At 41.0% G+C, this 121,896-nt stretch overlaps 1 protein-coding gene across 1 annotated transcript; it reads left to right on the forward strand.

Moving 5' to 3' along the window:
- The first annotated feature begins 10,351 nt into the window (after positions 1-10,351).
- On the forward strand, positions 10,352-121,322 carry METTL24 (methyltransferase like 24). The gene is made up of 5 exons (XM_063441291.1): positions 10,352-10,853; positions 80,369-80,467; positions 82,342-82,481; positions 98,141-98,369; positions 119,579-121,322. Exons 1-5 carry the CDS (start codon positions 10,551-10,553, stop codon positions 119,891-119,893), a joined length of 1,086 nt encoding a protein of 361 aa, XP_063297361.1. The 5' UTR covers positions 10,352-10,550; the 3' UTR covers positions 119,894-121,322.
- The last annotated feature ends 574 nt before the right edge of the window (positions 121,323-121,896 follow it).

A 121,896-nucleotide genomic window follows, 5' to 3' on the forward strand; every position in this document is an offset into this window, starting at 1 on the left:
TTGTTTTTTTTAAAATGCAAGCTATTGTGACACCAGTGAGTGAGTGGTGGCACTGGGCAAGTGGGCACAGTATATGCTGTGAGCCTGACACACAGGCTGGCAGGCAGGCAACTGCAATTACATTACACAGAAAAAAAAATAAAAAAAGCAGACTGATGTTCTAGCCCTAAAAAGGGCTTTTTTGGGGTGCAGAGATAAGATGACTCCTTCAGGACTGTAGTGGACACTGAATACACTAGCCTAGCTATCAATTTCCCTATCAAATCAGCAGCAGCTACACTGTCCCTCCTCTCACTAAGAATGCAGCTTCACAATGAATGTATAATGGATGCTGTCCAGGAGGTGGGAGGCTCTGGGAGGGAGGGTCTGCTGCTGACTGACTGGAATGTGTCTGCTGACTGTGAGGTACAGGGTCAAAGTTTACTCAATGATGACGAATAGGGGGCGGACCGAACAGCACATATGTTCGCCATCCGTGGCGAACGCAAACAAGCGATGTTCGCCAGGAACTATTCGCCTGCAAACAGTTCGGGACATCACTAGTCTTGTGATATCACATCAGTATAATTTTCTACTGATTCCTGATATTTAAATTCATTTTTCAGGAACCGTTTTATCTGTGTTATCTGTGCATGATTACATGGAATATTAATGTACAGATTACTTTCTAGGACTCATATAAAATCTCTATACTGGTAACTATTTTTGTGTTGGTCCCTTCATAAAGAAGGAATAATAATAATCGGACAGTTCTTGCACATGTGCATCTAAACGTGTAATTAGATGACCCAACAGAAATCCAATTCTGAGCACTATAATTTTGTTAGTAGACACATTTGATATGAATGTTCATATGTTGTTAAATGGTTAACATTTCTCAATGGATTATTTAATAAATGCTGAATTGTAGTCAGAGGTGCAACTAGAAACAAGGGAGACCGAGTGCGAAAATAGTCCTGCCCTCCCTAAAGTTATGCCTGCACATCGATTGCAGGGCCGTGTTCCCTGGAGTAACGGGGCTGGTCCCAGCTGCGACCCCAATGACGGCGCTAGTTACACCACTGATTGTAGTGAAATGAAAACCAAAATGCAAAATGCTGAAAAAATACTTTGGGCTAAATTTTGCAATTAGATATTTTTTTAAAAACAAACAGTTTGTAGTGTTATGTGTGTACCTCCTAATAATACAGTTGGCTGGAGAGATACTCTTCATTTACAAGATAAGGCTATAGATGGCCAGGCCAATCCTTTAAAGGGACACTATAGTCACCAGAACAACTACAGCTTAATGTAGTTGTTCTAGTGAGTATAATAGCTAACATTGCCCCAGGCACACCTCTGAGTGGCCACTCCTTAGATGGCCATTGGAGGGGCTTCCTGGCTCAGGGCTGCACAGTAAGTAGCCCTGCCATTCAGCGTCCCCACGCTCTGCATGGAGACGCTGAACTTTCCTCATAGAGATGCACTGATTCAATGCATCTCTATGAGGAGGTCCTGATTGGCGAAAACGGCATGTGGCCCCGCCCCTGTGCTAATTTTAGCCAATCCAATGCTTTCATTGGCTAAATATATCGGCCATTTCGATGATGTCACAAAGGGGTGGAAGCCAGCACCAGCGGACCTGCGCGGCCCTGGAAATAAGGTGAGTTTTGAACTTTTATAGGGAGTTAAAGGCTGGGGGCAAGCCACCCCAATGTTGGGTTTAACACTATAGGGTCAGGAATACATGTTTGTGATCCTGACCCTATAGTGATCCTTTAACAGTTTAGGTAACCTTATGACTTACTCATAGCCATTGATGTAACTGAATAAGTAATTCTAAATAGCAAACACTTTTCTGAACACATTTACTGCAGCTTATAAACATATTAGTGAGCTTTTTTTGATTTTTAATCTATAGAAATTTTTTATCTAAAGCAAACATTCTGAACTTCCAGAAAAGAGGAAAGATGGTGAATGAAAGCAGATAAAGGTTTTTATTTTAAGAAGGAATGATCCTAACAAACATGGATACAAGGGAGATATATTTATATGTATTCAGTAAGTAACTGTTTTTTAATTAAATTTGTTCTTGTTTTTCCTAAGCATACTTTTACCATATCTAGTCTATTGCATTCTGTTAATCATTTATCTGCATTCCTAGCCAATGTCCTCACTGACAGTCTCTTAGAGCAACAGGCTCTGTATTCAAAATGTTCCAGCACAAGATCATGGACAGGAAATAGTAAGGAGTTCTCAAAAATAAAAATAAAATAAGGGTATGGGATACTTTCTTTAAACGTGTATAAACTTTGGAATATGAATTAAAATGAATGTAATCTTTGTCAGCTCTTGTTCCAATAAGTCATCATGATGATCACATGTAAAGGTAATTATAGTGATGGTTATTTAACTGGAAACTTCAATAATGTTTAAAATTAGCATTCCAGTTTAGAGGTATCTAGACAACCCTCCTACCTGTTCTTGAAAATAATTAAAAATATTGAAAACAATTGTATTACTAATGCACTCTCAGAAAAAGATAAGCAAGGCAATGTGTAGCTGTTTTTTTTTTTTTTAGTTCTTTATTTATTACAAGGTTAAACACCATAGTCAACAGAAACAGTAGCATATACAAAACCAATATGAACACATCCAGGCACCAACATATAAAGGAAGCTTGCATAAGTGTACATCAAAAAAAGTTTGTTATCTTCGGAAATGACAAGTGCATATCGGCCATGAAGGTCCATATAAAATTATGGTGGTGCACCTAATTTTAAGATATATGTAAAACAAAGAAAGAAACATGACTGACTGTATCACATGAATCGTTCTGATAGGAAGAATAATTTCACGGCTTCAGATAACTCATGCACTACTTGTTGATATCACCCATCTCCAGCCCTGAGAACGGGTTCGCCTCCATAGATGCTCGCAATGTGTAGCTGTTTTGCGGGACAATCAGGAACCACATTTTCTAGCTTACATTTTCCACCTGCATTTTTGTATGCTCAATTTTGTATAATGTGTGACAAATAAATAAATAGAAATCTTACATCCCTAACATAAATCTTTACCATTCTAAAATGCTTAATTTTTGCTGATTACTGTTTCTTGTACATGGTGTCACAGCTCCCTTTGTGTTTCGCCAATAAGACTGTCATTAACCTATTAAGGACCAAACTTCTGGAATAAAAGGGAATCATGACATGTCACACATGTCATGTGTCCTTAAGGGGTTAAAGGGACACTATAGGCACCCAGACCACTTCAGCTCATTGAAGTGGCCTGGGTGCTGTGTCCCTATTGCACTTAGTGCTGCAATGTAAACCATTGTCGTTCCAGAGAACTGCAATGTTTACATTGCAACTCTAAGTCTGCCCACTGTGGCTGTCTACCAGACAGCTACCAGACAGCCACTGGGGGTGCTTCCGGATTCCAAACTGACTTTTGGTCCATTATCTGACGCTGGATGTGCTCATGCTCTGCATGAGGACCCTCAGCATCAGATTTTCCTCTTAGGAAAGCATGCGCATTAGGTCTCCCCCGCCGGCTGACATCAGTGGGGGAGGAGCATGGGCAGAGCCTGAACCAACGCCGAGGGACATCGGGGCTGGATTCAGGTAAGTGACTGAAGGGGTTTTAACCCCTAAAGCCCCGGGGTAGGGGGGCGTGGGGGGGGATCTATTAACCCTATAGTGCAAGAAAAACAGCTTTGTTTTCCTGGTGCTATAGGATCCCTTTAATGCCATACGTAGGGATTTTTAGGATGAAAGGATCTGGCATTACTATTTTTTACTAATACTCTTTTGAAAGAACATATGATTTTGCCAATACAGTGTGCTAGCAGTTTTGCTATCAAATGTATAGTTTGGGTGACTTGTATTTAAACATGTAGTGAAAACCATTTAAAATACAAATATACAGAACATAGGAGAACAATCAAATATAATTAATACATCAAATATATAGTACAAATACTATTTCAAACAAAATACAAAGAAAAATTTATATATATTTAACTGTCTATTAGGTTTTACAAATAATTTACATTATTTTATTCAGTGCTGAATAAAATCACAATCACAATACCAATACATAATTTGTACATTGACTGCTATTGTCACAGATGATCATTATGTTTGATCTTGAGAAAGGCACAGGAAGGGACTAAAACGTTGATAGTTTTTTTGTTTTTTTGTCAATCTTTCTTTTATTAACCCCTTAAGGACCGGACTGTTTTTGCGATGTTGTACATTTGCGACCAGGCATCTTTTTACACTTTTGTGGTGTTTGTGTTTAGCTGTAATTTTCCGCTCTCTCATTTACTGTTCCCATACAAATTATATATTGTTTTTTTCAGGACAAAAGGGGCTTTCTTTACATACCATTATTTATATAATCTCATGTAATTTAATTTTTAAAAAATGAAAAAATCTGATGAAAAATTGAAAAAAATACATGTTTTTTGACTTTTATGTGAAAAATCTTTTACTCATCTACAAAAGCGAATGAAAAAAACTGCTAAATAGATTCAAAATTTTGTCCTGAGTTTAAAAATACCCAGTGTTTACATGCTTTTTGCTACTTTTTTGCATGTTATAGGGCTATAAGTACAAGTAGGATATTGCGGTTTCAAAACATACATTTTTAAAATGTATCAATAGTGACATTGTAACACTATTATCTGTCATAAATCGCTGAATAACACCCCACATGTACATATTTTTTTTAAAGTAGACAACCCAGGGTATTCAATATGGGGTATGTCCAGACTTTTTTAGTAGCCACTTAGTCGCAAACACTGGCCAAAGTTAGCGTTTATATATTTGTTTGTGTGTGAAAAAAGTAAAAAACTAAATTGAACGCTAATTTTGGCCGGTGTTTGTGACTAAGTGGTTACTAAAAAAGACTGGACATACCCCATTTGCAATACCTTGAGTTGTCTTCTTTTGCAAATGGTATGCCATCATGGGGGTAATTCTCATTCCTGGGCTACCATACGCTCTCAAAGGCAACGTAACCAACCTGGCCATTTTCAATGTAAAAATATTTGACCCATATATTTGACCCTGTAACTTTCAAAAACGCTATAAAACCTGTACATGGGGGGTACTTTTATACTCAGGAGACTTTGCTGAACACAAATATTAGTGTTTCAAAACTGGAAAATGTATCACAACAATTATATCATCAGTAAAAGTGCTGTTTGTGTGTGAAAAATGCAAAAAAAGTCACTTTCACTGACAATATCATCGCTGTGATTTGTTTTACTGTTTTGAATCACTAATATTTGTGTTCAGCAAAGTCTCCCGAGTAAAACAGTACCCCCCATGTACAGGTTTTAGGGTGTCGTAGAACGTTACAGGGTAAAATACAGTGACAGCAAATTAAATTCTCTGGACTTTCGGCTTGGGTTGGCAGGCAGGTCCCTTAAATTGCAATCAATAAAATAACTTAATTATGTAAAAATATTACATAAATACGCACGTAGAATTTAAATATATATGCATATTTATATATTTGAAGTCTACGTGTATATTTATATAATTATTTATGTAATTTTGTAAATGGACATATGAATAGTTCGTATTCTTTTTATTTATTTATATATACATAGATATATATACAATTTCATTCTAAGTGTATTTTGATATAAATATATATATATTAATATCAAAATACAGTTAGAATAAAATTTCGTATAGATATATAATTTTTTAAAAAAATTTATTATTATTTTTACATGTTTAATTTAATTTAAATTACTTTTTATTTGTATTTTATAATAATATATATATATACAATATATATAGTTATTATATATTATATATATACGTGTGTAATTTAATTATAAGTGTATTTTTATATTAATATATGTACATATTAATATAAAAATACACTTAGTATGACATTATATATATGATATATAGACATATATTATATAGGTATAATATATGTCTATATATCATATATATATACACATATATAATAATCATTTTTTTTTTATTAACTATAACTTTAATTTATTTTTTTTATTTTACACTTGCAGGGAGACTGCCTGTCAGCACAGACAGTCCCCCTGCAGGCAGACACATGGACACCTATTGTGACCATGTGGTCGCCCTGTTGGGCGATCACATGGCCACAGGGGTCCTAATCCGCCATGGGGAGACTGTCTGGGCTGCAGGCAGTCTCCCCACACCGGGAGCACCGCCGATCGCCGCCGGGGGAACGACGGCGATCGGGTAAGTACCTCTTAAATTTAGGACGGTTCAGGACCGTCGTTGGTCGGCAAGGGAAAAATGCCGATGACGGTCCTGAACCGTCCTGCGTCGTTAAGGGGTTAAAGGACCACTATAGTGCCAGGAAAACATACTTGTTTTCCTGGCACTATAGTGCCCTGAGGGGGCCCTCACCCTCAGGGTCCCACTCCCATGGCGCTGAAGGGAGAGGAAGGGGGTTAATCCCTTACCTTTTTTCCAGCGCCGGGCTCCCTCGGCGCTGGGACTCTCCTCCCTCTTCTGGCGTCCCTGGCTGAATGCACATGCGCGGCAAGAGCTGCGTGCGCATTCAGCCAGTCCATAGGAAAGCATTCTCAATGCTTTCCTATGGACGCTGGCGTCTTCTCACAGTGAAAATCACAGTGAGAAGCGCGTAAGCGCCTCTAGCGGCTGTCAATGAGACAGCCACTAGAGGCTGGATTAACCCTAAAGTAAACATAGCAGTTTCTCCGAAACTGCTATGTTTACAACAAAAAGGGTTAAACCTAGCTGCACCTGGCACCCAGACCACTTCATTAAGCTGAAGTGGTCTGGGTGCCTATAGTGGTCCTTTACGGCATATGATTCGGGGTTACAGAATGAAAAAAAGGACATGCACGATTTGTATACAAGATAGGGATATCATAGCATAATATAAAATCTCCTAGATAGTAATGCCTCATTTTAATTTTTTTAGATAAACAAGCAAAAACTGAACTGAGTAGACATGGATATCTCACCAACCAGTCTAACGCTCCGCCGGCGGTATCAGTAGCCGTTCCAGTCTCTACTGACCACTTGTAGGCACAGGGTGAGTTGATTATAGGCTTTTTAGCAGCTTAATTACAAGTTTCTGGCAGGAGTACGTTGAGTGTGCGACCAGCCAGCTTGGCGGTCCGGCCCCACCCCCCTAAAACATTGCTAGTTTGAGCTAATTATCATCAGCACAAATAAAAATGTTTGATAACGGACTATATTACCCTACCAGTTTCTTTTTTATACTTATTTGTATACAGCATTGGACTGCACCAAGGCATATTAGGTAGTTTTGGGTGTTACATTATTTTATATATAAAACCCCTCATTCCTCACAGGCAGCATGATGTTTATTATCTCTTCTCATAACTTTGTAGATCATTCTTTTGATTTAGCCATATTTCCAACATGCAGTCAAACGTGACACTCAACAAATCCCTAGCCAGTTCAGGTATTCCAAGTGTTCCAGCTCAAGCACAACTGGTGCAACTAATAAAGATTGCATCAGGTGTGCTTGAGACAACATTTGTTTTGCCTATTTGTGCTATTATGAGAGATTTTATTCAGGGGGTTGAATAATTTTGAGACTGGCGAAGTCATTATAAGTTGCATTTTCAGTTACGTTTGGTAAAACCATTTAAAGCATTCGTTGTGTTGAGCTATTTCAATTACTTTTGTTTGATTTGTTCAAATAGCTGAAATTCTGTAAATTGTTACAATAAACCTGATTTTCCATGGGGGATGAATACTTTTGTTGACAACTGTATATGTATTTATTTATTTTTGTGTAGGCCTGAGGGTTCTGCACAGTATCTTAGCTATTCCAAGAACTGCATTCTTCTGCACAGCCATCTCAGATGTCCCACCTGCCAAGTACAGTGTGCCGGCAGTAGTATGCAACTCACCACTGGTGGTCTAGGTGGAGGAGGGAGCACAGGTATAATCATTACATGGAACCATAACTACAAGCAGGGCCGGACTGGCCCACGAGGATACCGGGAAATTTCCCAGTGGGCCGGCACACTATCGGGCCGGTGCGCGGCCACTAAGTGCGCACTGGCCTGCGGGCCGCATGGCACAGTTACAGGGTGACCAGCAGGAGGGGATGCGCTCCCATTCCCCTACCCGGTCTGACAGGAAGTCCTCACAGAGAGCACATGACTGCTTCCTGTCAGACCGGGTACAGTGAGCAGGAGCTCCTCCACCATGTTCTGCCTGCTCGGCCACACTAAAGCAAGGTACAGAGGGGAAACTAATGGGACAAAGGGAGACCTGTGGGGGGGGGGGGGACTAATGGGCCCCCTGGGGGGGAAACTAATGAGACACCTGGGGGCTGGGACAGAGGTAAAGGTGGTGGGTGAGCGATGCGATAATCACGTCACTAACTCCACTCCCAAAGATGGGAAAAGCCTTGGAAGGGGGCCGGTCCGCCCAAGTTAATGGCAGGTCAGCCTGGTGTGAATACTTCTCTATGACAATTATTTGAATGGCAGATCGCAGCAAGTGCCGGACATGTGCCCACAGTCCTCAATAGTTCTCTATGAGAAGCAAGTGATTGGACCTAAGTCAGCGGAGGTTAAGTCAGCTGCGGTGCTGCAATGCTATGAGGGTTCTTCAAACAACCATCGCATAAAGGTGAATAAATGCTTTAAATGTATAAATCACTTTACTTCAAGGGGTTCTGCTAATATTAATTCACTATATAAATTATAATTACACTTCAATAAAGAACTCTGAGCACAGTATAATGTTCGTTTAAGGTGCGTGGAGTGTCCCTTTAACATTTTAGTAAATGACACTGTTCGATTATATCTCAAATGTGTGTATTCACTAAATATCCAAGCTGTCACTATGGCTGAGCTGGAGAATTTTAACTGTGTAAACACCAATAACACTAATTCAGGTTGTTTCGATTTATTCCTATAACAAACATAGTGAAATATATTTTGATGGCAGCCATGATGAACGTCTGGAATCTTTCCTTTCCATGAGGTGAAATTCCATCACTCCTGGGACCAGACGGACTCTTAATGGATTTGTTCATTAGAAAGTCTCTGGGGTAATATTATCTTTGTTTTGTATACTTAAGTGTAAGTAGGCTGGGAATTTGGAGGAGAAAATGACTTTTGACCTTTATAAGGCCACACTGCAGGTGTTCTTTGTGTATAAATGCCTTGGGCAGAGAACTTTCAACACCAATGGATCCATTTTAACTACATGTAGACACGAATGTACTAAGGCTTATTTATTAAGTTAGGACTTGTATATATATAAGTGAAAAGCTAAAACAGCAGAATTGTAAAAAATATATATGGAAATTATCCAGTGTGGTTACTTACACCTACAATTTGAATTTCCTTATCAGTTCCACAGTCCAAGCATAATGAATGAAATATACTGTGCAAAAGAAATTCCGATGCTACTTAAGTTGCATACCTCTGACAGAGCTGACTAGACTGCATGAAACTATTTTAGAGAGGTATGCATTGATTAAAGGTCAGTGGGGAAAAAAAACTACGCAAGGTTCAGTTGTCCCAGAATCCATTGTACTCATCTTTTTGCAGCCTTCCATTTATTCAGAACAATGTGCAAACCCTTCAATACCTTCACGTTGCATTCCAATCATAACTCAACAGAGTGTAATTAGCAATCCTTGCTATGCCAAAGGATTCTGCAATGTGCTGCTCTGTAACAAGGAACCAATCAAAGCTTTATTATAAAACATTGCTTTTCATTCAGATTCAGATACAGATTGATTCAATGCCTCTCTATGAGGAGATGCTGACTCGCGCAGCGTTTTCCTGCGCATGCGCAATAGGCTCCCAGTGCATATCCTATGGGGAAGTATTGGATTGGCTGTGATCATCAAGTTTGATGATCTCAGACTTGAGCACAGGGCCAGCTGTGGCAAGACCAGCATGGCGATGGAGAAAAGGTGAGCAAAACAAAATTTCGACTCCACAGAGAGGGGGGCCTAGGACCTAAACAGCAAGTCCAAAACTACAGTGCCAGGAATACGTTTGATTCCTAGCACTATAGTGTTCCTTTAACTTTTAAGCTCACTTAGTAAATTAACTTATACATATATATCATTCTGTACACATAAACCATAATATTTTCATATATTCCGTATGAACCAGACTAGTTGTATAATATAATTAGTATGAGCCATGGCTTTGTTACTGCTTGCCCATGGTCTGACACACAGACAGTGCTGTGAAGGACACAGAGCGGTGTGTGTGCTGTGGATAGGGTTTCATGGTAGTGGAGCAGCCAGGGGGGAAGCTCAGAGAGGGGAGGGACACAGGGGGAGGCTCCAAACTCTCTCAATCAGCTGCACTCTGCCACTCTCCTGAGTAACATACATCCCTCCAGCACCAGGACCATTGTCACCTATACCTCCTCCAGCCTGCATAACTTTACCACCTCTACTAACACCAACTGGGGGGGAGTTACTGGCAGAGTCCCTCCAGTACCTGGACTGTGAGCAGCTCTACATGCAGTGATTAGCCCCTGCCTCCCCAGCACACAGCCGGTCCTGGCCGGAGGATGCTCAGGAGAGACCTGAGGCTGCGCTGGAGAGGTTGTGCCCTCCGCCTGGCCGCCCTGTGCCTGGCTGTCCTTCTCTGTACCCACCTGTCTGCGGAGTTTAGGCGCTGGTCGTGGCCCCCGGGCGAGCTGCTAGAGAAGGTGCAGGTTACCAGCCGGGGACCAGGAGGAGGGGAGCAGGGCAGGAGGATAGAAGAGGTGCCCAGCAGGAGGCAAGTGATCTATGTGAGGAGAAGCAGCAGAGCTGGGGAACCCGGAAAGCAGGGGGTCAGCTCTTCAGAGATCAGGAGAGACCCCAAGAAGGTCAGTACTACTTCCACGAAGCATGGGGCAGGTCTTACTGAGGTGTAAAATGGCTTCGCTATGAAAGACCCCCAAACAGTGTTCGTACTGTGAGCTGCTGCTTAATCATATTGCTATGATTAATGCATTGAGAGATTTATCTAACTTTTGTGATGTATAAAGTGGCGCAGCGTTCTAAAAGTGTGTCAGTCACCATGGAAACCTAAATAGTCAGCAGACACATTCTACAGACTTCACCTTTACAAGTTTGCATCACTTTTCAGGTCTCAGCACTTTGATAACTCTCTATTAGTGTCAGCCTCCTTACCTGTATAGGAGGAGGTATATCTGAATGTACATATAGTCTGTGATAAGGGGGCTGGGGGAGGGGGGATTCCTACAAGGGGTCTATGCAGTGGCAATAGCTGTTTGATATTTTACTTAACCTGTGTAAACCTAAATGTATGTGAACTAGCCCAACCAGATTGATTTTGAACACATTAAAATCAGGACACTGATTATCCAAATCCAGTTGTGAATACACCTTAACAGGCCAGGGCTTGACAAACTTCCTGCTTGAATATAGCTTAATCAGTCTGTGGCTCAGGCTAAGGATCACTCAATCACATTGACTCACCACTGCCCAAGGTTGGATTTCCTAATAGGTGTGGCTGGCACATGTCTGGGAGTGCATCTGTTTGGCTTTGTTGCTCTGCCAGTGATTGTGCCTCCAAGATAACACTGGAATACCTTTTGGATTAATTACTAACTACAAGCATTTTATGGATCCACAGGAAAGTAAAGAATATGTGTGGTCCATGGAATCAGAAATATCATAATGGTGCAATAGTGGAGATACTAACTACCTGGATAAAATATATTATCTTCCTTCACCAAACTAGTACTACAATACACTCCTAATCACTGTGCATTAAAGTGACCACTTGCAAACATTAAAACTGCTATAGATGTAGCTCCATCACCCCTATAAGGACATACATATCAGGACTGCACACCATTGGCCCTGCATCTGCTTATTCAATACTTCTCTTAATTATGGAAAGTGTTTTTGAAAAGCCAGAGGGCCATGGTTGTACTCTCCTGATCAGTGTTATCCAAAATAACAACAGAGAAGATGCATGATTTCTAGTGGAAAGATATAGTCATGGCAAACTATACAATATGTATTATGGGTGCAATTAAATTTCCAGGCTCTGTGTATCTGTTCCCCCACAGTCAATGATGTCACTTTTATTTCACAACAGCGTATTGTGTCAAAAGACACATGTTGCATAAATCTGTGCCTCTCTGTACCCACACTATAATATCAGCGCTGGTACCCAAAGAGTTCTTTGAGAACACTGGACATCACTGAAAGAATTGCCTTTTACTTACCAGAATCAGAGCAAGCAATTACAGTGCACACGTGTACTAACACATGATGGAGTATCTGGAGAATTAAAAGAATTTGACATTTATTGCATAGCCATGGTTAACACTCATGCAGCCATCACCACAACAATCCTTTTTACGTCATTCGGCTCTTTATCTTAAATGCCTGAAGGAGCCTAGAAAACGGGTAACACAATCTGATTTGTTTTTTCCCCATCAGCTGCGTTTATTTTCACCGTAATTGTGCTAGGCAGAGTGTGATTTGGCAGTTAAAATCAAATGTACAATTAAACTAGAACACCACTAATTCACATTATAGTGTTCATTCACCATTAGATGCTAACACATCAGTACTGCACTATTATGTTACAACATATCAGTGAATCACTATTATAGTGTCACAGATCATTCATTCAACGTTATACTGTTATATATTAGTAATGCACTATTAGACTGTCACACGTCACCAATGCACCATTGGACTTCTAAACACCAGTAACAAACCTTTATAGTGCCATCATACTACACTGTTTGCATGCTTAGATGTGCGACTTGGCAGAGAAAAGTCTGTCTTATACAATATTTATTTTCTTTCATTTGTTGTCACTAATGCGCCATTATACAGCCACATGCCACTAATTCATGCCACACATCACTAGCACCGCATTAGTCTTCTAAGCATCACTAATTATACTGGCAAACCACACTACAATTACAATTGTGCTGGTAGACTGCAGTTCGTCATTATTGCATTTGATTGTCACTCATCTATTATTAACACAAAAGGTCACCTTACTCCTGGTATGGCATAATAATAGAAAGACAATACAAATAACTGTGCTCATGACATTTTATTATATCCATGGTTTGTAAAATGAGATATTGGCTGACAATATGCATTAGGAATATTTTGTGAAGTCCCTTGCTTGTGGCTTATTAGACTGTGCTGGTTGATACAAGACCTTTTCTTTGACTTCTTAGCTCTGATGTTTATTCAATAAACATTTGGGTTTATTATCTGAATAGCTTTTCTTTGTTGACTTTGATGATAAAAAGAATCTCCAATTCGGGTAATTTAGAGTTTTTCCAGCACTACTCTTTTAGTTTCGCAAATCCAAACTTGCCAAAACACTAATTACCCAGTTCTGCTGAATTTTCGACTCAATGCAACTCACTCAGGCTGATTCAGTTTTAGCAGCAACAAAGAGTTTATTTTAGCAGTATGACGCAGTTCATAGATGATGCGGAGGACAGTGAAGTATTATAATCAGAAATAAATCCGCCTGCCTGTTTGGCGGATAAACAAAAAGTTTGACATTTTTTTGATTATTGGGTTTTTTGGGGGGTTAAAATTTTGACTTTTACAAAACGTATTGAATTTTGTTTTTTGTGTTTTTTTTTCCCCAACTGCTAGTGTTTGCTATGGGAATGGCAAACATAATCGTGTTAACATAAGGTCAAAACACAGACATAACAATTGTCAAGGTCAAGGAGAGCAAACACATATTAAATATTTATAAGACTGCTAGAATTCCCATGCAGACTATAATAGACAGCTACAACACCAGCTAGTTATTCCTTTTAAAATGTAGCAGTGCTGTGAGTGGAAGATAAGCAATGTGCACTGGGCATTCATGAAGTTTTATTTTTAATAAATATGCCGTAGAAGCAGAATTGGCAGTATCGTCTCACCATTTCATCTTTCCTAGGTCAATAAAATGAGTTGGGTAATAATTACATGAATATTCTAACAAGGTTTTTCACTGAAGTGATAATTCAAAGTGAATTTCAAATTTAAGGCCAAAGTCGCTGAACTGGAATCACAGCTGAATTTGAGATTTTTTCCGGTTTTGCAATTTTGACCTTAAAGGAGCACTATAGTGCCAGGAAAACAAACTCGTTTGTTTCATTAGGTCTCCCCCACCCTCAGGGCGCCTTAAAACCCATTCAGCCACTAACCTCTCTCCATCCCCTGCCGATGTCAGATCTGAATGCGCATGCGCGGCAATAGCCGCACGCGCATTCAAAGAACTCATAGGAAAGCATTACTTAATGCTTTCCTATGGACATCCAGCATCTTCTCACTGTGATTTTCACAGTGAGAATCGCAGAAGCGCCTCTATCGGCTGTCAGTGAGACAGCCACTAGAGGCTGGATTAACCCTCAGTGAAACATGGCAGTTTCTCTGAAACTGTTATGTTTCCAGCTGCAGGGCTAAAACTAGAGGGGCCTGGCACCCAGACCACTTCATTGAGCTGATGTGTTCTGGGTGCCTATAGTGGTCCTCTTACTTTGAGATTTAAAGTTGAATTTCTTCTATAGTGAATAACCGTGTTAGATGTATCTTAAAACTAGTAAGAGCTAACTGTTCTCTTAAATAATGTTATATTATTATTGCTTGAAAAATGTAATTGTATCAATAGCATCTGAATAAGTTGCACAATTATGATTGGGCCAATCTCTGTAACATTAAAGGGAGATGTCTCTTCCCAGGATTTTTTTATATTATACATGCTCATCCCTGTATTTTTTAAATAAGTGTTGTGAGATGTTTGAAAAATTAACTTTAGAAATCTACTCCAGTTTACAGTTGTAATTAAAATGATTAAACACACATTGAAAAATCAGGTTTATTTTAAAATTTTACAGACTTTCAGCTGTTTGCAATGAACAAATTAAACAAAAACAACTGAAATAGCTCAACACAATGAATGATTCAAGTGGTTTCCCCAAATTCAACTGAAATTGCAACTAATAATGACTTCTCTAGTCTTAAAGAGGGCCAACCAGCAAAAGGATAAGACGTGTAAATGTGGAGCTCCGTAAGGAAACTGGAACAAACTACCACGAATAGGGCAAACAGACTCCATTCCAGTGGCCCAAACCACGTTCCCACCCCAGAGACCGTTATGGGGTGCAAACAAAAGAAATCCCTCCCGCCAGAAACGTGCAAAGAAGCCGACATTAGGCTCCCATTCGAGAGGCCTACACCGCCGGCTCCAATCAAGATGGTGCTGGAGGTGCGCACTGAGGAGGAAGCCTCGGAGGACTCTCTAGATGACAGAGCGAGCCTCTCCTCACCACCCACGGGGGCCCAAGACCGGGACTCGGAATTTTTGAAGGCGGATATCAAGGAAACATGGAGGGAGATGGGGGCACTCCAGGCAAGAATTAAAAAGGTAGAAGGTAGAGAGGGAGATAGGGATCGCACCCTTCAAGCCACCCAAGACCAAATGCAAGACCTCTCACAACAGGTCCAAAACCTAAAAAGAACCGTCACAGCGATAGAAGCAAGGCACAGGAAGCGGAATGTCTGCCTGCGGGGCATACCAGAAAGCATCAATGGGGATGACCTGCTGCCATTCGTGCGGAAATGAATAGCCACAATTGGCGTCAAAGGAGACGCCAATCCAAGCGCACTGCTTACAGCATTCCGAATCTGGAAAGCGGCAGCCGCCCCGGACAACACACTCAGAGACACTATAGTTGTGACCAGGGATGTGGCGGTGCGAACCGCAATACTTTCCCGCTCAAGAGAAATGCATACAATAAGATTTGAGGAGCACACAGTGGCCATATATACGGGGACATTCCCTTTGCAGCACTAACAATGCGGAGGCAACTGGCACCAATCGCTAAACAGCTCCAAGAGGCAATGATCCGCTACAGATGGGGAACTGACGGCTCACTACAGGTACAGAAGGGGGACCAGACCCTCACCCTAACTCCGGCGGATAGCCAAGACGCTTTCCTCCAACAACTGAACCCTACCACAGAGACGCTACCCAGAACAGAAGCGGGGAAACGAGGGCTAAACAAGCACACAGAAGCGATCCAACACAGATAAAGCTGAAACAGAACCTGCCTGATACCCCCCACGTACTAACTGCCACCCACATAGGTTACACTTTACACCAACACTTAGAAGATAATCACTTCCTCCCCCCACTACCCTATAGCCATCCCCTCAAGAGGAGACCATATATCCAACACCCCATAAGCTCGCAGCTGTAAGGCAACCCAACATGTAGCAGAGTAGTAGTATTATCCACGGTAGCTCCGCTGGCAGACAGAATAAAGCAGGTACAAAGCAGGCAAAATCCAGGTAGCGTAGTTACGATCCCTTTCTCCCAAGAACTAGACGACACATAGCTTGGAGGTCAACTGAGGTTTTTAATCACAGGGCACAGTATTTATGTGGTTACAAATGTAAGGAGTTTCCCGAGTCACAATGCAGGGTTTTTCCAGTAGGGGACTACATGGGGTCTGAGTTTTACAGACAGAATACCCATCATACACTGCTGTACCAAGGAGATAATTAACCCAGAATGCATTGCTAATGGGATTATCCCTTGGTACAGAGAAATACAGTATTCATATTAAAATCCATAACCGACATAATATTCATGCTAGGCAGCTACTAAACCCTTTATTACATAGCTGGGACCTGGGCGCACAGTTAAGGGAACTTGCGCTCCGATCCTAGCACAAATAACCAAACGCGGTTCATTTTGCCGTATCAGGACCACTTATCCTCAAACGATTGGGTTAACTAAGGAAATGAAAGTCCCGAAAACGGAAAACTCCCGAACGGCTCGGAAGTCAGACGGGGCTTGTGTTGCCGAGTAGCCGAATTTAGTTCCAGGCACTCGACGACAAAACCCCGCTGGCTTTCCGCAAACAAAGATGGCCGCCGCCTTGTGTTCGGTACACGAATGGCGGCCACCCGCAACAGACCGCAAACAACACAGATACATTGTTGCAAAGTACCTAATTGGAGACACACGACCTGCTATGGGTGGTCTCCCATTCGGTACTTTGCTTATTCCACGAACAGTGCGGTGATTCACTGTTCGTGGATAACCAGACTTAACATTAGCGGTATTCGTGTGCTGTAACACACGAATGCTGCATACATTACACAATACGGTTAACAGCAAAAGCAATATACAATTCGGTGAACTATGCAGTTCTGTTCTATAAGTGGCTAGATTTGCCACACAACAGTTATAGTCATAGTATGAGGTTCGCTAGGGAGTTATTAGGTTTTACCACTGTTTAGCACTGTACATATATCTCCACACTAGCAGCAGATAGCCAACCTTGTGTCAAACCCCAGAAAGATGGTGTCACAGTGAACAACGGACATACTGATCAACCAAAGGCTCTGTCATGCTTAAATGTATACATGGAACCAGATGTAATTTTGTTGAGTTGTAAAACTCTAATATAATACAAATGTAAAAAAAATAAAAATATTCAAGAATCTCCCACAACAGCACAAATATGCAATATTCTATTTTTTGTTGCACCAGGTGTACTTGGAACACTTGAAATACCTGTACTGGCTAGGGGTTTCTTGAATGTCAGGTTTGACTGCATGTGAGAAATAAGGCTAACTCAAAATTATGGTCCACAAAGGTAAGAGAAGTGATCATCGCCCTTCAAAAACAGGGAACAGGATACAAAAAGATAGTAATGGCACTAAATGTCCCTAGAGACACCGTTGGAAGCAAAGTTCACAAGTTCAAAGTTGAAGGGAACAGTGCAAAAGACCACTGACTGTAAAAGACCTGCAGCAAGACTTAGTGGCAACAGGCACTAAGGTTTCAGTGAGCACAGTAAGACGCATACAAAACGCAAAAGGTTTCTATGCTAGAACTCAAAAACATACACCACTATTGACCTAAAAGCACAAGGTCATTATGGTCAAAATACTAGTTTGGGGATTCTGTTCTGTGGAGTGATGAACCAAACTTGAACTTTTCAGCCCAATGGATCAGCAGTATGTCTGGAAGAAAAAGAATGAAGCATACACTGAAAAGAACACTCTGCCTACAGTTAAGCATGGCGGTGGCTCGGTGATGCTCCGGGGCTGCTTTGCATCCTCTGGCACTAGAAGCTTGCACTCTGCAGCTTGTGGAAGGCAACATGGATTAATTGGTGTGCAAAGAAATCCTAGGAGAAAACATAATGCCGTCTGTGGGAAAGCTAAAGCTTGAGCTTCATTGGACCGTTCAACAAGACAATGATCCCAAGCATACCTCAAATTTCACCAAGGCTTGGTTGCAGAAGAAGTCCTGGAAAATTGTACAGTGGCCATCACAGTCACCTGACTTGAACCCCATTGACAATTTCTGATGGGATTTGAAGAAGACAGTTGCAGCACACTAAGCCAAGAATATTACGGAACTGGGGCCCATTTTTAACATTCCTAAGGAACACTGACACAAGCTGGTGTCTGGCTATGCATCTCAATTGCAGCAGGTCATAATAGCAATGGCTGCTCTACTAAGTACTAAAGATGCTTGCCATGAAGGGGTTAAATCATTTTGAGACTGGAGAAGTCATTATAAGTTGCATTTTCAGTTTAATTTGGGGAAACCACTTGGAACCTTTTTTGTGTAGAGCTATTTCAATTGCTTTTGTTTGATTTGTTCATTGCCAACAGCTGAAAATATGTGAATTGGGACAATAATTCTGATTTTCAGGTTACTTCATCTTCTCCGTCTGTCAATAATTTTTTAGAACTGTCCTTTGCACCTGGCAGTCATCACAGAGAAAACCTACAGAGAAGAGGAGAAACTAAACAATGTTATATTTCTCTTCCTCTAATGCAATGTTTGCAGTGGATGTGATTTTGTTGTCATTTTGTTAAATCTTTAAAGGAACACTCAAGGCACCATAACAACTTAACCAAAATGAAGTAGTTATGATGCCTGAAGGTCCACAGTGCCGGTTGACTTTAGGGATAAGACCCACTCCCGATTCAGGACTTGGTGCATTAGTGTTTACCAGATCACAATTATCTCCCCTATCATGCTGACAGCACATTTCAGTTTGAATAGAATAATGCTTGTTACTCTTTTCCTATGGCCCTCAAAGCACGAGATCCCTGTAGGAGAGTTCTCCTGCTGGAGCCTGTCGATCATTCCTCGTTCTATAGAACTGGACTAAATCAATTGTTATAGTAGGCTGCAAATGCTTTAACGAAGTGGAAGTAGCTTGGCAAACCATACTTCAGTTGTGAAAGAAATTCAGGGACCCTTTGTTAATTGTAACATAATATATCACAGGTAGGCAATCTTTTGGTGTGCCAGAGTGATATGTTGAAGTTTAGTGGAATGTTGGCTTTCTTTTTTCAAATTAACATGTGTGTATAATGGAGAAATCTGCAAATGTGCATAGATGGGCTTCTTGTGCTATTGTGTGTGTTACATGTGTTATCTGTTAGTGATTTTTGTAACTGTGTGGTATATCACATAGTCACAATGATCTCTTGTGCTCTGAGACTGAGTTACTCAGAAATGTCAGATCGGGAGGGTACCATTGCACTACGGAGGGGAATTTGGGAGATCCTCTGCTGTCCCCAGTAGACCCATTTAGGTTAAGCTGCTTTGTAAATACCTCTGTAAGGTATTCTAAATAACATCTTTAGAGTTTAGTGCCACAGATGAGATCCGCAAAGGATGGCTATGAAAAAAACAACATCCTGTGAAAAATGGTATGAATCTCAAACAGGCCTAAGGGCCTGATACAGTGGCCCTTACAAAAGAACAATGTTTATTTTCCACATTGTGTACAGTGATGTCATTGGTGTTAATAATAATCAGATAAGGCGGGTGAATACCCCACTCTAAACTCCTGTCTCTTTACGTTGTCAGATTATTGGTTTGATTGTTAAATTCAGAAATATTGGAGAATATGCAATAACGCCCTGGACCTTACCTGGAACAACAGGAATAGGATGTTTAATAGAATAGAATATATCTAAGTAGTTTATGTGATACTTTATTGCAAAAATGCATCGTGAACTCCCAGGTCTGGTGCATATAATGTTTTTTCTCCCTAAATTGTAATGAAAAAATACATATTTATGGTACCTCATCTGTTGCCCAGCCTCAAAACATATTAGATTGCATCCACATGTCCCGTTTCATTTTTATTTCTGCTTATGATGATTTTCAAAACAATATCTCTAAAATGTTGAAACCACACAATTTCCTGTCATATTCACTAAGTATATTGATACAAAGGAATTATCAAGGTTATCAAAATAAGTAAATTTTCCCTATGACATACGGTAATTAAATTATCTAATGTGTACAATTTGCAGATGTGAGCAACAATTCTAGTACGTTTAATCTGCAGCCAATTTTTGTTTAAAATTAAACCTTCCATTAAAATGTTCTGATAAGCAAACTGCCTGGGGTTTTATATTTGAAGAAATAGTTTGCGGTAGAACTTCATAAGTTTATCTGTGTTCCTTTTGGGTTTGATTAGTAAGCAGCAAATGTGCCATGAATCAGACTGCTTGCACGCAGAATATTTTCTTGCAATTCTGTAGATACTATTCTCTTTTGTACATTTTCTGGTCGTTTGGCTAGCACATTACATAAATAGCTTGCAAACGATACTGCGTCAGTTTTCTCATGACTGGTTATCACAACTTGTGATGGTTAGTTTTTACTGGTAATAAAATAACATATCATCTGATCTGACTAAGAGATTTTAAAGCAAACCTGTAATGTAATTTTTTTTTTACTTACCTCACCGCTGTTCCAGCCAAGCCATGTCTTCATCTTTGTGGGTGTTATTCTTTCATCCTTTGCTCCTCCAGTATCTTCAATGGTTTGCACTGCTCATGGCAGGGCTAGCCAGAGCTAGCTAGGAAGCTATCTTAGCAACCACAGTGCATGCGCAGAAGGACTACATGAGAGAGGTATTTTATGCTTACCCTTGGCAGTCAATTCTTCTTGACTTACAAGGAGAAAAAATATTTTTAAATGTGTACTTGCACAATATATTGACAGAATGCTATTCTATTTCAAAAAACATAAATTATAGGATGCATGCACACCTCTCAACTTCCTGAGTTGGGGTGTGTGAGCAGAGTCATCAGGAGGCATTGCCAGTGAAGTGAGCCGCATCACTAGCGACACCCACAATGGGTGGGGGACACGTGAAAAAGAAGTGGGTCGGCCACCTGACAGGTAGCCTGGCCAGCTCCCAGCTATCAGGACCATGCCCACTTCACAGCACAAGTGAGTCTAATAATATGCTCGCCCACAGACACTTCCGCAGATGCCGGACACCTGGGAACTAAAGCAGGGCGGCGGGACAGCACCCAACAGAGGGACATTTGGGAGGCATGGGCATGTTAGGTATCCTTCAATTCCTCTCTTTCTGGATAACTATAAATCCAATGATTACCTCAATTATTATTTGTGTGTTGCCATTAATTAATTAGAAACATGGAATAATGTCTCCTTAACCGTATAGTTGCTTTGTTGTAATACCACAATATCTGCTAGTTCACTAAATAAGTAGCCACTGTTTTAAAGGGACACTATAGTCACCTGAACAACTTTAGCTTAATGAAGCAGTTTTGGTGTATAGAACATGCCCCTGCAGCCTCACTGCTCAATCCTCTGCCATTTAGGAGTTAAATCCCTTTGTTTATGAACCCTAGTCACACCTCCCTGCATGTGACTTGCACAGCCTTCCATAAACACTTCCTGTAAAGAGAGCCCTATTTAGGCTTTCTTTATTGCAAGTTCTGTTTAATTAAGATTTTCTTATCCCCTGCTATGTTAATAGCTTGCTAGACCCTGCAAGAGCCTCCTGTATGTGATTAAAGTTCAATTTAGAGATTGATATACAATTATTTAAGGTAAATTACATCTGTTTGAAAGTGAAACCAGTTTTTTTTTCATGCAGGCTCTGTCAATCATAGCCAGGGGAGTTGTGGCTAGGGCTGCATAAACAGAAACAAAGTGATTTAACTCCTCAATGACAGTGAATTGAGCAGTGAAATTGCAGGGGAATGATCAATACACTAAAACTGCTTTATTTAGCTAAAGTAATTTAGGTGACTATAGTGTTCCTTTAATTAACTTCTTTTCATCCTATAGGATTAGAGTGGCAATGAGAATGCAAATAGACCACATTTATCTTTTAGCGAATCAGATCAAAATAGAAAATGTAGTCAAAAAGCATCCGTAGACTCTGGCTGTTCTTAATTCAGGTCTTTGTGACCTTCACGCTCAGTGACCTAGACTTTCTTCTTCAAGTCATTTATTTGGCATATCTTAACAGAGAAACATATCGGCTAGATCAACTTTGTCCTTTAATACTGGTTTATGTGGCTTAGGTACTTTTTTATGGCATCCATAGTTTTGGTTGGAGTTAGAGGTAAATCCATTGCTAGAAACTCATGAGTGATTTCATTGTTCACATTCGTTTTAGAGAAGGTTTAGATCCGTGGAGCACTGCCAGAGAGCTAAGCCGAGCAAGCTTAAGCAGATGGAAGGCTTGATTCCAGAAACAATGCAACCAAAAAGCAGAATATTGATACAGAGCAGCAACTGCATGAAATAAATCTAAAACATACAATTTAACCTCTTCAAGACTGAGGTTTTCCCAATTTCTGTGTTAATACTCAAAACAATTTTAGGATTTATTAAAGGATTTATTCCACTGTAATCTCACACTTTTTAATGTAAGGAACACAATGAGCTATCATAAGCTCTACAGGCGTGCCAAAGCGCCTTCCCAGATTAAGTATTCAATTTGGGTGCCCACCGCCTTCCCTAGTGCTGGTGCTCCTAGAAGGAGCTTACATTAGCTTCACTGAGCTAAACCTTCCAATGAAGGGCCAACTCATTGGCTCAGAGTGGCAGTTTGAGCATGACCCTGCAGTGTTTGATCAAGCATACTATATCTATTCATACTTTGTGTCTGGTATAAATAAAAAAATAAAAATAAAATAAACAAAGGAACATTCTATTAACCACTATAGCTCAGTGATCTCTGCTAAGCAGAGATCACTGAGCTATAGTGTTTTCGTCAGCCCAATGGTCTCAAGTTTGATAAAAAATCATATTAAATATGCAGAAATATAAATTCTGTATTATCAAGGAGTAGGAAAAGCTCTTTTTTTGTCAAACTGTTCCAAAACTGTTGACAAAAAAAAAAAAATCAGGGGCTGTTGCAGTACCCATAGATTCTTGGTCACATACCCACTGCACTGAGCCATAGTGGTTATGTTACTTAGATTGCAAATAATGATTGAAACATGGAAGGTTTAACTTGATGATGTTTTTTTTTTTTAGTCCTGATTTTGTGAGTGTCTTTTACATCTAGGAGTGCGATCAATATCTAGCAACTAAAAGTATGTAAAATTTGCTATGCTGGAACTGTCTGTTTAAAACTGCTACACAAAAGTATATATTTTAAGAAACTAGGCAGCCCAGCATATTATATTAAGGGACAATTTGACATATTATATGTTTTTCATTTGTACAGATAACATTGTAGTTTTGCTATGACAATTATAAATTTCACTTTGTATCCATATTCCCTGTGTACAGCAATATTTTGACAGGTTAATTACTGTCACCATTGGAGCAGAATAGTCACCTCCTACTGAAAAAAGCAACATCATGGTATATAGCTTGTCAAAAAAGCAGGGCTGGTGCAAGGACTTTTGCCCCCTAGACAAACAAAAATTTGCCGCCCTCCCCATCGCAATGCCCCACCCATATGATCTGCCATATGAGCGAACGTCAGTTCTGCACACAGTGTCTTTTCTCTAAAAAGGCAGTGTGTTTACATTAAAAAGCCTGCAGGCACAGGCTATAGACACCAGAACCACTACATCAAGCTGTAGATGGATCTGGTGACTATAGTGGCCCTTTAATGTGAGGTAAATTAGGGATTAGTGCCACTAATAATATACTGGTTTGCCTACTTACCACCAGCTGAGGACAAGAGGATGATGATGGGCGCAGGCTGCAGTCTGGCTCCACTGGTCTGGTGTTAAAATAGGCTCTATGGAGGCAGTGCTCACAAAAACAACGAACAGGAAGCATCTCCATTTTTTGTGGCCCCCTTACACAGATCACGGTCTGGGCCCCCAGTGCCTGACCGTGAGTATTCCTACAAGACCTTCCCATAAGCCTGATGCCTACAAGACCCACCCATGAGTTTGCTCACAGGGAGTGGAGTGTATGTGTGTAGGGGATGTGTTATGTGTTATTGTAGAGGATGTAATGTGTGTGTGGGTTCTTATGGAATGTAATGAATAGGGATACCAGTTTGTGTAAAAAAATGTAGTGGGTGTGTATAGGGGATGCAGTGTGTGTTTCTGTGTGTGTGTAAGGGATGCATTATGGGAATCTGTGTTTGTATGTATAAGAGATGCAAGGTGTGTTTCTGTGTATGTAACGTAATGCAGTGTGTGTGTGTAAAAGATGCATTAAGAGAAGCTGTGTGTGTGTGTGTAAGGGATGCATTGTGTGCTTCTGTGTATGTGTGCAAGGGCTGCATTGTGTGTGTGTAAGGGATGCATTGTGTGTGTAATGGATGCATTGTGTGTTTTTGTGTGTGTAAGGGAAGAATGGTATGTTTCTGCGTGAGTGTAGGATGCATTGTATATTTCAGTGTGTGTGTGAGTAGGGATGCATTCTGTGCATGAGTGTTTCTGTGTCTGTGTAAGGATGCATTGTGTATGTGTGTAGTGTGAAAGAGAGGGCTTGTGGGGTAGGATAGGGGCTGAGAGGGTAGCAGCTCTTTATTTTTATTATTATATTTATTTTGTTAAAGTAATAATTTTGTATATTTTTCTTTACGTTTTGTGTCTCCCCTTTACACTCCCCTTTAGTGTATCTCTTACAAACCCCTTTGCGTGTCTTACTCCCCCAAGCCCCTTTGTGTCTTACTTTTCCCAGCTTGGTGTATCTCTTTTCCCCCAAGCCCTCTCTGTGTGTCTCCCTGAAAGGCGACTCTGTGTGTCTCTCTCCTGAGCACCTTAGTGGTCTCTCCGTCTCTACTCCTCTCCCTCCCTTCCAGTGTCCCTTAGTGGTCTCTCCTCCTCTCCCTCCCCCCAGGGTCCCTTAGTGGTCTCTCCTCCTCTTCCTCCCCCTAGTGTCCCTCAGTGCTCTCTCCAACCCCCTCCTTAGTGTCCCTTAGTGGTCTCTCTTCCCCCTCAGTGTTCCTCAGTGGTCTCTCCTCCTCTCCCTCCCCCTGTGTCCTTTAGTTGTCTCTCCCACTCTTTTGGACTGAATTGCTAGGCCTGTGTCTCATTTTGGTGGACCATCAGGCCCCCAAACATTTTTACGTTTTAAGTACTGGCTGTCAAAAGTTAGTGGGATAAAATAAAAGACTGGGGAAGGAGAAGTAATGGGAAGGAAAAAGTTCCTTTAAAAGTTAATATCTTGAGTTAGGACGGCATGACGTAGGACGTGGGACGTCAGCCGGAAGTGAGGTGTTGCGTGAGCGTGGATGTGGCGTGTGGGGAGAGTAAACTAGAGGAGTGGCGGCGTTCTCTAACTGAGGTCTAACTGAGGTGTCTGAAAAACTTTACAACCCCGAGAGGTAACGACCGAGGAACGTTCCTGGCAATACTAAGCATAAGGTACGCCTCTGGCACGATCAGAGGAACAACGGCGCATAATCCGAGGTACCTGCCAACAATCATCTTAATACCGCCAGGTACCGGCTAATGAGATTGCCCTATTACACCAAATCTAAGGTATGAGCTGATATTTGACTCTTTGATGAAGTAAAAGGTCTTATAATCGATTAAGGTAAGACCCTATTTGGATTTAAAGAAAAGCTCGTCTTTTTGGGGGGAAAAACAGATAAGATAAGGAGGACTAATTAAAGAGACTAAAGAGACTAAAGAGAGGAAGGGAAAGACGGTGGGGGAGTCTGGGATAGAGGAGAAGGGGGGAAAGGGACAGGAAAGCAAGGGAGAAAGATATAAAGGAGGATCCCAAATCCCAAATCAAAAGACAATGGCCCCCAGGAAAGAGAAACAGGTGGAATCAGATAAATCTGATAAATCAAAAACCATAAACACCTTTTACTCCCCAAAATCACACAATCCCCCACCAAAACAAACAAGATTATCAATTACACCAGAGGACTCCCTGCTCCAAACCAATATAGAAGCAGGGAGTGCAATACCACAAAAAACATGCTCACAAGAAAGTATGATAGAAGCATTGGATAATCTGTATTGTAAGATTAAACAAGACCTCCAAGTAACATCAACTGAACTCAAAAATGAAGTAATAGAAATAAAAGAGAAATTAGAAAACCAAAATCAAAGTTTCATAAAATTGCAAGATGAAATCCAAACGCTTCAGGTAAAAGTTAATATCTTTGCAGCCATATACAGTCCTATATTATGTGCCACTCGATTCTGTCTCTCATTAGCTCAGAGCAAAGGATGTATCTTTTTCATTTAGGAAGAAGCTGCCAGTGTGACATATACACAGCCCAACAAAGTTGAAGTGGATCAGAAAGAGGGGTATTTTATTATTATTATTACTAGTATATGTTCATTAATGCTATACTGTAAAACGTAGCAGAGCCATGCTCAAGCTGACATTCTGAGTCAATAAGCTGGCAAATTAATTAATGACAAATATCTCAGCCAATCTAATGCTTCACGTTTGGTAAGTCTTGGTGGTGTACGCACTAGGCCTATCAAATGTCAGCATCTGCTCATAGATGTGCATCATACATAAGATTGAAGGATCACAACAGGAAGTACCTCTAGTGGCTGGCAGAGTTACGTTTTTTTGTAGAACAGGAAGTGCATACACTTCTGAGACTTAATATGCAGTCTCTAAGGCCTAGACCCACATTAGGCTAGAGCAGTGGTTTCCAAACCAGTCCTGTAGGCACACCTACCAGTCCAGGAATTTGGAATTACCCAGTTGTCAAGGTGTTTTTTTTTCTTTCTAAAAGCACATTGGACACAACTGGATAATAATCCATAAGTCCTGCACTGGTAGGTGTGCCTTGAGGACTGGTTTGGAAACCACTGGACTAGAATGTCCTTTTAACATGCATGTGCACTTACACGATAGTTAACAAAATTATATTATTTACATGAATCCAGAGTTTCTGTTCCTTATTCCTACACACTCAATTCTCTGTTGGCCGTACTAGTTCAAGTTAGGAGTGTGGTACTCCAGTATTAGTAGACTACCAGATCAAGAGCTATGGAGATCATAACCACAGGGATACAAGCCAGGGTTAAAATTAAAATGACAAAAAATGCCACTTTGCTAGGAATTCCCAGTCATATAAGAGTTCTATTGGTAGAATGGTATGCGTTTAATTCGTCTCATCATCTTGCATTATTACTGTGTCTTGAAAAGACAAGAGTCCAACTGATGCTTCCCAGCAGGAACTTATAAAGACTTTATGTATTAGAACTAAATGTGGATTGAGAGAGAAAACATGTCCACAGCAACTGTTTGAGATATATTGAAATTTAAATACTTTTTGAAGTTGAACGTATAATTTGTTCTCCCCAACTACTTCCTCTTTGATGCTAAATTGTACTTGCCAGGGGTCAAGTTGGGTCTCCAAACACAAAACAGTGTCTGGATCATTGTCACAGTGTGACTATAAATATACTGTCAGTTACAAGATCTGCTCGGAAAAGTTCTCAAGAAACGTGCATTTATTTAAATGTCTATTTAAGTCTGCAGTTCCTGAATATTCATTGACAGGAATCCTCCATAATTACAGCTCAAATGACAAACAGCTTTAATGAACAAATAAAGAAAGGGTTGGCTGGTGAAAGCCAATAAAACCCCCTCAAGGGATACTAATGCAACAGGGTAATGTCTGCCAAAAGCAAACTTGATTAGCTGCTGGAAAAAATATGTGCCCAACTTGGCACAGTTACGCTGTCACCCAGCTGGGCATCACAGTACAGGGGAGATAATAAAACGGGAGAACAAGAATGAAAATCCCATAATATCTTAATAATTCATATGTTTTATGTGTTTTACATAGATTAATTGAATATAATATAGTGTATACATATCCCTTTAAAACATGTTATTTAATATTTTCCATGACATTTATTGTGACAATAAAACGTTGTGGTTTTTTTTGTTGGTCACTGAAGATTATTATTACTAACAGGCACAATTATTCTGAATTGGCACAATTAAAATAACATATCCTGTCTTAAAAAAAACAACAATTTGCAATGTTAATTATTGCCAAGCAGGCACAGATCTATGAGCAAATTGCCAATATAATGTTTCTCTGTAAATGTACCAATCTAACCCTGCATAATATATTCAGCATTTTTGTAATCACTCACATTAACCACTTAGAACCAAGACTGATAAAATTTATAAAACTCTATATTCTGGATTTCCAGTGCATTGCTGAAGAAACATCCAGCCACATTACTTGCTAGAGTGCTTTATCCGTCAAGTGTGTCCTCTTTAATTTTTAATTTTACAAAAAAGTGCAGATTTAAAAAGATATTGTCACTTTTATACACTAACCTTGTTACACCCCCTTGCCTGTCAGTCAGACAACTGGTCTTGTTACTTCCTGGTTTATATAGCTAAGTGGAGCTAAGGCCAAGTGGCAAGCAATTGCCCTGTACACTTGCCTTCCAAAGACTTCTCATGGGGGTACATTGTCAAGTCTGTGATTGGATAGACACAGAAAAAGTCGGCTGTGGAAGAAGGGGGAGGGGGGCTTCAAAGGCTGCAAACAAGAGATGTGCAGCTTTTGCCAGCTTTTTTTTTTTTTTTTTTTTAAATGCATGATTAAATGCATGCATGTTTTCACTTGGTGTATATCTACTAAACAGTGATTTAAATTATTTTAATTTAATTTTTTGGGTATTTGGGTAGTGGACTGTCGCTTTAAGATCTTTTTCTGAACATTACATATTTATTTTTTTAACATTTTTCGGTGAAAAAGTGCATGTTATTTATGCAGAGTTCATTTGAGTTGGATTAAGAACTGCTACAGTCTTAATCAGACTTAATCTGATTTGGTGCAGGTTTAACCCTGCAATGTAAAACATTGCAATTATGTAGAAATTGCAATATTTCTATTGCAGAGTGTCAGGAGGCCCGTGGCTTTACTTACCTCCAGCCAATCACAAGTTGTGCCGATTCGGTCCTGTGAATCCTTCTCTCATCCTCGTCTTCTGGACACTGAATGCTATCCTTCTACATCTTCTTATGGCAGGGTGCTTGTGTGTCGACATCATGACATAAATAATGTGTATCCACATTATTCTCGGGGGCATGGCTATGCTAAGTCACTTAACCCCTTAAGGACACATGACATGTGTGACATGTCATGATTCGCTTTTATTCCAGAAGTTTGGTCCTTAAGGTGTTAAATAGACGCCAAAACCGGGGCGGGGCCTGATCATCATGGCGGAGAGTCGTGTTTTCCACGAGCTCCCACATGATCATAGCAAACAAAGAGAAATATGGCCCATTCAAGCGTCACAAACAAGAATCCCAGACAATCACTTGCCATCCACGACAGTGGGCACACAACGGGATGTCATACGACCCGATCGGGGTCCGCTGAACCCACGACTGGAAATGCGGCCTGGTATGCGGCGGGCAGGGGAGGCGGCCGCTCCCCTGACCCGGAGGTACCTCGAAGCTACTCACCGCACAAGCAAGCCCTGTTCCCCCCCCCTCGGACCGGCGGGGTGATCCCGGTCCACCCTGGGGCGGCAACCCCGAGACTGCTGAGAGGAGGAATACCGCTAATGAAAACAAACGGAGACCTACCTAAAATGGCGGACACGACATGTGCCGACAACGCAAGCGACGCCTCGCACGATATCCTCATGAGGATACAAAGCCATTTTGATGTATTCTGGAGGAAGCTGGAGGGTAAGCTGCTTCAAACTGCTTCACCACGGCCTCCCACTCCTACAAAGCGCACATCACTTACCTACTCCTATCAAGCGAACCGACATCCGCACAGTCGCCCAGTGACCACAATCACCCGAGCAGGGCGTTGTTGCAAACCTGCCATTCCATCTCGTCGCCGCTACACTGCACAACGATCCGGCACAGAACGACCCCAGGCTCACAAATCACACCGCCAGACTAGCCACCCACCGCAGCGCCACTCACTGACACAGAGGAGACCCGGTGGACCAAGACCAGTTGCAGGGCTATGGTGCTCGACGGCAGACGAGGCTCAAGCGAGTGGAAGACAGGGGAGCTGGTGGAGACGCACAGACATGCAGAAGGGTGCGACTCCAAGTTTCACCCCCAAGTTCCCAAGCCTAGGAGTGGGCTAAAGCTGAACGCTGTCCTCTAGATCCAGGATTTGACATACACAGTTTGACTCTGGCTCAGTACATAACCATTAAGCCCTACCTTTAGATTAAATCTTGTTGGTTATTTTATGCCCTGCATTGTTGCCCATCACATAGATACGATCACTAAGAGAGATGGCCTAACAGGGCTCTACATAAGCACCTGTCAAATCCTTGCTGAACCCACTATAAAGATCCTTGACCATCACAATTAATGGGCTACCCCACACACCCTAAGCAAATCTACGCAATTTGCCCACTATCAAAGTATGGGACCCCAACAGTCCACATCAGAGATCTCAACAAAAAATCTAGCAACATCTCTCAGGGCACACAACCACCCCACATACACTAGCTTGGTTTCACAACTGCCATATCTCTGTTTAACCCTTTACCTCACCGTTTTAGATAATATGTTAATGAAAACGCTATAATTAACCTTACGTGAGACTGCTTTCTAGTTTATCGTTATGTTTTTCAAAACAAAAATGTGCAAATTCTCTATGCCCCTGTTTCACCTATCTATGTTCAAATATAAATGCACGCTGTTGTGGCGTATGACTATGCTTTGTACCCACTTGCACAACAAAAATAAAGAATTTAAAAAAAAATAGATGCCAAAACCAGTGTTTCTTGCCCTATTGTGGATCCTTGACCCCTTTAGTGTCTTTATATAGTTCTTTACTGTGATTTTGACCTGGCTATCCTTTTGACCTTTCTTACCTCTGTTAACCTTGACCTGGCTTAGTTTCTCATTGACCTGCTTTCTGAAATCCCTTGACAATTGCTAGTTATTCTATTACCGTATATACTCGAGCATAAGTCGACCCGAATTTAATGTTGAGACCCCTAATTTTACACCAAAAAACTGGGAAAACTTATTGACTCGAGTATAAGATTAGGGTGGGAAATGCAGCAGCTACTGGTAAATTTCTAAATAAAATTATATCCCCTCAAAATTATATTAATTGAATATTAATTTACAGTGTGTGTATATAATGAATGCAGTGTGTGTGTGTTTGTATGAATGCGGTGTGTGTATGAGTGCAGTGTGTGTGTGTATGAATGCAGTGTGTGTGTATAAATGCAGTGTGTGTGTAAATAATGCAGTGTGTGTGTATGAATGCAGTGTGTGTGTATGAATGTAGTGTGTGTGTGTGTATGAATGTAGTGTGTGTATGAATGCAGTGTGTGTGTATGAATGTAGTGTGTGTGTGTATGAATGTAGTGTGTATGAATGCAGTGTGTGTAGTGTGTGTGTGCATATAATGCAGTGTGTGTGTATGAATGCAGTGTGTGTAGTGTGTGTATGAATGCAGTGTTGGTGTGTATGAATGTAGTATGTGTGTGTATGAATGCTGTGTGTATGAATGCAGTGTGTATGAATGCAGTGTGTGTAGTGCGTGTGTGTATATAATGCAGTGCGTGTGTATGAATGCAGTGTGTGTATGAATGAATGTGTGTATGAATGCAGTGTGTAGTGCGTGTGTGTATATAATGCAGTGTGTGTGTATGAATGCAGTGTGTGTATGAATGAATGTAGTGTGTGTGTGTATGAATGTAGTGTGTGTGTGTGTGTATGAATGCAGTGTGTGTGTATGAATGCAGTGTGGGTGTGTATGGATGCTGTGTGTGTGTATGAATGCAGTGTGTGTGTGATGCAGAGTGTGTATGTGTGTTTGATGCAGAGCCTTGGTGGGGGGGTGGGCATTTTTATTATTATTTTTTTAATATTAAATTTTTTTTTATATATATTATATTTTATTTTTATATTATTATTATTATTATCTTTATTGTTATTAATATATTATTTTTATTTTATTTAAATTTGTATTTATATTTTTTTCGTCCCCCCTCCCTCCTTGTTAGCTGGCCAGGGAGGGGGGCTCTCATTCCCTGGTGGTCCAGTGGATGGGTTGTGTAGGAGGGGGGCTGGCAGGAAGCTGTCCTATGACTTACCTTCACAGCAGCTCCTGTCAGCTCCCTTCTCTCTCCTCCGGTCAGCTCCTTCTGCAAGTCTCGCGGCCGCGCGGAGCGTTGCCACGGTAACCTGTGGCAACGCTCTGGCCCCGCAGCTCTCTTGCAGAGGGAGCTGACCGGAGGAGAGAGAAGGGAGCTGACAGGAGCTGCTGTGAAGGTAAGTTACAGCTCGCTGCCAGCCCCCAACAGGACCGCCGGGCTTGTAATGAGCCCGGCGGTCCTGTCTGTATTATGGCAATGTAAGTTGCCATAATACAGACATTAACTCGAGTATAAGACGAGTGGGGGTTTTTCAGCACAAAAAATGTTCTGAAAAACTCGTCTTATACTCGAGTATATACTGTACTATGTCTTTCATGAAGCCTGGCCACCTCTTAGGACTGGTTCATACACTGCGTGTTTGGATTGTGATTATCATTACACAGGGTTAAAAATACCTCTAGTGGCTGTCTTTCTAGTGGCCAGTAGAGGCGCTTCCCTGTGAGATCCAAGTCAAAAACGGTTCTCAATCAAATGCTGCTCCTAGAAGATCCCAGGAAGCATTGGATTGGCTAAGATCATTAATCTTGATGATCTCAATCGGGGAGGTGCAGCGACTGTTGCAAGACCAATGTGGTAAGGGAAGATAAGTATATAAAACTTACCTTTCAAATAATCACAGGGGTGGGGAGGACAACATTAAATTGATTGGGGAACACAATAGCATTGAGAATACAAGTTAGTATGCCTAATGCTATAGTGTTTAATGTAAATATTACATGACTACACAGCCTCATGCTACATAACTAATCCCTATTTCATGCTTAAAGGACCACTGAAGTGGTCTGGGTGCCGGGTCCCTCTAGGATTAACCCTTTTTTTTTTATAAACATAGCAGTTTCAGAGAAACTGCTATGTTTATACTGAGGGTTAATCCCGCCTCCAGAGCCTCTAGTGGCTGTCTCATTGACAGCCGCTAGAGGCGCTTGCGTGCTTCTCACTGTGAAAATCACAGTGAGAAGACGCCATCGTCCATAGGAAAGCATTGATAATGCTTTCCTATGCGACCGGCAGTGGCGTCACTAGGGGGGGGGCAGAGGGGGCCATGGCCCCCCCCACATTATGCTGTGCCCCCCCAAATGCCAGCAACTTGCTGGCTATGTGTTTGAATTATATTCCCTCGGGCTGTAACAGCCTGTTACAGCCCGAGGGAATGCAGGACAGAGCAGCTGTAACGCTGGGTCAGGTGTTGTCTGGGGCTGGAGGGAGCACTGACAGGCTCCCCGGCACAGGCCCCGCCCCCAAACGAAGCACCGCCTCCCACACACAAGCCCCGCCCCCGCCGTTAAGCAGCAGCCCATGCTGCTGCTGGAAAGGATGCAAGATGGCTGCCTGACCCCCAGCAACAGCCTCCAGTGACAGGTAGGCTTAGTGAGTGTGAGTGTCTGTGTGTCTGTGTGTCTGTACTCAGCCTCCCTACCACCCTCCCCACCACCCTCAGCCTCACCACCCCCACCAGCCTCAGCACCCTACACCACCCTCAGCCTCCCCACCCTCCCCAATAACCTTAGCCTCCCCACCCTCCCCAATAACCTCAGCCCCACCACCCTCAGCACCCCCCACCACCCTCAGCCTCCCCACCCTCCCCAATAACCTCAGCCTCCCCACCCTCCCCAATACCCTAAGCCACACCACCCTCAGCCTCCCCACCACCCTCAGCCTCCCCACCCTCCCCAATAACCTCAGCCTCCCCACCCTCCCCAATACCCTCAGCCCCACCACCCTCCCCACCACCCTCAGCCTAAAGCACCCCACACCACCCTCAGCACCCTACACCACCCTCAGCCTCAGCACCCCCCACCACCCTCAGCCTCCCCACCCTCCCCAATACCCTCAGCCCCACCACCCTCCCCAATAGCCTCAGCCTCCCCACCCTCCCCAATACCCTCAGCCCCACCACCCTCCCCACCACCCTCAGCCTCAGCACCCCACACCACCCTCAGCCTCAGCACCCCCCAAACCCTCAGCCTCCCCACCCTCCCCAATAACCTCAGCCTCCCCACCCTACCCAATAACCTCAGCCTCCCCACCCTCCCCAATACCCTCACAGGCCCACCACCCTCCCCACCACCCTCAGCCTCAGCAACCCCACCACCCTCAGCCTCCCCACCCTCCCCAATAACCTCAGCCTCCCCACACTCCCCAATACCCTCAGCCCCACCACCCTCCCCACCACCCTCAGCCTCAGCACCCCCCACCACCCTCAGCCTCCCCACCCTCCCCAATACCCTCAGCCCCACCACCCTCCCCACCACCCTCAGCCTCAGCACCCCCACCATCCTCAGCCTCCCCACCCTCCCCAATAACCTCAGCCTCCCCACCCTTCCCAATACCCTCAGCCCCACCACCCTCCCCACCACCCTCAGCCTCAGCACCCCCCACCACCCTCAGCCACCCCACCCTCCCCAATAACCTCAGCCTCCCCACCCTCCCCAATACCCTCAGCCCCACCACCCTCCCCACCACCCTCAGCCTCAGCACCCCACACCACCCTCAGCCTCAGCACCCCACACCACCCTCAGCCTCAGCACCCCCACCACCCTCAGCCTCCCCACCCTCCCCAATACCCTCAGCCCCACCACCCTCCCCACCACCCTCAGACTCACCCCCTCACCACCCTCAGCCTCACACACACTACATTCACTAAACACACTCTGCACTACACACACACACACTACATTCACTAAACACACTCTGCACTACACACACACTACATTCACTAAACACACTGCACTACACACACACTACATTCACTAAACACACTCTGCCCTAAACACACTCTGCACTACACACACACACTACATTCACTAAACACACTCTGCCCTACACACACACTACATTCATTAAACACACTCTGCACTACACACACACACACTACATTCACTAAACACACTCTGCACTACACATACTCACACTACATTCACTAAACACACTCTGCACTCACTGCGAACACTACATACACTAAACACACTCTGCACTACACACACACGCTACATTCACTAAACACACTTTGCTCTACACACACACACTACATTCACTATACAAACTTTGCACTATACATACACAAACAAACATGCACTACATTCACTACACATACTCACACTACATTCACTATACACTCTCTGCACTCACTACATTCACTAAACACACTCTGCACTACACACACACTACATTCACTAAACACACTTTGCACTACACACACACACTACATTCACTATACACACGTTGCACTCACTACACACTACATTTACTAAACACACTCTGCACTACACACACACACTACATTCACTAAACACACTTTGCACCACACACACACACACACTGCATTCACTTTACACACGTTGCACTCACTACAAACACACTACATTCACTACAAACACACTACATGCTCTATACACACTACATTTACTATGCACACTACATCCACTACAAAAACACACACTCTGCATTCACTATACACACCTACATTCACTACACACACACTCTGCATCTAATGCATGCATAAAAACATTACATACATTACACAAAACGTACAATCTGCATCCACTATACACACTGCATCCATGACACCCATTCTACATCCACTATACACACTGCATCCATGACACACATTCTACATCCACTATACACACACACACACACACCCTTCATCCTTGTGGGCAGCTCGGGGCTGGCCCTGGAGGCCCAGATCTTGAGCTGTGTCAGGGGCCCTAAAATTTCTGATGGCAGCCCTGCTCAGCAGTCTGTGTGTGTGTATGGACTCAGCAGTCTGTGTGTGTGTATGGACTCAGCAGTCTGTGTGTCTGTGTGTATGTCTTTGTGTCTGTGTGTGTGTATGGACTCAGCAGTCTGTGTGTGTGTGTGTGTATGGACTCAGCAGTCTGTGTGTGTGTGTGTATGGACTCAGCAGTCTCTCTGTGTGTGTGTGTGTGTGTGTGTGTGTGTGTGTGTGTGTGTGTGTGTGTGTGTGTGTGTGTATGGACTCAGCAGTCTGTGTTTGTGTGTGTGTGTGTGTGTGTGTGTGTGTGTATATATGGACTCAGCAGTCTGTGTGTGTATGGACTCAGCCCACTGTGTGTGTGTATGGACTCAGCAGTCTGTGTGTTTGTGTGTGTATGGACTCGGCAGTCTGTGTGTGTATGGACTCGGCAGTCTGTGTGTGTATGGACTCGGCAGTCTGTGTGTGTATGGACTCGGCAGTCTGTGTGTATATGGACTCAGCAGTCTGTGTGTGTGTGTATGGACTCAGCAGTCTGTGTGTGTGTGTGTGTGTGTGTGTATGGACTCAGCAGTCTGTGTGTGTGTGTGTGTATGGACTCAGCAGTCTGTGTGTGTGTGTGTATGGACTCAGCAGTCTGTGTGTTTGTGTGTGTGTATATATGGACTCAGCAGTCTGTGTGTGTGTGTGTATGGACTCAGCAGTCTATGTGTGTGTATGACCTCAGCAGTCTGTGTGTGTGTGTGTGTGGGTGGACTCAGCAGTCTGTGTGTGTGTGTGTGTGTGTGTGTGTGTGTATGACCTCAGCAGTCTGTGTGTGTGTGTGGACTCAGCAGTAAATGTGTGTGTGTATGGACTCAGCAGTCTGTGTGTGTGTGTATGGACTCAGCAGTCTGTGTGTGTGTGTATGGACTCAGCAGTCTGTGTGTATGGACTCAGCAGTCTGTGTGTATGGACTCAGCAGTCTGTGTGTGTATGGACTCAGCAGTCTGTGTGTGTATGGACTCAGCAGTCTGTGTGTGAGTATGGACTCAGCAGTCTGTGTGTGTGTATGGACTCAGCAGTCTGTGTGTGTGTATGGACTCAGCAGTCTGTGTGTGTGTATGGACTCAGCAGTCTGTGTATGTGTGTGTGTATGGACTCAGCAGTCTGTGTGTGTATGGACTCAGCAGTCTGTGTATGTGTGTGTGTATGGACTCAGCAGTGTGTGTGTCTGTGTGTTTGGACTCAGCAATCTGTGTGTGTGTGTGTGTGTATGGACTCTGCAGTCTGTGTGTGTATGAACTCAGCACTCTGTGTGTGTGTGTATGGACTCAGCAGTCTGCGTGTGTGTGTGTGTGTGTGTATGGACTCAGCAGTCTGTGTGTGTCTGTATCTAGGACTCAGCGGTCTGTGTGTGTATGGACTCAGCACTCTGTGTGTGTGTGTATATGGACTCAGCAGTCTGTGTGTATATGGACTCAGCAGTCTGTGTGTGTATGGACTCAGCAGTCTGTATGTCTGTGTGTGTGTGTGTGTGTGTGTGTGCATGGACTCAGCTGTGTGTGTGTTGGATTCAGCAGTCTGTGTGTAAGTGTAAAAATCAGCCTGTGTGCATTCAGCAACGTCTGTGTGTGTGTGTATTCAGAAGTTTCTCGGTGTTCGTATTTGTGTACTGTGTGTATGTACTCAGCAGTCTTATCAATAATTACATTTTTTATTCCTGTGAGTTGTTGTGTAGGAAGAGCCCCAGTGCACTGCTTTGCCCTGGGGCCCTTAACACTGTTAAGATGGTACTGCTTGTGTGTGTCAGTGAGCTTCTATTTATTGAGCATGTGTGTGTCCCTGAACTTCTTTGTAGTGAGCCTTGTGTTTATACAAGTGAGTTTGTCTGTAGTAAGCCTGTGTGCGAGTCAGAGAGTTTTTTGTCTGTCAGTGAGCCTATTTGTGCATGTCAGTGAGCTTGTGTGCTCACTGTACTATCTATATATCTATCTATCTATCTATCTATCTATATATATATATATACAGGGAGTGCAGAATTATTAGGCAAATGAGTATTTTGACCACATCATCCTCTTTATGCATGTTGTCTTACTCCAAGCTGTATAGGCTCGAAAGCCTACTACCAATTAAGCATATTAGGTGATGTGCCTCTCTGTAATGAGAAGGGGTGTGGTCTAATGACATCAACACCCTATATCAGGTGTGCATAATTATTAGGCAACTTCCTTTCCTTTGGCAAAATGGGTCAAAAGAAGGACTTGACAGGCTCAGAAAAGTCAAAAATAGTGAGATATCTTGCAGAGGGATGCAGCACTCTTAAAATTGCAAAGCTTCTGAAGCGTGATCATCGAACAATCAAGCGTTTCATTCAAAATAGTCCACAGGGTCGCAAGAAGCGTGTGGAGAAACCAAGGCGCAAAATAACTGCCCATGAACTGAGAAAAGTCAAGCGTGCAGCTGCCAAGATGCCACTTGCCACCAGTTTGGCCATATTTCAGAGCTGCAACATCACTGGAGTGCCCAAAAGCACAAGGTGTGCAATACTCAGAGACATGGCCAATGTAAGAAAGGCTGAAAGACGACCACCACTGAACAAGACACACAAGCTGAAATGTCAAAACTGGGCCAAGAAATATCTCAAGACTGATTTTTCTAAGGTTTTATGGACTGATGAAATGAGAGTGAGTCTTGATGGGCCAGATGGATGGATTGGTAAAGGGCAGAGAGCTCCAGTCCGACTCAGACGCCAGCAAGGTGGAGGTGGAGTACTGGTTTGGGCTGGTATCATCAAAGATGAGCTTGTGGGGCCTTTTCGGGTTGAGGATGGAGTCAAGCTCAACTCCCAGTCCTGCTGCCAGTTTCTGGAAGACACCTTCAAGCAGTGGTACAGGAAGAAGTCTGCATCCTTCAAGAAAAACATGATTTTCATGCAGGACAATGCTCCATCACACGCGTCCAAGTACTCCACAGCGTGGCTGGCAAGAAAGGGTATAAAAGAAGAAAATCTAATGACATGGCCTCCTTGTTCACCTGATCTGAACCCCATTGAGAACCTGTGGTCCATCATCAAATGTGAGATTTACAAGGAGGGAAAACAGTACACCTCTCTGAACAGTGTCTGGGAGGCTGTGGTTGCTTCTACACGCAATGTTGATGGTGAACAGATCAAAACACTGACAGAATCCATGGATGGCAGGCTTTTGAGTGTCCTTGCAAAGAAAGGTGGCTATATTGGTCACTGATTTGTTTTTGTTATGTTTTTGAATGTCAGAAATGTATATTTGTGAATGTTGAGATGTTATATTGGTTTCACTGGTAAAAATAAATAATTGAAATGGGTATATATTTATTTTTTGTTAAGTTGCCTAATAATTATGCACAGTAATAGTCACCTGCACACACAGATATCCCCCTTAAATAGCTAAAACTAAAAACAAACTAAAAACTACTTCCAAAAATATTCAGCTGTGATATTAATGAGTTTTTTGGGTTCATTGAGAACATGGTTGTTGTTCAATAATAAAATTAATCCTCAAAAATACAACTTGCCTAATAATTCTGCACTCCCTGTATAATACCTGTAGGAATGGCATACATTTTTTTTCCAGGGCTGCTTTCCAGTTTGGCTTTGCCAGCATTTGCGCTTTACCGCTGAATCATCTGTGTGAGCTGCCGCACACTTTAGCCCTGTTACACGCATCTGGGAGCTGCTGTTGACAGGTACTTGTAGTCTAGAGATTGGGACATGGGGTATATGCTCAGCTATCTGTATAATACTATAGTGCTGTTCTCTGTATAATACAGGTCTGTGTCTGTATAATATCCTGGGACAATCAGTGTTCCCTGTATAGTGCTGCTCTCTGTCTTGGGATATTATACACAAACAGATCTGTATTTACAGAGAGCAGCACTATACAGGGAGCACTGACTGTCCCAGGATATTATACACACAGCCATGTATTATACAGAGAGCAACACTATACAGGGAGCACTGACTGTCCCAGGATATTATACACACAGCCATGTATTATACAGAGAGCAGCACTGTACAGGGAGCGCTGAATGTCCCAATTTCTCAAATGTTGGCAACAATGGCACTATATCAAGGGAAATGTTTGTTTTTTTAATAATCCCTGGTGGAAAATAATGAATCCTCCAACAGGGATTATTAAAAAAAACAAAAAAAAAACATTGTGTCGGGGGCGGGGCTTAACATGCGGCAGGGGCGGGGTCAAACTGCGGCAAGGGCGGGGTTAAATGTGCCCCCCTACTTTTGTCCCTGGCACACCATGTGCCCCCCCCTAAAAATGAATCCTACAGACGCCACTGGTGACCGGCTGAATGCGCGCGCGGCTCCTGCCGCGCATGTGCATTCAGCCGATGACGTCGCAAGGAAGGAGGAGAGGAGGAGGAAAGCTCCCCGCCCGGCGCTGGAGAAAGGTAAGTGTTTAACCCCTTCCTCTCTCCAGAGCCCGGCTGGAGGGGGTCCCTGAGGGTGGGGGCACCCTCAGGGCACTATAGTGCCAGGAAAACGAGTATGTTTTCCTGGCTCTATAGTGGTCCTTTAATAATCTCCAGCAACAATAGAAAACTATCTTTTGATGGATTTTTTTTTTTATCCAAAAGCATTTTATTAAAAGAAATCAAATTTAAATAATAATAAAAAAAACAACAAATCCTTATTATTTATTTATTTTAAATCAGTGATTTTTATCTACAAATTATAACAGAGCAACAATCTGTCAGAAAACCAGAATCTGATATTATGTAAATCCCACTATTCCCAGTATCTGTTTTACATCCATGTCCCCTGGGTTCAAATGCACATATCTTTGTGTTATCATTACGTTATAAATGGCGACATGCCTGTTGGCCCCCAATCCTAGAATACCACGGACGTAACGACTTCTGGCCAGACCAGGACAGCTACAGTAGGATTGGAGACACAACCCCCAACCAAATTGAGTAATTAATCATTTAACAACAGCCTCGTTGGCACAGATAGTTTGTTTAGAGATATATTCTGCTGGTTCGTTACTTCAATTGTATGAAAAATATAAAATGTGTAATGTCTTTGTTACAATGCGGGCACGACAACAGCGGCCCAAAGGTACACTTGTAATGCACCAGGAAGGATTTCAAACTTTATATCAACTATACAATGTACAATGCATATTTGTCTGCAAAAGTTGTAATGAGACTATCACGCAAAAATAAAGTTTAAAAAAAAAAAAAAAAAAAATGGCGACATGCCCATTCCTGAAGATGCATTCCATAAACCTCAACTATTTGAAAATTAACCTTGTGGAAATTGAGCTTGATGCCTATAGATAACTTGGCATCTTGAAACAGCTGTACACAATGTATTTCAATAATCTGTTACAAGGGGAGTGTTGCGGTAAATACGTTATAGACATATAAACTTGTTGCCCATTTCCGTTGAAGGGTAATTTAGAAAGAGAAAAGTTCAAAGTCTGCGAGTAGAGTCACTAGAGTCAGATAACATCATAATACTAGCTGATGGTCATTTGATGAAAGTGAAGTTTAAATATTACTTGGAAAAATCGTATGGTATATAGAAATACTGATTTGTGCAGCATTGGGTCATACAAAGTGAGTGAGGCTAATGTTTTGCCTAATTATAGTGTGTAAGTCTCTTCTAATTTAAAGGGACACTATAATCATCTAGAGACCACTTTATCTCAATGAAGTGGTCTGGGTGCAGTTGTCTTAAACCTGCAACGTAAAGTATTGCATTTTTCTAGAAACTGCAATGCCTTCATTGCCGGGTTAAGTCCACCTCTATTGGTTGTCATACTGACAGCCACTAGAGCTCCTTCCACTGCACTGATCGAGTAAAACCTGGTCACTTGATGTGAAAGCCCCCGTAGGAAAGTATCGATCCATTGCTTTCCTATGGGGAAGCTTGGATGTATCTGCGGTGCTCACCAATGCTCGCGGGAGGAAGAGAGCTGAGCAGCGACAAGGGAATTTCAGCGCTGGAAAAAGGTAAGTAAACCTTTTATTTTATTGTTTTATGTTTCATGGAGAAAAGTAGCTATGCAGATCTATTGACAGGGACACTATAGCATTAGGAATGCAGGATAAGAGAATTTATTGCAGTGGCAACTATTGATTTACCATGAGTTAATATAGGAACTCTAATTTGTCAATTAAGTTTACTGGACTTTTTACTGGGACTTTCATTTGGCGGTATTGTTATTTTGTGTATATGCTGTGGTGCTTTGCTGCTTTTAATTTTGGCCATTATTGCAGTACCATACCACGCTGTATTTTATACATATATCTGCCTATTTTTGTCCTATATTATTAATATTTTAATATAATATTTCATCAATTAATAAACCCTTATTTACTCTTGAATTCGTGGAGTCTGGGTCTTCAACTGAAAATTATCGAAAGCCTGAATAGGCACCCGAGAGCGAAGTACATAGAGCCTAAGAGGCTCCATCCTTGTGAGTTCAATCCTCATATGATACAATTGTTTGTTTTTACCTATATGGAAAACACTATGTATGTCTCATTTGTTTTACAGATGTAACCACCATATCTATATCTGCAATAGGTGGTATATCCTTTTTACTCTGTATATTTTTCTAAGTGGGTGTGAATTATTTTAATTGTTTAACTTGTAATCTTGTTTGTGTTGTTTTTTTGCTATGCAGCCACATGTCATAATACAACAGGTGTCACATATTGTGAGTAAAGGGAATTGTTTTCATCTTACTTTGCATCCGGATTATGAGCGTTTCTAACTCTCTCTTTGATATATCTAACGCTAATTAGCTATCCTATTTTAAGGATCTATGTATCACATTTTTTCCCTTTAATCAATTTGAGTTCACTGATTGTATGTCCATTATCCTAATTGGGAGTTAATAAAATATTTGTCATTATTTTGTATATATTTATGTGTTTTTCTTCTTCTTATTGTTTGGCTCCTTTGAGCTCTCTCTGTTGAATATCTACTGATGTGTGGGTAATTCTATTGGTATCGTGTCCTCTTCCTTGAACCTGATCCAATTTAGTTTGCAATGAAATGTTGTTTATGAAATGCAAAATTTCAGTAAAGATTGCAATTTTTTTTCAATGGGTAAGTAACTCCAATTTGTATGTTGGAGTACTTAGATGATTGAATTTAATCATTAAATTGTCAGATGTATAATACAATTTTATTTTAACGATAAACCTTATCATTTTGGAAATAATATAGATTTATGGATAATGCATGTCATCGGCAAATAATGACTTTGACAGTAGCAGCCAAATCTGGATTATTTGTGAGTCATCTGTGCTGCAGATGGAAAAACTGAGACATTCTTTAGAACAATTAATTTATTTTCTAGACTCCCTATTCCCTTGAGAAATAAATAGTAACACTGTTCTTTAAATATATATTGTTTTGTTTGCTATCTAGAAGCACTACCTCTGTTTGCATATATCAGAACAATGGGACAGCCAGCAACTCACCCATACATCTTTATCTGAACGTGTGATATGATCTACCCTGAACGTTTCCACCAGTTTACATTTAGTCCAAATTAAAGTTGTAGGGCAAAGAACACATTGCCATGTCTTACTGCTTCCACCAAAGAGTTTATGCTGACCTGACCTATGAATGGGTCTTAATTTAATTTATTATGTCAGATTGAGAATGATTCGATTGATCATTGACCATATATTGATATCACTAAAGTCTGTATTTGTTCTGATGCCAGTTTCTGTCGTCTGTTATTATTGGTGATTGGACAATGCTTTGCGCTTGCATTGATTCAGGAGAGAAACGTTCACAGCACAGCTTCCGTCTATGTTCTACTGTAGTTTATTGCTGAAGTTAGAATTCCCTGTGTGATGTCAGCAGTAGAGAGGGGCACAGTTTCAAAAGATGCGTTTGAAAGGTACGTTTTCAGGGACAGCTTTGAAACAATAAACACCACAAAAAGCTGTAGGGGTTATAACTTTTGGGGTGATTCTTTATGTTCTTCTGCTCTATCAACCTGTCTTTTTTGGTATTTTGTGCTAAGCGCAGCATGTATGTTCACTGTGAATTGTATGCTAGATTGAAAATACATACCCAGGGATTGCTATTCTTTTCAGTTTTGTATGTATACTTTTGTATTGTGCTGTCTGTAATCTCATAATTGCACATAATATTTTTTCTTTGTTACTAAATAGAATAAAGCAGTCATGCCTGCATGTGTTGCAGGTAGTAGTGCTTCCTTATCTGGTTTTGTAAAATCCATTTTAGGAACAGGAATAGGCATTCTCCTTAATTACAGGATAGGACATAAGCAGAAAAATGAACTGAATAGTGGTTTTGAGGCAGGCTTGCAGGCTTGGGATGCATAAGGCCTCAGGTTAAAATGCCCTGTTGGGCATTTCTGGGGCGACCACGTCTGGTTGTCTGCATGTCACGGCAAGAACCGGGTGTTTCTGCGTGTGGTGGCCATAGGGCCAATAATCACGGCGTAAGGATGTGGGAATACTGAAACTCTGTAATATTCTATTTCAGTGGGATTAACACTAGGGGTAAAACCCAACACAAATTAGGAAGAAAAATAGCAAAATAACATGAAAAACTTAAACGTCCACGGTTCAGGTGTTTTTGTTCTGAGCTGCACCGCTAGAGGCCTCCAGGACCGTGTCCATCTCTGCGACCTTGTAGTCGATGCCCTGATGCTGTATGAGGAGTATGTGCGATGGTCCCCAGCGGTATTTCACCCCTTTAGCTGTTAGTGCTGATGTTAGCGGTCGGAGGGACTTTCGCCACTGTAGCGTATTGCGAGAAAGGTCAGAGATGCCACGACTGTTTACATGCTTCCACCTTCGCTTGTCTTCCATGGCTGCAAGTTGGTGGCTGAGTGTAGTGTGAGCTGAGGTGAGATCCTTGACCTGCTTCTGGAGCTCTGTCACCTGTGCTTCATGTGATTGAGTGGTCTGCTCCACTGCTGTAAGGCGAGCTGTGAACCCCTTGACATCTTCCCTCAACTGAGATATCTCCATGGAGAGCGAGTGGCAGAGATCTGTCAGGAGAGTGGTGAGGATCTCCGTTGTGACCGGGTGCCCCGCTGTCGGCTGTATGGGCCTGGGCGGCCCCTTATATCCCAGAGTCTCAGGGCTGTGGAGGGGGATGTATCCTGAGCTGTCCGAGTATTCATCCATTTCGGCCGCCATGTTAGGCCCAGACGCGCCATGCGGTCTCCGCAGCAGGTCGGCTATATCAGCTGAGTACCTGCGGCGATCTGGATGCGGCTTTTTATTCTTCCTTCCCATCTGTGCAGGGACATCTGCAGGCTGTCTGCTGTGCGGTAACGTGCCTTGCAGGGCTATATTTGAAGCAGTATTAGGTTTCGATCGTCGGAGCGCCGCTAGCATGCGACTGATCTCGCCGAGAGCTGGCTCCGCCCCCGCACCTATCTCTTTTAGCCATAAGCTCTTAACTCAGAGCTAAGCTAAGCAGTACAGATCTTAGCTCATTGTCCGAGTGTGATCAGCTGATGTTGTCAGTCAGTGTCTTGCCCTAGAGGGCTTAGCTCAGGAGAGCTAACAGAAGCCCTTAGCATGAGCTTTTGGCTCTTGTGACTGCTCAGAGGAGGTAGTGGTTTGACTGACCTCAGGTAAGAGTCAAAACAGTTTGACTACTGAGAACGTGTGGGTGCCAGGACACTCTGGGAGCCATAACTACTATAGTGCACTGTGATGGGTATGGTGTTTGGCGTGTTTGTTTAAGCATTATTATATCCTCATTTCCTTTTTTCCCTTCCATTTTAAAATATTATTCTCAACCCAAAGCAGTAGTGTAGGTTAGGGATGGAAAACATACTAAGCATATGTAACATTGTTTCCACACTTCCCTACATGATGTGACTGCCAGCACCAACATCAAAGCTGCTGGGGAAAGCTGTGAAACTAAGATTCTACTGTGTCTCTGGTGCTTAGTAAGGAAGCAAGAGAACTGAGCATGTTATATAGCTTGGCCATGGAAGCATGGCAGACTTGGCATCCCTGGCTTTATAATCTCATCAAGCAGAGAAAAGTATTCACTGAGCAAATCAAATTGAAATTAGAAGCATTTAGAGATGCATTTATCGAACAAACAAAACTGTGAATCATAACTTACAAAAGTCTAGAAAGGTTTATAATCTTTTGGCAGCAGCATATTTAGACACTTTGTTGTAAACACTGTTGCACTTCATTTATGCAGTCTTTGCTGTGTGTATATCTCAATCGGGATAATGTTAGTTTGTGTCAGGGTGGCGGTCCGGTGTCCGGAACCCAGACACAGTGTCCAGGTGGCTGAGCAGGACCGGGACCCAGTATGTCTGATGTTCAGAGTAGGAGTCACAGTGTGGAGGTGGATTAGCAGGGTCTGATGCAGGGTAACCGCACGCCCCCCTGCTGTTGAGCACCAGCGTTTGTGCAGCCACATACCAAGACCCTGAATCAGCTTCAGCGGATACCAGGAACTAGGAGCTTGGAAATTAAGCAGACCTCCCAGGAGCTGAATAGGGAGGCTCTGCAGCAAGATTGTATCCAGTACTAGAAACAAGGAAAGACTAGAGATAGACACCAAACATGAAAACAAGACAGAACTAATAGAACCCAGAACCAGAGAAGGATAGAAAGCTAAACCCAGAACATATACACAAGACATGAGGAAAACAAACATAACATGGGCATGACTGGACAGGACTGTACATGGACTGGGATACAAACTAAAACAAGACAGGATAACATAGGTAAAACAAGAGGAGAATTAACTAAGTACTACATATGGAAATCATGGGGATTTAGTAACACTATATGATGATACATTGCATAAGCCTGCCAACAACGCCAATGTACCCCATATCTGGCAGGTCCTACACTGCCTAAAGTATGCTAAAACATCCTAAGTAGACATATATAGCATTTACCTGCAAGAAAGGGCAGAAGCCTTGAGAAGCTGCCTGCAGGAACACTGAAACAGAGGGAATGATGGAAAACAACTGGGTGTGGCAACATAAAACAAACATTTAAATGAAACCTGGAGACTGGGAATCCCAGGGATGGATTACAGGAATGAACCCAGAAATCCCAGCATAAAGAAAACCAGACATAGAATAGAAAACCAAAACCCAAGAAAAACTAAGCAAGAATTGTAACAAGAGTACTGGATACTAGAAGCCAAGGCCAGACATCTTTTATCATGAGAGCATAATATACAGAAGGTTCAATGGCAGTCCAGCCCAAATTGGAATTCTTAGCAGCAATAATATGCAAGTAGTAAAAATATGCAGATAGCAATAATATGCAAGGATAAAAGAGGGGATAATGGGCAACCCTGACAGGTCCCATCAATACTGTTAAAGAATGTAGATATGATTTCAAAGTTGGAAACTTTTGCGGAAGGTTTTGAATATAAATCCTGGCTGCCATTTAGGAACTTGACAGTGAAGGCACATTTGTGTAATGTGAATGCTTCCATGGCATGATGAGTGGGGGCATCGACAAGTAGTGAGGGGGTCAAACACCTTTTCAGTGTCTAGTGCAAGCAGTATTCCTGGTACCTTTGCCTTTATGGGCCTCTAACATCTCCTGTGGGATGTGGCCTAATTGGAAAATACGGTGAGATGGGGGTGTAAGGATGGAGGTGTATTTAATGTAATATTGTGAGTAAAAACTATCAGGGCCTGGGGCTTTATGACGAGGTAGAGCTTGAATAGATTTTCGTACCTCAAATTCGTTATATAAAGCCTCCAACGCTTCCCATTGAACGTCATGAAGAGAAGGAAGGGTCACTGCATCCAAGAAAGAAGCTATTTCTGACTTGATCATTTTTTAACAGCTGCGTCAGCACTTCATGTTTTTTTTATTTGCCCTTTTTTAGGGCTGAAAAAAAGACTTTTAAGAAGACAGAAGACATCTAGTATGTATGATTTTTTTCAGGTCTTCTTAGGGATAGGAGGTTGGTAGGTTTTTTCAAATGGGGTGGGGGGGTGGGTTGGGAATTGAGGACACCTAGTTAGTGGGGAAGACATAATTAAGGATAATTGGGGGATTGTTGACTATGCCATGTCCATTTCTGTCTTTCTACATAAATTTAGAGCCCCCACTCGCCACCATGGGCAGGTTCCCTCCTGTTTATTTTAATTATAGCCACCATCTCCTGGTCATGGGTGAAAGCATGGGGTCAATTATGCTTCCCAACATTATGATTTAATTGGAGCTCTATTGTGTGGGACACTATGTCCTCCCTGCTTCATCATTTTATTTTAAGTCCCAATGTTCTTTAAATTAAAGCATGGGGTTGTGGGTTGGTACATTACTAGCCAATATCTGACCAGTCACTGGTCTTTTATTACAGCAAGTGGCCACTGTTTGCTCATGGCATGACTAGTGGGGGCATGGGGAGGTATGAAACTTCCCTTGTACTAATATAATGAACATTTGCTCGGAAGAGCCAAAATTCTAAACCCGGCACAAGTAGCTGTGCTGGAAAATTACTGAGATGGTGACTTTTTCAGATTTGAGAATTGATGGCCTAAATTTTGCTATATCGTTATCAATCCATGGTTTAATGAATACAGCCCAAATAAGTATTTTCCTTAAAGGAACACTATAGTCACCTAAATTACTTTAGCTAAATAAAGCAGTTTTAGTGTATAGATTATTCTCCTGCAATTTCACTGCTCAATTCACTGTCATTTAGGAGTTAAATCACTTTGTTTCTGTTTATGCAGCCCTAGACACACCTCCCCTGGCTATGATTGACAGAGCATGCATGAAAAAAACTGGTTTCACTTTCAAACAGATGTAATTTACCTTAAATAATTGTATCTCAATCTCTAAATTGAACTTTAATCACATACAGGAGGCTCTTGCAGGGTCTGGCAAGCTATTAACATAGCAGGGGATAAGAAAATCTTAATTAAACAGAACTTGCAATAAAGAAAGCCTAAATAGGGCTTTCTTTACAGGAATGGAAGGCTGTGCAAGTCACATGCAGGGAGGTGTGACTAGGGTTCATAAACAAAGGGTTTTAACTCCTAAATGGCAGAGGATTGAGCAGTGAGGCTACAGGGGCATGTTCTATACACCAAAACTGCTTCATTAAGCCAAAGTTGTTCAGGTGACTATAGTGTCCCTTTAAATGACAAGCCCATTTTAAATTAATTGAAAACTCCTAGCAGCTTTGGGCTAGTTAGACACAGACAATAATAAGCGTGCTTGTACCAGGTGTGTCTGTTACTTAATGCATTGACTCATTGGTGAGAAAGCAGCAATTAGTGCTGTCCCCACCCTTAATGTTACATTTTCTACATTTTCTCCTTCCCTTAGGGGATGTTTAATTGCATATACTTTGTTAATAGAAAAGCCTTGACGTTTTTTGTTTTTCAGATCTACATTAAATTTCATACAGAAAATCACACTGTTCAAAGTGTGTCTGTGTGTGTGAATAGGTATAGATAGAGTGACAAATATATATACGATTCTGAATAACTGTTCAACATCTTCTCTGAAATCTTAGTATTCTAGGAGCAAAGCACTGGAATGTATGAATGTAATATTTAGCAAGCACATTGTATTTTATTATTATATACATGAAATCCTTTTGTTTTTCTACGTGGCAGTTTCAAATGAAGTCATGTGCCTGTTTTGCCTGCAATAACAGCTGAAATACATTAGTGGAACCTGCTCTACTTATTGTGTTTCCATGAAAAACAATTTAATTGATTCACTGATTGCCATAGTATATCTAACATCAGGCTTTCATTGAAAACACATTACACTACTAAAACCCCATAGTCATTTATAATAGATGGTTTTAGTAAATAGAACTGCATTCCATTTTACCTGTTGGCATTTCTTCTATAAATGTTATATACTAATAATAGTCTTGTAATAATAATTTTTTTCTTTCATTTTCTCCTCTGCCTGTGAGTCGTAACGTTTTTATACTTGACTACAACATTTCTGATGTGTTAATCCTGCAGCCAAATGTATATATTTACAGTTCTAAAAGGGAGCCCATCCCAAAAAATATTTGGTTCTGTCATTTTTTTTTTGTATCACTCTCCTTTAGTATTAAAATGAAAGTTAAAGAATCATAGTTACCTTGTTTCCAGCACCAGGACTCTTCCTATGAGGCAACCTGCTGTTCTTCTTTCGTGCTCTAATCTAATTCAATGCTTCTTATATAATGCCGTGCTTCACAAATCAAATGCTGCTAGATTGAATTCACAAATGGAGCCTCATGTAATTTTAGTGGTTCTCAACTGGTAGCAACTAGTGCATCATAATAGTCAGGTCCTTAGGAAACATTTTAAATTGAATGGGTTGCTAAGCTATAGCTATATACACAGGATTGGTCCCTAAAAAAATGTTAAAGGGTTACTCCAAAGGGTTACTGTGCTAATATTAATATTTTGTAACTATATACTAAGGCGCTTACTGCTACTCTCCATTGTTTTTGTTTTGTTTCTTTCTTTACCATAAAATAAGCCAAAGCCATCCTTTGAATCCAACACCTGGCTATGCTGTTTGTAAGGCGATCTGCATCTATTTTTTCTTTTACAGTCCTAGGTCCAATCAAATGTGGGGAGGGCCGCACAGAGGGCGGGATCAATGTTGAGACAGAGTAAGTGAAGGAGGTAGATAGGACTTTATATTACAGGTGAGCTCACAGTGCTACCTGCGAGTAAAGAAACTGATCTGTCGCTGACAACGGACTACGGACTTTTTACTAAATCATGTGTGTCTAGGGTGCAAATAGACTCCAGCACAAAATGACAGATTTCTGAAACACTGCACATACAGATTGTTTGCACCATAACCACTTCAAGCAGATGTGTCGTGGTGTTTGGAGAAACGCTTTATGAACTTGTGATATTTCATCACATTTTGTTTTGTTTTTTTACCTTGATAGTGTGTTGAACCACATATAACCAATAAAACAGGACTTGGCAAATGTGTTCAGCATTTAGGAGCCAGCTAAAAAAGTTAGGAGCCAGTTGTTGTTGTTTTTTTTAAAGGGACTTTAAAAAAAAAAAAAACAGAATCACTACAGATTAATGTTGTTTTTCTGGTGCCTATAGCCTGTCCCTGTAGCCTTTTCAATGTAAATGCTGCATTTTTAGAGAAAAGGCAGTGTTTGCATTGCTGCCTACTAAGACCTCTAGTGACAGTCACTCAGATGACCTCTGTATGAATGCCCTGAATGTTACCCATAGAGTACATGTACAATATCCTTCCATTCGCTTTCCATAAAGATTGATGATCTCAACTATGGAGGTGGGACAAGCCGCTGGCGAAACCGGCACAGCGTTGGAAAAAAGGTAAGTAAAAACACCTTTCCTGTGATCGGAGGGGGGCAGGTACCTAAACAGACACACTAAATCTGACGGGCACACACAAACACTGACACACACTGACAGACATACACACACGCACAGACTGACAGAGAAATACACTAACACTGAAAGAGGCAAACATACACTGACACACACTGACAAAAACACACACACACACACTGACAGAGACATATACACACACACTGACAGAGACATACACGCACACACGGACAGAGACATACATACACACACACACACACTGTCAGAGACACACACATTGACATAGACATACACACACTGACATACTCAGACATACACACATTTTCTCACACACTCACAAATTACATTTTTTAATTTTAATCCACCCAGCCTCCCTACCTTTGGGAGAGCTGAGTGGATCTTTCCCTGGTGACCAGTGGCGATCCCAAAATATATAATAATAATAATGGTAATTGCAACATAATTCATAACAAGCAGCCAGGATTGAAAAGAAAATGGAAACATTTGTTGATGGCTCATAAAATCTGTCTTTTTTAGATCAATAAGATACAATTCTATATCACTAGAAAGATGCAATGTAATGTAAAAAAAGGTATACACGGAAAATCATGATAAAGCGAAGAACACAACGGTACAGTATATTTAATAACTTATCACTATTTCTGTTAGCACTGAGTCAAGAAACCTTTTGCCGAAATTACAGCCTTACAATGGCAACGCGTGGAATAAATGAAGTGTTTTAACTCATCAGGTGTTATGTTAAGCCATTGATTGTATGATTACTTCTATCATTTGTCTTATATTCCTTGGCTTCTTCTAACTAACACGATTCTTTCATCAGCTCCATTGATTTTCTATTGGATTCAAGTCAGGGCTATTAGTTGGCAATTCTAACAGTGTAATATGATTTACCTGAAACCATTTTTTGCACACAGCAGTAACCTGACAATTAGCTAAATCCTATTGGAATACATAGGCTTCATTATCCAGGAAAATGTAACATGCTGAACACTTCAGTTTTGGCTCAAGTAGCCTTTTGCTGTCATTCAACCCCATACAACACTAACAGAATGCTTATGGTAGCTTTAATGCCCTCACGCAGCAAACCTTTTCCAAATCTTCTTCTTATGCACTTTATTTCACCACACTACCATCTATTGATATTCTGCTCTTTTCACTCCAGATGTCCCATTTTTCCTCAGACTAATTTACATGTTTTCTAGCCCACTCTGATTTTTTCCTTCTTTGTTAGGGAGATATAAATGTCCTTTTCCTTGGAATTCTAGAATTTAAGTCAAAGTATTTGAGTGTGCATCTAAAAGTCTTAGCACTCATCTTCAAACCACATTGAGACAATTTATTTTCAATTGACTCAGGTGGTTTTCTTCTGTCATTAAACACAGTGTTTTGATGATTGTATCACTACATGTTGTTATACACCTTCTACTGTCTTTACCACTTTGATTTTCAACCGAGTCTGCAGGTACTTTTTGCACATTTTACAAATACCTCCTTTGTATATATTTCCACCTACTTTTCTTACGAAAGTGTAACTTTCTTCACGCAATGTTTAATTATTTTACATTGCTTTTTACGTGATGAGTATTTTCACTCTTTGTCATCCTACTACGTTACAAAGCTTTACTAGGGCCTCGATTTTAATATTTTTGGATAAACTTTTGAAATGTTATACTATTTTAGGATAAACTTTAAAAATGACTTCATTTAAAAATAAATAAATTTGATTTAGATTTTTCTTATATATTATTTTGTATATATAAATTATTGTTGATATTTTAATATTTTGAACAAATCATTTTTAAAAATGCAAATCATTAAGTCATTTAAAAAGTAAAAAAAAAAAAAAAAGTTATCAAGGATTAGTAATATTTATGATAAACAAGTCAATAACAGCAAAACAACAATGGCCAACTTGATGATATTCACTGAATGAGTCCTCGTATTAGCCCTGATACATGGAAATGAGAGCTGATTCATACTTTGTGTTTGGTTCTATGCTGTTTCACAATAACACCAATTGGCTCTCAGAACAGTCCATCTGACTCTACTCCAAACCCCAGAGTTTGGTTAAAGTACAAGAGTATAAAACGTGTGAACTATTGTTATATGTCACTTTGTATGCCGCATGTAGCTGAATTAATTGTAATACCCATACGTGGGAGAATTAAGTCCCTTTAAACTCAATCTCTCCAAAATAGAACTTTCCTCCCTTAAACATTGCTACTCTTGTGTTTGTCTTCCTCCAAGTCAGTGGCACTACCATCCGCTCCACCTCACAGGCCCGCTGCCTCAGTGTTCTCTTTGATTCCAACCTCTTATTCACCACTCATGTCCAGTCAATTGCCAAATCTTGCCACTTCTATTTCAAAAACATAGCTTGCATCAACCCATACCTAACATAGGATTCTGCTATCTTCTTCAGCCTTTTACTACTGCAGTCTCTTCTGGCCTTACACACTCCTAGTTTTCCCCGCTATAATAAATTGCGGCAGTGACGCTCATCTTCCTGTCCACCCACACATATCCCCTCTGTCAGTCCTTACATTGGCTTCAGTTAGAATATAGGACTCAGTTTAAAATTCTGCTCCTTGCTTATAATTCTCTACTCAAGCCAGCTTCTACCTATTAGAAAATAAAGAATACTAAAGTCTCAGCAAGCTGAGACTCAGAACTGGTTTTAAGCAAAGTATAGGAAATGCTTAATACATATTTTGACTCAAAGAATCAGCACTGAGTACTGGTAGAGGAAGTTATCCATATAATACATCGTTTACTAGTTCCAAAAAGTGCCACAAAAAATAATTGGAATTAAAGATACTTTATTATAATTCAGATAAAAAAAGGGGGGGGGCACTATAAATGGAAATTCAAATTCAAAAGGAAAAAAAAAAACAATAATATGGATAAATATACCAAGTATCAATAGGGGGAGAGAGCAAAACCTGAGGTTATAATGCCGTAGCTAGCCTCAAACAACGAGGTAGAAATAATAGCCATACAACAGGCAGCCAGAGGATTACAAAGGGGATGTATATATACAATGAATCTGCCCTATTGCTCCTAAATGGAACACCTTCAAGGGTGTTCTATGCTGTCCCTAGTAATATATAGCAAGAAATAATACCCCACTAGAGAAAACTTGAAAGGACAGCATGTACAAGGAGAGATATAGATCCAAAGTACAGTCCCTGTAGCTCCTAAGACAAACACCTTCAAGGGTGTTCTGTACTGTCCCTAAAGGAGAAATGGAAAAAAGGAGAAAATACCTCTGCCTGTCTCCCCTTAAGTTAAATAACTCAGTGCTGAAATAAAAATAAAAATAAGGTGAATCAAAAACCTAGTTCCACCATAAGTGAAAAAAGTGAGAGCTAACAATAGGCTACAATAATAATAGGATACAATAATGACCCATCCAAACGCCTACTTAATGCTGAAGACCTGCGTCTATCCACTGTTTTACTTGTATCTCTGACATTAACCTTCAAGACTTCATATTTTATAAGGAGACTGTTAGCTACACTGATCATTAGCATTGTCATATTCACTAGAAGACAGAGTCAAATTGAAGAGAAGGTCTTTTTTTGCATCACCCGTTCAAATCACTCCAATGCCTATTTGGCCTAGGCTTTAACGGGACACTAAAGTCACCAAAACAACTTTAGCTTAACTACACATTTTGTGTATAGATCATGCCTCTGATGTTTCACTGCTCAATTGTCTGCCATTAAGGAGTTAAATCACTTTTGTTTCTGTTTATGTAGCCTTGGTCACACCTCCCCTGACTGTAACTCACACAGGTTGCATGAAAAAAAAAAGGTTTACTTTTTAATCAGATGTAACTTACTTTAAAGGTTTTTATCTCCTCCTCTGTAAATTTAGCTTGAATTACATACAGGAGGCTCCTGCAGGGTCTAGCAAGCTATTAACAGAGCCGGAGATTCTAAATTAAACAACATTTTCAATAAAGAGGGTATAAACATTAGATGACTCTTTACGGGAAGTGTTTAGGAAGGCTGTGTAAGTTACATGCAGGGAGGTGTGACTAGGGTTCATAAACAAAGGGATTTAACTTCTAAATGACAGAGAATTGAGCGGTGAGACTCCAGGGGCATGATCTATACACCAAAACGGCTTAATTAAGCTAAAATTGTTTTGGTGACAATAGTGTCACTTTAATATGTCACTAGTTGCCCTGCTTTTTTTTTTTTTTTTAATTCTTTATTTTCGTTGTGCAAGTGATAACAATGCATCTTACACTGCCACAGCGGCGTATGCAAGTACAGTTTGACACAATAGTACATATGTATGACAGTTTGGTCTTAGCACAATTTTCATATTATGAAGATATTCAAGCTATTATAACATGTTTTATGCGGGTCTCGACAATTGTAGCATTCAGAGTTACTCGAGTAAGAGAGGAAAGAGACGTGGCCCCCTTAAAATAAGGATTTGCACGTTATGTAGCACGTTTAGGTTTCATGGGATTAGGTCCCCGGCCATAGGTCTCCATGTGTTCTGCTAGTACCTTAACATATTAGCTGGAGCAGAATAGGCTTAGGTGGAGCATACATATTGGTAAGGCCAGTATTATTAGGTACGTTAAGCAGTGGTATCAGTACAGTACCCTATCTCCTGGAGTGCATGGTCAGGTAACATACAATTCTAGTATAGGAGAGCTTACATGTGAGGAGGCATTTAGGGAGAACATGCACAATTTTTGCAGATTATAATGGCAAGCGCAGAACCATATCTAGCTGTGACTAGTGGTATGCACTTGTGGGCGACTATAGGCCTTCAAAACAGTATGACATTTAGCAAAAAACATAACAAGAAAAACACAAAAAAAGAAAAAGAAACAACGTTATGCTGAATAGCGCTTAGCGCCTAGCGTGGTCTTGTTTGGCAAGATAAGATTTTGGTCTCGGAAATATTACTTGCTACTATTTCACCTTACAAAGAAAGGAAAAGCAAAATGGCCGTGTCACCAGCAAATCAACTTAGAATCACAGTGCTCGTAAGGATGTCCGTGACCAGTGTCTCTGAGTAAGTGCTGCTGAGCCTCAGCCTATACCAGTCAGTGGCAGAATTGCTTCATGGCTAGGGATAACTTCTCTCCAGGGTCGGGTGCCTCTCCAGCCCCAGGTCCAAGTGAGAGCCGCCATCTGTGTACCACCGACTCGGGTACTTCTAGAGTCCGAGCCTGACCCTTTTTTAGGGTGATCGGAGGATATAGATGTTGTTCGCCGCTGTGTGCGGTCTATCTTCCATCTTCGTGGGCGATGTAGGGTTTGCTTGCCCCGTGTGGCTCTCGGCCTGGGTGGGCATACGTTTGGGTATATATGCTGCTTCACTGTAGTTGTGCCCTGAGTAGGCCCCTGTGCCGCTGGTTTCCCGCCTTTCCTCACTCTCTTCATGGGCCCCGCTGCAAGGCGTCGCCGGAGTTTGAGCCAAAAGCGGTGGAAGATCAGGTCAAGCCGTGTCATGGCCTCAGCGATATAGTCGCGGGAATCCCCCAGGGTGGAACTCGCTGTGTTTGAGTCCACATGGAGAGGATCCGCCATTTTAGGATCTCAGAGAGCCGGTCACCGCAGTGTTCTCGCCTTGGTAGGTATCTGCGGACGTGCTTAGTCAGCTCCGGGGAGACCGGGATAACCCCCACCGGTCGGGGGGGGGGGGAATAGGGGTGTTGTCGAACCCAGTCTAGATTCAGAGCTCGGGAAGATCGGCCGCTTCTCCCTCGCCCCGCTCCCAGCAGGCCGCAACCGGACTCCCCGGTAAGTAATAGGACAAGTCCTCGTTTGAAGTGACAGACAGCTTGCCCGGGGGTCCCCTGCTTCCAGGAACAGTTAGATTTGGTCTCGGAGGCCAGTAAATCAGGAGTTAAATCCTTTTGTCGATTTAGTAGAGCAGGAGCTCCAGCGTTTCACGTCTGGCTCTCTTGACGGTCAGGCCCCGCCCCCCAGTTGCCCTGCTTTTTAAATATTGCTCTCTAAACCTATTTTTTTCCCAAAATATTAAAGACTATTATACTCTCAGGTTTATTTTGACACACAGTGCTGAAGTGTCAAGAATTGACCAGGGAATTTCACATTTTAAGCCTAAATATTCAAACAGGAAAACAGTTGTAAAATTCTTTCAGTATTTGTCCTATCATTTGCAGTTCCCTGGTTAATTACTGATAATTCCTGGTTTAGTTATTAACTCTAACAATGTGTCTCAAACTAGACGGTTAAGGCTTTTTTTTTTGTAATGTCTAATCATACCTCTTGCCTCTGTGAAACTGAATAATATTATCGATGGCACTGCAGGTTGTCAGCGATTAGAACAAGGAATGCATTCTGGGAAATCAGTCATGAGTCAGATTAGCACAATGAGGCTCTGTCACATTCTAGGAGATAAGTATCCAAATGATGTCAGAGTACAAATAGAAGTCATCATTAAAATGACTGCAACGCATTATAAAAATGTCAAGGGAGTAAAAAAATGGTAATGACTCATTTTCATGGAAAGGTGAGTAAAATATTTGACAGCCCAGTCTGTAACAAAGTTACAGCAGGTAAAAGAGCTACTGCACATCAAAATGTTGTATATGCAAAACCTTAAACCATATCCGCTTTATCCACTAAGGCTATTTCACAAAATAGTGAGGTTGTAATGAATAGTTGCAAATTGTAAACAATATTAAATATCCAATTCAAAATAGTTGGAGATTTTGTTCCAAAATTTGTATTTTGGCCTAAAGTTCCTTAAAATTTGAAAGCTTTATTTGTTTGTTCGTTACGTATTGTATTTTATAGATCTTCAGTTCATGTAAAAGGGCACTGTCAGCAATATGACGACTGCAGTGGTTGTATTTCTTATACACCCTGGAACCATCCATCTGTTTAATTCCTTAAAGTGACTTTTTAAGGACCAAAAAACATACCTCCCAAATGTTGCTATGCAGGAGGAATCCCTTTTTTGGGCTCAAATCCCTCTGTCCTTCTTTCCCATCCTAATGTCTCGTTCTTCTAGAAGCTCCATAGCAATAATACTCCCAGTAATGTGTCTTTAAACTACAATAAATGTGTTTAGAAATCAGTCTGTGTAAATCAAATACATTGCACTTGTTCCTAAAATTAAAGCATTCCCCTTTGTCCATTGCAAATGTTCAGAGGTAAGAAAACAGATTTCGTTTAATTAATTGAGTTTGGTGTATAGATTATGCTCTTGCAGTTTAAATGCTCAATTGTCTGCCATTCACAAATGAACCTTTAAATAGCAGAGAATTGAACAGTGACACTGCAGGGTTATGATCTATAAACCAAAACTTAATTTTTAAGCTAAAGTTATTTTGGTGCTTAGAGTATCTATTAATGGACCATATTCATAACCTATTAATAATCACAAACTGGTCCCTGAGGACCCAGTGCTAGAACGGAATATCCAGCGTATTTTGCTTTTTTTTTTTTTTTTTACCTCTGTAGAGCACTTTATCCACTAAATGATCTCTATACAGCCCTCCATCCATTAAATGAGCTCTAAACATCCCTCCATCCATTAAATGAGCTCTAAACATCCCTACATCCAATAAATGAGCACTATACAGCCCTGCATCCATTAAATGAGCTCTATACATCCCTACATCCATTAAATGAGCTCTAAACATCCCTACATCCAATAAATGAGCGCTATACAGCCCTCCATCCATTAAATGAGCTCTATACAGCCCTCCATCCATTAAATGAGCTCTAAACATCCCTACATCCAATAAATGAGCGCTATACAGCCCTCCATCCATTAAATGAGCTCTAAGCATCCCTACATCCATTAAATGAGCTCTAAACATCCCTACATCCAATAAATGAGCGCTATACAGCCCTCCATCCATTAAATGAGCTCTATACAGCCCTCCATCCATTAAATGAGCTCTAAACATCCCTACATCCATTAAATGAGCTCTAAACATCCCTACATCCAATAAATGAGCTCTATACATCCCTCCATCCATTAAATGAGCTCTAAACATCCCTCCATCCATTAAATGAGCTCTAAACATCCCTACATCCAATAAATGAGCGCTATACAGCCCTCCATCCATTAAATGAGCTCTATACAGCCCTCCATCCATTAAATGAGCTCTAAACATCCCTACATCCATTAAATGAGCTCTAAACATCCCTACATCCAATAAATGAGCTCTATACAGCCCTCCATCCATTAAATGAGCTCTATACATCCCTACATCCATTAAATGAGCTCTAAACATCCCTACATCCAATAAATGAGCGCTATACAGCCCTCCATCCATTAAATGAGCTCTATACAGCCCTCTTTCCATTAAATGAGCTCTAAACATCCCTACATCCAATAAATGAGCGCTATACAGCCCTCCATCCATTAAATGAGCTCTAAACATCCCTACATCCATTAAATGAGCTCTAAACATCCTTACATCCAATAAATGAGCGCTATACAGCCCTCCATCCATTAAATGAGCTCTATACAGCCCTCCATCCATTAAATGAGCTCTAAACATCCCTACATCCATTAAATGAGCTCTAAACATCCCTACATCCAATAAATGAGCTCTATACATCCCTCCATCCATTAAATGAGCTCTATACATCCCTCCATCCATTGAATGAGCTCTATACAGCCCTCCATCCATTAAATGAGCTCTAAACATCCCTACATCCATTAAATGAGCTCTAAACATCCCTACATCCAATAAATGAGCTCTATACAGCCCTCCATCCATTAAATGAGCTCCATATAGCCCTCCATCCATTAAATGAGCTCCATACAGCCCTCCATCCATTAAATGAGCTCTAAACATCCCTCCATCCATTAAATGAGCTCTATACATCCCTCCATCCATTGAATGAGCTCTATACAGCCCTCCATGCATTAAATGAGCTCCATACAGCCCTCCATCCATTAAATGAGCTCTAAACATCCCTCTATCCATTAAATGAGCTCTATACAGCCCTCCATCCATTAAATGAGCTCTATACTGCCCTCCATCCATTAAATGAGCTCTATACAGCCCTGCATCCACTAAATTAACTCTAAACATCACTGCATCAATTAAATGAGCTCTATACAGCCCTCCGTCCATTAAATCAGGCTTCCCCAAACTCCGGCCCTCCAGATGTTGCTGAACTACAACTCCCATGATTCTCAGCCTATGTATTTCATTCATAGAATCATGGGAGTTGTAGTTCAGCAACATCTGGAGGGCCGGAGTTTGGGGAAGCCTGCATTAAATAAACTCTAAACATCCCTGCATCCATTAAATGAGCTCTTTAAAGCCCTCCATCCATTAAATGAGCTCTATACAGCCCTCCATCCATTAATTGGGTGTGACATTCAATTCTGATAGAGGATCTTTAACCCCTTAAGGACACATGACATGTGTGACATGTCATGATTCCCTTTTATTCCAGAAGTTTGTTCCTTAAGGGGTTAAAGGCTGTTTTATTATGATGGACCCTATTACATGACATCAAATTCTTTAAGAAAGACTACTGTGCATTTTATTTACCTCCTTCTGTTTTATAGCACAGCTATTTATGACCGTTCATGCTTTAGGAAATAAATAAACCAGGATCTAGTTGTGCAATTTGTGTTGAAGAGCTGATCAGGTTTCCATACTGGTCCGAGAGGAAGAGCACTATTCCCCTGTGTTTAGAACACATAACAATCTAATGGTATTTCCTGCATTACGAGGAGCTGGAGGTCCTGCTAGAGGACGTAGAACCACAGACAAACTAAAGGGAAGGACAGATAGGCACAATACATTATCAAATAACTTTATGATGAATATAATTTATTTATGTTGTGTTTCTTTTCAGTTAGTGCAGACATTGCATGTCTTCTATAAAAAGTCTCAGATTCACCAGTGATGCAACTGAACATGTAGCTTATAAACTGTAGTATCAAAATCCATTGTGAATGGGATAGAATTTTCATTGGGACATACCTCCCAAAATTTCATACGATGGTATTCAGTTCTTTATAGTTTTTAGAATATAAAAGCTGAACAAAATTCATGGACTGACTCATATTCCTATGCAATGTCACATTACTGCAATTTTACACTGAATTAATGCATAATGATTATGGCCTTGAGCGCCTTCAACACAAACTACATGTGATTAAAAAAAAACACTGCACAACATTAAATAAATTAGATAATAACAGAGGCACAGCAAGCACAATTCTTCAATAAGAACAATTATCAAAAAGATTTGCATTATATTGCATAACCAGAAATAATTAGAGGGTATGCCAAACACATTGTGCATATAAGGAATAACATATTACTTATGGTTTATGTGTAACATTCAAATTTTCAAATAAATTCAAAGTTTCATTGTTACCAACAAGAGCATGATAATAAACATGAAATCTATTTGGAAAAGTAATGTTTTTAACGCCTTAAAGGGACACTATAGTCACCAAATCAACTTTAGGTTAATGAAGTTGTTTTGGTGTATAGCTAAGGCTCCTGTAGTCTCACTGCTTAATTATCTACCATTTATGAGTTAAATCAATTTGTTTATGCAGCCCTAGTCACACCTCCCTACATGTGACTTGTGCAGCCTTTCTATACACTTCCTGCATCTAATGTTTACACTTCCTTTATTGTAAATTCTGTTTAATTTAGAATTCCTGTTAATAGCTTGCTAGACCTTGCAGGATTCCCGTGTGTAATGAAAGGTTTAATTTACAGCATGAAATAAAAACTGTTAAAGTAAGTTACATCTGATTGAAAATGAAACGATTTTGTCAGGGGAGGTGTGGCTAGAGCTGCATAAACAGAAACAAAATTGTTTTAACTCCGAAATAGCAGTTCCTAAATGGCACAGAATTGAGTCAGACAGAGGCATGATTTATACACAAAAAAAATCATCCATTAAGCTAAAGTTGTTTTAGTGACTACAGTGTCTCTTTACGTATTGAGGGTTTAACAAATATTTGTTTTTCATGAAACCTTCCTTAAAAATGTCATGCACTACAGATCTTTGAGATTATGAAGAATTGCATATGTTAGAGCTTGTGGTTTATTTACTTGCAGAGAATGGGAGCTATCTGCGGTAAAATTGTTTTATTTTAATGTGGGTGCATTTTAGACAGACATCCTTTGATTCATACGGACCCTAGACACCGGTCTACATTGATTAATGAGAAAATATCCCAGTAAACATTATTTTTTGCATAGATAGAAAACAAAGCTAAGATGTGTATGCACAACAAAGCAAATGACTGCTTCTCAACAAATATAGTTTACCTTGCTCATCCCACCTATACTTTCAGTGTTGGCATATGAAGGACAATCACAATTTTTCAGACAGATGCTCCATGTTCTTTTAAATTTAAGATTTAGCAAATTACAGTACAAACCAGTTCAGTCCGATACAGTCAGGATACACATTGCAAATGAAGAGGGGAAACAAACGTTTTGTTTAATTTATTTTCTCTGTGTGCGTTCTCTGTGCTGACTGCCAGACGCAAAGGACACTAGGAGTTGAGATGGAGGTTCTCAACTGCAGGACAAGTAAGTGTGGATTTCGAAATGTAATATTATTTTCCACGCCTCCCAACATTTCAAATGGACAAGGATGGATGCTATACTTTTAGGGGTGTAACTAAGGGGGGAGAGGCCAGGGTTTGGATGGGACAAATACATTTTAGTTGACTTCGTAATAACAATTATTGCAACTAATGTGCAATTTAGAACAAAAACAAAGTATCCTATTTATACAGACTGATTCCTAAACATATTTGTAAAGGAGAACCTTGTCCTTCTACACGACACAGAACACTTTTCTTCCCACCGTGGTGCTATACTCTTGACACAGCAGATGCAACCTAGAGAGCAGCTTTGATGTTGACCTGTTGATGCTGCCAGAACGACTAAAGCAAAGCTGAAGGAAGACCAGGGGACCAGAGATGACTGTCTGAAACTCCTCATCGGATCGGAAGTTAGCTCCGGCCTGGCAGCTGGGTGATGGAGATGGCTGACAAGATGAGCTTTCTGGAGACACCTTGTTTGCAGGGACATCTGCTTTGGGTGGGGAGTTTGGGGTCCTGATCTCCCTGTCTGAAGAAAGATCAGTGGGGGGTTGACTCTTATCCGCCCAGACAGAGTGATGTTGGGGAGGTAACTTTACTTTGTAATGCTGATCTCACCGTGGAAGATGAATACAGATTGTAGTTTAAAGACACGTTACTGTATGATTGGTTTGGAGATTGGTTAAACACTTAGATACACCAACCATATGGAGTTCTTCGAAATAAGGGAAAGCGGGATTTAGACCAAATACACTGACTGACCTTCCTAAATAGGGACAGTTAGGTTTATGATATATATGAATGATATGCAAACATAATGTAAAAAATCACAGGAAGTGACAGTCCCCCTTTAAAATTTTACTTCCTTTAGTAAAGTTTTGCTTTTTACATCTTTCTTAAAACCATGCTAATCTCCTGGCTTTTGGTACTTGACTTTTAAACTAAGTTTTCTTGGTCAGCATAAAGTTTGAACTCATTATGACCTTAATTCCTGAATACTTGTTTGACTTTTGAAGGACTTTACCCAGAGTACACCTTGAGCTTTTAAGATATGAGTTAATCCTTTGAATCTGGTTAATAAGTAATGCTTTTATCTCTGGAATGCAGACTTTTGAGGGTTGGCATATTTTATGTTATAACTCTCTTAGAATTAGAGCCCTTTTTAATAGAATTGTTTACTTCTTTTTAAAAAAAAAAAAATTTGTATTTTTGTTGTGCAATGGCATAACAATACAACAATAGACACGGTCTCTCACAGTAACAAAAGTCAGCAAACAATTTAAAGTATTGCTGCATTCATATGACGAAGCATCTTCACAATATTTTAAAATATTAAGGAAGTGGCATGTATTGTCATTTATTCAACAGAATAATCCACTTAGGACCAGTGGTGTATCCTGGTTTTGTGCTGCCCTAGGCAGAACAAAACTCAGGCGCGCCCCCCCCCCCCCCCCCCGCGCGCCACCCCCACCCAACCTTTACCCCGCCCCGCATTCTAAATACACACACACACATTCACTGACAGATACGCATACACTAGCTAACAGAAACACACACTAACAGACAAACTCACACTCAGTAACAGACAAACTCACACTCAGTAACAGACAAACTCACACTCAGTAACAGACAAACTCACACTCAGTAACAGACAAACTCACACTCAGTAACAGACAAACTCACACTCAGTAACAGACAAACTCACACTCAGTAACAGACAAACTCACACTCAGTAACAGACAAACTCACACTCAGTAACAGACAAACTCACACTCAGTAACAGACAAACTCACACTCAGTAACAGACACTCAGTAACAGACACTCACTAACAGACACTCACTAACAGACACACACTAACAGACACACACTCACTCACTAGCAGACACATACACTAACATACACACACACTCACAGGCAAACACACACACGGTCAGACAGACACACACACACACACACACACTCACAGGCAAACACACTAACAGACACACACACACTCACTAACAGACACACACACACTCACTCACTAACAGACACACTCACACACACTCACTAACAGACACTCACATTAACACTTTTTTTTTTTTTTTTACTTTAACCCCCCAGCCTCCTTACCTTTGGGAATGCTGGGGGGGGGGGGGGGGGCTTCTTTTTTCCCTGGTGGTCCAGTGGCTTTTTTTTTTAACTTTAACCCCCCCAGCCTCCTTACCTTTGGGAATGCTGGGGGGGGGGGGGGGGGGCGCTTCTTTTTTCCCTGGTGGTCCAGTGGCTTTTTTTTTTTAACTTTAACCCCCCCCCAGCCTACTTACCTTTGGGAATGCTGGGGGGGGGGGGCTTCTTTTTTTCCCTGGTGGTCCAGTGGCTTTTTTTTTAACTTTAACCCCCCCAGCCTACTTACCTTTGGGAATGCTGGGGGGGGGGGGCTTCTTTTTTCCTTGGTGGTCCAGTGGCTTTTTTTTTTAACATTAACCCCCCCCCCCAGCCTCCTTACCTTTGGGAATGCTGGGGGGGGGGGTCTTCTTTTTTCCCTGGTGGTCCAGTGGCTTTTTTTTTTTAACTTTAACCCCCCCCCAGCCTACTTACCTTTGGGAATGCTGGGGGGGGGCTCCTTTTTTCCCTGGTGGTCCAGTGGCTTTTTTTTTTTTTAACTTTAACCCCCCCCCCCCAGCCTCCTTACCTTTGAGAATGCTGGGGGGGGGCTTCTTTTTTCCCTGGTGGTCCAGTGGCTTTTTTTTTAAACATTAACCCCTTCCCCCAGCCTCCTTACCTTTGGGAATGCTGGGGGGGGGGGCTTCTTTTTTCCCTGGTGGTCCAGTGGCTGCTGGGCGGTCGGGCGGCGCTGCTGGGCGGGCGGCGAGGGAGCACTTCCTTTGAGCTGTCTGCTCAGCTCCCTCGCGCGCCGCACAGTGAGGCTGGGAGGCGGAGCCGGAATATGACGTCATATTCCGGCTCCCAGCCTCACTGTGCGGCGCGCGAGGGAGCTGAGCAGACAGCTCAAAGGAAGTGCTCCCTCGCCGCCCGCCCAGCAGCGCCGCCCGACCGCCAAGCAGCAGCCCAGCATGTCTGTTAGCCGCAAGGCTAACAAGACATTTGCCTTGGGCATTTGGGGGGCGGCTTTTTTTGCCGCCCCCTGGAAAATGCCGCCCAAGGCAAATGCCTTGTTTGCCTCGCGGCTAATACGCCCCTGCTTAGGACGCCCCCAAACTGTCACATGGTAAGCGGATTAATTGATGGCAGTGAAATAATAAGAGACTTACAAAATAACAAACAAATTGAACAGTAAAGATAGCAAGAACAAAACCAAAAAGAGACCCATCGCAGAGCCAAGATCAGCCTATGCCCTCCAGGGGCAGAACACAGCCCTGTAATGGAAAGAAATGCGTCAGGCCTCATTGCTCCAGTGTAGGTATGTGCATCAGGCCCTGTGTCAACATCAGCATTGCTCGCAGTATCTAAGCCTCCCAGGAAGTCCCAGATTGTGACCCAACTGGATCGAGTCCCTTTGCTGATATGTACTTAGATGTGGAATATTGTATTTTCTTTTTTTGTCAATCATTTTTTATTGAGATTTTCCAAGTTATCAACAGTATCACATAGCTTAATTGGCAAACATAGCTCTGTGTGTAACAAGTGCTAACATGGTTACTTCGAGTATGCAGTTATAACATTGCTAGGGAACGTATCTCGGGGAACCAAGTCTAGCTAGGTCTTCTTATCCTTTGTAGCATGTCAATCTCAGTCGGTGTCTATCTGGCCTCAATTTCGTGCACCTTTGTTTGGTGGTATGTAACCATCTCCCCCCCATTATCGTCAGCTTAGCTCCTGTCTCATCTCTGCTAGGATATCTCCTTAGTACTCTGATGCCTTTGTCAAGCTAGCCTGTAGTCAAGCTCTGTCCGTGTGGGGGTTTCTGGTTGTTACAGCGTTAGGTTCTGGCCTCTGTACCTCGTGGAGCGTGTTTGGTCAAAGGCTCATTAGTCGGGGGGGGAGGGGGGTATTCGTCGTCCCCTGTGAGTCTTGTATTAGTGGGGCTCCGTGTCGGGTCGGCTAACTGTGTTTTTGGGTCTAGGTTTGTCTGAGGACCCATGTCTGGGCGACTTCTGGTTCCTATGCCTACGTGTGTTTACACTTGTCGTCAACTGCAATGTTGGCCTGCCTGTTTGGCGGATGCCGGACTTGTTCCGTTCGGCCGGTTTTTGGCTCTTGTCTATATCCGACCTCAGCGTTGTTTGTCTGTCTGGGTAGCGTCTTGCCAGGGCGGGGCTATCCTTGCCCTCCGCCCTGTGTTGTGGGAAGGGGCGGGGTTGTCAGGTAGAGGGCAGGTAAGGAGGGAGGTGGGGAGGGGGGGGAGGGTAGGAACAGGTAGGGTTGGGGTTTCCGATGCCCGGGTGAGGTCCCGCCGAGTTTTTGCAGTTCCCATAACCTATCGACACGGGGTATGTGTCGGCTGTCTATGCGTCCCAAACCAGCCTCCACGGGCCACGCACCTGTCCCATGTATATCTAGGCGATTCCCGTAGAGACGTAGAGCCGCCAGGGGTACCACTTTAGTGCGCATTTGTCCGAACGTCCCTGCAGGGAGGCCGTCAGTATCTCCATGTCATATATGCTCTCAACTTTGTCTACCCATTGTCTGAAGGTGGGTGTCGATGTGTGTTTCCAATGCAGGGGTATCAACGCCTTTGCGGCATTCAACAAATGGATGGTAAGGGAGTGTTTGTATTTCTGCGGGGGGGGTGGGTGTATGGTGTAAGAGCATCATCATGGGTTGTAGGGGGAGGTCGTCCCCAGTGATTTCTTTGATTTTTGTGTTGATCAGCTGCCAGTATGTCGTTACACGTGGACATGACCACCAGATATGTACGCTTGTTCCCAGGGCCGTGCCGCACTTCCAGCTCGATTTCTTCAGTGCCGCCGCTAGTTCCTCCAAGGTCAGGGGACTGTCAAGTTCTTCTGCGAGTTCTGGTGTGAGTTTATGGGTGACATGTTGAGCCAGATAGTCCGTGATTCGTCGGTGATGAGTTTGTGCTGCAGCTCCTTGTTGGGCTCGAGAGTGATTGTACAGATCCATGTAATAGGCCCTGAATGCTTCCAGGATGCCCTCCGGCATCCCAGTGGTTCGTCCGTTTTGTGTGCTTATCTTGTGTATGTGTTGGGATCTTCGTTTCTCCTGGAGCATTTTTGCCAGAAGTCTGCCACTCTTGTTGGAGTGCTCGTAAAAGAACCTTGCGGATTTCCGCATGGTATGCAGCAGGACCTGGGATAGGAGGTCCGCGAGTGCCCTGCGGGCTTCTGTGAGTCGTAAATATACGTTGTCGTCCAGTGTGTGCTTGTGTGAGTTTTCTAGTTCAGCTATCTTTTTCATTAGGTCAGAGAGTTCACGCGCTCTGTTTTTCCTGCGTTGCGTGCCAATGGATATGAAGGGACCTCGAACAACACATTTATGAGCCTCCCATAGCGTCAGTGGGGACATGTCTGCGGTGTCATTCACTTCAAAGTAGTTTGTGATAATCTGTCGGGCGGATGTGCAGGCCTCCAGGTCTTCCAGCAAGGACTCATTGAGTCTCCACTGGCGTTCCGCGGGCTTAAACAATGGGGATTTTATCTTTAATAGGACCGGTGCGTGGTCGGACTGATGTATTATTCCTATTTTTGCCTCTTGGAGAAGAGACAGACTTTCTTGGGGCAAGAATATCGAATCTATTCTGCTGTATTGTTTGTGTACCGATGAGTAGTAGGAGAAATCTTTGTCATCCGGGTGTGTCACTCTCCAACAGTCTACTAACCCAGTCCTGGGCAGGGATCGTCGTATCGATCGCAAACAGTGCGCTGGGATCGTGCTTGTGCCCCGCGAGGAGTCCAGGCTTGGATCCAGTGGGGCATTGAGGTCTCCGGCCAGCACCAAGAGGCCTTCTCTGAACCTGTCAAGCCTGGTTAGGGTCCTAGCAATGAAGGTGTGCTGTCTTCGATTGGGGCTATATATGCATGCGAAAGTATAGGGGACGTCCACGATGGAGCCCTTGAGAAAGATATATCGTCCGCCTGGGTCTATGAGTGTCTCTTTGTGTCAGAACGGTACCGTGTGTGCGAAAAGGATCACCACCCCTGTCTTCTTTGCATCTGGGTGGTTAGCAAAGTAACCCTGTGGGAAGCGCCTGTTCTCAAGTTTTGGTGCGTCGCCACCTCTAAAATGCGTCTCCTGCAGGAATGCTTCAGGAAAGAGGGGGGGGAGGGAAGTTGGTGGGGTATTCAACTCTCCGGTTTTGGACAAGTCAGTTGGGGAACGAATAGCAACTTTGAACCTCGGTCAGGTATAGTCGTTCGGGGGTTCTGTAACAGCAACCACTCCGAGCTCCGACCGGTATGTGCAGTGTAGGTCAGTTGCGCGGGGTGCGGGGAAGGCCACCTACAGTATCAGTCGCCCTCTCGTGTAGGTGATGTCATTGGCGGGCTCTTTTGGCTCCCAACTCGCTGAGTGTGTCAGCGATTGGGCTAGTTCCCGATGTTCCTCCCTGATTCGTGTTGTGTGGGGTACACACTTCGGGCCAGGTCGCCCCCCGGGTCCTATGAGTTAATCGGTCCATGCTCTGAGTATGGGGGAATCCCTGTCTTGTCTAGTCTGTCTAGCTATGTTTGGGACTCCTGTCAGTGCTTTCTCCCTTTTCGCAGGGGCCTAACCTTCCTCCAATCATCTCCTCAGTCTAGTAGGGGTGTGCAACGTAATGGGGCGGTCCCAGCTTCCTGGACCCCTTCCTCAATTTGTCTTTGTTGTGGGTCCCATAAATTATAACACGGTTAAACATTTACATAACTTAAAACATGGTAGGTCACTTAGCAATGCAAACTTAGCAGGGTCACCTTGTACAACGTCCCCCTGAGAGCCCCCCGGAAACGCAGTCGCTCCACACCACGTCTAACCCTGCCCCAGCCAATGATGGGTCGGTGGCAGGGGCAGAGTCGGACGGCAGGTGCGGCTCGGGCGCGTGGGCGGATCCCGGGTCCCTCGTCGCCCGCCCCCCACTCTCCCCCCAGCCCCTTCTGCGGCCTGTGACCCAAGGTTGCCAATCATATAGTTGTCAATGTTCGGGTGGCCTCTTTTCTTCGTCCTCTTATCTCGTGGCCAGTGAAAAGCAGTGCACAGCAAACCCACAGTCCCTCCTTGTGTGTCGTTCCCCTAGACCATCGGGGCAGCCTCCCCCCTTATCCCCGGTCCATCCACCCAATCTATCCTATCCCCCTGTGGGTTTGAAAGACTTGGCTCGCTTGGTTATCCCGGTATGACCCACATCCCCTGTCCCGTTCCCCCCAAATCACTATACCCCCGTGGGCGGTAGTATCCTCAGGGTTGGCGTGGGGCCTTTGGCATGTGGGGGGAGTAGTACATACCCTTGGGGAACAGTCCCGGTGTCTCTGGGCCACTTCAAATTCTCCGGAGAAGTGGGAGGTGCCGTCCGGCTCCACCGCTCAAGCAGACCGGATTTAGTGGTGTACAGGGCTGTCTCTCGTGGGGCCCTGCGCTCCAGGGGATCCTTCTTAGCTTATTCCTCTGGTAGTCCCAGGCAAGGCTCCCTCCCTAAGAATGTCTGCCGGTGCAGTCGGGCCAGTTGGCCTGGCAGGCGGGTAATCCAAAATCCAGTTTGGGACGGGCATGTCCGGTAGGCCCACTGCGTGCAAGAAGCGTCGGATTTCATTTGGCCATCTCAGGACGTGCCATTGGTTCCCCACTCTGGCTAGCAGGCTAAATGGGTAACCCCACTTATATTGGATCCACTTCTCCTGCAGCACATTTGTGATCGGTTTCAAGGCTCTTCGTGCGTCTAGGGTGATGGAGGACAAATCTTGGTATAACGCTATTTGCGAATCCATGTATCGGATTGAGCGTTGTGCCCGTGCTGCCCTCATTATGGCCTCCTTCAGTTGAAATGACTGGAGGCAACAGATCAGGTCTCTTGGCAGGCCACCCAGCATTATTTATTTTTAGTAGAATTGTTGGATGTTTATAATTCATTATAAAAATATCTTCCAGTTTAAATATAAATTTCTCATTTTAAAATTAATTAGTCTGCAGGGTAGGAATTTTTGATTGGGTCTTCAAACATGGATTTCCATGACAATTATTCGTGTTTCAAGAAATTTACATTTCTCTTGGGAACCGACTTTGTAAAGAAAGCACTCAGTTTGCTCTTTCAGTGCAGGAAGAGCAGACTCTGGATATCCATTAGTTAAGGGAAAGTAGAACCTCATTGCAATGATAAAATATTGGTGTCCAGAAATTGATATATGTTCTGAGCTTTACAAAAAAGTAAGTTTGCTGGAAGTATTGTGTCCTTTTTAAAAACTTACATCCCTTTCAGAAAATCTTTTTAATTTGGAATTTGTTGTAGGCTTCCAAGCATTGAACATTTTTAGTTTTAAACATTATATTAAATGTTTTTGTAGTTGACATCAGTTATTTTTTAGCAATGCAGAGATATCACAGGACACAATAAGAAGTTTAATCTGTGCCTTAAGAACAAAATACTAAAGAAGAGAGTATTATAGTATACCAAATGCTATAGAAATGTTATCAGAATAATGTGGTTTTCAACTAATATAACAAACGTATACCTAAAAATGCTTTTTCAGTTGGAATAACAAATGATAATACATGAATAACCTTAAATTGATACAAAATAATAAACCTTAACCCCTTAAGGACAGAGCTTCAGAAGCTTGTATTTCACTTAATGACGGCATTGTTTGCATTTTTTGCTGTTTGCGTTCAACTGCAATTTGCATTTTACTAATTTATTGCACTGACGCATATTATATACCGTTTTTTAAAGGACAGAAAGGGCTTTAATTTGATGTAACATATATATACATAAATGCTTATCTATTATAAAAAAATACAGAAAAATGCAAAAAAAATGAAAAAAATTTAGTTTTGTTTTACAGTTTTTGCAATAATAATGTGTGCACAATTAGTGCAGGTTAAGGAAAGTAATTAAAAATAAATTAATTTAGTTGTTCTGATTTACAGAATATATAATGTGTCTTGGATTTTACGTTTTTTTTTTGGTAGTTACAGGTCACAAAGCACAAGGAGTAAAATAAACTTTTAATGTAGAGCGATTTTAGAATTTGGTATGATTGTCTTGTAAGCTTAATAGCCATAAAAGAAAACAAAATTGCCACACAAAAGTATATATTTATATAAAGTAGACACCACAGGCTATTTACCTAAGGTTGTTTTGACACTTTCTACATTTCACCGCCAACCTCTGCTAAATATTGGAGTAAAATTTTGTTTTTTGGGGGGGGTTTGGCACACAAACTTATAACAAAGAACTTCTCATGTGTATTTTGTAAAGTTGGTGTGTGCTATTCCTGTACAAAGTTTTATTTTGTATTCAGTTACATCTGCTGAGTAAAATGACACCCCCACTATTTGGCACTATTTTGTGAAGCTACAGTGCCATATAGGAGACCTGTCCTTTTCAGTATTCACAGTTGAATTTTGAGAGACGGATTTAATGAGCCTATGCTTCCATTTGGGGTATTATAGTAGTTTGTCTGTTAAAAAAACAACAACACAAAGGCCTACCATTTGTAAAAGTAGACACTGCAGGGTATATCATAAGGTGCATATTGTGCCTTAGCATGCCCCCAATTTTTCCACCAATATATGCCAAAGTATGTGGTAAAAAATTATTTTGGGCATTTATTTTACATACGGATTGCATTTTTGCTGGGCATATTGTATATTTCATATGTGCCACTAAGTTCAAAACCCCCAAATTATTCTCAGCTAAGTCTTCTGAGTAAAAAGACACCCCCAACGAATGTCTTTGGCACTATTTCGTGAAGCTACAGTGCCATATAGGAGACCAACTAGGTTGGGGCCCTGGGGGATTTGGCTATTCTATATACCCCATCAAACGTAAAGTACTTAGCTCGCTTTGCAGGCATGAGAGTTTCCACCAGCCTCCTCACATGTTGCGGCAGTTCCTCCAAGGGGATGGTTTATGGGACTCCCCTTATCTTTATGTTCTTCCTCCTGCCTCTGTCATCTAGGGTGCTCACTTGTCTGTTGGTGTCAAGTTGGACCTTTTGCAACTGGTGTACCTTGTCGCTCAGTGTCTGGAAGTCCTGTTTCAGGGCTGCGACATCTGTTTCAGTGGCTTGGGTGCGCGCTGTAACAGCTTGTACCTCTGTGGTCAGTGTTGCCAGATCAGCTTCCCACATTTTCTTGAGGTTTGATTGGAGGCTTAAGAGCATCTCCTGTATATCCTGTTTTGTGGCAGTGGTCAAGTGTCCAGGTGTGCTGGCTGTGTCCTGGGTGGCCTGGTGTGGGCTCTGGGGTGAGTACTCACTTTTAGACTGTTGTGGGGTGGGGTCTCTCGTGGGAGAGGGTTCCTGTGAGTCTCTTGATGGTGTTGAGGCTGACCACATCTGGCCTATGTCGCGCTGTGTTTTTGCTGTGGTCGCGGGCGTTTTTGGGGATTTTCTCCCCATTTCTCCGTTTGCCTGGTATAGTGGTAGCAGGTCTGACAGGTCCGGGTCTCCCCAGAGAAAGTGTTCCCCAGCCGTTGCGTGCGTCCGGCCGGCCGCGCGGTAGGCCGCAAAGCCTCGTTTGCGGTTTTTCTTGCCCGGCGTCGAAAAGAAAGGCATCGGCCGCTTCCGGACGGTGCCCTGAATGCAGCACCGGTGTCTAGAGGTTTGTGGCTTGCGGGATGCTGGCGATATTCCGCGTTATCGGCTGGTGCACACAGGAGCTGTAGGAAATGGCGACCGCTCCTGTGCGCTGCTTGGCTCCGCCCCCCTTAAATGTATTTTTTAACTTGTTAAAACTTTTTTAACTTTTTAAAACTATTTTTTAAACTTTTGTTTTGCTTATTAATTTTTTTAAAGTTTCCTAAACTTTCTTAAAACTTTTTTACAGATTTAACATTTTTCTAAGCTTTTTTTTTTTTTACAGTTAACCCCTAACTAGCAGTAAGCAGCACTAACAGTAAATTCCCAATTTTCCATTAACTCCCACCCACCCCAGCTAGCAAAATATTTAATTATACAATATTTAAATTAGTTAATTAAATAAATGTAACCCCTGAGGGTTAAAAATTAAATAAAAGTTAATCATCAGGAGTTAAAAAAAATTAGATCACAGCATAATACTGTGATCTGTATTTTGATCACTGTAGGCAGTGATCGACTGGCAGGGAAGGGGTTAATTTTTATTTGGACTGGGTAAAGGGTTTTTATTTTTTTTATTTTTTACGTAAACGTTATTCAAACTTTTTTTTCTTAATTTTTTAACTTTTTAAAGCTTATTTTAAAACTTTTTTTAACGTTAGGGGTTAGTTAGCCTAACACTAAATCCCCCAATTCCCCACTAACTTCCACCCTCCCCAGCTAGCTAAATTTATCATTTTAAAATATTTTAATTAAAAAAGAATTAAAAAAGAATTAACCCTCAGGGGTTAAAAAAAAAAATCAGATCATAGTAAAATGCAATCCCTGCCAATTGATCACTGTAGTCAATGATCAATTGGCAGGGAAGGGGTTATTTTTTTATTAAAATGGGTAAAGGAGGTGGGATTTTAATTAAACTTTATTAATTTTTTTGACAGGGGGCAGGATCACTGATGATCCGTCTCCCTGCACTTCACAGTGAACCCAGAAGTGCAGGGAGGCGGAAGGTTAGTATACACCGCACATGCCATCGCTCTGACATGCTGTCAGAGCGGGTACATGTGCTGGGACAGCCCGATCCGGTGCTCCCGGTCTGCCTCTAATACAGAGGCAGACCGGAGCACCATTAACCCCGCGATCACCGCGATTGCGGCGATCTGGGGTTAATTTTAACGGGTGACAGACGAGGTACGTCACTCGTCGTTAAGGCAATCCCCTGAGTGACGGACCTCGTCCGTCACTCGTCATTAAGGGGTTAAGCTTTACGTTAAAAAGAATGGGAAAATATAAATTGGGTTGTCTCTATAATATAGAAAGCAGGGTAGTGGTAAGCGTGGTGTTTAAAATGGTGGCCATACATCTCATAAGGGTCCTGAACTTTGTGTTGAAGAGCTATGAATACAATATAAGAGAGCATGGGGAGCTTCATAGTCATTGAACAATTAATTGATCAAGACTCGACCCTACCCCCTTACCCTTTTCTACCCTTCATACTAAACTGCACATTTTTCATCGGAAATTAATAAATACTCACTGTTTGAGTCCAATTCAACTCAACCTTTATTTTACGACTACTACCCCATTGGCAAATTTAGTTTAGCAGGCTCCTAATTTACAAAAATCTGTTTCCATTTGTTACCCAGCAGTCATAAATTCCTCATATGGTAAACCAACCACCCATCAAATTGGCTGGGAGAGAGAACTGGGAATATCTTATTTAGATGAAGATTGGAATATGATTTTGTTGTTTACTGATAATATTTCTCACTGAACCAACCATACAGAACTTTACTACACATAACTGTGCATTTGTTATTTAACACCTGCCTGATTGAGCCATGTGTAACTTGGTGTTTCTTCAATAAGGTGGTGCAAATGCGGTGGCATGTGTTAAAGATATACATTATTCTGTCATTATTAAGTATTTTAGGGGCAATCATTAAATATCACCATCCTCTGCACTGTCATTGTACATCACCCACACTGCCAGTGAGAAGCAAAGTTGCAAAATAAAATTACATTTAATTAGACAGGAAGGCTCTGCATGGGAAGCAAGTCCATTTTTAGTTACAATTAAATTGTGTTCTGTTTTTTTAATAACTAAAAATATACCCTTAGAATGAATATGGAACTTGGACCATGACCACATGAGTTTAAACGTGCTGAAAACATTTCCTCAGGGTAAGACCCAGACCCAGACGTCTCCATTGATATTATATCTGTTTTTATCCATCTATTTTGCCTCATTACCATGCTGCCTTTGATAATATCCTGGAAGGTCAAAATGTAATTTCTAACTTCCTCTCATCACATCAAAGATAAGGACCAATAAGGGGTTGAATAATTTTGAGACAGGAGAAGTCATTATAAGTTGCATTTTCAGTTGAATTTGGGGAAACCACTTGAAGCATTTGTTGTGTTGAGCACTTATGTTTGATTTGTTCATTGCTAACATCTGAAAGCCTATACATTTTGACAAGAAACCCGATTTACAATGGGGGTTGAAAATGTTGTATTACATCTGTATTACATATTTATATACCAGGCAATATTTGCAATTCCTTTTTTGCCTTACCTCTTGCAAGTGACCATTGTCCCGAGAATCGGTCTCTTCTAGATCTTGTGATACAATTTACATATACTGTTGGTCTTTCCTATTTATTTGATAGCTGCAGATAGTGTGTGTAATTAATATGAACATGTTATTCTATTTTATATCCACATTCTACGAGAATTCCACATTTTGGAACCCAAGTCTTTCCTTTCTGAATTACCTGCCGTTACATCTTTGCATATTTGGATTCTGGATTCTTATTTGAACTAATATGCAATCTGCTAACATTCAACACTGACCATTGAAATTTGCCTTATTCAATCAAATACTGCACATAGAGAGCATTTGATTGATGCAGTGCAGCATATGTGGATTAGCCTCCCATTGTTTCCCCATGAGGAAGCATTGGATTGGCTGTTATCACCAGTTTTGATTATCTCAGCCAGGGAGGCAGAGTGGCTGCAGCAAGACCAGTGCAGCGTGGGAAAACAGGTAAGCAAAAACTACATTTTAAAACCGGGAATAAAACGGGGGAAGATTAGACAAATAAAAAGGTAGGGAATACATGTTTGTATTTCCATTCATTCTAATACCTAATAGTTACTGGTTGTGCTTTTAGGTCTCCTTTTTCATATGCTGGTGGAAAAGAGCTAGGCTTAGAGAAAATCTCACAACACTAGAAGAAAGTTTCCCCCTTCACCCATAAGTGATTGGTAATGCAGGTACATGAAGCATATTTTCTGTTCAGTGGCTCCTTTTATTTTTCAAAATGTTTTTAGATCCTTGCTGGTGACTATGTGCAGTCTTAGGTTCTTTTCCTAACGATAAGGTTTGTTGGAAAGTTTGTGCTAATTTTATCACAGATTACTGGCTACACATCTGTTTTTTTCTCCAGTGGTGATCCTCCTTCAAGACACCACTGCAAGCATCTCTTTTAAACAAGAGCCTATGGTTAGTCATCTGGTATGTATAGGATTCATACCTATTCATTGGAGCGATCCACTGTACCCCACCCTACAAGAGTGAACTCACAAACTAGAATTAATTCAATGCATGGAGGAACAGGCATTTGTGTTCTAGAAACGAGGCATACTTTGATGCGCATACCATGGAAGGAATTTCTGGCCTCTTGTTTTATTTCTTTCTTTCTAGATCTTCAGTTACTTTTTCACTCACTTTACTAGACTTCTAAAAGCTTTTATCCTTTTGACATTTGAAAAGGTTTACTTAACTAGATTGTATCACCTTCGTAAGGACTTAACCCAGTTTTGTTTTCTCGCAGGCTGACTTTTGACATATTGCTTCTATTTTCAAGTCCACTTTCCTCTCTTTAGCACCCTATTTGCTTCAGCAATTACTATTGAGCACCAAAAAAAAGGGGTGATAGATATTCATATTTCATAAGTATTTTGATCCAAGTCAACAAAAGCAATCCATAATTTTATAGTGCAAAGATTAAAGTGCAATCATGTTTTTAGTTATTGATGCTTTTTGTCAGCTGTTGCTTATATGCTTACTTGATTGGGTTGGGCCCTAATGACTCCAAAATAATAATTGATGTGCTTCCTGTGAGTAGGAATCATTCTCACAGTGGACATATTTCTAAATGAACTATATAGCTTTATGAATAGAAACATGTATTTCTAATGCTGTTCGCTGTTTAGGAGGTTATCTCCCCCCCAGTAAGGAGTACAACAATGTGTTTGCTTACCTTTTCTCCTCACTGCAATGCTCTTTCCATGACGGGCCCCACCTCCTTGGCTGAGATCATCATTCTTCATTCTTTTATATAAATTATTTCTATTATATTTCGATATAAGCAAGACATAACATTCAGAAATCATATCATTACACAATCAGATTCTTATACATTTTCCGAAATTGAATTTCTGACACAAACTTAACATCGTTAAAAACGTACAATAGTATACAAAAACATTACAGTTTAAAATCTAATCGTTTCTGATGTGGTTCATAGCTTCTAAGCAGTTTAGATTTCTGACATAAACATAATATAATTAAATACTTAAAGTTTTATTTTGAAGTTCCCTCAAACTGTCCTTATTGAAAAGTTCGCTGTAATTATCAGTATTGTGAGGCTCACAGTACACACAATCTACATACATAAAAGAACATCCTAAATTAATATTATTGCTTACAATTAATATATGGGGGTAGTTGGGTTATGCACTTAAGTAATAATAGGGGGGTCACCAGAAAGCAGTCATCTAATAGCTGAGATTATTAAGTGAAACCAAATGTGTCTAAATGACATCTAGTGATCCATGCCCAGTTATTTCATTATTGGTAGAATTTCCTTTTTCATAATATTCAAACCATCTAGACCAGATTTTATTATATTTTGGGATATTACCATTATTAAATAAAACGCTTTTTCCATAATTCCTTGATAGTTAATTTGAGTTAAAATGTCAGTAGTCTGAGGAGTAATTGTACTCCTCCAGTATCTTGAGATGCAGATCTTTACTGCCATTAATATATTTATTATTAAATATATTTCAGATTTCGTTAAACCATTAATGTTTATATGAAAAATAAATTTCTCAGGGGTCAATGTTAATACCTTAAAATCTAGATCATTACAAAGATGTAATACAAAATCTTTTATCAAACTTAGATTGGGACAGTCCCACCATGTGTGTTTCAGAGTCCCAATATCTCTATTACATCTCCAGCATTAATCTGTGTAATGTAGTTTATATTTGCATAATCTAGAAGAGACTAGATACCATCTATTTAAGATTTTGTAAAACGTTTCTGAGATATTTAGACAGTGTATTGATTTCCTAAAATAATCTATAGAGTTCATCCATAGATTATAAGGATAAGTAATATTTAAATCTTCCTCCCATTTTAAGATGGTATTTATTTTAATTTCTGGAGTAGATTTGTTGATAATCTGTCTAATTTTGGAAGATTTTAAAAGTTGCGGTCCATATAGGATCGTATCCAAAGGAGATTGATCTATTATTTGAATTGTTCTAAGAAAATTAATTCCTAAATATATAGACCTCTAAATATTGTGCAAATCGTATTTTAATTGAAGATCCTGAAAGGTATTAGGAGAATTGGTAGAACCTGGTTGGCCAACCATTACAATATTTTTCCTTAGCCATTTGGTTAAATCCAGATCTCTTATATACAATTTGAATATTTCCAAAGGAGCTTTAATCAAAGCTTGGTTTTGAACAAGAAATAATTTTTTTAACGGGTCAATTGATGTAAAAATTTGTAATATAATCCAATTATCTATTCTCAGATTTTTAAACCATTTGTTATCAAGCCAAAAAAATAGAAAAGGGTCTATTACTACACACTGGTCTTTCTCTATTGTATACCATATTTTCTCCCTAGATTTCATGTTGCCCCATTCTAAAAAAAATGGGAGAACATTATTGAGTTGTGAATCAACTGAATATTGGGGAAGGATAATCCTCCTTCTTTTAAGTGTGTTATCATTATTTTCCTATTTATTCTTGCCTTTTTATCGAACCACATGAAGGAATACAGCAGATTATCATTCTTCATTCTTATTGGGAGGCAAGTGTACATGCCTGGTAGAACACAGTGCTGCACCAATTTTATGGTGCCTATGAGACCTTCTAATTGAAATAGTTGAGTTTAACTCCTCACCCTTAAATATATTCAGATCCAGGAACGCTATTCTATCTTTTCTAGATTCCTGTGTAAAATGTAGACCTATATCATTTTGATTGACATGGATAACAAATGTAAAAAGATCTTCCTGACCTCCTCACTACACTAACAGGATATCAAATTTGAACAGCTTAAAAACACTTCTTAAAAAAGGGATTATTATTCCAAATATATCTACTATATCTACTACTCAGATTTGTAGAACCTTTTGAAAAGCTTATCAAACACTATGAATTGTTGATGTTATTTATAATGTTCATTACAATGCTGTAAAGGGTTTACCTTTCATACCTGTAGAAAAGTAATACAGTTTTTATTGAAATTAACGTTTTTACACCAAAATTAACCAGTTTATGCCCAAATGCCTACAGCAATACCCTTATAAGAATACAAAGCTGGTGCATAACTAGATTAATAAGAACTTGCACATTACATTTATCTTTTTCTTTCTTTTAGCCTCTACGCTGGCATTTAGACTTACAGCCGTGGGCTAGTTTTAGCCACTCACTAAATGACGAGGCAAAAAGATTTCTTCGCTACATTACAACAGCTCAGGTAAGTAAGGATATACAGTAACAGATATTGGGAAGCATTGGAAGGCTAGTGTGCATGCGCGACAAATTGCAGTGCTGAGCCAATCAGTTGCTGCTCTAGAAGTGTTTCTAGTAGCTGACCTGTCACTTTTTTATATTATCATGTCCCAATCCCACCCTCCCTATTTTTTGTACCCTTCTTTTTTAATATGCTCAATTTCCTAATTAAGTTATAATTAATGAATTTCAAAATCGTTGCATACGGAAAAGTAGGGACTTTTAAAATTATTATTAATACTATTATTGAATATATATTATTAATAAAGGGTAGTCGTAACCAGAATGCCCTGTGAAACATTGGATCAACATTGGCATGATAATTATTAGACACATAAAAACAGATATCAGAGAGAAATGTACATTAATTACAAAAATTGAAGGTACACAATATGTAGAACATGACTGTGTTTTGTTAATGCATCACTTAAAGATACACTATAGTCACCAGAACAACTACAGCTTAATGTAGTTGTCCTGGTGAGTATAATCATTTCAGAGAAAAAGGCAGTGTTTACATTGCCCCTAGGCATAACCCCTGTGGACACTCCTCAGATGGCCACTGAAGGTGCTTCCTGGGGCAGTACTGCACAGTAGGCAGCACTGCTGTTCAGCTTCTCCACGTTCTGCATGGAGATGCTGAAATTTTCTCATAGAAATGCATTGATGCAATGCATGTCTATGAGGATAGTGATGATTGTCCAGGGCTCTGTTTTGGCTTATGCTGGTTCTACTCCTGTTTGGACACAGCCCCATCCCGCCTCCTCATTGATTTCATTGGATTGGCTAAAAATGGTTACATTCTGACGATGTCACCAAGAAGGCAGATCAGGGGCAGGGCCAGCGCCGGCGGATTTGCTCAGCACTGGAAATAAGGTATGTTTTAATCCCTTCTAAGAGGGGACAAGCCACCTAAATGGTGGTTTTAACACTATAGGGACAGAAATACATGTTCGTGTTCTTGGCCCTATAGTGTTCCTTTAAGTAACACATTCCAATGAAGCAAAAATAACAAAACCAAACAAAAAAGTACTTTGAGTAAAATCGCAGCACTTGCATTGGATATTGCTACAGTTGTAAGATTAGCCACTTATTCTGCCTGTGGGGTTTTCTCACACATAGGACGAGTGGAACTGCTCAATAAGCTGACAGCAGTTTCCGAGCCATTTGCACTGTTTTGTGAACAGGGCTGTCCGCAGCAATCTTCCAAGATATAATCTCCCTAATTTAATAAAGTAACGTAGAAGAAAGTGAAATGGGGTTATTGAGGACTCACACAACAAAAAGTATAATTATGATCAAAAGCTTTTTAGAGACAAATTTAAGTATGTTCTTCCCTGCCAATCAGCATGTGCATATGTGATTAGCATTTAAATCCCCCCTTCAAATATGGGACTCAGGGTTTGATTTAATGCTGTAGGGTCCAGTTAGTACCCACTTTCTCCTGAGTATCTGGAGATGGGAGACAAACATGGGTGACATGGGTGAACCTTACTAAAGACATCCCTAATATGGAATACAAATTAAAAAAAATAAAACATAACAACATTCTCAATATTTATAATTAAATGTATATTAGCAATATCTAAAATATACATTATTAATGATGCAGTGGAACAATTCTGTAAGGATTTTTTTCTTTGGCTGGTTAAAATCCCAATGGTTCGATTTCATTTATCCATCTGTCTGAGATCAGAGATCACTATGCTTCCTGCAATATTCATGCAGTCTCAATGGTAATTCAAACTTTGTCAAATTTATACAAATGACTCTCTGATAGGTTTAGTTTGGCAATTCGCTTTAGATTCCACAAGTAACAAATATCTATTTTCCCCATAGATATTTTGTTCTCACATGGTGAACAATGGTCTGTCAAATCAGATTGAGGACACATTAAAGCCTTGGACTGTCTGCTTGGATGATAAATTTGAATTATCTCACCAGATCAGAAATAAACAATGTCGCGTTTACTCATTGGGGTAAGTTTGGTTTTTGGCATTGTTTTGAAAAGCAGTTAAGTTTGTGTACTGTCTCGTCTCACAAATGTTTGAAATAAGGCTGAGTGTTTTTCTCCTTCGTGTGTCTGTATGATTTAGTGCATACACTAAAGGGAAACGTCACGTTGACCTGCTTTGCAATCTATTATATCGATAATGTGTTGAAAGGTGCAAAAAATGACATTTATTTGTAGCATATTTGCAACTTCTAAGACGAAGTTCAAGAGTTTTTCATTTTCAACCCATCCTGGTCCTCCCACTGTTCTTAAAGGACCACTATAGTGCCAGGAAAACATACTCGTTTTCCTGGCACTATAGTGCCCTGAGGGTGCCCCCACCGTCAGGGACCCCCTCCCGCCGGGCTCTGGGGAGAGGAAAGGGGTTAAAACTTACCTTTCTCCAGCGCCGGGCGGGGAGCTTTTCTCCTCCGATCCTCCTCCTCTCCTGGAGGAGAGCTGCGCTCGCATTCAGCCGGTCTCATAGGAAAGCATTATCAATGCTTTCCTATGGACGCTTGCGTGCTCTCACTGTGATTTTCACAGCGAGAATCACGCAAGCGCCTCTAGCGGCTGTCAATGAGACAGCCACTAGAGGCTTTGAGGGCTGGATTAACCCATTTATAAACATAGCAGTTTCTCTGAAACTGCTTTGTTTATAAAAAAAAATGGGTTAACCCTAGCTGGACCTGGCACCCAGACCACTTCATTAAGCTGAACTGGTCTGGGTGCCTAGAGTGGTCCTTTAATAGGAGCTCATTGAATGTCCCATAGATTACTGCCCAGTTCCCAATTTGGGGATATATACTGAGCAATTAGGAATAGCTCATTTGCTACTCTGCATTCTAACAGTTATTTGAATGTATTACCTATTAGCCAAACGGGAACAGGGTTGCAAAACCCCAATGTGGATATGTATATAGAGTATCAATATGTGTGTATATATATATATATATATATATATATATATATATATATATATATATATATATATATATGTATATATATATATATATATATATATATATATACACATACACCTGCGGGCCACTGCTAGCTTCTACCTCTGGTAGTGTCCTCTTGTGAGCCGTGGCTGTCACACCATTGCCGCAGGTTAATGCTTCATGCAACATGCTAGGTCGCAAAAGTGGGAGAGGACCTGATGCCTGGCTGTTGGAGGGTGAAGATGGAGTCTCCCGGACCCCTCTTCAATATATGCAACAAATTTCAAAAACTGTCCACCCCCGCAGTCCCTATCTAACAACACAAACTAACACAAGCACACACTGTATCTACTACACACACACTGCATCCACTACACACTGCATTCACTACACACACACTGCATCCACTACACACACTATCCATTACACAGTGCATCCACTACACACACTGCATTCAACACACACACACATACTGCATCCACTATACACAAATACTGAATCCACTTTACACATGCATCCATTCTCTGTACCCACTATACACATATACACACACTGCATCCACTGAATACACACACCGCATCCACTATACACACACTGCATCCACTTTACTTATTCTTGTGTATGGACTCGGAGATGAGCCCTGCGGGTGGGCTCTGGCGCAAGCAACCACTCTCACACACACATACACACTCTGCATCCACTACACATACACACTTTGCATCCACTATACACAAATACTGAATCCACTTTACACAAACACACTCTCTGTATCCACTATACACATATACACACACTTTACTTATTCTTGTGTATGGACTCGGAGATGAGCCCTGAACAACAGAGAATGTAACAAGTGAACTTCTTGTGCTATAACCTATGCTATGCGATGAGCATCTTTATGGTGCTTTCATTGTCTTTTTGATCAGGCTTTGTATGCACCAGGAATATGAAAAGTTGAAGGGGCACACTAGGCACTCGCACATCTTAAGTGTAGGTCAGGCTACAGTTGGTTATGTACTTTTTAATATGTATTTTAAGTTGTTTGTTGATAATCTTTATTAAAAGGTTACACATTTCAAAAGACAAAGGATAAGAATAAATAATAATCTAAAGGCACATGGTACAGGGTTATACTATTTGTCATCTACCTCAGAGAACCAGAAGAACATGCTTTAAAGATAAGAGTGTGCTAGAATTTTTTTTAGGGTAAAAAGGAATAATGACAGATACGAAAAAATTATACTAAAGTGGCCTAGTGTATCCCATTGTTTATTATCCTTTAAGAATAACAATTGCTCCATACGACAAGCTCTCTCCTAAACTGTAATGGTATCCTTTTTGCTCCAATAGTAAAACGATATGTAATACCATAAGGCTGCATGGCAAAGGAAGTTCTGTGAGTTCTAAGTTCAGCTGTTTACAGGAAAAAAGCAGACAACCGAAATACAACTCCCAGAAAGCACCACCATGCAAGGAAGTTTAGGATAAGCTGAGCACTGCTACAGATATTTAAAGGAACACTACTACTTTAGAGAGAAAAAACTTTATTTTTTAACATTGGATGGGTTCTTTTTTACTTTAGATTTAATGGTCCCCCATGTCTCCTAATAATGCAGCTACGCACCTGTAATCCTAAACTGTCCTTTTGTTACAGGACTAGAAATTATTTTACATCCAATCCTATGCTTCTCTTAGGGAAGCGTTAGGAGGCAGGCATGTGTGGCAACAGCAGATATCTCTCACAGAGATGTGTTAAAACCAGGACTTCTCGTTGAGAAGCCCCAATTCCACCCTGACTGAGTGAATAAACGGAACCCTCTGGTTGACAGCCATGAGGTGTTACTAAAGGGAGGTTATAAAAGGGTTGATTTATCTGGAAATACAAAATAAAGCAAAGGACAGTTAACCCCTAATGCACTTCAGCAAGCTGAAATACTAGGGGTTGTAAGTGTTCCTTTCAAAGATCAATTGGCGAGTCACTTCCTGGTAATAGCAGTCTACTGTCAGGGGTGTCCTTTAAAAGTGTAAAATACTCTATGATCAGAAATAGATATTTTTAATGTAACTATTAGATTGTTCTTAGTAACCTGATCACCTTTTATGTGAGCATAGCCGTCGTGTACAATGTATGTACCTGCAATTTACATTTGATTAAATAATTTAAAGGATTATTCAAACATATGACATAGCATGCTCTTTGCATAAGATAATGGCGTAAGGAGGTCCCATGTTTCCTTGCACAAATTTGCTAGTAACTGTAGTAATTGGCATTATCCCGGGTTATTCACTAGAGTGGGAATTCAGCTGTAAGGTAAAAGTAGGCAAAATGTAAAAATTCTCTTAGTCCAGTCTGGCATCTTTGGCCCTAAATTTGACATTCTCTTTGAATTCTCACCTTTGGAGCTTGAGCAGTAGTCATAACATTCACTGCCAACGTCTTGCAGCTCCACACACATAACTGCGGGCTAGTAGTTTTAATTTGTATCTATAAAAATACTGAATGATTGTTGGAAGCATTCGGCAATGCCGATAAATATTCAGATCAGAAAGTCTGCAGGGGCTTCATCCGGTGGGTAGATTTCTGCTGAAAATAGCGATGAATCTCGAAGTGTATGCTAACAATCTGAGGAGCACCTTCCACATGCCCCTTACTCCTCGGCAGTCAGGCACTATTTCTTTATCAAAGACAGGACTCAAAGAGTATTGAACTTTTACGATTAGAATGTGGATGAGTCATTTCGTCTGGACATGATACATCTGTTGATGTTAAGAAAGGTTAAACATGAACTTGAAAAGCCAAATCATTATTTAAAGTGGAACTATCATCTGAATATTGTATTACATATATTTAAACACAAAGTGAATTTGTCTAATTTGTGCTAAACAGTGCAGTCCAGTCATTTAATTGTCCATATATATCAACACAGGATTTATCTAACTAGTAGATTATTCTTAGTGATCTGACCACCGATCAGGGAACTGTCCCCAACAAGCATAGTGTGAGCTATGAATCAGTGCTCACTGAAGGAAATACAAAGCATTTGCTGAAGCGATAAATAACACAAGCAGAATACGGCAACATGCACACCTTAAAGGAACACTATAGTCATCTAAATTACATTACTGGGAGTATTATTGCTATGGAGCTTCTAGAAGAACGAGACATTAGGATGGGAAAGAAGGACAGAGGGATTTGAGCCCAAAAAAGGGATTCCTCCTGAATAGCGACATTTGGGAGGTATGTGTTTTGGTCCTTAAAAAGTCACTTTAAGGAATTAAACAGATTGATGGTTCCAGGGTGTATAAGAAATACAACCACTGCAGTCGTCATATTGCTGACAGTGCCCTTTTACATGAACGGAAGATCTATAAAATACAATACGTAACGAACAAACAAATAAAGCTTTCAAATTTTAAGGAACTTTAGGCCCAAATACAAATTTTGGAACAAAATCTCCAACTATTTTGAATTGGATATTTAATACTGTTTACAATTTGCAACTATTCATTACAACCTCACTATTTTGTGAAATAGCCTTAGTGGATAAAGCGGATATGGTTTAAAGGAACACTATAGTCACCTAAATTACTTTAGCTAAACAAAGCAGTTTTAGTGTATAGATCATTCCCCTGCAATTTCACTGCTCAATTCACTGTCATTTAGGAGTTAAATCACTTTGTTTCTGTTTATGCAGCCATAGCCACACCTCCCCTGGCTATGATTGACAGAGCCTGCATGAAAAAAAAAACGGGTTTCACTTTCAAACAGTAATTTACCTTAAATAATTGTATCTCAATCTCTAAATTGAACTTTATTCACATACAGGAGGCTCTTGCAGGGTCTAGCAAGCTATTAACATAGCAGGGGATAAGAAAATCTTAATTAAACAGAACTTGCAATAAAGAAAGCCTAAATAGGGCTCTCTTTACAGGAAGTGTTTATGGAAGGCTGTGCAAGTCACATGCAGGGAGGTGTGACTAGGGTTCATAAACAAAGGGATTTAACTCCTAAATGGCAGAGGATTGAGCAGTGAGGCTGCAGGGGCATGTTCTATACACCAAAGCTGCTTCATTAAGCTAAAGTTGTTCAGGTGACTATAGTGTCCCTTTAATTGAAATTTCCCAGTGGTCTCCGGAGTCTACAAACAACATTTCATTAAAGTGAACCTGTCATGCAAATTTTCACTTATCTAAAATCGCTTCCATATACATTGAATATACATATCACAGCGATACATTCACTGTAAAATATGGAGATTTAGTAGTTTTTCCTTCATTCCAATGCTGCCATCTTCAAGGTTTGTGGGTGTTACTCTACGTGTAAACATGTTACAACAACAATTTTGCAGAGGAGATTATATTCTATCACTTTAAATCCCGACAACAGGGTGCAAACCTAGGTATTTTTTTACACAAATATAGGATAAAGATAAATAAACTCAAAACAGAAGACACAGTGAAGAGGCTAGAATCGGTACCAAAAAAAAGTAATAATGTTACCATCAATAGCCTACCAGGGACATAATCCACTAAACCCCCAACATTTCGTCACACTACTAGATGCTTTTTTTTACTGTGTCTTGTGTCTGTACTATTCATGTAATACCCACTTCTGAACCGGTCTTCACTCCGCTTGTGCTCCTTCAGTCTTCTTCTTCTTTGAATGTGTCCCAAGCAGAGCAAATCTCATTAGTGATGTTGGCACGCTGGCTTCACTGCCAGTGTGCCAGTGTCACGCCGTTCCTATACTCCCTAGTCAGAGCTAGCAGGGTCGGCTAAGGTCGGCATGCGCGGTGTTTGCTATAGGTGGAGAGCAGAGGGACCTAAATAGTTTTTTTTTCTCTTAAGCTATACATTTGCATGTAAAACGGCAAGCACAATGTGTAGATAATGTATTGAGCTCAATCTAATGAACATACGGTAAGTTGTTTGGGGCATGACAGGTGCCTTTTAAGTATAGGCACCATTCAGATCAACTGCAGCTACCCGTGTCCAAGTAATTACTAGTAATACTGTACACATGTTTTTAACACCAATCTTTATTAGATGTAATTTATTGTATAACCCTTGAGCAATATGATACCGTGAGACCATTTGAGATATGTCAGAGAAAATTAATCTTGTATTAGTGATTATTTATTAATAACTTCAAAATATTCCAGTGTGTGAATAAAAAAGCAGCATTTTAAGTGATCCTATTTTGACACTATTGAAGGAAATCCTTAGTGACTTCTCGTCCTAGTTATCTGAATTTTAAGCAGTGTAAGAAAGGCTTTGGGAACTGGACAATATCCTTATCTGTCATGATTAGGAGCAATATGGGTTCTCTGCCAACCTGCAGAATTAATTTAGTTTGTATCTCATGCATTATTTTGAGCCCTTAATCATATCAATAATTAGGTCAATGTAAAAACGTGTTGGATGTGCCTATAATTACTTAATGCTCCGTTTTAATTGTCATGAAATAACATATCTGAAACCTATGAGGGTCACGTGAGCAAATGTGTTTGTGTCATTTTTATTAGCACCTTTCATGCAGTCCTTGTGATAATTACTTTATTAGAGACTAACACATTATTCTTTGATATACCAAAGGAAAGGGCAAAAAAAAAAAATCTTCAAATTGTGTATATGTTTTAATTTCCCATCATAATGTGTTTGTGACATGAGAAAAAAAAAATCAAATGTATAAATCTACACTGCTATATTTAACTCTTTCCTTTCTACACCATGGTTTCCTGTCAATCACTGTGATAAATATTGTCTTTTTCTGCTAGTGAACATAAATATAATGTTGATGTTTTTATCATTTGCATTGTGTGCCTTGACTGTGCCTGGACTGAACTAGATTATGACGTTGATATCTAAAACATTAAAAGAAAAAAGTATTTCATGGCCTTCCCATCTGTCTGCCAGTCCATCCCTGTCTGTTTGTCTGTCTGTTTGTCTGTCTATCTATCTATCTGTCTAGATAGCTATCCATCTATCTGTCTAGATAGCTATCCATCTATCTGTCTAGATAGCTATCCATCTATCTGTCTAGATAGCTATCTATCTATCTGTCTAGATAGCTATCCATCTATCTGTCTAGATATCTATCCATCTATCTGTCTAGATATCTATCCATCTATCTGTCTAGATATCTATCCATCTATCTGTCTAGATATCTATCTGTCTAGATAGCTATGCATCTATCTGTCTAGATGTCTATCTGTCTAGATGTCTATCTAAATAACCCAGGTGACATGTATCTCAAATAAAAATTTGAATTACACAAAAATGCTCTTTATGGTAATAATTACCATTCAAATTCTATCAGTGTAATCTTTTCTGATGGAAAAGGAAGCACTGCAGTCAGTTTGCATTGTATCTTCTACCCTTTGTCTTACGTGGAAGGAGTTAATTTGTTCAGATATGATATCCCCTTGTGTTAATGTATAAACGGAACTGTGAAGAAATGTTCTGTTGTATGTAACTCTGCACGCAGGAGAAGGCAAAGTATGTTTACACTGTGCGTTCCTTCTTTCTGGCAATGATGTTGTATTTTAATTTTCAGCAGCCTGTGTCTTATCCATGTAGACATTTGGCACATTTATGTTTTGGCAACCAATAACAAGACGTGGCAAAACCATTTGTTTAAAAAATTGCAGAGTCAAATTTATTTTTCTGCAATTCTATGTCCTACAAAAAGTCTTCTTTTAACCTATTTATTTTCAGGTTATATTGAAGTCAAAACAGATTAAGACGTATTGATTAATTATAGATTGTCACAAGTTTTGTATTGTTAATGGATCAAAATAATATTGTTAAGAGGTGATTTTGTTTTTTATTTTTTTCACAATCTTTTATTTTTTTTTTTAATCTAGTTAGGAATATACAGGTATAAAAGATAGTAACAAGGAGGGAGATATAAACCATGCATGTAAATTGTAAGCTCTATATTCATCAAAACACAAAACAAGGTACAACTATTAATTAATTAAACAAAACCAACTCACACAAATACCTGAAGTCGCAGAATGGAATGTGAAAGAGCAAAAGGGGAAAACGTAAGAAAAGACCGTAGCGGAGGAGGAAGAGTATGGAAAAAAATGATGGGGAACTTAGTTCAATGCAGTAACGTCTCTGCAGGTTGAAATGGTAATTCCAGAGTGACAATGTCAGATATAGCAGAATGAAAGGAGCCACCAGTTGTTCCCGGAAGAGCAAGTATAAACATTTTGACCATTGTTCATCCAGCATGCTCCAGGTTCTGTTTCCATATGATCTGTTAGCGTGGGGGTTCCTTCTAACGAAGTAAGTAAAACTTGGTAGAGAGAGAAGATTTCTCCTTCTAATTGGGTTATTTAGTAAAGTGAGAATTGTCGGGAAGTCAAAGTGTAAGCAAAGCTTAAGTTCTGAGTTGCAGAACTGGAAAAGTTCTCCCAGTTAGCTATTCTTTAAGTTTGGCTAATTTTTAACTAAAATTTGAAATTCATTTTAAATTCACATCAGTTCTTACTTTAGTGAAATAACCTTTAACCCCTTAAGGACCAAACTTCTGGAATAAAAGGGAATCATGACATGTCGCACATGTCATGTAACAGTGTCCTTAAGGGGTTAAACGATCCCTGCCCAAGCACCTCTTCTTAAAGGGAAAATGCACCCTGCGCAGTTTATGTCTAAGAGTTAAGAACCTATAAAAAGGTAAAAAGTTGCAATAATACTCTTTCAGAGTTATTCACAACTGAGAGAATTGTTGGGATTTTAAAGTGAATTTAAATTTAAATTTAAGGCCAAAGTAACTGAATGAAATCATAGCTGACTTGGATAAATTTTCAAGCTTAGCTATTTTAAACTTAAATTTTAAATGCACTTTGTATTCCTATTAATTCTCACTTTAGTCAATAACCCTATTAATGTTTGGTAGGGGAAGTATACGGTCTCCGAAGTTTATAGATTGCACTAGATTCCTAGTTATGCATACATGGTGGAAATTTCAGGTTGCCTGGCAAGGGAAGGAGCAAGGCCGGATTAAGAGCCCATTGGGTCTAGTGCTGACAATTATGATGGGCCTAATTACAGAATCTAATTGACAGAAAAACAAGATGCATTTATAGGAATACACATTCCCTATGCTAATCTCTCGCTTTCATCTCCTAACCAAATTCATACCCCACAACATTGGCGTCATGTGAATCAGGACTTTGGTGGCGGGGTAAAATGAGGTGGGCCAGTAATGAGAATCATGTCACTGGCACCACCAAATGGGGTGAACCTGCCTGGAGAAGAGTGCAGGTCTACCCGAAGAATTGGAAGGTCAGCATGAAATGAATGCTTGCAAGGCTGCCTGCCAGTCATGCAGGCCGGCTAACTAAGGATGGACTATGCATACAGTGCTGTTTCAGCACCCTGAGCTCGGCATGAATGCATCTAATGATATGTTCTCTCTATGCATTCTCGGGGCAATTCACTGGTGCCCCCCAGAGCTTACTTATCCACTCCACTCCTTCCATTGTTACTAGCAGGCAGATGCAGGGCTGGTGAATTGATTTTTGCCCTCCTAGGTGAAACCTTTTGCACTACATATGCTCCACTACAGACAAGTTCACTGATGCACACATACAGATACAAGCTTACTGACATACACAAGCTCACTACAGACAGGCTCAGTGGCACACACATATTCACTCTTACTCCCCCTTGGGAACTAGCGCCCTATACCACTGCATAAATTTCATAATGGAAGCCCCAGCACTGGACAGAAGCAGAAGCTTGAGTATAGAAGAAATGGGATATGCCACACTGTTGGACTGAACCACCAAGAATATATACACAGAATGAAATGTCAGATTTATCTTACATTTATAGTTAGTCAAGTTCCCACATCCCTCCTACGTCCTCGTACTTAATTCACTCTGCACAAAGCAAGAGCGTGTGAAGAGAAGTAAAAAAATGAATGGGCCTGTTCTATGGGCATAGGCCTGGAGCTTCAACTCCATTAGCGTTAATCCAACTGTGGGAAGGAGTGATATAAGAGGGGAATGTATAATATGGGCACCATTTGTAAAATTAGAAAGGATTACACTGCTTATAGAAAATATGAGATGCAAATATAACCGGGGCATCAGAGTTTAATCAGTGATGTTAAGAGATGGAGTAACCAATATAATAATTAAATGGACTTTATAGTCACCAGAATAACTACAGCTTAATGTAGTTGTTCTGGTGAGCATAACATGTCACTGCAGACTTTTTGCTGTAAACACTGCTTTTTCAGAGAAAAGGCAGTGTTCACATTACAGCCCAGGGACACCTCCAGATATACTTCCTCCTTTTTAATCCTTTATTTTCAAAAGCATAATAAGGTACAACAAACATACTGTTTTGTTGCAGCGCAGAGATAAAATAAACAAAAGAATGCAATTTGTGTTGGGAAAAAGGATTACTTTGTCTTATCTAACAGAAAACTATTCTGGTACCTGCCTGATATGCAACAGTTGTCCACAGTTTTACTACACTGAAAAATAGGGAAAAACCCTATTAGTACCATAATACCATCACATTATCTTATTGCCCCTATACCAGCTGATCTAATCTTTGTAATTATCCCTTTCACTGCTCGGGGGGTAAAAGCTGAAAAGTGCTTCTGTAGCCCTCTGCAGCATTAGAGGTTAAATAAATTAGCCTATTGTTTGGGGTGTCCCAGGACCCAATGGCAATGTGATCCCACCCCCCAACCAGTCGCATAATACATTTAAAGGATTGGATATATTTATTCATCCACTTGCTAAATGGCTTGCTGTTCGAATATATGATGCTCTGCTGCTCAAAAATAGTAATAAGTTTAAAACATATATTTTCTTTTTATAAAGTAATTTAATCTGTAAGTGTAGAGATAGATTTTCCGTCAAAGATTATAACAGTTTATATTATAGCATATGGTCAGACAGCTGTTGGTATGTTTACTGGTGATATAGCGCCATAGTGGTTAGCACTAAATAAATAACTCGCAGTAATAAAACCTAGAATTTATCTTCTGCCCGCATTACATACTTTATTGGCCTAAAGATGTCCATAGAATCAGTCACAAACTGAGATGATTTATTGTATATGTCATTAAATATAACATTAACCCCTTAAGAAAAGAATACCTCCCAGAATAGTACATCTGGCAGCTCAACTTTTAAATGAATCCTGTTTTGCTGACTTCTGGATCGCACATGAACTGTAATTTGTTGTCCCTACAGAGCACCTGTTCACTACCATAGTGCAACCAGTGGGACAATGAAAAGGGGTTTAATAAAAAATAAAAAAAAGCAGCAAAGTATGGTGATATGAAAAAAACAACTGATTGAAGAATTATGGTTTTTGTGTGATTATAGCAGAGCTTAAGCAATCTTTCATCTAAATTTTGAAATGTGATAATACAGTATATCCACCAACTTTGGTCTGCCTGGAATTGAGATGATTTAGATAAATATCGTCAAACCCAGCTTAAAGCAGTTCTGTATTTTTTTTTTCTTTTGAATTTCCTTTCCTTATTCACCCTGTATATTCATGATTACACTCCAATTATTCTCTTTTCTTCCTTGTGCCAGATCTCAGTATCTGGGTGCAGCTATTTTATTCTCCTCCATGATGTCTGCAGTTTACCCTTTTGATATTGATTTTTCTGATGGATTGTGGGTAAATTTGATTGGCAAATTAAATAGAACCTTGCGTAAGCTCTGCCCATCGTCAAGATTTGTCAACTGCTATGCATAAAGTAAAGTAGACCCTACTTGGAATATATTTTATGACAACGCTCAGGGAAAAAAAAATTCATACATGGAGCTATTCAGAAGCAGATTAGATAAAGCTTACTTTTTGTGACAGGGCTGCTTTAAGTGTTCTGATACTCTATGTGTCTTAATGCAGTGAGCTTTTACACAAATAAAATACTGAACCACTGCACATGCAAGTCACTCTCGCTAAAACTTCAACCTCTCAGTACTAAATTGTTTGTGTTTTATTACATGCATTCACTAGTGTTAATTTTGAGTTTCTTGTGTGCTGTGCTGTTCCTCTAACCTCCTCAGTTTACTTTCTTTACCTCAATCCACTGTCTAGTAGTACTGGTCCCATATGCAGCTTCTTTATACAATGGTTAGATTGTACAGAATTACATCACCCTAGCTTCAGTTGCAAACTCCTTCTAAAGAGACTAAGTGTGTCTGTTTTCTAAACCTCAAGATGCAGTGCCATGAGAACCAACTTGCTTAATGTAGCCCAAATAGAGGAGATACAATAAATTCCACAACTTCTCTTAATTAGTGCATTTATCCAGAGCTCGTTCCTCCAAACAGTCCTAGAACTGGTGGGACATTCTTAGTTTCCAGGTCCTATACCGCCATCCCAGATGGCACACAGCTAAGATAGCCCTACCATGACAGACCCTTCCCTCTTCCAGACAGTTCTGCGACTCATTACATCACAGCCCTTTCCCTTGGGTCTGCCTCGGGTCCCGAGTTGATACCTCCCAATGCTAGGAGATATGAGAGCGTGTTCTACTTTAATTATTCAAGTGGATTCTCAAATTACACACACTTGCTGTAGATTGTATACATTACTCCCACATATTCTGCACTGTATTTCACCTCAGATCTATTAGAGATTTTATTGCCAACTTTAAATTTCCTCACCACTTAATTATATCATTTTCTCTTCTGGGTTTTAAGAACTAGCATCAATCTCCCAATTTGTTGTCCATCATTGCACTCTTTGCATATGGGATTTACTTGGAGTAGAGATGTCTTCTGCTGGTACTGTGTGTCACTAGTGACATCCTCAATGCATGCAGCCTGTGAATAAAGATTATTTTTTTAAACTGGAAAGAAACACCACACAGTTCAATGTTGTCCAAGAAACCAAGCTAAAGAAAACATTACATAAGAAAATGAACATATAAAATAGCCACTCAAAGTTAAAAGTAGCTTAGTATTATGACTAAAATCCTGTTAGGGTCCCCAGTCCCTCACATCTGTTGAGGGGGTGGGTGGTTACTGAGACTGAGCCTGTACAGTGGTTTCTAAGGAGCTATCTTTCTAATCACTGAGTCTTTGCTTATTGTTATGTAATACTCACTGTAGTGTATAAGTGATTATTCTATCACCATAGCAACACAATATAACATTCTCCAAGTTCTCTCCACCACACAAACTGCACACTAAGGAGGGGGATGCTCCATTTAATATGCACTGTCACTGCTCTCTCGAACTTGGCTTTCCTCCTCACAGAAAATCTAGTCACAGTTTATATAGCCAGTTTTCACTTTATTGAAAACATATGTCCTTTTGGAGCACTCACTAAGCAAAGTTTTTTCATTACAGTTATTTTTTTTCCCCCAGTATGTTGTGTTATTCAGAGGTCTTGTGTCGAGCTCTGCAGGATTCGTTTAAGAAATTCCCATTGATCACCATATATTAAATATTCCAAAATTACATAAACATGTTTTAAAGGAGCTGAGAGAAGAAACAAAGTTTGCTGTGCAAACAGTGAAATCAAAACCATAGAAAATTCAGAGTGCTTAGTGTGCATATCAACAAATATACTTAAATGGACACTATAGTTACCAGAACAACTAATGCTTATTGTATTTGTTCTGCTGAGTATAATCAGCATGGTTTTATGAAACATAGGTCATGTCAAACTAACCTAATTGCATTCTACGAAGAAGTAAGTAGAAATATAGATCAGGGTGTTGCAGTGGATGTGATCTACTTGGATTTTGCCAAGGCATTTGATACGGTTCCTCACAATAGGTTAGTCTTCAAAGTAAAAGAAATTGGTCTAGATGAATATTCTTGTTCTTGGGTAGAACATTGGCTTACGGATAGAGTACAACAAGTTGTCATAAATGGTAAATTTTCAAGCTGGACAAAAGTGGTAAGTGGTGTCCCTCAGGGTTCTGTTTTGGGACCGCTTCTATTTAACATATTTATAAATGATCTTGAAATGGGCATTAAAAGCCATGTATCAGTGTTTGCAGATGACACAAAACTTTGTAAAGTAATAAAATGTGAGCAGGATATTGCCTTGCTGCAGAGGGATTTGGATAGATTGGGGGACTGGGCACTAAAATGGCAGATTCAATTTAACGTAGAAAAATGCAAAGTTATGCACTTCGGGGTTAAGAATGCACAAGCAATTTACACCCTAAATGGTAGTGAACTAGGGATAACCACACACGAGAAGGATTTGGGAATTGTTATAGACAACAAATTAGGTAGCAATATGCAATGTCAATCTGCCGTTGCTATGGCCAGTAAGGTTTTGTCATGTATAAATAGGGGCATAAATTCTCGAGATGAAAATATAATTTTGCCTCTTTATAAATCACTGGTAAGACCACACCTTGAATATGCTGTGCAATTTTGGGCACCTGTTCTAAAGAAAGATATCATGGCACTAGAAAAAGTGCAGAGACGAGCTACAAAATTGATAAAAGGAATGGAGCATTTTAGTTATGAAGAAAGGTTAAAAAATGTAAATCTCTTTAGTTTGGAAAAACGGCGCCTGAGAGGGGATATGATAACATTATACAAATATATTCGGGGCCAGTACAAACCATTATCTGGAAATCTATTCATAAACAGGGCTATACATAGGACACGAGGTCATACATTTAGGCTTGAAGAAAGGAGATTTCATCTAAGGCAAAGAAAAAGTTTTTTTACAGTAAGAGCAATAAGAATATGGAATTCTTTGCCTGAAGAGGTGGTTTTGTCAGAGTCTATACAGATGTTTAAAATGCAATTGGATAAATACTTGCAAAAACATAACATACAGGGATATAATTTCTAATTAGTGGGGTAATAGTTGCTTGATCCAAGGAGACATCTGACTGCTATTTTGGGGTCAAGAAGGAATTTTTTCCTAGTTTGTTGCAAAATTGGAAGCGCTTCAGACTGGGTTTTTTGCCTTCTTTTGGATCAACAGCAAAAGCATATGTGAGGAAGGCTGAACTTGATGGACGCAAGTCTCTTATCAGCTATGTAACTATGTAACTATGTAACTATGACATTCAGGCTTTTTGCAGTAAACACTATTTTGTTTAGTTTTTTGCGAAAAGGCAGTGTTTACATTACAGCCTAGTGATACCTCCACTGGCCACTCCTCATGTGGCTACTAGAGGTGTTTCCTGGGGCAGTTTAGTGTGCAGAACTGCCATTCAGTGTCTCCACCCTCTGCATGGAGACACTGAACTTTCCTCATAAAAATGCATTGATTTAATGCATCTATATGAGGAGATGCTGATTGGCCAGGGGTGTGTTTGGCTTGTGCTGGCTCTACCTCCTAGACAAGCCCAGCCAATCCAATGTGCAATTATGGAGAAAAGAAAAAGAATAGAAGAGGGGGGTCTTCCCATAGCCCTTGGGAAGACACCAATGGTATCTGTTTTGTGGTCTGGTTACTGGAGGAGAGTAATGTCCTAATAATGCTACTTGGGAAGTCATCCAGATATCAAAATGGAGTCCTAAGTGTGGGGAATCATGACCGGAGAACTCCTTATAAGATGACGAAGTATCGAAAAGCTGTGTTTTTGTTATCCAACACAGTTTTAAAATGATTTGTTTTTTCCCTACTAAGGAAATGCATTTTTTTTAAAAATTACATCTTTGCCTTAACAATGTTAATTTATTTTTCCTATTTTAATGTGGCATGTATACTTATATTGTAGATTAGGGGAAGATGATTACATCTTTGAAGCCAACATGGCCAATGGAGGATGTGAAGTCCATCGCTTTGATCCAAGCATTACATCTGCTCACATCCATGAAGGGGAACGACTTTGGCACCATCGCCTCTCTGTTGACTGGAGAGATCCCAACCCTGCTATTGCTACAAATAAACTACACAGCAATACGAAAAAATTAGGCACCATTATCAATGAGTTTGGTCACTGGAAGGTAAGAGACGTTTTTACTGAATTATCTGCCATGGAAGATATTTTTTGATCTTCTAATGTTGCTCAGACACCAAACTTGCAAACATATTTGACATAGTATCGTAAAAAAAGAAATCTGTGCCATAGCTCCAACCCTCTTCATTGATGGCTTTCAACAGGTACAAAATGTATTGGAACCATGGGTTGCTTTATTTCATATTCTTAACGGGCTATATTTTCTGTTTGTGATATGAATGTGGAGCCTTGCTGCTCATGCACAAAGTGTAATTAGTCACTTGAATTGGTAATTACTGAGAAGGTGTAAAATCTATCCCTGAATGCCCCTTAATCCATTCAGGATAATAAAACATTTTAATAAATATGTCAGACTGTACTTTAAATTGGGTATATCCCTGAACATATTACAAGAAGATATTTACCTGAAGACTGTCTATGTCTCCTTCAATATGGATGCTGGAAATGGAGTGGTAGGGGGCGGGGCCTGACAAGCATGGCGGCGAGACGTGTTCTCCTCGAGCTCCCGCACACACTCGGCGAAAAGGCGAAAATCGGGCCCCCACAGGCAACTCAAGCGGCATCCCTAGACACCCTCCTGCCACCCACACCAGGGGGCACGAGATGGGCCACCGGGAAACCCAATGGGGATCTGCCGGAACCGAGACAGGCACTGCGGCCTGGTGCGCGACGGGCGGGGGAGGCGGCCGCTCCCTCAGCCTGGAGGCGCATGGAGGATACTCGCAGCACACGGCAGCCCTGTAACCCCCCCCCCGGACCGGCGGGGGTAATCCCGGTCCACCCAGGCGAATGGAAAAACGATCTGACAAGCGAGGAACATATCAGAGGGCCGCAAGGTCCATCCAAGATGGCGGAGAACACACGACCAGCGAGCGGACACGAGGTACAACAAGCCCCCCTGTCAAACCTGGAACTCATATTCGCAAACTTCTGGCTCAAGCTTGAGCACAGAATGAGACAGGGGACACCGCTACCACTAACCTCTAACCATCCTTCATGCCATCTACCGCCCGACCCACAGCGACAACCGGCACACTTGAATAGGCCCAAAACAACGAGGCCTCCGGTAGCTCAACGCAGCGCCTCCACTTCAAGCGAAGTCACTAACAAGATGGCGGTGGGGCAGACGTCGCCCCCTACATCTGTGCCACATGGTGGAGACAACGACACTGCGGTTGAATGCATACTCACCCGAATCGACATAAGTTTCCAACGATTCTGGGCATCACTGGAAAAACGCATGACCATGAAACCGGTACAATCAGAGAGGGAGAAGACGGAAGCTGGGCTGGAGACGGAGCGACTGCTCCTGGGCACAACTGCTACTCAAACCGCACCTACTTACCTTCCCAGGCTGAGGGCCCAAAGGAGGAAACCTCCACAGCATCGCCCACCTCGCAGGAAGACCGCCCGCCGCTGGCGGCGGATGTGCACCCGGGTCTCTCACTGCTCCCGATACGGGAAAGCCTCGGACTCACGAAGCCACCGAGCCTGTGGTTCACAGATGCAGCCCTCCACAAAGGCCTGGGGCCGGAAGAAGGCTCCGACATGGGAGCAGCGCATTATAGCCTCTTGGGACCGGACAGATCCCTCAGCCACTCTGCCAAGATTGGGCATCGGATGACATGAACTGGACTTCTAGCCAGGGATTTCAGGGCAGCCAGGTGTAACTTTCATGATTAATACACTTATACAAATGCTTTAGACGCAACTAGCTTGAGACGACGCAACCTTACCTGCATACATACTTAACTATCTGGCAACACCTGACGGTTCCACTAAAGCCTGTGACTACTAACCTGCTTAAAGTTAACCTTGTGCAAATACTCGTGCCATTGTTAGAACTGTTAGTATATGTGGTCGCGCTGCTGTAACACAACACGTGACTTAATAATGACATAACAAAACTGTACATGACTTACCTGCATACACACTTAGTTGTCTGGCAGCACCTGACGGTTCAGTTACGTCTACGACTACTAGCCTGTTAAAAGCTAAAATTGTGCAGACGCTCGTGCCATTGTTAGACTTATTAGTATATGTGAAACGTAAGATCACTAGCCTGTAATGTTTTAAGTCTTACTAACCAATTTATAGTGCAGCCTGTCTCTTTAAATCTTTCTATTTACTTGACCTAGCTTGTCTATGTTCAGCGAGTAATTTTATGATCGTTGCTGTAGCCTATGTACTCTAACTCTTAAATCGTGTACCTTACTCAGACACTCAAAGACCATACCCAGTTCATAGCTTAACATACCCGACCAGCACTACTGACGCTGAACTTGCCAGACCTGCTTGCATATTGAAGTTAACATATACCTAGTATAAGTAACCAATGTTTATCTCACCCATGTGTCTCCTGACACCTGACTAACATGACCTAGCGAGTTACCAACCCGGATCTTTTGATCCATAGCTTGTATTTTCAAACTGGAGTTTCACTACACTACATATAAAAAATGAGGCATTGAAAAGCTGGAAATGTACTCTAACTTTGCGTATTGTCGTACCAACCCTATGCTGTAAATCGCTTAAACGTTTCCTCCGATTTCTCTTCTGTATCCCATACTATATGCCTTTAATAAAAATCAGATTGACAAAAAAAGAAATGGAGTGGTAGTGCATGAAGAATTTCCGTCAGCCGTCTTTGTGGGCTTTCATGTGCTGAGAATCGTGGGGGATCCTCAGGAATGCTATGACAAAATAACCAAGTCTATATATTTCTTAGCTATTAAGCATATTTCCCTTAATGGAAGCGAATTAGGGATAACAACACACGAAAAGGACTTGGGAATTGTTATAGACAACAAACTATGCAACAATGTGCAATGTCAATCAGCAGTGGCCAAGGCCAGTAAGGTATTGTCATGCATGAAAAAGGGCATTCATTCTCGGGACGAGAATATCATTTTGCCTCTCTATAAATCACTGGTAAGACCACATATTGAATATGCTGTGCAATTTTGGGCACCTGTTCTAAAGAAGGATATCATGGCACTAGAAAAAGTGCAGAGGCGGGCTACAAAATTAATAAAAGGAATGGAACATTTCAGCTATGAAGAAAGGTTAACAAATTTAAACCTATTTAGTTTAGAAAAACGTCGCCTGAGAGGGGATATGATAACATTATACAAATATATTCGGGGCCAATACAAACCATTGTGTGGAAATCTATTCACAAACCAGACTTTACATAGGACACGAGGCCATGCGTTTAGACTGGAAGAAAGAAGATTTCGTCTAAGGCAAAGGAAAGGTTTTTTTTTACTGTAAGAACAATCAGGATGTGGAATTCTCTGCCTGAAGAAGTGGTTTTATCAGAGTCCATACAGATGTTCAAACAGCTACTAGATGCATACTTGCAAAGACAGAATATTCAAGGATATAATCTTTCAATGTAGGGTAATAACTGCTTGATTCAAGGATAAATCTGACTGCCATTCTGGGGTCAAGAAGGAATTTTTTGTCCTAACTTGTTGCAAAATTGTGCTTCAAACTGGTTTTTTCTTTTTTTTTTTTGGATCAACAGCAAAAAACAGGTGTGAGGAAGGCTGAACTTGATGGACGCAAGTCTCTTTTCAGCTATCTAACCATGTAACTGTAATATTTAATATTTAATGTATAAATAAAATTAGGATCGCTGCAAACTGGACTTAAATGACAACTGTCGTCAAATTTCTATTTCTTGTTTTTTCAAAGTTTATAACATTTTGGCTGGGCTGAGCTTGACTGCCATGCTGGACAGTTGCACATTTTCTGAGCTCATCACAACAGATTAAATGTAATACTATTTTGAGGCCATTCACCCCACTTATGCAGGCATTCTACCTACTAATCTCACAAAGCAACACTGTGGGCAAGCGTTTTGGTGGCATACCTGAACACGCTGAAAGTTTTTCTGATAGATGGATTTTGCGACCTATTCAAGGCCTTCGTGGTGACTCAGGTGGAAAAGGCGGTCGATCTCTCCACTATTAGCCAAGCAGCATATAGAAGCCTCTGACCTGTATCCTCCCCCCCTTCTGGTGAGCCATGCCGTAGCTCCTCAACACTCCCCTACTCTTATGCTATGTTCTTTGCTGATTTTTGGAAGAAGATCCACCATTGCATACAGCGTCCCTAACACCAGCGACAGATCCCCATCTTACCCCATCTTGCTGCATCTCCTCAAGGAGAGGAGTCCCTTAATTTTCTCCCTTGTGTTGCCAATTGTCCTCTCCTTGCTCTTCTACATTGCTTATTTGTGTTAGTCTTTATTAATTAAAATCAAGTTACTTTTCCTAGGTGAACAGTGTGACTGGCTTAATTCCCATGGTGTAAGGTGCATAGTGTAGGACCCACAGATATTGGGGTACTTTGACATAGTGAAGGGCTTAACATGACATGGGCCGTATGGTGTAACTGAATCCCCATATTTGTTCGCTGTGAAAGGTGATTTTAAGTTGTCTTGCAAAATTTAAAAATGTATTTATGTTTTTGTGTGTACACTGCTCCTTAAGTGTATTTCATATAGATTTTGGTGTTTTTTTTTAAATTTCTTTATTTTTGTTTCAACACCGAATGCAGCTCAATAACCTGAGGTGGCCCACGCAGGGGCCGATCTTCGACATACAGTACATTTCGTTTTATAAAAAACAAGTGAAGGTGTACACCGTATATTAGTTCCAAAGTGCCGTTCGGTATTGTTTTTTCATTTTTAGGGCACTTCGGGCCCTTATTCCGAACATGAACATAAATTAAGTCCAATCAATACAATACGTGGCTATGTAACTTATGAAACCTTTAGTGTTGTGCGGTACTAAATTCCGCAAGCCAGGGTCATCGTCATTGTGGTCGTGTGTGTATTACTCAGAGCAGTTCTTAGTGTTGTGTTCAGCTTGTGGTCGCTAATGCGTCTAGCTTGGCTTCGTTCTGTATTGGCAGCGGTCGTCTCGTAGGTCAGACCCCCCAGGTCACGTACAGCTATGTCCTCGTTAGGTGTTCCCCCGGTGGGAGCGATCTCCGTGAAGGTGTTAGTAGCCCTGTTATGGTGTTCATCTCAGATTTGGAGTGAATCCCTGGGGGGCCACTTGTCGGGTCGCGTGTGTGTGTTTGGCTTGATGCCACTGGGAGCTGTTGTAACCTTAGATTTCCTACGCGGTTTCGTCCTATTTTGCTGCCTAATTGGGTGATTCACCTGAGGTTCCAGGTAGGCGTGTTAGCCGGTTTGGATGTCTAATCTGGTGTACCGTATATCTGGTGAATTGGGAGATGGGGGGGGGGGGTATTGGACGGGACTGTGGGATGAAGTCAGGGGGGGAGGGGGATAGGTGTATGGTTCGTCAGGGCGCCCGGCGGGTATAGGTCTCCGCACTTATCTTATCCCTTGATCAGGCTAAGTGGAATCATTCATTAGTGTATGCTTCCCAGGGTTGCCAGATTTTTTTGAATGATTTTTCCGTGTTTCTAATTTGGGCTGTGAGTTTGTCCATCAGGTATGTGTCTTTGATTTTAACTATTACGTAGTTGTCGGTGGGAACCGTGGGTTTCAGCCACACCTGTGCAAGAGCTCTTCTTGCTGCCAGAGTGAGTTTGTTAAGCAGTTGTTGTTCTTTCCTAGGGAGGCCGTCCATTGGTCGGGACAATAGGATCGCCCAGGGGTCTAAGTCTATGTGTCGTGTGAGAACATCAGTCATTAGTGACTGGATACTCTTCCAGTATTTGGTTACTTCAGGGCATTCCCACCACATGTGGACGAAGGTGCCTTTGCCTCCGCATCCCTCCCAACATGTGTCTGTCGAGGTTTTCCCCATTTTATGTTGCTGGACAGGTGTGGTGTACCATCTCATAAGCATTTTGTAGGATTGTTCCTGGTGTAGTACACAGATTGACGTTTTAGCCGTCGCTTCCCATATATCTACCCAGTCCTCTCCTTCTAAGGCCCCCCCAGGTCCGCCTCCCACTGGTGTATGTATCTTGGGTCTGTAGCTCCCTTTTCGGGGCGCTGAGTTGCGCATAAATGGCTGTGATCAACCCCTTTTGAATTGTTTCAGCATTACACAGCTGTTCGTAGAATGTCATTGGGGTCTGGGCTGCTTTTTTTATTTTGGGGTTTTTGGCAAAGTCACGTAGCTGTACGTATCGGAAGACGTCCTTGGTTGTTAGGGGTGCCATGGTTTTTAGGGTGTCAAAGGTTTTGAAGGAATCACCGTCATACATGTGCCCGTATCTTTGCATACCTGTGTTTTCTATCCGCCTAAAGTCTCGTGCGCTCAGCCCGGGCTCAAATGCTTAATTCCGTAGATACGGAGTTAGCGGCGAGGGTGTGTGTTTTAATGCATATTTAGTAGCTGTAAGATCCCAGATCCTTATGGAATTAAGGATTGGCGGGCAAGTGGTGCGCAGGGGAGGTCTGTCTTGTTTGGGTACCCATATCCAGAATTGTGGTAGGTCTGTGCTCATTAGTTTCGTCTCTAGATCCACCCACCTGTGTGAGCCCTTCGGTGTATGCCATGCTATTATGATTTTGGTCTTTTACTGTTGCGGAAGTGCTTCCAATTCTCCTTGTTTCACGGTGCAAGAGAGCCATGAGGAGCATTGAAAACACAAGGCGTAAATGCTATCCTCAACTCCCCCATGGGTTGCCAGGGCTGTATTTACCTTCTTTACTGTCCCCCTTATTGCCCCTGTTTATATATAAATATATGTGAACAAAAGAAGAAAGGAAACCACTCCCTAGATTTGAGAAAATATATAAATGATATAAGTACACAATGGTAGTGGTAGTGGTCTCTATACAATTGACCTCAAAAGATAAAACATAAAGAGATAATAGTGCAGTAAGTCAAATATAGTGGGTACGTGAATGGATACTTAGAATAATCCACACTCACATTTCCCAGAGCTAACTTAGAGCTCAGCTGTTAGTACGCGTGGACGGAACAATCCCCGTCTTAGGATATGTAGATATCTTGGCAGTCTCAGGTATATAATATGTAAAGAGACAAAGAAATCCAAATAGTGCAGTATATACTGGTAAAATAAATTAATTAAATAGTAAAATTCCGTACTCACATTTGCTAGAGCAGAACTTGCTCTAGTTTGTATAGCATAGGTGGTATAGTCCCCACCAAGGAACAAGATGGTAACCAGGAAGTAGAAAACAAAATCCAAATATAATATATGGATAAGGATAATTTATTTAACAAAAAAAAAAAAAAGATAAAAGTACTATGTATAAAGTCTTATAAAATCCACTTGACGCGTTTCACCTGTAAAAAGGCTTCCTCAGAAGGCTTCCTCTGAGGAAGCCTTTTTACAGGTGAAACGCGTCAAGTGGATTTTATAAGACTATTTTTACATATATAAATATATGTATACTGTTTTTAATCAGTTGAACAAAGAGCTTTTTGTAGGAAGAAATGGGAACTTGTGCTAAAAGAAAAATATGTTGGGTTTGGGGGGGATCAGGAAGACAAATATTTTCGGGTGTAAGGTTAGATAATTAAAAAAAATGTTTTTTAAACCAATTGCCGTTGACAGTGCCTCTTTAAGATAAGCTTTTTAATTTGAACATTAAATTCCTTAGTAATCACAAAGGGCTGTATTTACCCTAAAGAATTTTTAGGGCAAACTGGTAATTTAGAGTGCTTGCCAAACCAAACAGCATCCTAGCTGATTCTGATTTGCCATGATGGAGAGAAATGTTCTGTGTAGTTATTCCCAGTTCCGTTTAGTTTACTAATCCTGTATTTTGGTATAATTTGATTGTTTGTGTAAACTGTAAAATAGTCTGTAAAACCAATGTTTCCCATTCCACTTAATAAGACAGCTGCAGAGGTCTGACAGGAAATGTTTTCTGAACTTGTTTGCATAGGTATGCTTACAGCATATTTGTTTTCTGAGGAGTTTGTGAATATTTTAATGGGACATGTCAGGAACAATACATCTTAATGCAATGTATAGATTGTGGGCTAAATAATTAGCTGTATTTTTTGCAATTTAAAAAAAAGAATCAATCTAGATTTGTATTAATGTTCTAAATATATCTCGGTAGAGGTAAGGGTATGAACAAACATACTAATACAGAATTGACAATAGTGCATGAGATAAAATAAGGTATTCTCTGTATATAGCATGATATTAATTGTTTTCTATACTATTTAATATTTACTGACTGGGCAGTGTTTCAATCCAATTGAACGTACCACCTCTCGCAGTGTCTTCTGTTGTCAACACCGAAGAGAATAATGTTCCAGAATATAAATGTATCCCTCTAGGGGGAGCAACTGTCACATACAGAATATCCAGATCTGAGCAAACGTTTCAGAGTACTGAGGATACTGTTTGTAAGGAAACCACGTGTATTTAAACCTCAATCGGTAGTTTCCTCCCGGACCACCAGAGCCTAGTGAACATAGCCCTCCGTTCGGTAGTAATGGTAGACGAATCCCCGTGTAATTTCAATAGTGTCCCTGTATAATTCCCTCAGTAAGACACACAAACTCCCAAACAGCATATGTAGACAGAAGAAGGGTACAAAGATGAACTGAAGATTTATTGACAAGTTGTAAGGAAACCACGTGTATTTAAACCTCAATCGGTAGTTTTCTCCCGAACCACCAGAGCCTAGTGAACATAGCCCTCCGTTCGGTAGTTATGGTAGACGAATCCCTGTGTAATTTCAATAGTGTCCCTGGATAATTCCCTCAGTAAGACACACGAACTCCCAAGCAGCATACGTATCTCCGCTGGTATATCAGGTAAAAATCCCCAAATCCCACAGTAACCAGACGAAGCACAGTACAGGGAGTCAACTGACAATTTTTAAAAAAAATCAGGCTCAAGGAGTCAACTGCCAACATGAAATAAGGGAATACAAACTGTCACCCCAACGCCAAACAGGGAAATTCCTTCACACTGTTAAAGTAAAAAAAGAGAACTGAGAAAAGAGAGAGGCAGAAGACAGAGAAAAGGTGGAAGAAATTAGGAATTGGAGGAAGGGGGTCAAATTAAGCAAAGTGAGCTTAGCAAATATATCAATTGCTCCATGAATAGGATCAAGCATATGGTAATACTCTGCTCAGCCACAACATTAAAACCACTGACAGGTGAAGTGAATAACATTGATTATATCATTACAATGGCACCTGTCAAAGGGATATATTAGGCAGCAAGTGAACAGTCAGTTCTTGAATTTTTTTGTGTTGGAAGCAAAACAAAATGGGCAAGCCAAAATATCTGAATGATTTTGACAAGGGACAAAGAGTGATGAGATGTTCCCAGTATACAGGGGTTAGTTTCTACCAAACATGGTGCAAGGAAGGACAACTGGTGAACCGGTGTCAGAGTCATGGATGCCCAATGTTTATTGATACATGTGGGGAGTGAAGGCTAGCCTGTCTGGTCCAATCACACAGATGAGCTATTGTGTAGTAAAATCGTACCTTTATTCCAGTCTGCTTCTGTTGGTTGTGCCCTGATTTACCTCCTTGGCTGACATCATCAGAAGCTGGGATCTGAGCCAATCACAATGCTTTAACATAGTATTTACTGAGACTGTCAAGGAGGCAGATCAGGGGCAGAGCGAGCAAAAGCCAAATACATCCCTGGCCAATAAGCATCTCCTCATAGAGATACATTGAATCAATGCATCTTTATGAGGAACATTCAGTGTCTCCAGGCAGAGAATAGAGATGCACACTGCAACACTGCCCCAGGAAGCATCTCTAGAAGCCATCTAAAGAGTGGCCAGTTGAGGTATCCCTAGGCTGTAATGTAAACACTGCCTTTTCTTTAAATAGATAGTGTTTACTGCAAAAAGCCTGACGTGAATGATTCTACTCATTTTCATAAATACAATAAACTGTAGTTTTTAAAGGATCTGCTAATGAATTGGTGCCAGTGATACCACAGGACATGTTCGGAGGCCTTGTAGAGTCCAAGCCCCGATGCATTAGAGCTGTTTTGCTGTACAAGGGGGACCTACATGATATTAGACACGTGGTTTTAAAGTTGCGGCTGATCAAAAGTTGCGGCTGATCAGTGTACATACATATAATGAAGAAGCAAAAATGATTGAAATGAGGGCACTCTTATAGAAAGTCTATCTAGGGTTTCAATGTGATTTATTTGCAATAGACATGGTCCAGGTCTCTATATTTATTTCTTCAGTTCTTTCGAACCACATGATCCACATCGATAGCTGAAAAGTTATTTGAAAAAAAGAAACCATAATAATCTATACAGCTGATTAAGACCTATTTATTGTTTCCATATACAATTGCATGAATCTCTTAATGTATAAGATTCTTTAAGCATTTGTTTCTTTTCAAATAATTGTGAAAAAATGATGTTAGTAATGGCATAAAAATGTCTGGTAAACACAATATTATAAAAAATATTGATGTAACTGAAACTGGGAATGGTAGGTGGCACAAGGAAGGGTATGACATTTTAATTGTACAATATATGCACTCACAAGAGGCATAAAAGTAATTTGACTTTTAACGAAATTGCAGTAGAATTGTGCAATTTTCTGAAGCAAAGTACATAATATAATATGTAATAATTATTCAGCCAGAACTGTTTCCAACTGAGGAGGATATGAAAAATAATTTCCATATGTTTTGTAATAGGTCCAATAAATTAATGCAAATCATATTAATGTTTGCTTTTCGCATTTAGGCATTCAAATGTGTGGTATTAAGAATGTAACAGAAATACAGAACTCAATCCTTAAGGATGAATGTGATTGTCCAATTTCTAAACCAAAACCAGGAACTAGAGGAGTAGTTAACCCTGCAATGTAATTATTGCAACTTCTCAGAAACTGCAATAATTAACTTTGCAGGGGACAGGGGCTGTTAGGCTTTAAACTTGTACAGGGTCTGTAACCCTTACGCTGCCATGGACTTATGCTGGTAACACATCCTGCTTTCTTTAACCCCTAAAGGACACATGACATGTGTGGCATGTCATGATTCCCTTTTATTTCAGAAGGTTGGTCCTTAAGGGGTTAAAGGAACACTATAATCACCTAAATTACTTTAGCCAAATAAAGCAGCTTTAGTGTATAGATCATTCCCCTGCAATTTCACTGCTCAATTCACTGTCATTTAGGAGTTAAATCACTTTGTTTCTGTTTATGCAGCCCTAGCCACACCTCCCCTGGCTATGACTGACAGAACCTGCATGAAAAAAAAAACTGGTTTCACTTTCAAACAGATGTAATTTACCTTAAATAATTGTATCTCAATCTCTAAATTGAACTTTAATCACATACAGGAGGCTCTTGCATGGTATAGCAAGCAATTAACATAGCAGGGGATAAGAAAATCTTAATTAAACAGAACTTGCAATAAAGAAAGCCTAAATAGGGCTCTCTTTACAGGAAGTGATTATGGAAGGCTGTGCAAGTCACATGCAGGGAGGTGTGACTAGGGTTCATAAACAAAGGGATTTAACTCCTAAATGGCAGAGGATTGAGCAGTGAGGCTGCAGGGGCATGTTCTATACACCAAAACTGCTTCATTAAGTTAAAATTATTCAGGTGACTATAGTGTCCCTTTAATCTCTGTATATTTTCACTGCAGAGAACAATTAATGTACAATTAAAGCAGACCAGTCATTAGGAAGTTTAAGAAAGAAGTGCTCTTTTTTAATGCGGGTACAGCGTATATGTGAAACAAACACAGTTTTAATAGGGGTGTATCCAACAGAAGACAAAATCAACCAATCCTAGACGTTCAGTGCAAAAAGTATAATTTTATATATAACATTACGTATTACAATTATTCTACTGCGCATGTCTAGCACGTCTTCTCGAAACTCTGCTGGGTTATCGTGTGAGAGAAAAAAGTGAGTATGTGTGCTTGCAAGATAGCAGACCGGGGATAGAATTCTTGCTTTTTACCCCTGCAGACGTGGAAAGACATAACTAAGACAAAAACTGATGTACATGACAGTCTTTGATTTAGGTACCCAATTAACATTTTCAGGTGGTTAGCGAGAATGTTATGTTTTCCAACGGCAGGATGTTTATACATACACTATAGTGGAAACTAGTGAAAAAGTATAGTATGTTTAAAGAATGCCAGTTTAACCCTTTCAAAACATGAGTATCTTGTATTGTAATCAGGCTTACTGACCATTCAATCTTCCAAGCCCTCTATATAGTATATACTTTTAGCTAGTAATAAGAAATACAGAAGTAGAAAGCAGGATATGAGACTGACACCCTGTAACATACAGGGCTCGAGTCCTGCAGGAACGCATGGGAACGGCGTTCCTGCACTTTTTCCAAAGCAGGAACGCCGTTCCCGTTCCCAGTCCTGCAGGACCTGCCCTGCTACCTGCACACAGGGGCCATCACACGCGGTGTTCTTCTCCAGCTCTAACTCTCGCGAGACCCGCAGCTGCAAGAGCGTTGCCACGGGTTACCATGGCAACGCTCCGCACAGGCGAGTCTCGCGAGAGTTAGAGCTGGAGAAGAACACCGCGTGTGATGGCCCCTGTGTGCAGCTGCTGCCTCCCTTCACCGGACCACCAGGCGATCTCCCCCCTCCCTGACAAGGTAAGAAGCAGGGAGGGGGGAATAAAGTAAAAAAAACATAAACACATAAAGGTTAAAAAGCAAATGCATCCCCCCCATCATCCAGCACACACACACACACATAATCCAGCACACACACACATAATCCAGCACACACACAAACACACACACATAATCCAGCACACACACACACATAATCCAGCACACACACACATAATCCAGCACACACACACACACATCATCCAGCACACACACACACATCATCCAGCGCACACACACACATCATTCAGCACACACACACACACATAATCCAGCACACACACACACATCATCCAGCACACACACACACATCATAGCCCACACACACACACATACATCATCCAGCACACACACACACATCATCCAGCAAACAAACACACTTCATCCAGCACACAAACACACTTCATCCAGCACACACACACACACACACACATCATCCAGCGCGCACACACACACACATCATCCAGTGCACACACACACACACATCATCCAGCACACACACACACACACTTCATCCAGCTCACACACACACACATCATCCAGCACACACACACACACTTCATTAAGCACACACACACACACACACACACACACACACAATCATCCAGCACCCATACACATACACACACATAATCCAGCACACACACAATGCATTCATTATACACAATCTGCACTTACTACAAACACACTACATTCATTATACACACTCTGCACTCATTACAGACACACTACATTCACTACACACACTCTGCATTCATTATACACACTCTGCACTCACTACAAACATACTACATTCACTACACACACTGCATTCATTATACACACTCTGCACTCACTACAAACACACTAAATTCACTGTACACACTGCACTCACTACACACACTACATTCACTATACACACTCTGCATTCATTATACACACTCTGCATTCACTACACACACACTACATACACTGCATTCATTATACACACTGCATTCATTATACACACTCTGCACTCACTACAAACACACTACATTCACTATACACACTCTGCATTCATTATATAGACTCTGCATTCATTATACACACTCTGCACTCACTACAAACACACTACATACACTGCATTCAGTATACACACTCTGCATTCACTACACACTACATTCACTATACACACTCTGCATTCACTATACACACTCTGCATTCACTACAAACACACTACATACACTGCATTCATTATACACACTCTGCACTCACTACAAACACACTGCATTCATTATACACACTTTGCACTCACTACAAATACACTGCATTCATTATACACACTCTGCACTCACTACAAACACACTACATTTATTATTCACACTGCACTCACTAAAAAACACTCTACACTCACTACAAACACACTGCATTCATTATACACACTCTGTACTCACTAGAAACACACTGCATTCATTAAACACACTATGCACTCACTACAAACACACTACATTCATTATACACACTCTGCACTCACTACAAACACACTACATTCATTATACACACTCTGCACTCACTGCAAACACACTACATTCATTATACACAATCTGCACTCACTACAAACACACTACATTCACTATACACACTTTGCACTCACTACAAACACACTACATTCACTATACACACTTTGCACTCACTACACACTACATTCATTATACACACTGCATTCACTACACACACTACATTCATTATACACACTCTGCACTCACTACAAACACACTACATTCATTATACACACTCTGCACTCACTACAAACACACTGCATTCATTATACACACTCTGCACTCACTACAAACACACTACATTCATTATACACACTCTGCACTCACTACAAACACACTACATTCACTATACACACTCTGCACTCACTACAAACACACTACATTCACTATACACACTTTGCACTCACTACACACTATATTCATTATACACACTGCACTCACTACACACACACTACATGTATTATACACACTGCACTCACTACAAACACTTCATTATACACACTCTGCTCTCACCACAAACACACTACATTTATTATACACAATCCGCACTCACTACAAACACACTGCATTCATTATACACACTCTACACTTACTACAAACATACTACATTCATTATACACACTCTACACTTACTACAAACACACTACATTCATTATACACACACTGCACTCACAACAAACACACTACATTCATTATACACACTCTGCACTGCACTATATGCATAGGAGTGTAATTTTTTTTTTAAGGGGGGGGGAGGCGGAATCTTGGGTGAGTTCCCACACTTTTTTCCCCAGGACTTGACCCCTGGTAACATATATATATATATATATATATATATATATATATATATATATATATATATTATGTATAGCTCTGTATGTCTAGGGGAATATTTACTAAGCATTGCATAGGTAAAACAATTAATTCTCCATCAGGGGCACTGCACCCAAACCACTTCAATGAGAGGAAATGGTCTGGGTGCCTATAGTGTCCCTTTAATCCTACACTATCCCTGTCCCTAAAAAAGCATTAACCCTTACCCGACAATAACCCAGAAAGCTAACACTAATACTGACACTAGCTAAAACTAACAAACACTAACATTAAAGGACCACTATAGTGCCAGGAAAACATACTCGTTTCCTGGCACTATAGGGTCTCTAGGTCCCCCCAACCCGCCGGGCTCCAGTGATAGGAAGGGGTTAAAACTTACCTTTCTCCAACGCCGGGCTCCCTCGGCGGTGGGGACTCTCCGCCTCCTTTCCCCGTCATCGGCTGAATGCGCATGCGCGGCAAGAGCCGTGCGCGCATTCAGCCAGTCCATAGGAAAGCATTCTCAATGCTCTCCTATGGACGGCAGCATCTTCTTACTGTGAAAATCACAGTGAAAAGCACGGAAGCGCCTCTAGCGGCTGCCAATGAGACAGCCACTAGAGGCTGGATTAACCCATAGGTAAACATAGCAGTTTCTCTGTTGTTATGTTTATAGCAGAAAGGGTTAATCCTAGATGGACCAGGCACCCAGACCACTTCATTAAGCTGAAGTGGTCTGGGTGCCTATAGTGGTCCTTTAACCCCTTAAGGACACATGGCATGTGTGACATGTCATGATTCCCTTTTATTCCAGAAGTTTGGTCCTTAAGGGGTTAAGGGATTCCCTCTGATAATGGCAGTACTAACATCAGCAGAGGCATTTCCTAGCTAAAACAGAGCGGTTTCTGAGCACCATCTGCTTTATGATTGCAGCGTGATAGGTATATCAGATATATAGGTATATCATGTGCTACAGCTCCAGAATGCTGTCTCTGACGTTCACAAATGACAGGAGGGGGCAAGCTGAATTTGGAATAGCTTCAAATCATTATGATGTTAAGGGCCCTGCATACAGCTCATAAGACAGTTTTGGACCACTAAATATGGCCTCAGCTGACATAGGGGTTTCCCAGGTATTGATGGATACCTGGAATTACCTGGCTTTACCCTGTTGACACCAAAACGTTAGGATGTTCCATGTTGTCCTAACAATCTTAAAACCCACCCACATTCAGTGCTACTTTGTGTAGGTTAGGTAACCCTCCCACTACAGAGATTCTATTTGTGTTTTAACTATATACATTGTGTTCACAAATAGCTGCACTGGTTCATAGGAAGCTGTTCTGCAGTTTATGGGAGCTGACATTTAGTTATCAGCTTTCTACAAAACAGACCATGAAACTCTATGGCTTATTTTATCCTGAGCAAATTCATGTTTTAATGAATTATACTAAACGGAAGAATTCACAGTTTCAGCAGAAATCTGACAGTTCCTATATATAACATTATGTATATCACTATCTAGAGATGTCCCCGAGTGTCCCTTTTAGCTGTCCTTAAATACACTATTAATGTTGGTTGTGAAGTCCGTTTTTTCTGATATTATTTGAAATATTTATTTTATTGTTTTTGATTGGCAGTGTTGTGTTCTCTGGCTAGTGAGGCTGTAAGGAGAGACTCGCAGGGCTCATTTTTTATTTTTTTATTCTCTTGCTGCTTGTACAATTCTGAAATAGTAGCCTGGCCAATTAGGTGTATAATTAGCAAAGCATCATGCTTCAGTGAACATGAAAATAAAGAATGAGAGTAAAAAAAAAAAACCCCAAAACAAAAAAAAAACACAGATTGTAGAGGAAGCCGACTAAATAGCATAGACATCTGTGCAACAGGACTGTTGGAGAGCGCAGTTAGGGGAAGAAGGACAGTTAAAATGACATGTCCTTGGCAGTGTTACCGTACCTATGTATTCTATTTAAGAATGATACATCGATAGTTACAAGGCAGGGATCTGTGGCGTGTAGCACTGCCAGCCTGCAGGTGGTAAAACTGGTAAACTAACACAAGATACGTGGAAAAATAAAATAGGAAAGAATAAGAAAAAGATAATCATAGGTAACAGAACAGTTGTATTGAACATGACAAAGCTAGACAAATAAGCAATAGGAAATTCTGAGGAAGCAAATTGAGAAATCTTGGATAAGCCCCAGGTTTGGGGAGTGTTCTTATACTGTTCAGCAGGTACAGGATTTAGGAGGTTGGATGGGAGGCCAAGTGAGCAAAAGAGCAGCATCTCTTAATTTGACAATTTTAATGGAACCATTATGCTGCACATGTAAGAAGTGTGTAATGCCCCACTTATAGGTGAGCAGTTGTAGTGATTACCACCAGAGGAAAGTGCTCCTACTTAAAGGGACAAACAACTGCCCAAATACAAATAAACAAGTCAATGTTTAGTAGATATACCCTAAATGAAAACTTGCTTGCATTTAATTATGTATTTTTTCATTGGGAATATATCTACAATCAGCTTGCAAAACCTGCAGTTCTATTGTCTGCTGTGTTTGCAAACTCTCCCCTTCTAACCCCGCCCAGACTTTTTGTGTCTGTCCAATCACAGACTTCCCAATACAGCTAGGTGAGAAGTCTTTGTAAGGCAGGTGCTCTGAGCAATTGCTGACTCTTGAGGTCAGCTGCATTGGGCTAACGATACCAAGAAGTAGCATTACCTGGTGTCTGCTTGAAAGCCAGGGGGGTTGTAACCAGGTTAATTTATAAAAGTGCCAATTTTTATTGAAATATGTACTTATTGCAAAATGAAAAAAAGAGGACACACTCTTCACACACAATACTTTTTAGCAAGCTAAAGTTGTTTTGGGGTCTGAAGTGACTCTTTAAGTGAGCAAAAAAAGTCAGGTACCCTCAAACTGAGATGACAGTTTTCCATTTATTTTTTTTTGTAGTCCCAGGTTTCTGAGGGAGGTACTCATGGAAGCTTAGACAAACTGAACAAGCTGTCTAGCTGTATGGCCTTGGCCAGGGGCGGACTGAGAACCCTCAGGGCCCCCAGGCAAAATAAATCAAGGGCCCCCTTACAGGCCCCACCCATACTCCGCAGCAAGCGCCACCCATGTCCCGCCTCCATGCACCGCCTCCTATTCACAATATAGCAACACAACATAGCTCGCTGATACCTAGGCCAAGTTGGCTCCTCTTACCTTAATTACTGTTGCTGGCTGGCAGTCTGTGGGCTTGCTGGAAGGCTGTGGGCTTACTGGCTGCGGCTGGCAGGCTGTGGACTTTCTGGCAGGCTGTGGGCTTGCTGGCTACTGCCGGTAGGCTGTGGGCTTGCTGGCTGCGGCTGGCAGGCTGTGGGCTTGCTGGCTGTGGCTGGCAGGCTGTGGGCTTACTGGCTGTGGCTGGCAGGCTGTGGGCTTGCTGGCAGGCTGTGGGCTTGCTGGCTACTGCCGGTAGGCTGTGGGCTTGCTGGCTGTGGCTGGCAGGCTGTGGGCTTGCTGGCTGTGGCTGGCAGGCTGCGGCTGGTAGGCTGTGGGCTTGCTGGCAGGCTGTGGGCTTGCTGGCTACTGACGGTAGGCTGTGGGCTTGCTGGCTGCGGCTGGCAGGCTGTGGGCTTGCTGGCTGTGGCTGGCAGGCTGTGGCTTGCTGGCTGCGGTTGGCAGGCTGTGGGCTTGCTGGCTGTAAGCCTAACTGGTGATACAACAAAAAGAAAAAACAATAAAAAAAAAAAAAAAACAATAAAAGCTGCGCCTAGTAACAGTAAAATAAATAGTCCAAATAAAATAAATGGATAGAAAGGAGAAAGTTTGCATTCACAAGTTTTATATATTTTATTTACTTATATTTTAACTTACTACACTATCCGGCTTCCTGTATATACCCTTTTGTCTCCTACATATGAGTGGATTTACAAGGAAGAATCAAATGAGGACAATCGTTGCAGACTGAATATTGCCGTACTAGACGACTGCACGAGACACTCTTAGATAAGACTTTCTCCTTTCTATCCATTTATTTTATTTGGACTATTTATTTTACTGTTACTAGGCGCAGCTTTTATTGTTTTTTCTTTTTGTTGTATCTCCCTTAAGGGTTTTTGAGGGATTCCCTTATCAAGTTGCTGCCTACTGTGTTATCTAGCGCTCACTCATTGTTCTGTCTTTAAGCCTAACTGGTGGCCTGTGGGCTGGCTGGCTGGCTACTGGCCAGCCTGTGGGCTGGCTGGCCGGCTTGTGGGCTGGCTGGCTGGCTGGCCGGCCTGTGGGCTGGCTGGCTTGCTGGCTACTGGGGCACTTGTAGATTATTTAAAGAAATAATCCATGCACAATAACCACTACTGCTCTGTGTAGTCGTTATGGTGCCAGGAGGGCCGGGCCCCCCTTTCAGAGTAAGTAGTCAAACCGTTTAAGAACAGTTTGACAACTTACCTGGGGTCTGCTGGGATATGAGGCTAGGTATAGGAGCAGTGGTGCAATGTGTAAGGGGTGCAGTGTGTGTGAAAGGTTCAGTGTGTGTGAGGGGGTGTAGTGTGTGAATGTGTAGGGTGTGTGGGGCAATGTGTGTATGAGGGGGCTGTGTATATGTGTGTTTGGCAATGTTAGTATGGGGGGCTGTGTGTGTATGGGTGGGCAGTGTATGTGTGTGTGTGTGTGTGAGGCAATGTGTGTAAATGTGTATGGTGTGTGGGGGCAGTGTGTTTATGGGGCTAGAGTTCACTCTCACCACTGCGACCACCAGGAATCCCTTAGTTTACTCTCGCAAGAGCCGTAACGTTGCCGTGGTAACCGCGGCAATGATCTGTGCTCACGCAAGAAGGACCCAGAGGAGCTGCAGGCTGAGCTCCTGGGTCCTCTCTTCCTCCCTCCCCTGCCGGCTGCCCGCACGGTGCCTGCGGACAGGGGAGGGGGCAATTGCCCTCCTCTTACTCCCCCCTCCCCCTCTTCTTACCCCCTCCCCCTCTTCTTACTCCCCCCTCTTCTTACCCCCCTCCCCCTCTTCTTACACTTCCCTCCCCCCTCTTCTTACTCCCCCCTCCCCCTCTTATTACCCCCTTCTTACTCCCCCCTCCCTTCTTACTCCCCCCTCCCCCTCTTCTTACCCCCTTCTTACTCCCCCCTCCCTTCTTACTCCCCCCTCCCCCTCTTCTTACCCCCTTCTTACTCCCCCCTCTCTTCTTACCCCCCTTCCTCTATCTTCTTACCCTTCCTCTCTCTTCTTACCCCCCCCTCTCTTCTTACCCCCTCCCTCTCTCTTCTTACCCCCCTCCCTCTCTCTTCTTACCACCTCCCTCTCTCTTCTTACCCCCTCCCTCTCTTCTTACCCCCCTTCCTCTCTCTTCTTACCCCCCCTCTCTTCTTACCCCCCTCCCTCTCTTCATTTCATTTTTCAGTTAAGACTCTTTTATTTGGATTACCCTCATATTCTGATTATTGAATGTTATAAGGTCTTTTGGCACATCCCTTATCTCTCTTTTATAATAAGAGAGAATGCTTGTTAGGAATATAAATATTGTATATACATGTGTATTGTAGTTGATTTAGTGTCCTGTGTTTTCAAATAAATGTTTAATTTAGTAGATAAACATCTCTTGTGTATATCTACAGGGTGATGCAGATATAGATATTAAGTGTCTTAGCATTTTTTTAATGGCAATGACTCTAGCTCTAAGTTACCAGGCTACAGAGGACTGGTCCGTGCTAGAAAATTGCATGCCTTTTATTTATAATATGCATACTCAATGTACTTTGCAATATTTAATGTACATACCTTATATTTGTAAAATGTGTATAACGTACTTCACTGTGCTGACCTTTTCACCTCCATACAACTAATTCCGATGTCATGATGTGTGAACTCTACCACAATTGCAAATTGATTATTTGGTTTCTTCCACTGATTGAATGTTGCGTAGAGTACATTCATCATTTCACCGGGTGAATATATGCCCAAACTGTTAGCGCAAAATAACTGCATTAAATCATTTTCCCAATTCTAATTATTTGGACTAAAATTTCAAACTAAAATAATTTTTGGATAATAATTTGGATACATCTTGGAATTTATTATCTTACACTATTTTATTTTGTTAATGTATTTCTGTACTTATGACTTGATGAGTAATTATTTTTCTGTCCATATATTATTAAACTTTATACTATTTGCAAGTGCATCACTTCAATTTGTTGCATGTAATAAATACATATGTTAGTTTTCAACTAATGCACAGGCACCATCTATCCTGAATGTGTCCTTATTCAGTAACTCCTCTTTTTTTTCCAGATTGATATTCTGAAAGCAGACATGGAGAGTGCAGAGTGGAAGATCTTGGAGAATCTGATTTTAGAAGGCATTGTGGATCAAATAGGACAATTAGTAGTGGAAATCCACCTCCACTGGCCAGGCTTTGAAGTCAGCGGGAATGACAGCAGTGTGGTTAGATATTGGTATAGCCTTTTTAAAGAACTAGAACGAAAGAGCTTCAAGCTCTTTTACACTTACAAAGACTTAAATAAACCACAAATGTTGCTGAGAAAGGAAATCTTCAATGCAAGTAGTAGCTATATCCTAAGCTGGGTAAATACGAAGTGGACGTGATACAAACACAAGGACATATAGTGCTTTGAAGCAACTTACCTTCTAATACAGTCCATTTCTTTACGAGAAACGTTTATGATGTCAAAACTAAAAGGTATTGTGTGTATCTAGTGAAAGTGTTATCTCTTATTTAGGGAGGATGTTTGATACAGGATGCTAGGACATGTTTTGTTCCTGGTACACAACATGGGAAATGGGAATTCAATATATTATTGAACATATGCTCGAAGAGAGGAGGTTAGTGCCTCCACCCAGAATCCCTGGAGAAATAAGTCCACCTGCTGCATCACAAGAGGACGTTTCCTCTTCCCCTACACATGTACAGTGTATAATTGCTGGGCAGGTGAATGCAGTACAAATCAACATCAGGAGGAGTATAGGGGACATTTTAGCATTCCTAATGACAACAGTTTGATGGTTAAGGGTAGCGGACAATTGTCAGCTACCTTCTTGACCAGGTCTGGGCAAACGGTAGATCAATAGATCACCAGATGTTCGAGATTGTCAGCTGCAATGATGCTTGGCAAAGCATCATGGAAGTTGTAGTTCTACAACATCTGTGGATCTACCATTTCCTCCAGCCCTATTCTAGACGGCTTAGAGTTCACTGCATGAAGATGCAAATGCTGGGGAGATGCAGGAACCACAGGAATGTAATTCTTTCTTCATCTTTTTATTTGTACTTTTTTGTTTAATATATTTTCTTTTTATTTTAATGCATTATGAAACCTGGGGATCACCTCCACCCAGGAGTGTCACTTTATTTATTTTTTATTATGCTATAGTGATTTATGGTGGGGGTGGGGGGGAATAGAGGTGATAATCTGCTTCAACTAAATTTCTATGAAATGTTATAATGCCAGATATTTTTATGTATTTTTTATGTTATGTATAGGAAAGCTGCAACATATTAAGGGGATGTGAATATTGATAATACATGTTTGTGAGTTTCACAAGTTAAATCAGTAATTTAAATAAGGCAAATAAACCAATGGCTTGTTTGGAATCGACCACATTTAAAAAGAATAGGCTGAGAAATTCAGTCTCCATTTTGATCGGCCAGGATATTTTGTTAAAAACAACACAACTGGATTGTGTTTTAGGTAATTCCATTGTTTTATATTGATGTATTTATTTAAGGTCAGTCCATCTGCCTGTCAAATGTAATGTGTTAAAATAAAAGGCTGGACCATTTGACAAGTAAGATATAATTAAATGTATTTGTAAAAATCACCATTTTGTTTGCTCAAGAAAAAAATCCAAAATGAACAATCACAGACAAGGACAAAACAATAAATAATTGTATCAGGTGGTCTATGGTGACAGCTGTGATTTGTACATACGTTTAATACAGTGACTTTGCCTCGCCTGAGAATGCTTCAGATATGCATCTTCACATTGTACACAATAAATCTATGGTGGATCTGTACTCCGGACTTTGATTTTATTAATCACTGCACCGCTGACAAGGTCAGCATTTACATATTAAAGAAAACGAAAAACTTAGCATTATGACATTCCAATACTCACCTTAATAAAATGGGAAGAAAAATGAAGTAACTCTAGAGTCCATATTTCAGGCTCTATGAAAGTAAGTTTCACTAGCCTAATAATTTTAGAGAAATTGCAATACTTCAATAAATGCTCTGCAAATGGCAAATATGTAAGATAGGAAGGGCTATTTGTTGAAGTGTGAATCATCAGGAGTGCAAAGTGAATTCCAAATTTTTAACAGCTGAACTGAACAAAAACAAACAAAATCTCCTAGTCAACCATATTTTAAATGTGTCTATATTGGCCTAAAATTCACTTTGAATTCCAGACAATTTAAACTCTAGTGAGTAACCCTGAATGGTCACCTGGTAAACTGGGAATTGTGGAATTGCATTTTTAAAGACAAAACAATCAAATAAAAAGAATTCTTCACATCAAATATTTTGTCCTAAACTTTCCATTCCTCTTGTCAATTTTCACTATTATCCTCTTAGCACACAAAACAGCTA

The sequence above is a fragment of the Pelobates fuscus genome, chromosome 2 (genome assembly GCF_036172605.1).
Source record: "Pelobates fuscus isolate aPelFus1 chromosome 2, aPelFus1.pri, whole genome shotgun sequence".
Classification (NCBI taxonomy): Eukaryota; Metazoa; Chordata; class Amphibia; order Anura; family Pelobatidae; genus Pelobates; species Pelobates fuscus.

What these genes read in the sequence shown, in the direction of transcription:
- METTL24 (XM_063441291.1), top strand. Translation starts at nt 10,551, where the DNA reads ATGCTCAGGAGAGACCTGAGGCTGCGCTGGAGAGGTTGTGCCCTCCGC. An exon ending in TCAGGAGAGACCCCAAGAAG is followed by an intron (nt 10,854 to 80,368) that starts GTCAGTACTACT and finishes TCTTTCTTTTAG; the next exon opens with CCTCTACGCTGGCATTTAGA. An exon ending in GCTACATTACAACAGCTCAG is followed by an intron (nt 80,468 to 82,341) that starts GTAAGTAAGGAT and finishes TTTTCCCCATAG; the next exon opens with ATATTTTGTTCTCACATGGT.